At 40.7% G+C, this 123,267-nt stretch overlaps 2 protein-coding genes across 4 annotated transcripts; both read right to left on the bottom strand.

The window, feature by feature from the left end:
* Positions 1–5,463: 5,463 nt before the first annotated feature.
* LOC139752157 (uncharacterized) lies at positions 5,464–59,852 on the bottom strand. Of its 2 annotated transcripts, XM_071668092.1 has the most exons (5): positions 59,712–59,852; positions 58,976–59,131; positions 8,944–9,092; positions 7,979–8,264; positions 5,464–6,959 (listed from the first exon to the last, which is right to left on the bottom strand). In XM_071668092.1, exons 3-5 carry the CDS (start codon positions 9,003–9,005, stop codon positions 6,951–6,953), a joined length of 357 nt encoding a protein of 118 aa, XP_071524193.1. In that variant the 5' UTR covers positions 9,006–9,092; positions 58,976–59,131; positions 59,712–59,852; the 3' UTR covers positions 5,464–6,950. The 2 variants fall into 2 exon arrangements, with proteins under 2 accessions (XP_071524193.1, XP_071524192.1); XM_071668091.1 differs by lacking the exons at positions 58,976–59,131; positions 59,712–59,852 and adding an exon at positions 23,447–23,601.
* Positions 59,853–62,559: 2,707 nt separating this feature from the next.
* LOC139752155 (uncharacterized) lies at positions 62,560–78,682 on the bottom strand. Of its 2 annotated transcripts, none has more exons than XM_071668090.1 (6): positions 78,161–78,402; positions 69,045–69,139; positions 66,239–66,367; positions 65,312–65,440; positions 64,549–64,654; positions 62,560–64,028 (listed from the first exon to the last, which is right to left on the bottom strand). In XM_071668090.1, exons 2-6 carry the CDS (start codon positions 69,129–69,131, stop codon positions 63,940–63,942), a joined length of 540 nt encoding a protein of 179 aa, XP_071524191.1. In that variant the 5' UTR covers positions 69,132–69,139; positions 78,161–78,402; the 3' UTR covers positions 62,560–63,939. The 2 variants fall into 2 exon arrangements, with proteins under 2 accessions (XP_071524191.1, XP_071524190.1); XM_071668089.1 differs by lacking the exon at positions 78,161–78,402 and adding an exon at positions 78,593–78,682 and having other exon boundaries at positions 63,182–64,028.
* Positions 78,683–123,267: the final 44,585 nt, after the last annotated feature.

Here is a 123,267-nt window from a genome sequence, read left to right as displayed (position 1 = left end):
GCGGGATAAATGGCTTACCTGTGAAAATCGCTTGGAAATGCTTTCGTACTCCTTGAGCATGATTATATTGCTTCTGTAAAATACTTTCGCAGGTGTTATAGGCGACAAAAAAGAATAAAAATCCCTTCCCATACCTGTCATATTTTGAGTCCGTCTGTTCACATTTAAGTCAATCTGTTTACAGCTTGTGTCAGTGGATGAGTGACTCTAGCTTCGCTTACCCTTCCTTCATTCAACTACTGGCTCGCCTTCGCCAGGAGCAGGGAGGAGGTGGTGGTTCGCTCAGCGAGAGACCTTAGTGCTGGTACTGTTTTACGACGATAACTCGGCAACACACATCTGTTTGTCAGTGGTTTCCGCTGGTTTCCATGTCCACCTTGCGAACAATTTTATATCAAGAATATAATTTTATTCCAGGCCATATACAACACCCACTCATTGTGATTTTGACAGGGACTGTAAACATTTTCGTATAACGCACTGCAGAATGTCCAGGGGATGAGAACATCTTATATATGGCAGTGTTGGCGATTTTTGTATCTATCTGTCTTTCTATAGAAAAAAACGTTTTGCCATAAATACACAAAACATCAGTAAACTCTAAGCCGAGTTAATGTGGTTTTGAAGACGAATGTTTCCTACCCAGAACAGCCGGCACCATGCTTAAAAAAGTCAGTACCGTAATTATAGCTTTTTTTTTTTTTCAATACAGAACAACCGGCCGTGTTTATGGCATATATATGGTTAATGACGGACGATGAAGCTATTTGTGTGAGTATTATAATTTGCGTTATTAGGATAGAGTTTTGCTCTCGGTTTACCTCGCCTTTATCCTTGTATATTTGTACCATGTCTTTACTCCTATTTGCATACACACATACCACCTTAAACCAGGTACATTACGCATATATATTATACTATATATGTTAATGTGTTGATCACACTAGTCCGTGATGATAGTTATCAAGATGAAATCGCAAACAATTGTCTCCACGAAACACGAGCTGCATGTATAGAAAAATTACATGTTAAATAAAATCATCTGAACTCCGACTGAATTGTGACCACATTCATGATATATATATATATATATATATATATATATATATATATATATATATATATATATATATATATATGTATATATATATATATATATATATATATATATATATATATATATATATATATATATATATATATATATATATATATGGTCATTAGTAAAATGCATCAGATGTCTGTGGATTGACGGGGCAGTAAATCCCGACTGAACTCATGTGAGGTCATGTCATAGGTCATTTCATCAGGTACTGTTGGGTCACATGTATAACCTGACACGCCCTGTAGTTGGCTTATGTAAAACTTTGTCCTATTCTTGCATCATGAGGTGTTGAGATAGTGTAAAAAATAGACAATATTTTTTTTTGAATAACGTTCTGAAGGTTTTCTCTGCTTTGGAGGCGGAATCTGGAAACCCTCAGTCGCGCGCACACACACACACACATGGATAGTGAAATGATAATAATTAATAAGTACTGTGTATAAGTTTCAGGCGAGGATGATGACTAGAGGATAGTAAGAGGTGTGTTGGTGCAAGAACTACATCATCCCAGCCATCCCACAGACATTGTGACCAACAACATATCATGAATTCTGATGTCACCTACACAGGAGAGATCGCTGAAGCGTCTGGTATATTCAGATTCACGTCAGTACAACTGGAGAACTATGACGTAGCTCCAGAATACCGTAGGTGAATCGCTGTTCTTGCCTAGCCTAGGATTTAAGAAGACCCATTATCTCCGAACGTTCTTCGAACATTCTCTCAGTTTTCAGTTGAAGAAGACTGGAACAATGTGTCATTATGTGAGGTTCCGGTCTTGCTATGTAGCGCTGGATTGTGGTATTGTTTGTGTGTGATGTCGACCCAAGATGGTGATCACATACCCACATGTATTATGATTCAAGGCAACGTGTTCCAGAGGACCCACGAGCTGCCCCTCTCCACCAGGCATGGAAGTGAAGAATCTTTACACACACACACACACACACACACACACACACACTCATCTATTCACCTAAAAGCAACCATACACTCACAGACGCACAACAGGCCTGTGCCAGTAATTAGCACACCCAGCATCAGGTTCTCATTGACAATAACCTGTGTCGAGCTCGGTCCAGGTGGGTTTTTACCCACACACACTCCCTACACCCACCATGGCACTCCTCAGCCACACACATTCCCCACAATGGCTTATCACACATGCCCACCACATACGGTCTCGCCCCTGCCGGCAAGAGTTCACTACCTGGTTGCTGGCGTACCTAACACGCTGTGAGGTCCGGAGTCACCTCACCTGCTCACACACATCTTCTTTTTTTCATTTCTGTAGAGGTGTGCAGGGACGTCACCTGCGCAGGTGTAGGCCAGTCTATCAATGCTCATCCGTTTCTTGTGTTCACGCAAATATGGATAAAATTTCAATCCTTATTGTCTCTATTCCCTATTTGGCGTTGTTTTCTATCTCAATATATATATATATATATATATATATATATATATATATATATATATATATATATATATATATATATATATATATATATCCGCACATCAAAGGGTGTAACTTCATCGTCGATGTTGTTTTCATCATTCAAGTTGGTTGAAAATTTAATCATATACACACATACACGCACACCTGAATTCAATTAATCCAAAAAATTATTGTTCATTTATTCAACACACACACACACACACACACACACACACACCACACTTAAACAATATACTCTTCTGTTGCACTCCAAGGGGATTTATACACAGTCGTCTTATTAGTATACAAGTAAAACTCTTTATTATTATATATCATATAAACTCTCTGCCTAAGTGTCTTAAACATTAAGAATATCTTCTAGTTTCAAGATTGAACGGATATCTGTTTTATGACATTTATATTTTGACGTATTTTAGTGTCATTTTTTTCTTATTCTTATCACTCGTTCACTTACACGTAAAAAGAACGCTTGACAATTGAAATTATTTCAATTGACTTCGGCCTATTGTGCATTGAGTGTAGGTAGGTAGCTGTTATGATTTCAGTGGATTGTTCTCTTAGTGCAAACTGACCAAGTATCGCTCGTTAGTGGTTCCTAACTAATGCGTAGGTTGAGCACTTATTTATATTTGTGCACTGAGCTAGCCACCCGAACATTATCTTATTTCCTAGGAAGAAAATAAAGTTCGCAGAATAGGGAAGTATAATCAAAAGGATAAGTGAATAACACTCACCTCTTCGGTGAGGTCATAGAGTTTATCTCTGTTGACGCTATTTTAAGCTCATCCTCGATGCCGCTTCACGATTTCTCCTGCCACGCCACCTGGAAAACATGTCGTACAGCCTTAGGGTATCACGCCGCTTGGAAAACATGTCGTACAGCCTGAGGGTATCGCGGTGCCCGTCAGTTTGCTACCAAAGAGAGAGGCGATTATGACACCGTTATTTTACTGTTACTCTTCCGTCCTTTTGGGTAGGCAACGTCCCTCGGGGAGAAGTTGGCAGACCATTATACTGTTTCTTTTTTCATGACACTCCGCAACAGCAATGTGTAAGATGACGTGTGTCGTAGTTGGGGGTAACTGTCAAGGCGGAATTGATCGTCTTCCTAGGAGACGAGAACTGTTTTCCTTTACCAAACTCCACCTTCGGCGTACGATAGTCAATACAGAGTGAGGTTATAAAATACTTTGATATTTGATTAATTAGAATGCAATTCACAAATTTATCACAGTCTAATTTATTGCCAACGTACAGAAATGTCCCGAAATAATTATGCAGTCACTTAAGTCATTTAACATGTTCTTTGGGTAGTCTGGTTAACCTTCGCCCATTGCTCTGTAACCTGTGTTCGATTATAGAAACCATAGGAAGGAGGGAAAGGATTCTGTCATGGTGAGCTCATGCGTGGAGTTTTCTTGTTATAGATTCCATGTTAGTAGTCATATATTCTTAACGATTAACGATTATCATGAGTTTCAGATGTATGATTAATCAACAATAAATAACCATAATATATGACATTTGTTTTTCACAGAGCGTCGGAAATGGGGAACTTCTATACATCAAAATAACTCCTTATTCGGTAACTCCGTTATCTACAAATCAAGTCATTGGATTTGTGTGTCGTGCAACTGGAGTTAATGGGCAAGGTGGAAGTGGGTTGTCTAGTGAATATAAGGTTATATATACATATCTACAACACATTATTGACGTTCATATACGTGTAATCTACCTCTCTTGATTTTATCTACAGGGTGAAAGTAAAACAGATAAGAAATGAGAATCACTTGTTTTGCTTGTGCAATTCATTGTACACTTTCTCTTGATAATAAAATCATGATATTTACTTTGTGACCAATGATTTCTAAACACTTTTTATTCTTTTACTTACAATTGTTGCTCTCTAACCGATTTCTTTCTTATAGACAGGAGGCATTTCACAAGCTTTCCTGTTACCCTAATGCAAAGCGTATGTTAAAAATCCGTTTGCCCTCAATCGAGCAGAGGCCCTTGTGACCCTGTCCTTTAAAACCCTGCCCTTCCCTCCTTTTCCATGATATCCAGCATTCCAATTGGTTGGTTATTTGGATTTCTGCAGGATAATTCAATGCTCACCATATATATAAAAGGCTCTTATAGATTTAGAATAGTAAATTATCATGGGCAAATTTTATATAAGCCTTACAGGTCACACAACTGTTGAACTTTATCGTGATATGATACTAATCTAATTATATCATTACGCAAAATAGAGGTTTGTTCAAATTCTATATAACGATTATATGTAAATCTTCATTCCATTTTTTATTGAAATATTCTCCTCAGTGTTGAACAGAGTAACAGTTTTTCATTATGTCTCAGTAGCGTTGACATATCTTCATCCTAAGTTTCTAAATCCATTTACAAAAACTTTTTATGGAGATAATTGAAAATCATGTAATGTAATTCATAAATTTTATTAAACCTATTCACATCTTCTCGTCAAGCATAAAGGTCACGCACAGTAGACCAGAAAGAGCAAAGATTAAAGAAACAAACAAACAAAAAAAAGATGCAGTGCACCCTCCATGAAGTAAATATAGACTATAGGATTAATGATGATATTCCAGTGAAAAGGTTTGATAGGTTGATACACCTAATCATCGGCCATTAAGCTTCCAAAGGACGGAAGTTCTCGTATGACAAGTGTAATGCTATTATCATTCATCAATTTATAACCCCACGATCCCTTCTCCAATGTAGGCTCGCAAGTCGACGTGTATGTGGAATGATGGCAGTAATAATGTAAACAGGTTAACGTAACCTGGGATCTGCTTTGTGTTTAAAAGAAATCGTGTTACCACCTCATAACCACAATGTCATTGTACGTCAAATACTGTGAGGATACAAATACACGTGCTTATGAGAAGCTTATATTTGTACACAATAAATACAACACCAGGACCAGCCTGGCACACACAGTCTCCCAACATACTGGTCATATATATGTACAGGTGGAGATGCGGCTAGGCTCACTCTTCATGCAATATAGACGAGAGCTTTATACACGCATCACTAGTTAGTGGCTTGCTGGTATGGACTGTTCTTATCTTTAATCTCATGCTGTTACAATAACGTTTGAAGCAATGTGTAATAAAAACAGTCACTACTCTACCTGATGTGTTTAACAGTAAAGTTATAAGATCAGTTAAGAGGTTACTTTAAAAACTATTAATAAAATAAATGACCAACTCTATATTGCACAGGGATTCCTATGAACACATTAAGAAAACAAACTTCGAAACACGTAATGTGTTGTGAAGAATTTGACAACGAAATTTGTATATGTTTTAATTTCAGATTGACGTTAAACATACCTATACTGACTGAGATAAACTTGTTCCTTATAGATTACTGCAGTATGCAACATGCCTTTATACACAAGTTTCCTCTGCTCTGCTATATATACAGCAAAAGCCGAAGCCATGCACGAGTCGGGCAGCTTGTGGACTTACGTGGCAGGTGTGCACACACTTGATAGTGGGGGAAGGGAAAGTGTCGTAATCAAAAGAAGTAAGACCTGCTATGGTCAGTGTTAGTAATGTTCCTGAAGTATGGTCCTGTGGATGTCGGTGTCTCTGTAGTTTTCGACATGAGGCTAGTGAAAGATGGTGGGGCTGTACATAGGAAGTCCTGATTAACAGATGTGTTGTTCGTGTTGAGATCACGAAACTTAAAGCAGAGCTGTGTCAGAGGAAGGCACAAACCCGCTTCTGGTGGTTAGTTGTGATATCTATTGGCCAAGTGTGGGTGTGGAGGTTACCTACGTGTTTCAGGTCAGCTTGTCAGGTGCTGGACCAGCCAGCTCCTGGCCTGCAGTGACCTGATCCCTGACGTATTAGGGATCTAGTGTGCTGGGGATGATGGTGTGGGACTACCTGGTGGAGGGTGTCTGGGATTATGACCAAAACATGAGACCGTCCCAGCGCCATCGTGAACCATTCTCCCTTCGTCTGTGATCAAAACACAGTGCCAGACCTGGCGCGGAGGGAGGAGTAGGGTGGGCGAGGTGGCATGTGATTAGGGCGACCCCTCTGACCCCAGGGGGGTAAGGGTGGCCGCCTATCCCCGCGGGGACGACCCTTACCTCCGGGATTAGGGGGGCGAAAGTAAGGGTCAACGGCCTGTTGGCGCTGGGGCGGTTGTCGGCCAAAGGAATTAAAGTTATTCATTTCAGGGTGACCTGGATGACTACTTGGTGTGCGACTATGTACATTATTAGGAGTAGGGAAGCTGCTGCCGTGAGGAGTGTTGGACGAGGTCTGGTGCACCGACCCGCTCACCTCCTGCCGCACCGCAAGCCCCATGGACCCTGCTGCAGCCGAGGCGCCCGTCACCCCGGTGTTCTCACTGGTGCTGTAATGATCAAGAATGTTCATTAGATCGTCCCAGAGGCACCGGACCCCACACCTGGCTGGCCCACCCCCTGCCTGCCGCTGGTTACTGTACCCACTCACCTGCCCACCACCGCTGTTCCCCTGTGTCCTCAGGTTATTGCCAGCACCCCAGCTGCTACTGCTGGAGCCTATCCCGCTACTGCTGGAACCCCTCCCACCACTACTGGCACCCCTCCCATCATTGCTAGAACCCTTCCCACCACTACTATGGCCTCCTCTTCCTGTGTCAGAGCCCCATTGATTCACGGCTACACCTCCAGTAATCTTGGCATCACCAAAACCCTGGTTATACCCATGAAGATAACCATCCCTATAACCAAGTTTGTTGTGACCAATTTTGTGCTCCAGTTGCCTAAAGACGCCACCATCACTGGAGTTAGAATCCATGGGGCTCTGCCGGTTGACAGAGTGGTAGTTGTACATGTACTTAAAACCATTGATTTGGTCATCCTTATTGGCATCATAAGTGATATGAAGTTCACGATGTGGCTGCGAGTCAGCTTGGGACCACTCGTCTGACGTGTCACCGTTGCTGTGGTACTGGCCGAGCTCGGAGTACGAGCTGTGGCTTTGGTCGGCGCCTGTCACAGCCAGAGGCAACAGATGGTGCTGATACTCCTCTGGATTCGCTGTCAAAGTTGCTGCTGTCGTTTCCTTAGTGGTTGTCTCCGGTACCTCCAGCCAACCAGCAGTCGTCGTCGTTACACTCCCAGTGTCGTAAAAGACACCCTTCTCATCATCTGGGTAATGATAGACTTCGACGGAGTGGTTAGCGTAGTGTGTGACGGTCAGGGAATGATCGTCCTTTTCTCCGGACACGTCATAATTCCCAGTGGCCTGGTCGGTCCTCTCGTTGTGCACGTTCACGGTGACGTGGATGGTTGCTGGGTAAGGCGCTGGGAGAGGCGGGTCCTTCTCAGGGTAACTGTCGCTGTCTGTATCTATGGCATAGGAGGAGTGATCTGAAGGAGGGCTTACCTGGACGTCGCGAGTATTACGTTGGCGGCTGAACCGTCGGCGAAGCCTAGGCATCAAGTTCATGATTCTGGAGACGGCCCCGTCCACGATTTGTCGGAAGGAGAGGCGGTTGCGGTTCTGGCGGAGGCCTGGGCGAGCTGGGCTCTGCTGTGGGGCATTGGGAGCAGGCAAGGAGTTGTCATCAATCTGGCGGGCGGGGATGGACGCCTGAGGATTCGTGAGGCGCTGGCGCTGACGGGGAGGAGCGTTGCGGATGCTGTTGGTGTTGCCACTGCCGCCGAGGGTTCTGCCAAGGGGAGTGGAGATGAGTCTTGGACAGTGGCGGTGTGATGCCAGAAACCTATGTTCTGAATCATGTCATACATACGAGAAGTCCTCTCCATCCTCCAAAAATAAGTATATAAAGTAACACACACACACACACACACACACACGCTCTAATCCACATCACCGAATCAAAACACAGCTAAACTGGGCTAAGCTACAGGACCTCATTGGAGTAACCAGTTAGAAAAACGCCTCAAAATATCTAATCCAGATATACGAGACTGGTGGCAATGTCTTTCGTTCAGAACCCCCAGGGGATATCAGCAAAACCCTCACAAGATCTAGTCAAGGTAAGCAAGTGACCCTGCCATGGTTGCGGCTCTTGTATGATCGACATATTTATTAATAAATGGCTGCCTGATCTTGACTCGAAAGAAAAATAAAATTAAAAGTCTGTTATAACCTCATCTGGCACCTCCTAACCCACTTAGGGGCCCGTATAACCTCACTAGGAACTCGTAGAATTGTACTTGACAGTCTATAGCCCTTCGAGGTCTCGTAAATTCTCACCTGGGGATTCCTGAAACTTCTTTAACCTCACCTAGACTTCCTACTTCACCCAAGGACTCGAGGAACCTCGCCTGGAACTCTCACTCACCTCAGGGTTTGTATAAGGTCACCTGGAACTTGCAACCCACCTCATCATGCCAGTACCGATTCTGGAAGCCATGTTCCCCATGTTCTCCACGAAGGTTATCATTGCCTGTTGGAGTATGGAGGGCGGACGCCGCTGAGACTGGGCAGAGCACAAGGCCGCCAGACTCACCACCAGAGCAAAAGTCACACGCTGGGGGATGTCAGACCAGTTAAGATCATGAAAAAGATAACATCAGCTTCTCTGGTTATATCAGTAAATTCTTCTTGTGAGGAGGGTATTGGTTTAAGGTTTACTGGGAATAGAATACATGAACAATAATCATCGACATAAAAACCATGTCAAAATATTATGTATAAGAATCAAAAGTAATATTCATATCTATCAGTTGATAGTTTACAGGTAGAGGGATAGACAGGAGGTCTGGCCTCTACTCGTCCATCTCTAAGAAGGCTACGCTACACAGCTTAATCACTAACTAGCCCCTCGAATATATTTTCATTCCAGAGAGCAAATCCCGACAATAACAAGTTGTAACCTCCTAATTATGGTACTGGATGTATTACTGGTTTTGTAAACACACAGATACTGTCAAGCTATTGTATTTGCAGTAGCTTGATCAGTGCAGTGGTACCGAGAACTCTACACTGGGGTTTCAGTAATTTTCAAGTCAAATGCGTCAACAGTCTGCGCAAGCTCTCTTCCATATCTACGTAATCACGTAGGGATACAGTTAGAACAGCGGAATTATCAAGCCGTGAGCCCCCGTGTAACCTCATGAACTTTGACCTCAGGAGTCACAGTCTACCCCACGAAAGGAATCCATTAGCTGCAGCGACGCTTTCTACGGTGAAACCTAATTCTGGCCAAGAACCGTCGGGCTTGCTAATGGCTACGTTGGCTCGCACAAACTTCCTGTCGGATGTTAAGTCGTCAGTTCCGGGTCGCGGGTTGTGGCGGTATGCAAGTGTAAGAAACACTACCACGGGGACGACTACCTGAAGGTAGTCTGGCGTAAGTCTGTAGGAGAACTTAACGAGAGGTAGAGAGTGTGGTAGACGCAGCGTTGACAAACAGATGAACGATCTACAAGGATGTAGAGTTTAGCAAAATAAAACCTCCGTATTGAATTCAAACGTGTAAGGTAACATAAAATTTAAGAAACTAAGAGCAGAATTAATCAAAATGCAAAATAAACCGGTCTGTATCTTTTCGACATCCCTGCGACTAACTGAAACAGCTGCGGATTAATCTCAAGCACAAGTGTTCATTACACATGTGTAGCCGGCAACACACACAAACACACCAACACCCTCATTGTTTCCTCCAGTCTTCACACACCACACGTGAAGAAAAACCAAATCTACTTTTCTGTAGCTATAGAATTCTGTCCTATACAATTCGTAGGTACTCATAGTTTTAGATCCAAATAAACCATTTCCTTTAAAAGGCAATTCACCCAAAAATCTCTAGGTAAACTTTTCATTTAAAAGAAAAAAAATGAGTGCAAAGGTAAAAATGCTTGACTAGATTCTCGGTTCTGTAGTAAGATGAATTGTAACACTAATCAATATTCTCTGGCTCACGTTAAATCCCACGAATGACGCATCTCATTCCCGACCCAGAGAGCGATATTAAGTTTCTCTGTACTATGAAATGTATGCTTATAGCTACATGTATAAAACAAGGCAAGGTATCCAGTTCACTTTCACTAGAGCAACAAAATTTTCAGAAAAAAACCTGGGGGTAAAAAAAAAAAGCGATCTTCTGATCGAACGACCAGAGAAACTTTCATTATATTCCTTTCTAATCGAGCTTAAAAACTTGTGCCTGGTGAATCTTTGAATATTGTATACTGAAAGTGTATATGACATATGTCATCGTTTGCAGGGAAGACAACACAAAGATCTTGCCGAGTGAAACAAAAAATACCATAATTCTGAGTAGACTATAATTAATACCCAAAATAAAAAGAAAGAAAATGATACTGTATAAGAGAAAATGAATAAATCGTCAGTTTTAAGGGAAACTTAAACAAATGATATCATAGTCGCCTGTACAGAAATAAAATGGGTACAAGTATTTTAATGTCTCACCAGGTGCTGTTTGATCATTTTACTGTATGTCTATACCAACCACATCCATGTTAGTAGCTTATAAGATAGGAAAATTAAAAAGGAACAGCGGTAAAGTACATATTTCCTTGAAGCAAAATAAGTTCTACACACTTTTTCTGACCCTTTTGCGATCATCTCCACTTTCTAAATCCCTCATTACAAAGTCGAAAGCGTAGAATGAGTCTGGGAAATTCAACCCCGTCATTCGGGTCTGTGGATAAACACATTTTGGGGGAGTGCCGCCAGCCATATGGAATATTTCAACACTACACCATTGATTTGGAGTAGTTTTTTAAGTATCAAGGAGAACTGAACAATACCGAGAGGTTCCTTGGTGTAGTGTAGACTTCTGAGGGATGTTTAGGTAAACCCTACACTTTAAAGTGTAATAAGATATCTCCGAACTTTGGAACACCCTATGGGTATCGAGTATGAGTTATAATCTGACAAGAGATTTTTTTAAGACCAGGTTGTTTCGCAACTCTCCATTCGATGCCGGGAAACTTGGGTGGGAAAACGTCAGCGTCGGGGGCTTTGAAATCAGAGACTAATCACTTTCAGAATTGCTCGCAATTCTCAATTCTCGTGAAAGTACGAAGAGTACTGACGGTGCATGACAGGGTTGCATGAGGATACTGAGATTGAATTCTGAGTACAGACAGAGTGGGTAGAAAATAGTACCCTGATGCACCGTTGTCAGATGATCTTGTTCCAATGAATAGCTCACAGTACTCACACAACCTCTCCGGGACACAGCCGGAAATGAATTACGAATCCTCATCAGATGTCAAGCAATAAAAACTTCCTATCATTTACTTCTACAGATGCATAAAGTTCTTCTAAATCTCCCACATGGTTGTATAGTATCTTGTAATCCTTCATAGATCATGAAGGTTTAGACGGGCCATTCCATTTCAACAGATGACGCTTCCCTAGATGTCGAGAAGGAAAAGAAAGCGAGTCAGGTGTAAAGCCGATGATGTCGACTTTCTGTAGTACATCATGTGAGCTACCAGCTTTCACTGGTGCCACCCACTGAGGCCCTGAGGCTGTGGTGCCTGAACAATTGCACGGGTTCAGTCGTTTTGCTCGTCTGTGCAATGATAAAAGGCGTTCAGTCTAGTGAGACTACCTGTTAGGAAATACAATTCAAGATTCAGATATTCTTACTAAACTCTGAAGTACATTACGCGTGATGTTCTGTGGTTTAGAGCACACAGTCATTACTTCTTGTACTCCAGAGGATCTGTTGTCGCCATGTCATGGAACTTTCTCGTTCGTGATATACAGAAAAGCAATATATAATGTTTTATGTATAGATAAGATAAGGTTAGAGTTATGCAGTCGTATGAGAGGTTCCTCCTCCCCCCTCATCTGGATGACCAATAATGGCACAAGATCATTACTCCTCCCGTCATCTACTGCCGTAAACACTTCCGGGTAGTGTCGCAAGGGGCCAACCCGGCTAAGAGGAAAGTGTCGCACCGCAAGATTGATGACTACGGATTAACACTCCGGTCTCGACATCACTCAGGGGATGAAGACGATGATGGTTCACTGGGAAAGGGAAACTCCAGCCGGAGGCTGAGGACCAGGAAGTGTGGCAAGAGGGCGGTATGTAGGGGTGGACGACGGTGTAAGTTTCCCCCAAAAGCGATGGGAGGGGAGGGACTCTCGCTGGCCGGCTAGACACGTAGCCAAGACATGTTTGTGTGGTGGATGTAGAGGTTTACGGTGAAAGGGAAGTGTGGGTAAAGAGACAGTACTTGTATCGTGGTGGACAGGGGAGGAATGTGCCGCTCACGACAGCCTATTAAGGTCTTCTGGCACCACTGAAGGAGACTGCCATCAACCACCACAGCCAATGTAGTGCCATCACCAGAATCATGGGGGTAATGGTAGAAAAATACCATTGATGACCACAGTGGAGAGGCGAACCCAGCACCAGACTCAGATGGTTCTGTTAAAGGACAGTGACAAAGTCGACCAGTGTGCTGATACAGAGCCAAGCGAGAGTCATGGAGCTCCAAATGCAGAAAAAATGCCACTATCGGCTTCTCAAAATGAGAGGTATTGTCGATAATGAATGTCCACATCATGCTGAACATTAAGGAACAATTCTACAAGATTTTTTTTTCAGTCTTTTGAGCACTGATATCAGCGGCGTACATACTTTGTTTAGAGAAGAACGACTAACAAAATAAGGAGTATATCAAGTGGCAAACGTGTGGCGGAAGAACCTATCGTAACAACAAATATAACATTATAGGATTTTAGCAGAACTAACGGTATTAGCATAGCGAACTACTCTGGTATACAGCCTTCTGTAAGGCTTCGCGTAGATCTATTATTCAAGGGAATATAGCATGATAGGTATTCGACACTGCTTCAATCTGGTGTTTCACAACGGTGTCGATGGAACAACTGTCTTAAACAGTTAATATCTAAAAAAAAATCTTTCACAACGGTGTCTTAAACAGATGATATCTAAAAAGCACAAATTCGAACTAACGTATGAAGAGGATCTTTCTTTTCTATATCAATTCAACGTGATGATACAGGTGTTGATCATCACACAGCACACACGCACTTGGGGAGAAAGTAACAGTGAAGTCATAGATCTTTCTTTACTGATCAAGATATAAAGAAAACTAGGTTGTTGAGGGGGTGGTGGTCTGAGCCCGTGTGTGGAACGGATTTTCTTCTCTCTCTCTCTCTCACGTCCGACATTACCACTGTTGATCTCTTCCTCAAGTCTGATATCTTTACGCGACTGGAAATTTAATGTCCAGAAAATTGTTCAGCAATCACTGCGGGAATTGCAGCGATCGCGTAGGCGCCGTGTGTTGCATTGTGATGTGGTTCAATATATATATATATATATATATATATATATATATATATATATATGTGTGTGTGTGTGTGTGTGTGTGTGTGTGTGTTTGTATGCATATATATAACACGGGTGTTGTGCTAATCCTTCCGCGGTTGACTGATGTAGAAAGTTGTCAAGAATATAAGTTGTCTTAAGTTTTGATATTGCTAACGAATTTTATCTCCTTGAGGAAGAAAAAAAAAGAAGCTTTATACTTAATGAAGTGAATCATGTATGGAAGTTGTAAATATGTTGTGAACGATGTAATGTGAATATGAAATTCATGAAATATAAGGAAAATAATCAGTCTCAAGAAGAAACTATTTTGTATTTTTCTTCTTTGTTAAGAAGAAAGTGATTTCTTATATTTGACACGTACTGTACTGCGCGGCTAGTGATTCTGAAGATGCAATTCTCAATGAAAGTTTCAGGAATTTCCTCGTTTTTCTTGCGAGATAACTGGAGAGCGGCTGAGGGTGGAGGGAAGGGCCCAGGGTGGAGGGATCTCCCTCCTTCCCTCCCCTCTAACACCACCACGAGACCCTTCACACCATCTGTTCTCAGGCTGTGCAACACGTCAGGTCCCCATAGTATGAGAATCACATTTACGTTACTGCAATACTGCTATTACTACCATTTCCACTACTCTACTACTACCTCTACTACTACTTCCACTACTCTACTACTACTTCCACTACTCTACTACTACCTCTACTACTCTACTACTACTTCCACTACTCTACTACTACTTCCACTACTCTACTACTACTTCCACTACTCTACTACTACCTCTACTACTCTACTACTATCATTACCACCATTACTACTCCATTAATATTACCACTACTGAAGATAAAGGCAGTGTGGAGTCGAAACTTTGGAAGACGCACCACGGAAGGTACCAACGAAACAGGTAACATGGGAGGTACCAACTGGACAGGTACTATGCGAAGTACCAACGGGACAGGTAGCATGCGAAGTACCATCGGGACAGGTACCGTGCGAAGTACCAACGGGACAGGTACCATGCGAAGTACCAACGGAACAGGTACCGTGCGAAGTACCAACGGGACAGTTACCACGGGAGGTACCAACGGAACACCTACCATGGGAGGTACCAACGGAACAGGTACCGTGCGAAGTACCAACGGGACAGTTACCACGGGAGGTACCAACGGAAAAGGTACCATGGGAGGTACCAACGGAACAGGTACCGTGCGAAGTACCAACGGGACAGGTACCATGCGAAGTACCAACGGGACAGTTATCATGGGATGTACCAACGGAAAAGGTACCATGGGAGGTACCAACGGGACAGGTACCGTGCGAAGTACCAACGGGACAGTTACCACGGGAGGTACCAACGGAAAAGGTACCATGGGAGGTACCAACGGAACAGGTACCGTGCGAAATACCAACGGGACAGTTACCACGGGAGGTACCAACGGAAAAGGTACCATGGGAGGTACCAACGGGACAGGTACCGTGCGAAGTACCAACGGGACAGTTACCACGGGAGGTACCAACGGAAAAGGTACCACGGGAGGTACCAACGGGACAGGTACCGTGCGAAGTACCAACGGGACAGGTACCATGGACGTTATCCTGGGTGCACATGAAGGTGATGTAGTCAAGGTGAGCCTGGCCGGCCTAACGGTATATCTCCTGAACGGCTCAACGGTATACCTCCTGAACGGCTCAACGGTATACCTCCTGAATAGTCCAACAGTATATTCCAGCTGATCCAACGGTACACACTGGCCAATCCAGGGGTATATACTGGCTGTTCTAATCGTCCATTCCGGCCGTTCCAACGGTACACACCGACTAGTCCAAACGGTGCATTCCACTCGGTCCAAAGGTGTATACCCTGCCAGATCCAGCGGTACATACTGGCTGCCCCAGTGGTACATACATTCTAGCCAGCCCATCGGTATATTCCTGCAGGTTCACCGGTCATCTCAGATGGTGCAATTGTACATTCCCCCCCTCACCGTTCTCACGGTAAATACCGGCTGGTTCAACGGTACATTCCTGCTTGGTCCAACGGTACAGACCAGCTGCTTATCGAGAGAGTTGGTTCGCTCGGGGACCATAAACCTGTCCTCACTTTAACTGGTCTGAACGAGTCTCCTTGAGGGAGAGAGAGAGAGAGAGAGAGAGAGAGAGAGAGAGAGAGAGAGAGAGAGAGAGAGAGGGAACCCATTGAATCAAGTGCGTCATGCCAGATCAGAAGGTAGTTGGCTTAATGAACCAGTCTACTCACATGAAGTCAACGAAGCTCTTGATAATGAGGGCAATAGTCCCTCTGGGTCTGTTCAGTTCACCCGAGGCAAATGGGACTCGTTAAGTGGGAGATTTTAACCTCTTAACCTCATTTGTCTAATATGAACTTTGTAAGTGAAGAGAATCAGGCGATTACCTTTACGTAAACCTTATCATCGTACAGCTACTTACGTAATCTGAATTCAACATAGTTCCTTCATATACCTTATTTCATTCACAAACAAATGAACGAAGAGCTCTTTCTGCAATCCTTGGTTTCGTCTCACAATGAAGTAGCGAGGGGTTTCTGTCAAGAGAGCATGGCATGTACGCGAGAAGGAAGAAAGGAGTGTGAGTGGTTCCAGGTGAAGGTGGCTCAATGACAAGGACATGATGTCACTATGGCTGTTTAATCTCTTTATGAATGGGATGTTCAGAGAGGTACGTGTAAAAGGGTCTTGCAAGAGGGGCGGGTTTGTAGTCTGTGATGGGGTGGCCTTGGAAAATGACTAAACTGCTGTGTACCGTTTGACACGAGTCAGGTGGTGGAGTCGAGTGCAAAATAGGAGAAGCTAGTGTCTGAGTCTGGGAGAGTTTGTGAAAGGGGAATGTTGGGAGAAGATGCACATGTAGGAAAAGTTATGAAGTATAGTAAGGGAGGGAGACAGGTTGGCTGGAGTGCGAATTGGAATGGGGAGAAGCTGGAGGAAGAGAAACGTTTTAGATCCTATGGAGAGGATGAGGCAGCAAATGGAACCGCGGAAGTCAAAAGGTTTTAGATTTTATGGAGAGGATGAGGTAGCAGATGGAACCGAGGAAGTCAAAAAGTTTTAGATTTTATGGAGAGGATGAGGCAGCAAATGGAACCGCGGAAGTCAAAAGGTTTTAGATTTTATGGAGAGGATGAGGCAGCAAATGGAACCGCGGAAGTCAAAAGGTTTTAGATTTTATGGAGAGGATGAGGCAGCAAATGGAACCGCGGAAGTCAAAAGGTTTTAGATTTTATGGAGAGGATGAGGCAGCAAATGGAACCGCGGAAGTCAAAAGGTTTTAGATTTTATGGAGAGGATGAGGCAGCAAATGGAACCGCGGAAGTCAAAAGGTTTTAGATTTTATGGAGAGGATGAGGCAGCAAATGGAACCGCGGAAGTCAAAAGGTTTTAGATTTTATGGAGAGGATGAGGCAGCAAATGGAACCGCGGAAGTCAAAAGGTTTTAGATTTTATGGAGAGGATGAGGCAGCAAATGGAACCGCGGAAGTCAAAAGGTTTTAGATTTTATGGAGAGGATGAGGCAGCAAATGGAACCGCGGAAGTCAAAAGGTTTTAGATTTTATGGAGAGGATGAGGCAGCAAATGGAACCGCGGAAGTCAAAAGGTTTTAGATTTTATGGAGAGGATGAGGCAGCAAATGGAACCGCGGAAGTCAAAAGGTTTTAGATTTTATGGAGAGGATGAGGCAGCAAATGGAACCGCGGAAGTCAAAAGGTTTTAGATTTTATGGAGAGGATGAGGCAGCAAATGGAACCGCGGAAGTCAAAAGGTTTTAGATTTTATGGAGAGGATGAGGCAGCAAATGGAACCGCGGAAGTCAAAAGGTTTTAGATTTTATGGAGAGGATGAGGCAGCAAATGGAACCGCGGAAGTCAAAAGGTTTTAGATTTTATGGAGAGGATGAGGCAGCAAATGGAACCGCGGAAGTCAAAAGGTTTTAGATTTTATGGAGAGGATGAGGCAGCAAATGGAACCGCGGAAGTCAAAAGGTTTTAGATTTTATGGAGAGGATGAGGCAGCAAATGGAACCGCGGAAGTCAAAAGGTTTTAGATTTTATGGAGAGGATGAGGCAGCAAATGGAACCGCGGAAGTCAAAAGGTTTTAGATTTTATGGAGAGGATGAGGCAGCAAATGGAACCGCGGAAGTCAAAAGGTTTTAGATTTTATGGAGAGGATGAGGCAGCAAATGGAACCGCGGAAGTCAAAAGGTTTTAGATTTTATGGAGAGGATGAGGCAGCAAATGGAACCGCGGAAGTCAAAAGGTTTTAGATTTTATGGAGAGGATGAGGCAGCAAATGGAACCGCGGAAGTCAAAAGGTTTTAGATTTTATGGAGAGGATGAGGCAGCAAATGGAACCGCGGAAGTCAAAAGGTTTTAGATTTTATGGAGAGGATGAGGCAGCAAATGGAACCGCGGAAGTCAAAAGGTTTTAGATTTTATGGAGAGGATGAGGCAGCAAATGGAACCGCGGAAGTCAAAAGGTTTTAGATTTTATGGAGAGGATGAGGCAGCAAATGGAACCGCGGAAGTCAAAAGGTTTTAGATTTTATGGAGAGGATGAGGCAGCAAATGGAACCGCGGAAGTCAAAAGGTTTTAGATTTTATGGAGAGGATGAGGCAGCAAATGGAACCGCGGAAGTCAAAAGGTTTTAGATTTTATGGAGAGGATGAGGCAGCAAATGGAACCGCGGAAGTCAAAAGGTTTTAGATTTTATGGAGAGGATGAGGCAGCAAATGGAACCGCGGAAGTCAAAAGGTTTTAGATTTTATGGAGAGGATGAGGCAGCAAATGGAACCGCGGAAGTCAAAAGGTTTTAGATTTTATGGAGAGGATGAGGCAGCAAATGGAACCGCGGAAGTCAAAAGGTTTTAGATTTTATGGAGAGGATGAGGCAGCAAATGGAACCGCGGAAGTCAAAAGGTTTTAGATTTTATGGAGAGGATGAGGCAGCAAATGGAACCGCGGAAGTCAAAAGGTTTTAGATTTTATGGAGAGGATGAGGCAGCAAATGGAACCGCGGAAGTCAAAAGGTTTTAGATTTTATGGAGAGGATGAGGCAGCAAATGGAACCGCGGAAGTCAAAAGGTTTTAGATTTTATGGAGAGGATGAGGCAGCAAATGGAACCGCGGAAGTCAAAAGGTTTTAGATTTTATGGAGAGGATGAGGCAGCAAATGGAACCGCGGAAGTCAAAAGGTTTTAGATTTTATGGAGAGGATGAGGCAGCAAATGGAACCGCGGAAGTCAAAAGGTTTTAGATTTTATGGAGAGGATGAGGCAGCAAATGGAACCGCGGAAGTCAAAAGGTTTTAGATTTTATGGAGAGGATGAGGCAGCAAATGGAACCGCGGAAGTCAAAAGGTTTTAGATTTTATGGAGAGGATGAGGCAGCAAATGGAACCGCGGAAGTCAAAAGGTTTTAGATTTTATGGAGAGGATGAGGCAGCAAATGGAACCGCGGAAGTCAAAAGGTTTTAGATTTTATGGAGAGGATGAGGCAGCAAATGGAACCGCGGAAGTCAAAAGGTTTTAGATTTTATGGAGAGGATGAGGCAGCAAATGGAACCGCGGAAGTCAAAAGGTTTTAGATTTTATGGAGAGGATGAGGCAGCAAATGGAACCGCGGAAGTCAAAAGGTTTTAGATTTTATGGAGAGGATGAGGCAGCAAATGGAACCGCGGAAGTCAAAAGGTTTTAGATTTTATGGAGAGGATGAGGCAGCAAATGGAACCGCGGAAGTCAAAAGGTTTTAGATTTTATGGAGAGGATGAGGCAGCAAATGGAACCGCGGAAGTCAAAAGGTTTTAGATTTTATGGAGAGGATGAGGCAGCAAATGGAACCGCGGAAGTCAAAAGGTTTTAGATTTTATGGAGAGGATGAGGCAGCAAATGGAACCGCGGAAGTCAAAAGGTTTTAGATTTTATGGAGAGGATGAGGCAGCAAATGGAACCGCGGAAGTCAAAAGGTTTTAGATTTTATGGAGAGGATGAGGCAGCAAATGGAACCGCGGAAGTCAAAAGGTTTTAGATTTTATGGAGAGGATGAGGCAGCAAATGGAACCGCGGAAGTCAAAAGGTTTTAGATTTTATGGAGAGGATGAGGCAGCAAATGGAACCGCGGAAGTCAAAAGGTTTTAGATTTTATGGAGAGGATGAGGCAGCAAATGGAACCGCGGAAGTCAAAAGGTTTTAGATTTTATGGAGAGGATGAGGCAGCAAATGGAACCGCGGAAGTCAAAAGGTTTTAGATTTTATGGAGAGGATGAGGCAGCAAATGGAACCGCGGAAGTCTCATAGCGTCTCTTTAAACAGCAAAATTTTGCAATTAGAGAATAGCAGGAAAATATTAAGTCATTCAACTGTACCCCTCCAGTATGGGGGTAGTAGGGCAGGTGTTGTACCCCTTCCTGGGTGAGGTATGGGGGTAGTGGGGCAGGAATTGTACCCCTTACTGGGTAATGTATGTAGGTAGTGGGGCAGGTGTTGTACCTCTTCCTGGGTAAAGTATGGGGGTAGTGGGGCAGGAGTTGTACCCCTTACTGGGTAATGTATGTAGGTAGTGGGGCAGGTGTTGTACCCCTTCCTGGGTAAGGTATGGGGGTAGTGGGGCAGGTGTTGTACCCCTTACTGGGTAATGTATGTAGGTAGTGGGGCAGGAATTGTACCCCTTCCTGGGTAAGGTATGGGGGTAGTGGGGCAGGTGTTGTACCTCTTCCTGGGTAAGGTATGGGGGTAGTGGGGCAGGTGTTGTACCCCTTCCTGGGTAAGGTATGGGGGTAGTGGGGCAGGAGTTGTACCCCTTCCTGGGTAAAGTATGGGGGTAGCGGAGCAGATGTTGTACCCCTCCTGGGTAAGGTATGGGGGTAGTGGGGCAGGGGTGGAACCCCTCCCTTGGTGGGAGGGGTAAGCAGTGAGCTGTGCACTAGTGACCTACATCTCAGCGTCTGGAGAGCTGGGCTCCATCATAACACACCTCAGTGATGGCTCCTTCCTCCACGCTCGGCTGATCTGGAGGGAAGCTGCCGAGATGGGCAGAGAGAGAGAGAGAGAGAGAGAGAGAGAGAGAGAGAGAGAGAGAGAGAGAGAGAGAGAGAGAGAAAGAGAGAGAGAGAGTCCAAGCTCATTTCATTTCATTATTCATGCAGGTGTGGGTGAAATCTTGGGGGACGAAGATGACGTGTAGGAGGTCAGCATGACGTGTAGGAGGTCAGCATGACGTGTAGGAGGTCAGCATGACGTGTAGGGATCAGAATGACGTGTGGGACACATGCATAACATATAGGGGCCTGTATGACGTGTGTGTGCGTGTGGGTCAGCATGACGTATTAAGGGTCAGCGTGACGTGTTGGGGGTCTGCACGACGTGTGGGACGAGCGCGCTACTCCTTGAGTTTCTCACACATTCCTCCATGTAACAGTGGGCTTTCCTGAGGATCAATGAACTGTTGAAACAGCGAGAGTTTCCTGTCTCCAGTGGGATCCGCTGTCATGGGGACGACCCCGAGTGTCTTTCGTTACGATAGACGCTAGAGTACCTGCTATCATGTTGGTCACAGGAAGACCTGCTATCATACCGGGCACCGAAGGACCTGCTATCATACCGGGCACCGAAGGACCTGCTATCGTGACGTATTTCTTATCCTGATATCTCTTCTAAGTGTACATAGTCCTGTACGATGAATTACCATTTGACACGTGATTGCCAACACCTACAGTGTTGTATCTAACATCTCCAGCCATCCATAACGGGTTTCTTTGGCTGTACTAGACGTCGCGAGACACTGGCTCAGGCGTGTAGGAAGGAACACAGGAAGACCCTCCGTGATGATACGGTCGGCGAAGCCGGATATCGAAGTCCAAATGTGGTCTCTCGTTCACAATCAAACAGTTAATGATATGGGTATCCAGTTTAAGCCGAGATACACTTATATAAACTATATATATATATATATATATATATATATATATATATATATATATATATATATATATATATATATATATATATTGAGTAATGAGTAATAGTTACACGAGTAAGGGAGATGTCTGTATCAATACAACAAAACAGAACCAAATATCAGCAGCAGTAGAGGATGTAGCAGGGAAGAGAAGTTCAGTAGCAGCAACAGCAACACTGGATATGGTAAGTAACAGTAATATCAACAGTAACGCAAAGATGATAAACAGTAACAGAAGAGGGAGTTAATCAATAGCAGTACCAATATTAGCAGAGGGGAAAGTAGCAGTAGCAGTGGTAGACGCAGCAGAAGAGAGGCAGTAACAGTAGCAGTGGTAGACGCAGTAGAAGAGAGGAAGTAACAGTAGCAGTGGTAGACGCAGTAGAAGAAAGGCAAGTCACAATAGCAGTGGTAGACGCAGTAGAAGAGAGGCAGTAACAGTAGCAGTGGTAGACGCAGTAGAAGAGAGGCAGTAACAGTAGCAGTGGTAGACGCAGTAGAAGGGAGGCAGTAACAGTAGCAGTGGTAGACGCAGTAGAATAGAGGCAGTAACAGTAGCAGTGGTAGACGCAGTAGAAGAGAGGCAGTAACAGGAGCATGGAAGAAACAGCAAGGTGGTGGTAGAGGTGGGGCGTGAGGAGGTGGTGGGGATGATTGAAGACTCGCAGGTGGTAGAAAGCGTAAGATTCCCCCCAAGGAAATGGGTACCCCTAAGGCTATGTGCTGAGCCCTCTGCTCTCTCTCTCTCTCTCTCTCTCTCTCTCTCTCTCTCTCTCTCTCTCTCTTCTTGAACGTGGGATAAAAAGAAATCTCTTTTCGATGTTTTTTTAGAGCAAACGTTTGAAAATCCGTACGTCAAAATTACGTTAGAACGATATCTAAGGAAGAAAATGATATGCTCACTCCTTCAGGCTTAGTATTATCAAAGGATTATCAACTCCAAGTTACTGAGTCACTGGCAGAAACAAGCTATGTGGCGAGAAGCATTCATTTCACATAGAAAAAGTTATATCCGTGGAAGGCGATGCGTGAGAACACTCCTGACGGAGAATGTCTTTTGATAGGGATTATGGCGGGAAAATAAGGACGTTGTCGCCGTGTACGTGAAGGGGAGGGTCGTCAGCACAGTGATAATCATCTGATCTAAAACTACAGAACGCAACGAGTGGATCTGAAACACGGGTGACCTCGACTGGCCTCCAGAGACTTCACGGTGAAGGCCACGAGTCATCTTCCTCCTGCTGGCGAGGGTGTTGCCGTCCAGCGTAACAGTTGATGGTCCTGGGTTCGTTGCTCCCCTGGTCCCCGCACCCACACGGGTCAGTACTTAAATCTACTTGATGAAACACTTACAAACCGCACTTTGATGACTTGAGAATGCACTACATTTTGTGTATGAGGAATACTGTACCTCCGGAGAAATAATTTGGCTTCAAAGATTTCTACTTCATAGTCAAGAGATCATCATATGAGGCAAGGGATGTTCCGCCACTGATAGTACTTAAAGCTGAAAAAACGTAAGATTTCTTGTAGGGATGTGGAAGGACAGCACTCACCATGGTGGAGGAGGAAGGTCTTGGTCTATATAGGAGCACTGAGGTTCACGTGTGTCGTCTGAGCGGGGTGGGACTCGACTGAAGTCACAGCGGTACGACTTTCAGAAAGTAAACGATGGTGTTCGCTCGTTCGCTCGCGGGATCGTCGCGCATGCGCGGGCGTAACCGCTCTTCAATCACAGACGATTCGCTGCTGGGAAAGAATTTCTTTTTAGAAATTATCGGTTAAGGTGACTGGCATTACACAACACGAGAGATCCACGGAGGAAGTCCAACACTAAGTATTGCTGTGACAGCGAAAGTCTAACTGAAGCAGCGTTTCCTGAGGGGCTGGAAAATGGTACCTTGAGGCACTCCACCAGAAGTGCTCCGGGAGGGAACGTTTGCTTGGTCATCGGTAAACACAGCTGAGGGTAGCACACGGTGTGTGCTTACTGTGAGATGCTGCTAAAAGGCAGGGATAGCGCGTAGCACTCACCGTCGGAAGATATAGTTAAGAAGAACGAGTCGTGTGAGGTAAGTGTTGTGTGTGAGATGGAGAGGTTGTCTATCTGTGGACTGAGAAACTGGCAGCCAATGTGTGGGTGATTAGTACCGTCTTTCTTTGGCATTGTTTATATCGTTGAAACAAGACACTTCATAAGTGACACCCTTTTGCAACGCTGATGAGACCGATCTATTCTAAGTGGTAACTCTCCGGTGTTCCTGTTACGCTGATGTTGTGACAAACACATGGCAAATGGTATTCACCGACACTGTTGCGACAACAGAAGGATTCAAGTATCTTCCTGTATATCGATATGGGTTCACTCGCCTCGTTCACACCTGAAGCGAGGAAATACGAGCCACTTCCAGCCTCCTGCCGCACAGAGGGAGCTTCTCGTTGCAGAGGTTATGCGGTGGTGCTGCTTGGTAAATAACACCCTCCGTTTCCCGTTATTATACACACCCAAAGAGTCATGAATACACACGTACCTACATGTCACTAACACTTAAAATGATGCTACAAGATCAGGATATATAACAGTGGGTACGAGATCTGTACATAACCCAGTGGAACGACATAGGTTCCTGGCATCCACGCTTCCCTCAGTATCTAGAGCTTTTACCGAGTCTTTCAAGAACCGTACAGGTAGACATCTGACGTACGTTGGAACATCAAACTAAGTCTAGTTTGCTCTCTCGAATGTCATCATTAACCATCTAGACTTCTTGGATTTCTAGATCTTGGTGAAAAAGAAAAAACACAGGAACTTCAGTTTTACTAACAAAATCTGTTTAGGAACTTCTATCTTAAATGCACAAGTCTTGCACGAAGTCGAGCAGAATTGACGGGAAAGTTATTTCTTCTCTTTTTTTCTTATTCGAATGTCAGTAACAACAACTCAATCATATCACGATCGTCTCGGTGCTGAGTTAACACGAGCATCCCACGGTTCACTTCAAGCAGGAGGCAGACCTGGTGCATCGGTCTATATATAGACCAACGCGTGACACTATTGAGGACGTGTTGCTCCCGTCGGCGTCCACGGCTCCCATTACAGTGTCTCACTAATGGACCAGACTTAATGATAAACATAATTTTTGTGTGGAGGCCAACCACACGAGGATTGACCGTTATGATACCCACTCCTTCCTCCGAGCAGCGAGGCTTTGGAGCTCTCATCCTTCTTTCACTTTCCTCTCTTCCTATCAGCTTTCTTCCTGCAAGAGTCAGGGTTTACGAACACCAGAACAAACCAATTAATTACTTCATTGTTTCTCTTCCTCTGTCCTCCTTTAACCCGAGGCCAGTTTTGCCCGTGTCATGTCCGACCCTTTCAGAAAAAAGACAAAAGAGTATATCTGACGGAAGACCTATGAAGTTACATTCCATTAAAAGTAATAATCTAAATCTAAATCCTAGATTATCATGGAAGTCTGTGGCGTGCGGCAATACGCAGCATGTGTTCTGTCATATGGCGTTTGCAGAATTTGTTACAAGGTGATTTATTACATGCAACCCTTCGTCTGGTCCAACAGCAAAGCACACAAAATGAGAAGAAATCCTAAGTAATGTTGGCCAGTATTTTGTTGTTGTTGTTGAGTTCCTTCTGACAGTCTTACAGACTTTTCAGCACACAGTGTGTGTGTCAGCATATTGTCCGTCATCATACGGCCTGTGTCAGCATACAGTATATGTCATCATACAATCTTGTCAGCATACGATCTGTGCTATCATGCAATCATCATAAGTATGTCACCATACAGTCTATGTCAGCATACAGCCTGTGTCAGCATATAGCCTATCTCAGCATACAGTCTCCTCCTTCCTGTAACATACTTGTGAAACTAGGGTAGAAAGTCCTCCACCAGCAGTAGGTATTCCAAGACAAAACATGAAAAGTTTCGACGCTACACACAGCACGAAAATTACACTCTTTCGTGTTTACTCATACAGAAATGTAATTAAGATTAGCCAATTCTAATTGTAGCCGGAAGTAATTAGAATAATATTTTGCGTATGGAGACCGATTGTCTTTCAGTAAAATGACGAGGAAAAGCCAAAGGTCTTCCAGGCGAGGATCGTACAGTGTGAGACAAGTGTAGAGTGGGGAGCCAGGAGTCTTATTTAGAAAGGCAAACTATGGCGCGCGGGGTGACAACTTTCTATGATTTCTCTCGTCGTCGCCCGCAGCAGGAGGAGGAAGTTTGTCGCTCCGTCGTCGTGCCGACAGGGAGGAAGAATCACGTCTTGAGGACGACGGTGCGATTCTCGAGAACGACATTACGACCCCTGACCGCAACGACAAGAACTTTTCGTACGATGGCCTGAACTTGAAACCTCAAGCGGTTATGGACTTATTAATCTTCAGCGGACGAATAGGGTCGAGAAGTATGTGCGTGTGTGTGTGTGTGTGTGTGTGTGTGTGTGTGTGTGATGACTTATGTATAGTACAGGGAGGGAGTTCAGCACTGGGGATGACCAAACCAGTAAAAAAAAAACAAACAAAAAAACACAAGGTACGAGAGCTCTCTGCCTTAATATGCTCCTCAGGAATTTCTGTAGAGAAGGAGGCACAACCCTCCACACCGTACAGATAAGTAAGCCAAGTAAGCCACTTTGTAGGAGTAAATGCTCGTGTCCATGTGGGGAAAGTGTCATGATCCCTTCTTCCGTCATGCATGCCTGCAGCTCCACCTGCATAAGCATGATGCATCTTGGTAAGAAATGCACATAAGTCTTAATGTCAAGATGAACATATGTAATCCTTACATACGTACGTTCTAAGATCAAACTCATGGCTTCCACTATTCTGCGTTTTCGTAGGAAGCATTCGAGTCTAAAGTGATTTCTGAGGAGACGATTGTCATCAAAACAATCGTATGTGGCAGACTGACAAATGAGTGAATGATAACTCAACATAAGTCAACACAATTCTCATCGTTGGAATCATTAATATAATGACCTAGAGAACATCTCCCGTTTTCTTTCTTTTTAAACTCGACCGCTGATATCTTTCCTAAGCTAGACGACCGACCTACTATTCTAGCAATTGAGACATTATCTCGTGTATCATCTTACTCTCTCTCGTCACCAGCTTTCTCAAGATGCCAGCTGAACAAACCGACAACACTGTATACATGCTGATCATGAAGCCTCTCACGAGTCACGAAGTACCTACGAGTAGAGAGAGAGAGAGAGAGAGAGAGAGAGAGAGAGAGAGAGAGAGAGAGAGAGAGAGAGAGAGAGAGAGAGAGGCAAAATTTTTATCAAGTATTTACAAGATAAAGTTCACAACTGGGAACAAACCTTAAAGAAACTGTTCGATTCAACTTCCGTTGTGGTTGAAACTTACTCGTGAACGTCTTGGGGTGTTTAAAGTGCTCAGTCTGCGGTCCAGTTCACACCAGGACCGTGACGGAAGTCCTCCCGTCTCTCTGTCAGTATGGGTCAGGGGGGTCCTCCCATCTCTCTCTCTCAGTGGGTCAGGGAGGTCTTCCCGTCAATCTGTCAGTGGGTCAGGGAGGTCCTCCCGTCTCTGTCATTGTGGGTCAGGGAGGTTCTCTCGTCTCCCTGCCAGTGTGAGCCAGGGCCATTTGGTTGCGTGACACGCATGAGGTCGGAGATGACAGTCTTGTTCTTTTTCTCCTAGACAGTTTACCCAGCAGTGAGTTCCAGTGTCAGGCAGTGAACTGCAGTGGCGGTTAGCGAACACTAGTTTTCTCAAGTTACGATAATTTGTCATGAATCTTATTACCACACCAACGTATAACGAAGTGCATTGGAAGTATATAAATCATTTCACGGTTCACCGTGTATGGGGGAACAGGCCCACAAATTGAGTCGTGTCTGAAGGAGTATGGTAGGCAGTGGCAAGAGAGTTGTCCGGAAGCAGACGATCCACCTCACGACCCAACGGTGTGGTCCGTTCTTATTTGAAGTTCAAGACTCATTATGATACTTAAATTCATACAAGCCATTTGGACTGCTGTTCATGAGCTCTCATGAACAGCCTGGCATATGGACTCTCGTAGCTTACCTAGCTGCTTGGACTCGTAAAGTCTAGCTGCTTGGACTCCTACAGCCTGGCTTCGTGGAATCCGACAGCCTAACAAAGAAGAATTCTACAGCCAGGACCTGGTCTGTTACAACCTAGCCACCTCGACCTACAGACTAGCCACCTGGACTCCCAAAGCCTATCAACCTCTCGTCCATCAACACCACAAACCACAAACCCCGGCAGCGTTGCGCTGAGGTCGGCTCAAACCTGCAAGATACCGTTCCAGCCTGAAACCAATATTGCTTCTATTTCACACTGTTCCAGCCACCTCTCTCATGTCTTTGCGTTAATCAAACGTTGCATTGCAACATAAAGCGAGTAGAAAATGACGAAACAAATGAAGACTATTAGAGAACTTGCTCGCATGGAAAAAGAGAGAGAGAGAGAGAAAAAAAAAATCCGTGAACTTGGCGAGTCATCCACTGGACGTGGCAGAGGGCGTAACTGTACAACGCGTCGAAATACCGATCCCGTTACGACAAGTCGGTAGTGACTATGTTTAACAAGGGACCTAACGATTGTGGAGGTACAGAATAATGGTGATGACGGTACAAGAGACAAGACCTGATCCACGCAACAGATCTTGCGTACATCTGTTGACAAGACCAAGTTGAGGTTTTCCAAAAAAATTTCCGACATACAATCAGAAAATGCGTTATTTTTTTTTTGCATATCATAGAGTTCTCTAACAATAGATAATATATATTAAGGCTCGTGGAGATTATCTCTCCCAGACTAGAGGATTAACGGGGAAATGAGATCAAGAGATGGAGTTAATCTTTCCAGCACAGATCACGAACATGAATTGATCACAGAGAAAGTATACGCACGTAGTGATGAACATGTGTTGATGAATTCATAGGTTATCATATGCTGTATGTTTTGAAAGCTAGAATCTCCACCGCAACCCTGAAACGCCAAGTCTAGCATCATTGATTCCGCGTCACGATGGGATGCAAGTCATCCCTGCGTCAAATGTGTGTTCAGAAGAAACAGATCATCTGCAGTGGCGTATATAGGGTATGGCAGGTAGGACAGGTGCCCTGGGCGCCACTTGAAGTGGGGCACCACTCAACAGGTTTGATTTTTTGGGATAGGCTACCCGAATGACATTTGTTTAACGGTTTGGTTTTGTGAGATAAAAAAGAAACTCGCCTTCTTTTCAACTATAATATTTTGCTACTATCAGTTGCATTACCGCTTCTACGTTACAATTTTGATCAAATAAGTCTTTAACTTTAAGTCTTTAAGAGTTTATATAAACTTAAGTTTGGCCTAACTCTTCAACAGATTATAAATACACTATATATATTTTCACATGCATCCACTGTATGTACATTTATACTCAAGCCAGGGGCGCAATTTCAGTGTTTGTCATAGGCGGTATTTCCCCTAGATAAGCCTCTTGAATAGTTAGGGGTATTTTTTAGCTCAAAATACTTTTTGTTTCAAAACAGAAAGATTAGATATCAAAACACTTCTACACTTGAAGTAATCATGAAAAATATATCATAATGCTCTCATTTACTGATACATACTCATCAAATACGATGCAATGGAGCAGAAATATTTTGAAATTGACTTCATTTAACAGCTTAATCAAATGTCATTAAGAGAACTAAACGTTATTTTAACACCATATTTGTATTCAGCATGAAAATTACTTCTTATAATGAGTTTTTAAAGGAAACCTTTTTTTCTGAGAAAAATACAAAAAATTGAAGGGTATTTCTTGGCCCCCCCAAATTTTTGTTTCAAAATTGAAAGATTAGATATTCAAAACACGATATTCTAACACCAGATTTGTATTCAGCATATTATATTATACGTCTAATAATGAGTTTTTAATAGAAATATATTATTCTGAGAAAAATGCCAAAAATTGAAGGTAATACTTCAGGGTATTTTTTTTTTTAGCCCCAAAAAGTTTTTGTTTCAAAATTGAAAGATGAAATATTCAAACACTTCTAAACATGAACTAAGTATGGAAAATATGTCATAATGCTCTCAGTTATTGATACACAACCAGTAAATACGATGTAAAGGAGCAGAAAATATTTTGAAATTGAATTCATTTAACAGCTTAGTTGAATGTTATAAAGACGACTAAACGATGTTCAATGGCATATTTGTTTTCACCGTGTAAAATACTCCTAATAGTAAGTTTATAAATGAAATCGCTTTTTCTGAGAAAAATACCAAAAACTGAAGGTAATAGTTCAGGGTATTTTTTAGCTCAGACATCTTTTTGTTTTAAAACTGAAGCATAAGATATTCAAACACTTCTATACTTGAAATAATCATGGAAAATACATCATAATGCTCTTAGTCACCTATATATATCATGTAAATCCTATGCAGAGGATCAGAAAATATTTATAATTGACTTCATTTAACAGCTTAATCGAACATCATAAAGACGACTAAACGATATCTCATCACCACACTTCTCATGATGAGATTTTAAAGGAAATATATTTTTCTGAGAAAATGCCAAAAATTGAAGTTAACAGTTCAGTGTAATGTTTAGCTCAAAAAATTTTTTGTTTTAATATTGCAATATAAGATATTCAAACACTTCTATTCATAAAATATTCTTGGAAAATATATCATAATGCTCTTAATCACTGATAAATACCCAGTAAATACGATGCAAAAGATCAGAAAATACTTATAATTGACGTCATTTAACAGCTTAATTGAATATCTTACAGACGAGTAAATGATATTCTAACACCATATTTGTATTCAGCGTGAAATATAATGAGTGCTTTATAGTGCTTTTCCGAGAAAAATGACAAAAATTGCAGGTAATAGTTCAGGGTATTTTTTAGCTCATAAAACTTTTTGTTTTAAAATTGGAAGATAAGATACTCAAACACTTCTATTCATGAAATAAGCATAGAAAACATATATTGCTTATACCCAACGATACATCCTCAGTAAATACGATGGAAATGATCAGAAAATATAAAAAATTGAATACATTTAACAGCTTAATTGAATGTCATAAAGACGACAACGATATTTTAATATAAGATTTGTATTCAGCATGATAAATACTTCTTACAGTAAGTTTTTAAAGGAAATTTATTTTTCCGAGAAAAATGACAAAAATTGCAGGGTATTTTTTAGCTCAAAAAACTTTTTGTTTTAGAATTGGAAGATAAGATACTCAAACACATCTATTCATGAAATAATCATAGAAAACATATCATATTGCTTATAGTCACCGATACATCCCCAGTAAATACGATGGAAATGATCAGAAAATATATGAAAATTGAATTCATTTAACACCTTAATTGAATGTCATAAAGACGACTAAACGATATTTTAACATCAGATTTGTATTCAGCATGAAAAGTACTTCTTACAGTAAGTTTTTAAAGGAAATCTATTTTTATGAGAAAATGACAAAAATTGCAGGGTATTTTTTAGCTCAAAAAACTTTTTGTTTTAAAATTGGAAGATAAGATACTCAAACACTTCTGTATATGAAATAATCATAGAAAACATATCATATTGCTTATAGTCACCGATAACTCCCCAGTAAATACGATGGAAATGATCAGAAAATATAAGAAAATTGAATTCATTTAACAGCTTAGTTGAATGTCATAAAGACGACTAAACGACATTTTAACATCAGATTTGTATTCAGCATGATAAATACTTCTTATAGTAAGTTTTTTAAGGAAATCTATTTTTCCGAGAAAAATGACAATAATTGCAGGTAATAGTTCAGGGTATTTTTTGGCTCAAAAAACTTTTTGTTCTAAAATTGGAAGATAAGATACTCAAACACTTGTATTCATGAAATAAGCATAGAAAACATATCATATTGCTTACAGTCAACGATACTTCCCCAGTAAATACGATGGAAATGATCAGAAAATATAAAAAATTAAACACATTTAACAGCTTATTTGAATGTGATAAAGACGACTAAACGATATTTTAACATAAGATTTGTATTCAGCATGAAAAATACTATTTATGGTAAGTTTTTAAAGGAAATCTATTTTTTTCGAGAAAAATGACAAAAATTACAGGGTATTTTTTAGCTCAAAAAACTTTTTGTTTTAAAATTGGAAGATAAGATACTCAAACACTTCTATTTATGAAATAATCATAGAAAAGATATCATATTGGTTATAGTCACCGATATATCCTCAGTAAATACGATGGAAATGATCAGAAAATATGAAAAAATTGAATTCATTTAACAGCTTGATTGAATGTCATGAAGACGACTAAACGATATTCTAAAATCAGATTTGTATTCAGCATGAAAAATACTTCGTACAGTAAGTTTTTAAAGGAAATATATTTTCCGAGAAAAATTACAATGATTGCAGGGTATTTTTTAGCTCAAAAAACTTTTTGTTTTAAAATTGGAAGATAAGATACTGAAACACTTCGATAGATGAAATATTCATAGAAAACATATCATATTGCATATAGTCACCGATACATCCCCAGTAAATGCGATGGAAATGATAAGAAAATATAAGAAAATTGAATTCATTTAACAGCTTAATTGAATGTCATAAAGACGACTAAACGATATTTTAACATCAGATTTGTATTCAGAATGGAAAGTATTTCTTACAGTAAGTTTTTAAAGGAAACCTATTTTTATGAGAAAATGACAAAAATTGCAGGTAATAGTTCAGGATATTTTTTATCTCAAAAAACTTTTTGTTTTAAAATTGTAAGATAAGATACTCAAACACTTCTATTCATGAAATGATCATAGAAAACATATCATATTGCTTATAGTCACCGATACATCCTCAGTAAATACGATGGAAATGATCAGAAAATATAAGAAAATTCAATTCATTTAACATCTTAATTGAATGTCATAAAGACGACTAAACGATATTTTAACATCAGATTTGTATTCAACATGATAAATACTTCTTACAGTAAGTTTGGAAGGAAATCTATTTTTCCGATAAAAATGACAAAAATTGCAGGGTATTTTTTAGCTCAAAAATCTTTTTCTTTTAGAATTGGAAGATAAGATACTCAAACACTTCTATTCATGAAATAATCATAGAAAACATATCATATTGCTTATAGTCACCGATACATCATCAGGAAATACGATGGAAATGATCAGAAAATATAAAAAATTGGATTCATTTAACAGCTTAATTGAATGTCATAAAGACGACAACGATATTTTAATATAAGATTTGTATTCAGCATGATAAATACTTCTTACAGTAAGTTTTTAAAGGAAATCTATTTTTCCGAGAAAAATGACAAAAATTGCAGGGTATTTTTTAGCTCAAAAAACTTTTTGTTTTAGAATTGGAAGATAAGATACTCAAACACTTCTATTCATGAAATAATCATAGAAAACATATCATATTGCTTATAGTCACCGATAACTCCCCAGTAAATACGATGGAAATGATCAGAAAATATAAGAAAATTGAATTCATTTAACAGCTTAATTGAATGTCATAAAGACGACTAAACGATATTTTAACATCAGATTTGTATTCAGCATGATAAATACTTCTTATAGTAAGTTTTTTAAGGAAATCTATTTTTCCGAGAAAAATGACAATAATTGCAGGGTATTTTTTAGCTCAAAAAACTTTTTGTTTCAAAATTGGAAGATAAGATACTCAAATACTTCTATACATGAAATAATCATAGAAAACATATCATACTGCTTATATTCACCGATACATCCCCAGTAAATACGATGGAAATGATCAGATAATATAAAAAAATTGAATTCATTTAACAGCTTAATTGAATGTCATAAAGACGACTAAAGGATATTTTAACATCAGATTTGTATTCAGCATGATAAATACTTCTTATAGTAAGTTTTTAAAGGCGATCTATTTTTCCGAGAAAAATGACAAAAATTGCAGGGTATATTTTAGCTCAAAAAACTTTTTGTTTTAAAATTGGAAGATAAGATACTCAAACACTTTTATTCATGAAATAAGGATAGAAAACATATCATATTGCATATAGTCACCGATACATCCCCAGTAAATACGATGGAAATGACCAGAATATATAAAAAGAATTGAATTCATTTAACAGCTTAGTTGAATGTCATAAAGACGACTAAACGATATTTTAACATCAGATTTGTATTCAGCCTGATGAATACTTCTTACAGTAAGTTTTTAAAGGAAATCTATTTTTCTGAGAAAAATGACAAAATTTGCCGGTAATAGTTCAGGATATTTTTTAGGTCAAAAAACTTTTTGTTTTAAAATTGGAGGATAAGATACTCAAACCCTTCTAATCATGAAATAATCATAGAAAACATGTCATATATCTTATAGTCACCGATACATCCCCAGTAAATACGATGGAAATGATCAGATGATATAAAAATATTGAATTCATTTAACGGCTCAATTGAATGTCATAAAGACGACTAAACGATATTTTAACATCAGATTTGTATTCAGCATGATAAGTACTTCTTATAGTAAGTTTTTAAAGGAAATCTATTTTTCCGAGAAAAATGACAAATATTGCAGGAAATAGTTCATGGTATTTTTTTAGCTCAAAAAACTTTTTGTTTTAGAATTGGAAGAAAAGATACTGAAACACTTCTCTTCATGAAATAATCATAGAAAACATATCATATTGCTTATAGTCCCCGATACATCCCCAGTAAATACGATGAAAATGATCAGAAAATACAAAAAAATTGAATTCATTTAACAGCTTAAGTGAATGTCATAAAGACGACTAAACGATATTTTAACATCAGATTTGTATTCAGAATGGAAAGTATTTCTTACAGTAAGTTTTTAAAGGAAATCTATTTTTATGAGAAAATGACAAAAATTGCAGGTAATAGTTCAGGATATTTTTTATCTCAAAAAACTTTTTGTTTTAAAATTGAATGATAAGATACTCAAACACTTCTATTCATGAAATGATCATAGAAAACATATCATATTGCTTATAGTCACCGATACATCCTCAGTAAATACGATGGAAATGATCAGAAAATATAAGAAAATTCAATTCATTTAACATCTTAATTGAATGTCATAAAGACGACTAAACGATATTTTAACATCAGATTTGTATTCAACATGATAAATACTTCTTACAGTAAGTTTGGAAGAAAATCTATTTTTCCGATAAAAATGACAAAAATTGCAGGGTATTTTTTAGCTCAAAAATCTTTTTCTTTTAGAATTGGAAGATAAGATACTCAAACACTTCTATTCATGAAATAATCATAGAAAACATATCATATTGCTTATAGTCACCGATACATCATCAGGAAATACGATGGAAATGATCAGAAAATATAAAAAATTGGATTCATTTAACAGCTTAATTGAATGTCATAAAGACGAATAAACGATATTTAAACATCAGATTTGTATTCAAAATGATAAATACTTCTTATAGTAGGTTTTTAAAGGAAATCTATTTTTCCGAGAAAAATGACAAAAATTACAGGTAATAGTTCAGGGTATTTTTTAGCTCAAAAAACTTTTGTTTTAAAATTGGAAGATAAGATACTCAAACACTTCTATTTATGAAATAATCATAGAAAAGATATCATATTGCTTATAGTCACCGATATATCCTCAGTAAATACGATAGAAATGATCAGAAAATATAAAAAAATTGAATTCATTTAACAGCTTGATTGAATGTCATAAAGACGACTAAACGATATTTTAAAATCAGATTTGTATTCAGCATGAAAAATACTTCGTACAGTAAGTTTTTAAAGGAAATATATTTTTCCGAGAAAAATGACAATAATTGCAGGTAATAGTTCAGGGTATTTTTTAGCTCAAAAAACTTTTTGTTTTAAAATTGGAAGATAAGATACTGAAACACTTCGATAGATGAAGTATTCATAGAAAACATATCATATTGCATATAGTCACCGATACATCCCCAGTAAATGCGATGGAAATGATAAGAAAATATAAAAAAATTGAATTAATTTAACAGCTTAATTGAATGTCATAAAGACGACTAAACGATATTTTAACATCAGATTTGTATTCAGCATGATAAATACTTCTTATAGTAAGTTTTTTAAGGAAATCTATTTTTCCGAGAAAAATGACAATAATTGCAGGTAATAGTTCAGGGTATTTTTTAGCTCAAAAAACTTTTTGTTTCAAAATTGGAAGATAAGATACTCAAATACTTCTATACATGAAATAATCATAGAAAACATATCATACTGCTTATAGTCACCGATACATCCCCAGTAAATGCGATGGAAATGATAAGAAAATATAAAAAAATTGAATTCATTTAACACCTTAATTGAATATCATAAAGACGACTAAAGGATATTTTAACATCAGATTTGTATTCAGCATGAAAAGTACTTCTTACAGTATGTTTTTAAAGGAAATCTATTTTTATGAGAAAATGACAAAAATTGCAGGTAATAGTTCAGGGTATTTTTTAGCTCAAAAAACTTTTTGTTTTAAAATTGTAAGATAAGATACTCAAACACTCCTATTCATGAAATGATCATAGAAAACATATCATATTGCTTATAGTCACCGATACATCCTCAGTAAATACGATGGAAATGATCAGAAAATATAAAAAAATTGAATTCATTTATCATCTTAATTGAATGTCATAGAGACGACAAAACGATATTTTAATCTCAGATTTGTATTCAGCATGAAAAATACTTCTTACAGTAAGATTTAAAGGAAATTTATTTTTCCGAGAAAAATGACAAAAATTGAAGGTAATAGTTCAGGGTATTTTTAGCTCAAAAAACTTTTTGTTTTAAAATTGGAAGATAAGATACTCAAACTCTTCTATATATGAAATAATCATAGAAAACATATCATATTGCTTATAGTCACCGATAACTCCCCAGTAAATACGATGGAAATGATCAGAAAATATAAGAAAATTGAATTCATTTAACAGCTTAGTTGAATGTCATAAAGACGACTAAACGACATTTTAACATCAGATTTGTATTCAGCATGATAAATACTTCTTAGTAAGTTTTTTAAGGAAATCTATTTTTCCGAGAAAAATGACAAAAATTGCAGGTAACAGTTCAGGGTATTTTTTAGCTCAAAAAACTTTTTGTTCTAAAATTGGAAGATAAGATACTCAAACACTTGTATTCATGAAATAAGCATAGAAAACATATCATATTGCTTACAGTCAACGATACATCCCCAGTAAATACGATGGAAATGATCAGAAAATATAAAAAATTAAACACATTAAACAGCTTAATTGAATGTGACAAAGACGACTAAACGATATTTTAACATAAGATTTGTATTCAGCATGAAAAATACTATTTATGGTAAGTTTTTAAAGGAAATCTATTTTTTCGAGAAAAATGACAAAAATTACAGGTAATAGTTCAGGGTATTTTTTAGCTCAAAAAACTTTTTGTTTTAAAATTGGAAGATAAGATACTCAAACACTTCTATTTATGAAATAATCATAGAAAAGATATCATATTGGTTATAGTCAGCGATATATCCTCAGTAAATACGATGGAATGGATCAGAAAATATAAAAAAATTGAATTCATTTAACAGCTTGATTGAATGTCTTAAAGACGACTAAACGATATTTTAAAATCAGATTTGTATTCAGCATGAAAAATACTTCGTACAGTAAGTTTTTAAAGGAAATATATTTTTCCGAGAAAAATGACAATAATTGCAGGTAACAGTTCAGGGTATTTTTTAGCTCAAAAAACTTTTTGTTTTAAAATTGGAAGATAAGATACTGAAACACTTCGATAGATGAAATATTCATGGAAAACATATCATATTGCATATAGTCACCGATACATCCCCAGTAAATGCGATGGAAATGATAAGAAAATATAAGAAAATTGAATTCATTTAACAGCTTAATTGAATGTCATAAAGACGACTAAACGATATTTTAACATCAGATTTGTATTCAGCATGATAAATACTTCTTATAGTAAGTTTTTTAAGGAAATCTATTTTTCCGAGAAAAATGACAATAATTGCAGGTAATAGTTCAGGGTATTTTTTAGCTCAAAAAACTTTTTGTTTCAAAATTGGAAGATAAGATACTGAAACACTTCGATAGATGAAATATTCATGGAAAACATATCATATTGCATATAGTCACCGATACATCCCCAGTAAATGCGATGGAAATGATAAGAAAATATAAAAAAATTGAATTCATTTAACAGCTTAATTGAATGTCATAAAGACGACTAAACGATATTTTAACATCAGATTTGTATTCAGCATGATAGATACTTCTTATAGTAAGTTTTTTAAGGAAATCTATTTTTCCGAGAAAAATGACAATAATTGCAGGTAATAGTTCAGGGTATTTTTTAGCTCAAAAAACTTTTTGTTTCAAAATTGGAAGATAAGATACTCAAATACTTCTATACATGAAATAATCATAGAAAACATATCATACTGCTTATAGTCACCGATACATCCCCAGTAAATGCGATGGAAATGATAAGAAAATATAAAAAAATTGAATTCATTTAACACCTTAATTGAATGTCATAAAGACGACTAAAGGATATTTTAACATCAGATTTGTATTCAGCATGAAAAGTACTTCTTACAGTATGTTTTTAAAGGAAATCTAATTTTATGAGAAAATGACAAAAATTGCAGGTAATAGTTCAGGGTATTTTTTAGCTCAAAAAACTTTTTGTATTAAAATTGTAAGATAAGATACTCAAACACTCCTATTCATGAAATGATCATAGAAAACATATCATATTGCTTATAGTCACCGATACATCCTCAGTAAATACGATGGAAATGATCAGAAAATATAAAAAAATTGAATTCATTTATCATCTTAATTGAATGTCATAGAGACGACAAAACGATATTTTAACATCAGATTTGTATTCAGCATGAAAAATACTTCTTACAGTAAGATTTAAAGGAAATTTATTTTTCCGAGAAAAATGACAAAAATTGAAGGTAATAGTTCAGGGTATTTTTTAGCTCAAAAAACTTTTTGTTTTAAAATTGGAAGATAAGATACTCAAACTCTTCTATATATGAAATCACCATAGAAAACATATCATATTGCTTATAGTCACCGATAACTCCCCAGTAAATACGATGGAAATGATCAGAAAATATAAGAAAATTGAATTCATTTAACAGCTTAGTTGAATGTCATAAAGACGACTAAACGACATTTTAACATCAGATTTGTATTCAGCATCATAAATACTTCTTATAGTAATTTTTTTAAGGAAATCTATTTTTCCGAGAAAAATGACAAAAATTGCAGGTAATAGTTCAGGGTATTTTTTAGCTCAAAAAACTTTTTGTTCTAAAATTGGAAGATAAGATACTCAAACACTTGTATTCATGAAATAAGCATAGAAAACATATCATATTGCTTACAGTCAACGATACATCCCCAGTAAATACGATGGAAATGATTAGAAAATATAAAAAATTAAACACATTAAACAGCTTAATTGAATGTGACAAAGACGACTAAACGATATTTTAACATAAGATTTGTATTCAGCATGAAAAATACTATTTATGGTAAGTTTTTAAAGGAAATCTATTTTTTCGAGAAAAATGACAAAAATTACAGGTAATAGTTCAGGGTATTTTTTAGCTCAAAAAACTTTTTGTTTTAAAATTGGAAGATAAGATACTCAAACACTTCTATTTATGAAATAATCATAGAAAAGATATCATATTGCTTATAGTCACCGATATATCCTCAGTAAATACGATAGAAATGATCAGAAAATATAAAAAAATTGAATTCATTTAACAGCTTGATTGAATGTCTTAAAGACGACTAAACGATATTTTAAAATCAGATTTGTATTCAGCATGAAAAATACTTCGTACAGTAAGTTTTTAAAGGAAATATATTTTTCCGAGAAAAATGACAATAATTGCAGGTAACAGTTCAGGGTATTTTTTAGCTCAAAAAACTTTTTGTTTTAAAATTGGAAGATAAGATACTGAAACACTTCGATAGATGAAATATTCATGGAAAACATATCATATTGCATATAGTCACCGATACATCCCCAGTAAATGCGATGGAAATGATAAGAAAATATAAGAAAATTGAATTAATTTAACAGCTTAATTGAATGTCATAAAGACGACTAAACGATATTTTAACATCAGATTTGTATTCAGCATGATAAATACTTCTTATAGTAAGTTTTTTAAGGAAATCTATTTTTCCGAGAAAAATGACAATAATTGCAGGTAATAGTTCAGGGTATTTTTTAGCTCAAAAAACTTTTTGTTTCAAAATTGGAAGATAAGATACTCAAACACTTCTATAGATGAAATAATCATAGAAAACATATCATATTGCTTATAGTCACCGATACATCCCCAGTAAATGCGATGGAAATGATAAGAAAATATAAAAAAATTGAATTCATTTAACAGCTTAATTGAATGTCATAAAGACGACTAAACGATATTTTAACATCAGATTTGTATTCAGCATGATAGATACTTCTTATAGTAAGTTTTTTAAGGAAATCTATTTTTCCGAGAAAAATGACAATAATTGCAGGTAATAGTTCAGGGTATTTTTTAGCTCAAAAAACTTTTTGTTTCAAAATTGGAAGATAAGATACTCAAATACTTCTATACATGAAATAATCATAGAAAACATATCATACTGCTTATAGTCACCGATACATCCCCAGTAAATGCGATGGAAATGATAAGAAAATATAAAAAAATTGAATTCATTTAACACCTTAATTGAATGTCATAAAGACGACTAAAGGATATTTTAACATCAGATTTGTATTCAGCATGAAAAGTACTTCTTACAGTATGTTTTTAAAGGAAATCTAATTTTATGAGAAAATGACAATAATTGCAGGTAATAGTTCAGGGTATTTTTTAGCTCAAAAAACTTTTTGTTTTAAAATTGTAAGATAAGATACTCAAACACTCCTATTCATGAAATGATCATAGAAAACATATCATATTGCTTATAGTCACCGATACATCCTCAGTAAATACGATGGAAATGATCAGAAAATATAAAAAAATTGAATTCATTTATCATCTTAATTGAATGTCATAGAGACGACAAAACGATATTTTAACATCAGATTTGTATTCAGCATGAAAAATACTTCTTACAGTAAGATTTAAAGGAAATTTATTTTTCCGAGAAAAATGACAAAAATTGAAGGTAATAGTTCAGGGTATTTTTTAGCTCAAAAAACTTTTTGTTTTAAAATTGGAAGATAAGATACTCAAACTCTTCTATATATGAAATCATCATAGAAAACATATCATATTGCTTATAGTCACCGATAACTCCCCAGTAAATACGATGGAAATGATCAGAAAATATAAGAAAATTGAATTCATTTAACAGCTTAGTTGAATGTCATAAAGACGACTAAACGACATTTTAACATCAGATTTGTATTCAGCATGATAAATACTTCTTATAGTAAGTTTTTTAAGGAAATCTATTTTTCCGAGAAAAATGACAAAAATTGCAGGTAATAGTTCAGGGTATTTTTTAGCTCAAAAAACTTTTTGTTCTAAAATTGGAAGATAAGATACTCAAACACTTGTATTCATGAAATAAGCATAGAAAACATATCATATTGCTTACAGTCAACGATACATCCCCAGTAAATACGATGGAAATGATCAGAAAATATAAAAAATTAAACACATTAACAGCTTAATTGAATGTGACAAAGACGACTAAACGATATTTTAACATAAGATTTGTATTCAGCATGAAAAATACTATTTATGGTAAGTTTTTAAAGGAAATCTATTTTTCGAGAAAAATGACAAAAATTACAGGTAATAGTTCAGGGTATTTTTTAGCTCAAAAAACTTTTTGTTTTAAAATTGGAAGATAAGATACTCAAACACTTCTATTTATGAAATAATCATAGAAAAGATATCATATTGCTTATAGTCACCGATATATCCTCAGTAAATACGATAGAAATGATCAGAAAATATAAAAAAATTGAATTCATTTAACAGCTTGATTGAATGTCATAAAGACGACTAAACGATATTTTAAAATCAGATTTGTATTCAGCATGAAAAATACTTCGTACAGTAAGTTTTTAAAGGAAATATATTTTTCCGAGAAAAATGACAATAATTGCAGGTAATAGTTCAGGGTATTTTTTAGCTCAAAAAACTTTTTGTTTTAAAATTGGAAGATAAGATACTGAAACACTTCGATAGATGAAATATTCATGGAAAACATATCATATTGCATATAGTCACCGATACATCCCCAGTAAATGCGATGGAAATGATAAGAAAATATAATAAAATTGAATTCATTTAACAGCTTAATTGAATGTCATAAAGACGACTAAACGATATTTTAACATCAGATTTGTATTCAGCATGATAAATACTTCTTATAGTAAGTTTTTTAAGGAAATCTATTTTTCCGAGAAAAATGACAATAATTGCAGGTAATAGTTCAGGGTATTTTTTAGCTCAAAAAACTTTTTGTTTCAAAATTGGAAGATAAGATACTCAAATACTTCTATACATGAAATAATCATAGAAAACATATCATATTGCTTATAGTCACCGATACATCCCCAGTAAATGCGATGGAAATGATAAGAAAATATAAAAAAATTGAATTCATTTAACAGCTTAATTGAATGTCATAAAGACGACTAAACGATATTTTAACATCAGATTTGTATTCAGCATGATAAATACTTCTTATAGTAAGTTTTTTAAGGAAATCTATTTTTCCGAAAAAATGACAAAAATTGCAGGTAATAGTTCAGGGTATTTTTTAGCTCAAAAAACTTTTTGTTTAAAATTGGAAGATAAGATACTCAAACACTTCTATACATGAAATAATCATAGAAAACATATCATATTGCTTATAGTCACCGATACATCCCCAGTAAATACGATGGAAATGATCAGAAAATATAAAAAATTGAATTCATTTAACAGCTTAATTGAATGTCATAAAGACGACTAAACGATATTTTAACATCAGATTTGTATTCAGCATGAAAAATACTTCTTACAGTAAGTTTTTAAAGGAAATCTATTTTTCCGAGAAAAATGACAAAAATTGCAGGTAATAGTTCAGGGTATTTTTTAGCTCAAAAAACTTTTTGTTTTAAAATTGGAAGATAAGATACTCAAACACTTCTATTCATGAAATAATCATAGAAAACATATCATATTGCTTATAGTCACCGATACATCCCCAGTAAATACGATGGAAATGATCAGAAAATATAAAAAATTGAATTCATTTAACAGCTTAATTGAATGTCATAAAGACGACTAAACGATATTTTAACATCAGATTTGTATTCAGCATGAAAAATACTTCTTACAGTAAGTTTGGAAGGAAATCTATTTTTCCGAGAAAAATGACAAAAATTGCAGGTAATAGTTCAGGGTATTTTTTAGCTCAAAAAACTTTTTGTTTTAAAATTGGAAGATAAGATACTCAAACACTTCTATTCATGAAATAATCATAGAAAACATATCATATTGCTTATAGTCACCGATACATCCCAGTAAATACGATGGAAATGATCAGAAAATATAAAAAATTGAATTCATTTAACAGCTTAATTGAATGTCATAAAGACGACTAAACGATATTTTAACATCAGATTTGTATTCAGCATGAAAAATACTTCTTATAGTAAGTTTTTAAAGGAAATCTATTTTTCCGAGAAAAATGACAAAAATTGCAGGTAATAGTTCAGGGTATTTTTTAGCTCAAAAAACTTTTTGTTTTAAAATTGGAAGATAAGATACTCAAACACTTCTATTATGAAATAATCATAGAAAACATATCATATTGCTTATAGTCACCGATACATCCCCAGTAAATACGATGGAAATGATCAGAAAATATAAAAAAATTGAATTCATTTAACAGCTTAATTGAATGTCATAAAGACGACTAAACGATATTTTAACATCAGATTTGTATTCAGCATGAAAAATACTTCTTACAGTAAGTTTTTAAAGGAAATCTATTTTTCCGAGAAAAATGACAAAAATTGCAGGTAATAGTTCAGGGTATTTTTTAGCTCAAAAAACTTTTTGTTTTAAAATTGGAAGATAAGATACTCAAACACTTCTATTATGAAATAATCATAGAAAACATATCATATTGCTTATAGTCACCGATACATCCCCAGTAAATACGATGGAAATGATCAGAAAATATAAAAAAATTGAATTCATTTAACAGCTTAATTGAATGTCATAAAGACGACTAAACGATATTTTAACATCAGATTTGTATTCAGCATGATAAATACTTCTTATAGTAAGTTTTTAAAGGAAATCTATTTTTCCGAGAAAAATGACAAAAATTGCAGGTAATAGTTCAGGGTATTTTTAGCTCAAAAAACTTTTTGTTTAAAATTGGAAGATAAGATACTCAAACACTTCTATTCATGAAATAATCATAGAAAACATATCATATTGCTTATAGTCACCGATACATCCCCAGTAAATACGATGGAAATGATCAGAAAATATAAAAAAATTGAATTCATTTAACAGCTTAGTAGAATGTCATAAAGACGACTAAACGATATTTTAACATCAGATTTGTATTTAGCATGAAAAATACTTCTTACAGTAAGTTTTTAAAGGAAATATATTTTTCCGAGAAAAATGACAAAAATTGAACGTATTCAATTCAGGGTATTTTTTAGCTCAAAAAACTTTTTGTTTTAAAATTGGAAGATAAGATACTCAAACACTTCTATTCATGAAATAATCATAGAAAACATATCATATTGCTTATAGTCACCGATACATCCTCAGTAAATACGATGGAAATGATCAGAAAATATAAAAAATTGAACTCATATAACAGCTTCAGGGTATTTTATAGCTCAAAAAACTTTTTGTTTTAAAATTGGAAGATAGGATACTCAAACACTTCTATACATGAAATAATCATAGAAAACATATCATATTAGTTATAGTTACCGATACATCCCCAGTAAATACGATGGAAATTATCAGATATAATAAAAAAATTGGATTCATTTAACAGCTTAATTGAATGTCATAAAGACGACTAAACGATATTTTAACATCAGATTTGTATTCAGCATGACAAATACTTCTTATAGTAAGTTTTTAAAGGAAATTTATTTTTCCGAGAAAAATGAAAAAAATTGCAGGGTATATTTTAGCTGAAAAAACTTTTTGTTTTAAAATTGGAAGATTAGATACTCAAACCCCTCTAATCATGAAATAATGATAGAAAACATATCATACAGCTTATAGTCACCGATGGAACACTAGTAAATACGATGGAATTGATCAGAAAATATAAAAAATATTGAATTCATTTAACAGCTTAATTGAATGTCATAAAGACTACTAAACGATATTTTAACATCAGATTTGTATTCAGCATGATAAATACTTCTTATAGTAAGTTTTTAAAGGAAATCTGATTATCCGAGGAAAATGACAAAAATTGAAGGTAATAGTTCAGGGTATTTTTTAGCTCAAAAGATTTTTCGTTTTAGAATTGGAAGATAAGATACACAAACACTTCTATTCATGAAATAAGTATAGAAAAAATATCATATTGCATATAATCACCGATACATCTCCAGTAAATACGATGGAAATGATCAGAAAATACAAAAAAATTTAATTTATTTAACAGCTTAATTGAATGTCATAAAGACGACTAAACGATATTTTAACATCAGATTTGTATTCAGCATGAAAAATACTTCTTACAGTAAGTTTTTAAAGGAAATCTATTTTTCCGAGAAAAATGACAAAAATTCAGGGTATTTTTTAGCTCAAAAAACTTTTTGTTTTAAAATTGGAAGATAAGATACTCAAACACTTCTATTCATGAAATAATCATAGAAAACATATCATATTGCTTATAGTCACCGATACATCCCCAGTAAATACGATGGAAATGACTAGAAAATATAAAAAAATTGAATTCATTTAACAGCTTAATTGAATGTCATAAAGACGACTAAACGATATTGTAACATCAGATTTGTATTCAGCCTGATAAATACTTCTTATTGTAAGTTTTTAAAGGAAATCTAATTTTCCGAGAAAAATGACAAAAATTGCAGGTAATAGTTCAGGGTATTTTTTAGCTCAAAAAACATTTTGTTTTAACATTGGAAGATAAGATACTCAAACACTTCTATTCATGAAATAATCATAGAAAACATATCATATTGCTTATAGTCACCGATACATCCTCAGTAAATACGATGGAAATGATCAGAAAACATAAAAAATATTGAATTCATTTAACAGCTTAATTGAATGTAATAAAGACGACTAAACGATAGTTTAACATTAGATTTGTATTCAGGATGAAAAATACTTCTTACAGTAAGTTTTTGAAGGAAATCTAATTTTCCGAGAAAAATGACAAAAATTGAAGGTAATAGTTCAGGGTATTTTTTGCCTCAAAAAACTTTTTGTTTTAAAATTGGAAGATAAGATACTCAAACACTTCTATTCATGAAATAAGTATAGAAAACATATCATATTGCTTATAGTCAACGATACATCCCCAGTTAATACGATGGAAATGATCAGAAAATATAAAAAATTCAATTCATTTAACAGCTTAACTGAATATGATAAAGACTACTAAACGATGTTTTAACATAAGATTTGTATTCAGCATGAAAAATACTTCTTATATTAAGTTTTTGTTTTAAAATTGGAAGATAAGATACTCAAACACTTCCATTCATGAAATAATCATTGAAAACATATCATATTGCTTATAGTCACCGAGACATCCACAGTAAATACGATGGAAATGATCAGAATATATAAAAAAAAATTGAATTAACTTAACAGCTTAATTGAATGTCATAAAGACGACTAAACGATATTCTAACATCAGATTTGGATTCAGCATGATAAATCCTTCTCATAGTAAGTTTTTAAAGGAAATCTATTTTTCTGGGAAAAATGACAAAAATTGCAGGTAATAGTTCAGGGTATTTTTTAGCACAAAAAACTTTTTGTTTTAAAATTGGAAGATAAGATACTCAAACATTTCTCTTCATGAAATAATCATAGAAAACTTATCATATTGCCTGTAGTCACCGATACATCCAAAGTAAATACAATGGAAATTATCAGAAAATATAAAAAAATTGAATTCATATAACAACTTAATTGAATGTCATAAAGACGACTAAACGATATTTTAACATCAGATTTGTATTCAGCATGAAAATACTTCTTACAGTAAGTTTTTAAAGGAAATCTATTTTTCCGATAAAATGACAATAATTGGAGGTAATAGTTCATGGTATTTTTTTTAGCTCAAAAAACTTTTTGTCTTAAAATTGGAAAATAAGATACTCAAACACTTCGATAGATGAAATAATCATAGAAAACATATCATATTGCTTATAGTCACCGATACATCCCCAGTAAATACGATGGAAATGATAAGAAAATATAAAAAAATTGAATTCATTTAACAGCTTCATTGAATGTCATAAAGACGAATAAACGATATCCTAATTCAGATTTGTATCCAGCATGATAAATACTTCTTATAGTAAGTTTTTAAAGGAAATCTATTTTTCCGAGAAAAATGACAAAAATTGCAGGGAATTTTTTAGGTCAAAAAACTTTTTGTTTCAAAATTGGAAGATAAGATACTCAAACCCTTCTAATGATGAAATAATCATAGAAAACATATCATATAGCTTATAGTCACCGATAGAACCACAGTATATACGATGGAAATGATCAGAAAATATAGAAAATATTGAATTCATTTAACAGCTTAATTGAATGTCATAAAAACGACCTAACGATATTTTAACATAAGATTTGTATTCAGCATGAAAAATACTTCTTACAGTAAGTGTTTAAGGGAAATCTAATTTTCCAAGGAAAATGACAAAAACTGAAGGTTATAGTTCAGGGTATTTTTTAGCTCAAAAAACTTTTGTTTTAGAATTGGAAGATACGATACTGAAACACTTCTATTCATGAAATAGGCATAGAAAACATATCATATTGCTTATAATCACCGATATATCCCCAGTAAATACGATGGATATGATCAGAAAATACAAAAAAATTGAATTCATTTAACAGCTTAATTGAAAGTGATAAAGGCGACTAAACGATATTTTAACATCAGATTTGTATTCAGCACGAAAAATACTTCTTACAGTAAGTTTTTAAAGGAAATCTATTTTCCGAGAAAAATGACAAAAATTGTAGGTAATAGTTCGGGGTATTTTCTAGCTCAAAAAACTTTTTGTTTTAAAATTTGAAGATAAGATACTCAAATACTTCTGTTCATGAAATAATCACAGAAAACATATCATATTGCTTATAATCACCGATACATCCTCAGTAAATACGATGGAAATGATCAGAAAATATAAAAAATTGAATTCATTGAACAGCTTAATTGAATGTCATAAAGACGACTAAACGATATTTTAACATCACTTTTGTATTCAGCATGAAAAATACTTCTTACAGTGAGTTTTTAAAGGAAATCTATTTTTCCGAGAAAAATGACAAAAATTGCAGGTAATAGTTCAGGGTATTTTTTAGCTCAAAAAACTTTTTGTTTTAAAATTGGAAGATATGATACTCAAACACTTCTATACATGAAATAATCATAGAAAACATATCGTATTGCTTATAGTCACCGATACATCCTCAGTAAATACGATGGAAATGATTAGAAAATATAAAAAAATAGAATTCATTTAACAGCTTAGTTGAATGCCATAAAGACGACTAAACGATATTTTAACATCAGATTTGTATTCAGCCTGATAAATACTTCTTATAGTAAGTTTTTAAAGGAAATCTATTTTTCCGAGAAAAATGACAAAATTGCAGGTAATAGTTCAGGGTATTTTTTAGCTCAAAAAACTTTTTGTTTTAGAATTGGAAGATAAGATACTCAAACACTTCTATTCATGAAATAAGCATAGAAAACATATCATATTGCTTATAGTCACCTATACATCCCCAGTAAATACGATGGAAATGACCAAAAAATAAAAAAAAAAAATGAATTCATTTAACAGCTTAGTTGAATATCATAAAGACGACTAAACGATATCTTAACATCAGATTTGTATTCAGCTTGCTAAATACTTCTTATAGTAAGTTTTTAAAGGAAATCTATTTTTCCGAGAAAAATGACCAAAATTGCAGGTAATAGTTCAGGGTATTTTTTAGCTCAAAAAACTTTTTGTTTTAAAATTGGAAGATAAGGTACTCAAACACTTCTATTCATGAAATAATCATAGAAAACATATCATATTGCTTATAGTCACCGATATATCCTCAGTAAATACGATGGAAATGATCAGAAAATATAAGAAAATTGAATTCATTTAACAGCTTAATTGAATGTCATAAAGACGACTAAACGATATTTTGACATGAGATTTGTATTCAGCATGAAAAATACTTCTTATAGTAAGTTTTTAAAGGAAATCTATTTTTTCCGAGAAAAATGACAAAAATTGAAGGTAATAGTTCAGGGTATTTTTTGCCTCAAAAAACTTTTTGTTTTAAATTGGAAGATAAGATACTCAAACACTTCTATTCATGAAATAAGCATAGAAAACATATCATATTGCTTATAGTCAACGATACATCCCCAGTAAATACAATGGAAAGGATCAGAAAATATAAAAAAATTGAATTCATTTAACAGCTTAAATGAATATTGTAAAGATAGGTAAGCTATATTCTAACACCAGATTTGTTTTTAGCATATAGAATACTTCTTTTATGAGTTTTTCATAGAAATCTATCATTTTGAGAAAAATGTCAAAAATTGAAGGTAATAGTTCAGGCAATTTTTTAGCTCAAAAAACTTTTTGTTTTAATTTTGAAAGAGAAGACATTCAAAAACTTCTATACTTAAAATAATTATGGAAAATATATTACAATTCTCTTAGTCACCTATACATACCCAGTTAATACGATGCAAAGGATCAGATAAATTTTAAAATTGAATTAATTTAACAGCTTAAATGAATGTCATAAAGACGACGAAACGATATTCTAAAAGCAAATTTCTGTTTATCATAAGATATACTTCTCATAATGAGTTTTTAACGGAAATCAAATCTTTTTGAGAAAAATCCCAAAAATTGAAGGTAATGCTTCGGGGTATTTTCTTTTTTTTTTTCTTTTAGCTCTGAGAAGCTTTAGTTTCAAAATTGAAAGATGAAACATTGAAACACTTCTATACATGAAATAATTATGTAAAATATATCAATGCTCTCAGTTAGCGATACATAACGAGTGAATACGATGCAAAGGAGCAGAAAACATTTTGAAATTGACTTCATTTGACAGCTTAATTGAATGTCAAAAGACGAGCAAACGATGTTTGAAGAGTCTATTTGTATTCACCATGGAAAATACTTCTTATAGTAACTTTTTAATGGAAATGTATCTTTCTGAAAAAAAAGGCCAAAAATTGTTTTTTTTTTCTAAAGAAAACTTTTTTTTTTTTTAAATGGATGATATTCAAACACTTCTATTCTTGAAGTAATTATGGAAAATATATCATAATGCTCTTTGTCACCGATACATACCGTGTAAATACGATGCAAAGGATCATATAGTATTTAAAATTGAATTCATTTAACGGCTTAAATGAATGTCATGAATTGTCATAAAGACAACTAAACGATGTTCTAACACCAGATTTGTATTTAGCATGAAAATTACTTCTTGTAATAAGTTTTTTAAGGAAATCTATTTTTTATGCGAAAAATGCTAAAAAAATTCTTAGCTCAAAGAACTCTTTGGATTAAAATTGTAATATAAGATATTCAAACACTTCCATATTTGAAATAAGAATAATGATAAAAAAATTCATAGTGCTCTCCGTCACCGATACAAACCCAATATATACGATGTAAAGAATCAGAAAATATCTAAAATTGAATTAATTTAACAGCTTAAATGAATGTCATATGGACGACTAAACGATTTTCTAACACCAGATGTGTATTCAGCATAAAATATACGTCTCATAATGAGTTTTGAAAGGAAATCTATTTTTCTGAGAAAAATGCCAAAAATTCAGGGTATCTTTTTATCTCAAAAAAAATTTGTTGTTTCAAAATTGAAAGATAAGATATCTAAACACTTCTATGCTTGAAATGATCATAAAAAAATATATATAATGCTCTCACTTACCGATACGTACTCAGTAGATAAGATACAAAGGAACAGAAATATTTTGAAATTGACTTCATTTAACAGCTTAATTAGGTATCATTAAGAACACGAAACGTTATCTTAACACCAGATCTGTATTCAGCATGAAAAATACTTCCTATTATAAGTTTTTAAAGGAACCTTAAATTCCGAGAAAAATACCGAAAATTGAAGGTAATACTTACAGTGGCGTATCTATGGCATGGCAGGTAGGACAGGTGCCCTGGGCGCCTCCTGACGGGGGACGCCACTCAACAGGTTTGTTTTTTGACATATGCTACCTGATTGACATTTTTCAAAGGTTTGGTTTTGCGAGATAAAAGAACAAGAAACTCGCCTACTTTTCAATAATGGTGATATTCGGTACTATCAGTTGCATTACCGCTTCTACGTTACAATTTTGATCAAATAAGTCTTTAACTTTGTCTTTAAGATATTATATAGATATAAGTTTGGCCTAACTCTTCAACTGTTTATAATTACACTGTATATATTTTTATATACGTCCACTGTATGTACATTTTTGATTAATCCAGGGGCGCAATTTCAATGCTTGCCATAGGCGCCATTTTCCCAAGATACGCCCCTCATCATCTGAGCTAAATTCTTGAGTGACGAAAATATCACATGATCATGACCTTCTATTCTGAAAGAGTTTTTCGATTATCTTTTAGAAGACACTTAGTTTAACGAGTTTATTTACTCGTGCATTAAAAAAAGACGTGTTTGATTTTTTCCCCACACGGGCCGTTAAGCTGTGGGAAATACTGTCTCTTGTCTTCAGTGGTTCACATACGTGGCAAGGATTCGAAACCTGGACTAAAATCTCATAGAATTCATCAGTAAGAGATATACACATGCTAGATTATTGAGATCTTTAATTGGATGTTTTACAGAGCTACATGGTAATGCTACTGTAAACGCATAGAATATCATTTATGTTTCAAACGATGATCAATTTTGCCTCGTGACGCGTATATCATAAATACCTAGTCTTTACAGTCGCTAGCGTTGCCCAGGACCGAGGTACTAGTGTGAACTTCGGAGTATAAGAAACGTCTATGCTTCAGTGCTATACATGTGACCAATGTTCCCTTTAGCCTTCAGGACGTGTGGGCAGAGGTCTTCATTCGTCCCGCCTTAAGCATCTGTGTGTGGGAAAGCGAGCGCCAGAAGCCCGCTGCTAATCGTGTGTGTCGGCGGGTTTCAGCAACAGACGCCGACACGAATCACTTCGATACGACAAGTTCTTCATATCCGATCCCGTTAGTCATGTTGGGAAGACCTGCCCTGCTTGACTGACTTCCTCTCAGTTTACTTCAGTGGTACGGTACTGGGGCAGTAAGCGTTCGTCATTAAGAATCGTTTGACGGTTTCGAAGCTTTGCTTTTAGTGATAAACCTTTTATAAAATTTGCTCACCCCTCTTCCTCCTCCTTATCGTCAGGGGTTTCGATACATCTCTGGTGAGGTGTTCGAGAGAGGCGCCAAACGCTTTAACCAGCGGCTTGGCTGCTGGTGTTTAGCGAACGTGGGCGAGGAGCTGTGACCAGAGTATCAATAGAGAAGGAACCTTTTGTTGACATCCTGGGCCTCAGCTGGGAGAAACTCTCGCTGGGAAGGTTGCCTTATCTCTTTCGTGACACCCTTCGTTGGCATCACCCTGCGCTCTGGGGTTTAGACTCTCTCTCTCTGTCTCTCTCTCTCTCTCTCTCTCTCTCTCTCTCTCTCTCTCTCTCTCTCTCTCTCTCCACCGTCCTCCGGGGAACTCCCCATGCACAACACTTCAACATCTGGTATTGTTATGAAGCTGGATGTGGGGCAGTGGTGTGTGCTGGACTCATGATGATGTATACAGTGGCAAAAAATAGTTTACACGGCTGACAACGGTACGTCTACAGGCCTGGCTGCGGCACACACACGGATTGTAAATAATCATAGAGTGACATTTGCGCACGCGATGATTAAGACAAAATTAACGACGGGACATTCAAGAAGATAGTGGTATATGAAGGCATTATAATGATACAGATATGGGTGGAAAACGTATGCTAAAGCAATAGATGCGTGGAGAAATAAGACTGATGAACACATAACTGACACAGGGACATATAAAGTTTGCGATGGTCACTGCAGAGCCGTGAGAATCTCACGTGTAGTTTGCACTACTAGACAAAACTGAGAGAGCAATTCAGACAGGACTGATAGCGGTACATACAGAGCTGACTGTACAAGGGACCCACGATGTTCCTGGGTACAATATGACATCCCACACTCGGATCAAACTCACGGACCTCATGACAGACTACACCGACACAAGTAAAGGCAGAAGCCCCTCTCTACGTCTATCAGAAAATCATCCTGACCAAAGTTGCGCTGGAATTCTAAAATAGTTCCTGCTATATTTATATTCAGTCCGTCGTCCATTCAGATCAGGCTCGACGACATGTGTTAAGATCAAGATTTGGTGAATTCCTTCTATTGTCCTGCTGTTTCAGAAGGCAAGAGCAACAAGACCTCATGATGGGTATGAAGACACGTTACCATGTCAGGAAATAAAGCTTTACATTGTGAGAACTTTCTTAGTTTTCTCTTCCTTTCCGTTTTTTTCGGATTCGAGTGAATTGTCAAGTGGATTCATCTTCGGCCCTTGGAAAAAAAAAAAAACGTTCTTTCTTTCGTGGTTGAGTATGTAGTTAGCTGAGCCACGGGGCAATCATCCCACTTTGAGGAGGAAGGTAGAATGGAGAGAGTGTTTCCTTCCCCGACTCTTTCATCCCAATTAGATGAACGGAAACTGGATATTTCTACAAGCTTTCACTAGTTTTCCCACCCCACTACCACACCAGGATGAGAATCACCTTTGTATCAAACAAGCCAGACACAAGCTGGACGCTTAAACCCACCACCGAGGATTATCTTTTTTTTTCACGCACTTACAACTGCGAGAGAGAGAGAGAGAGAGAGAGAGAGAGAGAGAGAGAGAGAGAGAGAGAGAGAGAGAGAGAGTTCTTTTATAAACACGAGGTCCTCGTTCGGTGGTTCGCTGCTTCTCTCTCTCTCTCTCTCTCTCTCTCTCTCTCTCTGAGGCTATAGTCTCGCTCCCTCTCCTCCGCTAGTGGGGAACAAGACCGCACCTTCAGCTAGGTTATGCCGGCCACCTGACGCTCACTGAGCCCCACACACACACACACAGAGGCTTGAACACTCACACCTGCTCTCCAACGATCGGACGAGGCGGCAGACCAAGACACGAAGGGACGAAAGTGTTTATGAGACGTGTTGAGATAAGTAGAATGATATAAGGCGATACAGCGATAAGTAAAAATTGTGGCATATTGAGAGAATGTGTACAGTGTTAACATCCCAAGAAACAGATGGGGAAAAAAAAGAACGACTATCAGGAAAAATTTGACGTTGAAAGTATAGATAAATATTTAGCATGAGTGATTGCATCATCACTCCAGATGAAGCTAGAAAAATCAACTGACTCACTACTTCAGCCAAGACTGTTCCGCCAGACATCATAATGGAATGCATTGATCAAACTTAAAAAACACTATTATATCACAAACAATGATTGTTGGTTTCGAGTCATCTCTGCACACGCACGAGCGAACAACCGCAGGAAAGTGGTGTCAGGGAGCCCTCCCATTGGCTGCGATGGCGTCGGAAAAGCTCTCGCATTGGTTGGAACAGCACTGGAGAAGCTTTCTCATTGGTCAGTTCGGCTTTAGGGAAGCTCTCAGTGGCTACGACGTCATTCGTCAGCTTTCTCACAGGCTGAAAGTACACGAGGATCCGGGTCTCTCGACGATAAGGAAACACCGACGAGGAAGAAACAATACAATATTCTTTTTTTTTTCCTTGGAAAGGAATGTCATGTGGGAATTTACCCAGATAGAAATAAAATTCACTGTTGACTCCAATTCCGGTAACTAACAGCAGCGTTCTTGTAGACGGATGTAGAGCCTGACTGCAACAGACTTTTACTACAGCCTTTCAGGGTCTTTATAGCCAGTTCCTTTAGTTTAAAAGGTTCGTGGAGACGTGTCACGTTTCATCGACTTTCCAGAGCCGTTCTTGGGGAGCCTTCGCGTGGGCGGGGGACCTATTCCCTTATTCTGAAGCTTACAATCATCATTATGGAGAAAGCTTTCGTCTGCGAGCATCAAGAAACAGCTCACAGTCATTTCAACGCAGGGAGAAAGAAGCGTTTACATGCTACGAGTAGAACAATCACAAGGTCTTCCTGTAAATGATAATTACAGTCTGGAAAAAGCCCTGTTGATCTCTTCATGTGTCGTTTCTTTCGTTTTAAACATAATGGCCGTGTATGGTATGGGGAAGAGGTCCTGAGGGGGTCACGTTTTGTTGATGTAAATGTTTTCAGACGACCAGGAAGCCGCCCCGACATGTGTACTTTCTCTGGGAAGTCGTTTGATGTAGTTACTGTGCTGGCAACATGATCCTCCCTCCTTCCGTATAGTGATACAGCACTACAGAGTTCCTCAGGTCCGTACGCCAGCTGGGTAATGAGCTAAAATGGTGTGCCACTTATTTCGTAAGTGTGCCACTTGTTCTACAGGTGTGCCAAGTGCAGTCTCTGCAGATGTGCTCAGTGCCGTCTCTTTCTCCATGGGATTTATAGAGAATTTGTTCTCCACACCTATCATGAATTTACAGGGGTCATACGTGTTCTTCAGATGTGTTATTAAAGTAATTGACTTTGCGATAGTTCAGTGGGATACCCACTGTTACTGTAGAGAAAGATGTCTGTGGGTCAAGAGATGAACTTCTTGTAGTGGTCAGAGATTTATATTCTTCAGAGTTTTGTATATTACACAGTCGACGTTTCCTCATAGTCTGATAATGTAATGATGCGTATCCATGTGCAACAAGAAGGTCTAATATGCTTCTGAAGACATTAATCCGATGTATTGCCGTGTTAAAGGTGATTACATCCACAAAGATTCTTCGCATAAAAGTGGTTTGGATGTACTGAGGATGATATGCTTGTTCCCGGCGAGGCCGCGAGGTAAGCATTAAGTTGCCAAGTTGGTTCAGAGTTTTATGTGTAAGCTTTTCTCACTTTCTTTCTCTGGTGGAGATTATTGGAACGCATCCAAGCGTCAGGCGCAGCAATGGGACATAAGACTTTGTTCATGGATATTACAGACAAATCTTTTCGACCATTAGCTCCAGGTGCTACTTGAAAAGTGAGCACCTATATATATATATATATATATATATATATATATATATATATATATATATATATATATTTTTCTTTCTTTCTTTCATACTATTCGCCATTTCCCGCGATAGCGAGGTAGCGTTAAGAACAGAGGACTGGGTCTTTGAGGGAATATCCTCACCTGGCCCTCTTCTCTGTTCCTTCTTTTGGAAGAAGAAAAAAAAAAAAAAAAAAAAAAACGAGAGGGGAGGATTTCCAGCCTCCCGCTTCCTTCCCTTTTAGTCGCCTTCTACGACACGCAGGGAATACGTGGGAAGTATTCTTTCTCCCCTATCCCCAGGGAATCCCTATCCCCAGGGAATATATATATATATATATATATATATATATATATATATATATATATATATATATATATATATACCATGTCAATGGAAGAACAAATGTACATGCACAACAGGTTGGATTTGAACCCTGGATAGGGCATGCGGCGAACGTGCTAGTATTTGTGAAGATCCTCAGTAGTATCACTACAGTATTACTGTAAACCTGCGACGCACAAATCGGCCTCTGAAATCAAGTTGAGGAAAGATAGATAGTAAATGTTGATAAGATGTTATATTAACGTAGATATTACACCAGACTGACGGGAAAGAGAGAACACAAGAGACGTGGCTGCTTCGGGAGCTCTTTACTCCTGAGTATCAGGTGCTGGTAGCCAGGGTCGTAATGCAATTGTATTCCAAGTTACGTTTAAAGTTCTTACCAGCCCTACACACATAGGACTTCGTATCCCGATAAAGATTACAGCAGATGAAAGACACAGTACTTGTATAATTGTTTCTTCGTAAACATACTATGACTCACTTTTCATGTAAATGTTTTTGTAAGTTTTTCGCTCATTAGCAAATGAATCGGTTTCGTTCGTTTCGGGTGTATGCCCAAGGTCATTTCATGGGGTCTGAGCCGCTATCACCAGAGGTGTTCCTCGCCTTTCAGTATCCAGATGGAGACTCCACCCGGCGCCTGGAGGTGGTGGAGAAAGTGCGACTCTCCCTTCAGCTGACGACGGAATTACTGACGTTCGGGGATCGTCCGTTTCGAAGCGAATCCGAATCCTAGTCATCTGTGGTGCTTCGGCCACCATATTCTGCCTTGTGTTCAGTGCTTCGTCAGTTTTATCATCCATATAGGAACCAATTTCTTTGTCATCTTTATTTTTCTTGATCCGTGGCTTGAATCTTCCTCGACTAACAATTATTTCCTCTACCTTGAATGACTGTTTTAGAAATGTATTCCAGATACTGTTTTCCAAAATTATGTTTTACCACCTGATTTTTTATGTATCTTACGTAAGCAGTTCAGTTCGTCTGTGATGCCACACCAACGTCATGTTCTCTGGTGTTGCCGTTTCATGCGATTTTCAGATGTGTCGTGCCTGGTGGTTCAATCTTTGACAATCATTTAACATATCGTTCAATATTTATTGGTTATAATTTTTGACAGTTCCCCTGACCACAGTATTCCAATCCTATGAGTTTCTCCGTGCAGCGTGTGCGCCGTTTCTTGATTTGTAGTTCTCCAGCGCACAGGCATTTAATTTCTATTTCTTGTCGTAAAGAGTGTATGCAGGTTTCCTTTCGTATGAATATACGTATGATTTGATCATCTGCTTCTAGTCACTACCGTGTTAAGAGTCACCGAGCACGATCTGGAACGCGCAAAATTACTGTTAACACAATCTATAATGTGAAACATGCTGGCGAACACGGTCTCGTACGTGAAAAGGTAATCAAGAACAAAACAGACAACGTACGGTACCATTAGCGAACACAAACCCCAACGTGGAAAAGTACTCGCGAGCTAACCACCCATAGAACGTGGGGCCCCACAGCTGTGGCAAATGAAAGGGAACCAGTTGCTCTATGGCGTCCAAGTAACCACAAAATTGTTATCTGCTTCCCTTCCCTGGGCGTCCTAGCAAAGCCCGCCATACAGGGGAAACTGGCTACAGGCGATCACATGCCTCCTGCTGCAGGTCGATGGACTGAAAGTGAAACTCTTCGAATAAAAACCCAGGAATCTGAAAGGATTTTAAAGGAATGTTTTTCGAGCAGGACCCGCTAAGTCTGAGCGGTTACGTACGCGCGCGCGCGTGTGTGTGTGTGTGTGTGTGTGTGATTACTGTTTGGGTTACGGAGAGAGAGAGTTCTACGATCGTGTTGCTCCGTCACCCATCTTGTATACATGAACCATACCTTAACCGTGTATATTTGCATACACGCACCACCAGGTGCACCACCGTGGGCACCTCGGCCGTGCCGGGATTCGAACCTATTGCATGCTTGATGGTCCTACGTCGACATGACAGAACATCTATGCAGTATGAATGTGTATGGCCTTAGAATGATCTTACAACGCCAGTAGTAGCTCAATTCGGTAGTTATATACAATAGGCTGACAACCGAACTAATCAGCGAGGATCGCACGACCCCATCCACCCATCTCTGTACAATTGGTAGACTTACCTAAACAAACCGTCAATATATTTCAGAACTTGCCGCATTCAGCACAAAGTCTTGTGTCATTATCCGTAGATGTACCATTTGCTCGTGGCTGCTCCTGGCGCTGGTTCCTGATGTTACACAACGTTGTCTGGCACGACTTAAGGCGACTCACCAGCTCTAGAATGAAACAGGAAAGGTTAAGTATTACCTGCTGCTGAGGGATAATGCCTGCTCGAATACGTTTTGTGTGTGTTTGTGAGGGCGAGTGAGAGGGAGCAGATTTCATTGCTGGGTAGACGGAGGGCAAGATCATGCTGCTGCTGTTTCTTTTAAGGGTTGATAGTTTGTATGTAATACCTTAATATCACCCTTCTGCCATCATTACTTTACTCCTTATATAACACGTAAGATGCATTACTACTCGTACTGGATGACATACTCTACACCATCCAAAATCAAGCTTAAAACTAAACCTAACATACACAAACTGAAACCCCGTTTTCCTGGAGCAGAAGTAAACTCCAGGAAAATCCTAATCTTAAAAAGGCCAACTAGATCACAATTACCTAGTTCGAAATACAGAATTCATCGAGTCCTCCTCATGTGGTGGGTTTTAAATCTTAACAGTGGAGCACCTCAGGTGTGCACAGATTACTCAAAGCGAAAAACATAGGAAATGTTAAGATTACACTGAGCAACCGTGCAGACAACAGGCAACGTTAAGAAAAAAATGAGCAATTGAAAATTCAGTTATTACCTGGAAAGTGGATTTGTTATCGTCGAGTTGAAGAAGCGCGAGTGTCTGCGTCTGTGTCTCTGCTTCTGTTAGATTAGTTTGTTCCTCTTCTTCCGCAGTACCAGTTTCATCTGCTTCTGTAAAAAAAATGAATCATCGTCTGAATATATTGTACTCTTGTTACTATCTTATGCTCTGACCGATTCCATAAGACAAAAACTAAGATACTAAACTTATAATAAAAGTGGCGTCTCTATTCTCGACTTCTACCTTCTAATTATTCCTGAAGGATCTACAACACAATAAAAGTTCTCAATAATGAAAAATAATGTTCTGAACTTACAGCCTCACAATCGCATAATTATATTGGAACAAGTCTGGCAACTGTCAACAAAAATAATTTCCAATGAAAAATTGTTTTATGATTATCCATAGTCTCAAGCGCCCTCCTTCACCAATTCACTATTCTCAAACACGATCGGCAAGTCAAGCATACAGTTTAGCAGAAATCCTGGCAAAGCTTCGAATTTACGTTCATCGTCCAGTCATATACTGTGCATAAATTCAGAAAGTCTGTTCAGATCTTAACTCTTATGATCCAAAATTTATCGAAACAAGAACAAATCAAGTAAACGAAGCTAACTTACCTCAGCAAGATCCAATTGAGAACTACCGTATAACACTTTGGTCGGCTTCGGCTTCGCCTCTGTCAGAGGTTCACGCGGGACGTCTCGTGAACCGTTCCGAGCAAAATGAATCACCTTTACGTAGCAATTCTTGGAAATATTCGAAGCCTTTTTCGGTTTCGAGAAGCTGATTGTTAAATGAGAAATCTCACTAAGTCCTTTCCCATATTTGTGACTGAGAAGATACATTTCTTAGGCCTTCGATAGGTTGAGAAAAGCCATAATCGAAACGCTTTATGAGTTGATTCACAGTTTAGTGGTGGGTTGAATGAAATGAATGAACTGGACAATTTTCATCGTTACAGTAAATAGATGACGATAGCAGTTAACGCCCGATACAAAAGTCAATTTGGAAACCGTAATGATTTAGTATATATATACGTAATCAGTGTTTAACATTTGCCTGGCAGTAATTATATGCCAATATCAAGAAAATCCAAAAAAAATTTCCGGAATCATTAAAGCATCAGTATGATAACTAGAATGTTTCCTCTACATCTTGTCCAAAAAAGTTGATATGTTTGAAGTTAATGTACATAACATTTGACGACTCCTTTGGATATGTAGCTTTATCATTTGTGTACATATCCAGGAGCCATCGCTTCAAATTTTCTTTGAACATTATCTTTCTTAGAAAACGATTCTGTTCGCTAGATTTTAGCAGACACTACTGTATTAAGTTTCAATGTTATCTGAGTAAGATATATATAGCATGTGTCGAACACTCAGATATCCCGCGTTATTTCAGTCTTACTTTTAAGTATAACGTAATGTTATCATGCAAGAGCACAGGGGAAATCATGATCTTCGGAGATGTGTTTAGAGAAACTTGCCACAGAATAAATGTTTTAAACAATACAGTTATACGGTATATTTCACAAATTGTGTTTATATATGACAGACTGCTATCTAAGAATGTTCTTAGTGTCAGAATTTTGAAGGGAAGGCTTAAGAGATTAAGACGCAGTTATTCTAGCTCCCTTAGCTCGAGGGGTAGATATAATACTCTTATCAAAAGACACTTTTTTATCACAGCTAGCGATTCTAACACATGATTTTGAATATAATTGGGCTCCTTAATGATGTCAGAAGCGTAGAGCTGGGCTCCTGGATGATGTCATCGGTGTAGACCTGGGTTCCTGGATGATGTCATCGGTGTAGACCTGGGTTCCTGGATAATGTCAACATTGGAAAATATAAGTGAGAGACGATGAGAAAAAAAAAAAGAAAGAGGAATGAAGAAACAGGGTAACTTAGAAGAAGAGAAATGACTGAAGGTAGATAATGTAGACTGAATAGCAGGATTTGATCAATATTCACTCATCATCAACAGAAGACTATACGTATATTTAAGCATTAGCGCCATTATCGCTCTGACGTGCACGGAAGGAATATTGTATGAAGGTCATCTAAAGCAGGCAGTGAACATGTGTAAGACAGATACTTTCGAGGAAAAGATTAGCATCACAGAAGACCTTCAAGCACCTTTCAACACACAGTGCAAGTGTTTGAATTTGTTTCATGAATTATGGTTGAGCGATGGATGGTTTCCCGTGCCGAGAATAATTCTTAAGCATTAGCATAAAAAAGGTTCTAAACTTTTTCTCAAGATAGAAAATGATGCAGACGTTCATAAGCAACAAAAACATAGAGAATCTTCTTGCTTCTCTGAAAGGGTCTCAGGCCAAGAAGATACAGGTATTATAACCTGAGAGAATTAATGTGTATAAATAGCTATTGATTATTCCAGGCTGTACCTAATAACACTCATTCTTAATTCAACTAAACTTTAGGTAACCTGTGGTTACGACGCTCTTATAACTCTCATATATATAAGGTATTCGTTGATAAGCTCAGAATACATAAAAACGTAGTGTCCATCTCATTAAATGATTTCAAGAGCTACCTATACATGAAAGTGTCTGTGGACTGCGAATTAATCTCAGACATCAAAAGAAGGTGTTACATATTTATCGGGTGTTGGTTATAATTTGATAAAGACGGTCTTTATGCCCCTGCCAGTTTATATATCTAAAGCCCATATAAACAACCAGCCATCAATGATAACATCTCACTCACTCAATGCCGTAAACAATGGAATCCTACAAAGGGATTGCGAGAAAATGACCGTAATAAGCATACTGGTCGGAGCCTCCACAGAAAAGGTTACTGATATTACGTCCTTAACGTTAGAATTTATATTTTGGTTTCGTGATATATAAAGATAATAAGGGTACAACGAACCTACAGTATACATCATGCGTGTATCATACATTATATTTGAACATGGCATCTCGTTAGCCAGAAGTTTTGGGATTTTGTGGGTTTTCACATCATTATCTGATATGAAGATGCTGTTGTCAGAGGACTTTTGACGGGTGCCCTAGTGGCAGGGAGAGAGAGAGAGAGAGAGAGAGAGAGAGAGAGAGAGAGAGAGAGAGAGAGAGAGAGAGAGAGAGAGAGAGAGAGAGAGAGAGAGAGAGAGAGAGAGAGAGATCAGGTTGAATGAGCGTCTGATGTGTTCTGTAACTTGGAATATCAGTATACAGGAATGAGTATGAAACAAGATGGAATTCTTAAAGAAATTTTCAAAAAAGTAGGGATGCAGCTCGTGTATAGTACTGAGTGCTGGCACTTGGATGTAGCGTATTATCATTCGAACACAGTTGTGTGCATGTTGAGACACAGAAGCTGCATTTATGCGACGTTGATGCAGTATTGGTCATTTGCCAGACATATACATACAGTCGCTATGTATCGTGATGTCCAGCAGTTCACTGGGGTTCCAATGGACAGAGGACTGTGGGACTTTATTCTTTTTTATATATTCTTCACTTTCATACATCTAGACACTACATTATACTTTATACATGGGTTCTAATGTAACTTCATTATATCAAAATTTTATATATTATATCACTACCTTTATTACAGTCATGTCATGACTGGTAACTGTTTTCATATATGTGCTTCACTTTCTTATATCTAGTTATATTATACTTTATACAATGGCTCATAGTGTAGCTATATCATATCAAAATTCTATATAGTACTACATCATTACCCATATCACATGACATGACTGGAAACATCAGATATTATCACTGTATGGTTAACAAGCGGTAATAATGCAATACCTTAAAGACAACGGTGTCTTCAGAACATGAAAATATATACATTTAAATTTCACATATGACTTTTATGATTTACTTTGTAGTTTTGGCATTAACAGTGTGATTCAAAATTATCAATACCTTGGTTCCTATGTTAAATGAACATCCTGGTTTCAATATTGACATCCCAATTACAATATTTACATATTGGTACAAAAAATTCAACATCAGATACTCGTGTTTACGACTCGTCATGAACATTTCAACAGTCTTGTGCCACAGATAAACAACTCTGTCCCATATAAACTCATGTATATATGATAATCCTGTACGTTTTTCCACTGCTGGTACCTACATCAACAGCTCGGAGGCACGGAGACAACATTGACCCAATCCTGGACGTCAACATGAGCATCGTAACTTCGACGTCAGCACCAGAGGAGCTGGTGTTTACATATGGGTACTCGGGGTTTCTCCCTCCTCCAGGGTGTTCATGACGGGGTTGTCGTAGCCCTCTGCATTGACGATCGGCTCCACAACTGCAAGGAACGATCAACGACGATCAGAATAATCATATTAATCACATGAGTCTCATACAAGTGCCTGATCTTAATCAAAAGCCAAGGCGACCTTGGGTTATAAACTGTGATATGATGTTGATAATTGCTGGAGTTACATCGTATCATTCGATATCAGTGAATAATCAAGGTCTCATTATGAATATGGTTTCTAAATTACTCAGTGTCCAGTTAAAGGAAGTGATTAATCACGGTCCATGAATCATTGATCTTTGTCCAATAGGCAAAATTAAGTTCTTACATGTATGATGTTTGATCAAAGGAATAAATATGAAGGTAGTTGCATAAACTTGTGTGATTCAACTGGTTAACAGCGAAGAAGGTACCGATCTATGTAACCTGAAAGTGTATTAAGAAATGAAACAACCAATCTACGACTATTTCAGCCAGAGCGCCCTCTACCTCCTGCCTTCCATAATACTTCCTTCAAGCCCTGACGTAGCGTGAGGTACACTCGAAAGAAAGAGTCAAGTCCACTTACTCTTATCATGCGTCGATCTTTTCCACTGCTTCTTGTAGACGACGCAAGACAGGGCGAAGATGGAGGCGATCACCAGGGAGGCTATCAGGCCCGTCACGAACTGCGACTGTGGAAAAGTTTGGGTAAAATTACTTTCTATTTGTAAGGTGCGATTGTAGTTATCTTTCTTTTTTGAGAAAATACTTCTTTATATTTGTAGGAAAGAAAACGTTACTCATGAAGGAATATTATGGGAAATGAGTATATGTATATTAATAGGGCTTTCCTGTCTGTTGTTGAGGGAAAATTAAAGCCATTCTTTAATAGAACAACCTCTTCAAATGTTGTAAATATCTGTGATTTGTCAACAACGAATACCAAAACGCCAACCAGAATTTATATAGATAAAAACTCCACTGGAAGCTCCACATGCCTAGAAATAAACATTAAAAAAAAAGAAGCATTATCAGAATGTTGATGATTCTGAGTTGGGCATAATGTGAGCTTCGTTGTGAGGGCGAGGGAATGCGTCCGTGGTCGATGATTACCAGACTCCCTAGGGAGACTCATGCAGCAAAGCTGTCAAGCGAGGAGAGCCTTGGGCACATGGAGGGCTTGATTGAAACTTGCTCACGATCGACATCAGTCTTCTCACTGACAGCAGAAGCTCTCGCAAGATTATTCCAGCTTCATCATGGTGCCACGACAGCTCATATTTAGGTAGAATCATTATTACGTTTTCTGGAAGGTGAGGAATGTATGGCAAACGGGCTATGCGTCTCACCTTGTAGGTGTATTCCCACATGTTCGTCGGCGGGAGAGGTCGGACCCGGATGGAGACTGGATGAGCGTAGTACGAGGTGTTGTGCTGCCGTACACACAAGTGCGTCCCCTCGTCCTCCACCCTGATAGACTGCAGGAAAAAAAGTATCATGACATAAGACATGCTTAGTTATTTTTTTTTTGTCTCAGTAACACAGGCTGTATCTATTCCTTACAGTCCCACTGTGGATACCTTCCTAGTGGCTGGGAACTCCAGGCGACATGGTAATCTAAACTATATACATTGATTTATCTAATTTGTTAGAGAAAGGATGAACAGTAAGGTTAACTGTGCACCGTTCCAACCGCACTGGGGATCGAACCCAAGCTAGTTAACTGTATATCAGCAACGTTAATTACAACACCACCACGACTACTTTCTGTGCAGATGAGCCATCTTAATACCTCTCAGTAGTCAACAGAATTCTTCCCTTCCTCCCAAACTCTGACAAGTCACATCACACGTCTTGCTTAGAGAACTCAGGTTTCCCCACAACAAGAGAGCAGACAGTGGTGTAAATAGGTCTACGACGACGTCTGTCGTATATGTTGGGTTGTGACTTGCGAAAGATTTATTGGAAAATGTATTACTGATTAGGGAAAGAAGGACACTACTGGTTCCTTCATGATGCTGCAGAGGATAAAAATGATGAGACTGATAAAAAAAGAGAACGAATAACTGATGAAATAAATTGATAAAGAATTTACTTAGCGACGGTAGAATACTCTGACAATAAAACTTGCATAGCAGAGTCTAACAACGTATAATAATCATTCAAACAAATAGTACAATAAAGAAAAGTTCAAACTATAATATCAGGTCGGCTCTTGGGTTTTGATTTCAGGACAAAGAAACAAAGACTGACAACACACAGAGCGGGTAACTAGCCTGGAAAATGATGCTTCCATTATCGTAGACGGCGATGTCTTCACTCTCGTAGAAAACGGGCATGACATGACCTCGACCATGGAGCAGGAAGTACGCCAGGTCACCTTCTCCAGGGCAGGGCAACTCGAACTGTGGAGAACCAGGTCATGCGTAATAATTATGATGATGATGATGATGATGATGATGATGATGATGATAATGATACTACTACTACCACTACTACAACTACTACTACTACTACTACTAATACTAATAATAATGATAATGATAATAATAATAATAATAATAATAATAATAATAATAATAATAATGATAATAATAATAATGATTATAATAGTAATAATAATAATAATAATAATAATAATAATAATAATAATAATAATAATAATAATTTTTTTTTTTTTTTTTTTTGCTTTGTCGCTGTCTCCCGCGTTTGCGAGGTAGCGCAAGGAAACAGACGAAAGAAATGGCCCAACCCACCCCCATACACATGTATATACATACGTCCACACACGCAAAATATACATACCTACACAGCTTTCCATGGTTTACCCCAGACGCTTCACATGCCCCGATTCAATCCACTGACATCACGTCAACCCCGGTATACCACATCGCTCCAATTCACTCTATTCCTTGCCCTCCTTTCACCCTCCTGCATGTTCAGGCCCCGATCACACAAAATCTTTTTCACGCCATCTTTCCACCTCCAATTTGGTCTCCCTCTTCTCCTCGTTCCCTCCACCTTCGACACATATATCCTCTTGGTCAATCTTTCCTCACTCATTCTCTCCATGTGCCCAAACCATTTCAAAACACCCTCTTCTGCTCTCTCAACCATGCTCTTTTTATTTCCACACATCTCTCTTACCCTTACGTTACTTACTCGATCAAACCACCTCACACCACACATTGTCCTCAAACATCTCATTTCCAGCACATCCATCCTCCTGCGCACAACTCTATCCATAGCCCACGCCTCGCAACCATACAACATTGTTGGAACCACTATTCCTTCAAACATACCCATTTTTGCTTTCCGAGATAATGTTCTCGACTTCCACACATTCTTCAAGGCTCCCAGAATTTTCGCCCCCTCCCCCACCCTATGATCCACTTCCGCTTCCATGGTTCCATCCGCTGCCAGATCCACTCCCAGATATCTAAAACACTTCACTTCCTCCAGTTTTTCTCCATTCAAACTCACCTCCCAATTGACTTGACCCTCAACCCTACTGTACCTAATAACCTTGCTCTTATTCACATTTACTCTTAACTTTCTTCTTTCACACACTTTACCAAACTCAGTCACCAGTTTCTGCAGTTTCTCACATGAATCAGCCACCAGCGCTGTATCATCAGCGAACAACAACTGACTCACTTCCCAAGCTCTCTCATCTCCAACAGACTTCATACTTGCCCCTCTTTCCAAAACTCTTGCATTCACCTCCCTAACAACCCCATCCATAAACAAATTAAACAACCATGGAGACATCACACACCCCTGCCGCAAACCTACATTCACTGAGAACCAATCACTTTCCTCTCTTCCTACACGTACACATGCCTTACATCCTCGATAAAAACTTTTCACCTTTCAACTTTCCTCCCACACCATATATTCTTAATACCTTCCACAGAGCATCTCTATCAACTCTATCATATGCCTTCTCCAGATCCATAAATGCTACATACAAATCCATTTGCTTTTCTAAGTATTTCTCACATACATTCTTCAAAGCAAACACCTGATCCACACATCCTCTACCACTTCTGAAACCACACTGCTCTTCCCCAGTCTGATGCTCTGTACATGCCTTCACCCTCTCAATCAATACCCTCCCATATAATTTACCAGGAATACTCAACAAACTTATACCTCTGTAATTTGAGCACTCACTCATATCCCCTTTGCCTTTGTACAATGGCACTATGCACGCACTCCGCCAATCCTCAGGCACCTCACCGTGAGTCATACATACATTAAATAACCTTACCAACCAGTCAACAATACAGTCACCCCCTTTTTTAATAAATTCCACTGCAATACCATCCAAACCTGCTGCCTTGCCGGCTTTCATCTTCCGCAAAGCTTTTACTACCTCTTCTCTGTTTATCAAATTATTTTCCCTAACCCTCTCACTCTGCACACCACCTCGACCAAAACACCCTATATCTACCACTCTATCATCAAACACATTCAACAAACCTTCAAAATACTCACTCCATCTCCTTCTCACATGACCACTACTTGTTATCACCTCCCCATTTGCGCCCTTCACTGAAGTTCCCATTTGCTCCCTTGTCTTACGCACTTTATTTACCTCCTTCCAGAACATCTTTTTATTCTCCCTAAAATTTAATGATACTCTCTCACCCCAACTCTCATTTGCCCTTTTAATAATAATAATAATAATAATAATAATAATAATAATAATAATAATATTGATGATAATAATGATAATAAAAATGATAATAATAACAACAATAATAATAATAATAATAATAGTAATAATAATAATGATAATGATAATGATCATAACGATAATCATAATAATTCATGGGTTAACATGGTTTCAGGTAGGTGTACAAGCCCACCTGTATTTCCACTTTGCCTACATCCCAATTTCCTTCATACTTCCAGACTAGCTCTTACAGGAACCCTTCCAGTCTCCTCTAGTTTCCAGACCCGTCCTTCCTGTCTACAGTCAAGATATTCATAGATTTTCCTCCAGCTACCTGGACCTGGACCCATGGAGGACATGACTGAACAGACATTAGGAACAGGAATTCTTCGTGTACTTACGGTGGTGTTCTCTTTCGCGATGTTGGCTAAGGCGCCCCCAGCCATGAGGACCAGCGCCGCCAGCAGGAGAGGTGCCGTGGCCATCATGCTTGCGCCTGCGGTAGAAGGAGACAGAGGGAAGGAGGCAATGATAAGTTACTCAGGGGGTACAGGGACGAAGCACTCACTAGCCATGACTCGGGTCTTACGCTAACAGCGTTAGCTACCAATATCATATGCTTACCTTCACTAATATATTCAGCAGACAATATATATATATATATATATATATATATATATATATATATATATATATATATATATATATATATATATATATATATATATATATCCCTGGGGATAGGGGAGAAAGAATACTTCCCACGTATTCCCTGCGTGTCGTAGAAGGCGACTAAAAGGGAAGGGAGCGGGGGGCTGGAAATCCTCCCCTCTCGTTTTTTTTTTTAATTTTCCAAAAGAAGGAACAGAGAAGGGGGCCAGGTGAGGATATTCCCTCAAAGGCCCAGTCCTCTGTTCTTAACGCTACCTCGCTATCGCGGGAAATGGCGAATAGTATGAAAAAAAAAAAAAATATATATATATATATATATATATATATATATATATATATATATATATATATATATATATATATATATATATATATATATATATACACACACACACACACACACACACACATGGTGTCCTCCACTCCCGCTTCTGTCACACCATTCGTGGATCACAACACACACACTCGTTCTCTGTGCTCCTCCTCATCATTTTCCTGTTAGTATATTTGACATACACGTATCTATCAGGCAGTCAGTAGTCATCAGATCCAACAACATACATCTGCAGTGGTAATTCCAGACATACACACCATAGCGACTTAGTCGTTAACTTATAAAGAAGCAAGGGACGAAAGTTAAAGGGAATCATTTCCAGTCTTCAGTAACTGGCGTAGTTCTGAGTCAACTACTATATTCCCCCGACGCGAGTCTTCGTTCCGTTCCTCCCAGTCTTACTAACGCATTCTTTCCCTCACATTCGTTCTTCCTTTCGGTAGGTTTCGTGTTGGAAATTCCAGGTAAATACCATGTTTCTCTGAACCTCCAGATGTGGTAACATTTCAGGGGGTTATGCACGTCCTCACCTGACCAAATGCCACACTTCCTGCAAGAGTAATGTATCGGAAATCCTGTTTACTCGGTTGAATCACCTGTAGCGTCGTCGGGTCCTGCCTGCTCCCTGTTGTTGGTGAGACTCAGACCATAACTGTTGTGATCCATCTGACCGTTTTTGTACGCTTCGTACTCAGACCAGAGCTGTTGTGATCCACCAGACTGTTTTTTGTAAGCTACTGGTACTATTCCTGCGACCATGACTGCACATATCATCATAGTTTTCAAAATATAATCCACAGTCCTCACGTCTCCTGAAACAGATAGTATGTACTATATGCTGTGTTGTGAAATCTTCCTTTATCACCTTAAACTGCGTCTTTCTTGAGTCTTTTAACGTCCCGAAGACTGTGGTAAGAACGGTGACCAAACCAGAGAATTTTTCTTGTTTTCCGTCAATACATTTGTTTCCGAGTCAGACAGATTTTAGACAGACCTTCAAATGCGATCCTCAATTGATATTCGTAGTACAGAATTCCTACGTTAAATCTCGGACTTACTAAATTTCATCTACATATGAGTTCATATATTTTCATATATGGAAAACACCGTAACATATAGAAAATTAACAATGAAGCTAGATGTAAGAATGGTTTATATTTGATGAATTTCAGATTTGTTTTCTAAGACGGAAACTTGCCTGTAATGTATCGAGAATATATGTTTCAGAAAGGTCATAGCTCCCCTTCCCTTCCACACCGACACGAAAAGTGTCGTGTCAAACAACACGAAATGTTTACGAAATCTCTTAATATCATTCAAGATTCGCTTCACTGAACTTCAGTGATGGCGCGTCGTGCCCGTCTGTAAGAAATTCGATATCGTATGATCTTTAATCTAATCAATCATCTGCTAATCGTGTTATCAACTGGGACTCCCAGAGGAAGGGTAGGGTCTGTTAACGATCACATGACCCTTTGAGTCACCCACTTTACCCGCCACCTTCATGGCTATGCACTTATGTGGTCCACAGTAGTGCTTCAGCCCCGGAATGTACCGAGAGATTTTCATATCTTCCGTAAGTTTCCTTACTAGCCATCCGCAGCAGCTTAACTCCAGGGCGACTGTTAAAGTTCTCTGACGCCAAAACATTTCATGTGTCTGATCATCTATGTGCCATCTGCAGTATACACAACACTTACGAAGAATAAAGGACACAAAAGTGGTAGGATTTGATGATGGTGTTACCATATCATACTTCCCCATACCACTGCTGAGCTCGCTGTACCCTGCCGTACGTACCCTGTTGCACCTTAACCAACATTCCCCATTCTACCGTGCTGTACCATTGCTTGGCCTATAGTACCTACCTGATCGTGGTACACTCTTACCATGTTCTGGTGTACCTGCCCTCATCGCACTGAAACCTACCTATATCCTGGCTTATCGTCTGTCTCTCATGATCCACTGTACCCTTCTGTACCCTATTGAATTCCTACCATACCCCAATGTACCCTACAGTCACGTAGGTCAACATGCCACCCACTGACGTACCCCGTAGAACACGACGGAACACGCCCAAAACACGATGGAAAAGCCAATGAACACGTCGGTACGAGTCAGTAGGAACGCGTGACCCATAGGGTCAGGTCAAAGGCTATGTCATCATACCCAAGGGTCGCATCGTCGTGTTCAAGGGTCGTAGCGTTTTGATCAAGGGTCATACCGGCGTGCTCAAGGGTCATACCATCATGCTGAAGGGTCGTACCATCGTGCTCAAGGGTCGTACCATTGTGCTCAAGGGTCGTACCATTGTGCTCAAGGGTCGTACCGTTGTGCTCAGGTTAAACAAATGGACATCATGATTAAGGTGTACACTTCAATTGCCGATTATGTTACATTTAGCAACAGAGTTTTTTTCTTCATAAAACATTGTTGCCATCCTTCACAGCGAAGGTTGGATTGCGTTAGTAGTACAGTGAGTCACATACACCCTATACAGCAACGACTTCGTCATCAGAATCAGCAATATTTTCCTTGTACAAAACCTTATTGCTTTCGATTAATCTTGGATTCCTTTACTATAACCTTCATCTAACGAAATTTCAATCTCTTTGGTCCATGTATACATCAATCAGTTCCATGATGCCACCCTAAGAATTTTCGTTAAGGGTTATCAATGACCAAAAAATGTTTAAAGATATATATATATACAGTAACTGGCTACAGCACAGGTTCAAAGCGTACAAGCCACGCCCCGCCCCGCTGCGCGGCCCACCCTAACACACCTCAACTGCGCAACACTGGGTGTGGGGAGCCGGATGCCATGATGGAAATACGCTAGAGAACTATTGGTTCATCCTTTTTTGTAGTATAGAATAAGATTAGTTTCTACATTAAATCACAATGATAAAACAGCTCTAAGACAGTCATTTTGTTAAGATCTGTTTTTACCTACTTATCTTTTAAAAGCTTGAACATGGATTATCAGAGAACAAGTCTGAGTACTGTCAAATTGTTGGAACTTCCTGGCAGTCAAACTCAATTTATTTGCCAGACGGAGTAATGTTATCACTTCCATGAAACTGATAAAAAGGTCTGATAACATGACACTGATAGATAATATTCAGATATCGTAAAGACATAACCTGTAAACAAGGCACTAAGGCGTGATGGTCCATACGTGATGAGGTAAGCAAGACAGTGATTTACACACACACAGACACACACACACACACACCTGAGCTGACGTGTGTGGAGTATACGACATTCCTTCAGCCGGAGGAGAAAAGTTTACTATGACAAAGAATGGTTTTCCCCTCCAGTCTCGGGCACACCCATATCCTGTTTGGTCATAGTGTTCCTCACACTGGACGTATATATAGTCTTCACCGACTGACGTGTACTACCCTCGATCACGACGGTACGACCCTTGAACACGACGGTACGTTCCTTGAACACGACGGTACGACCCTTGAACATGACGGTGCGACCCTTGAACACGATCGTACGACCCTTAACACGACGGTACGACCCTTGAGCACGACCGTGCAACCCTTAACTATGACGGTACCACCTCGAGCACAACGGAACGATCTTTGAACACGACGGTACGACCCTTGAACATGAAAGTACGACCTTTATTTTTTTGTATGATGGATGTCCTTGGGCCTGACCCTAATGAATTAGGGCAAATGTTACGCCATCATACGCAAGGGTCGTACACTCGTCTTCAGGGTCTCACCGTTGTCGTCAGAGGTCGTGCTGTCGTACTCAAGAGTCGTTAGGTCGAACTCAAGGGGTCATATCCCCCATGAGCACATCTCTCATCATCTTGGACTCACCCCACCTCACCATGAACACTAGCTCACATCGTCTTTGACTCATCCACCTTACCATGAACACATAACATCATTATGGAGACGATCCTCCACCTTAAAGTGTAAACATTGTACCCAACCTTTGAACATACTTTTTACCTTCGATTGTCCATGTTCCTGACCTCATTTTGAACACACACACACACGCACACACACGCACACACACACACACACACACACACACACACACGCACACACATACTCCCCGTCCCCTAATTTGGTCAAATTCCCTTGAAGTCAGAGCATTAGGGAGCAAAATTACACCAGCAACGTCAGTAATCATCACAAAAGTAATTTGATCTAACATTGGTAAAGGTAATTACCTTCATCCAAGCAGCGAAGTAGAAATGCATTTTTGGACAGTTAGGTCGATGGATGAAAATGAAGATTGGTTGACTTGCAAAAAATGGGAATTTCGCTTTCATCACACGCAAGCAGAGGATGGCTTACCCATTATGTGCGTAAGTAGGAGGCAATACGCACATGCCAAAGGCAAACAAGGTGAGGAGTTTACCCACGTCTCAGGAAAACAAGGAAGATATTATCTATAAACATATGAAAACATATTCATATACGTAAACAGGAGGTCAAGAGAAAGGTGCAAGAGGTGAAAAAAAGGGCAAATGAGAGTTGGGGTGAGAGACTATCAGTAAATTTTAGGGAGAATAAAAAGATGTTCTGGAAGGAGGTAAATAGGGTGCGTAAGACAAGGGAGCAAATGGGAACTTCAGTGAAGGGCGTAAATGGGGAGGTGATAACAAGTAGTGGTGATGTGAGAAGGAGATGGAATGAGTATTTTGAAGGTTTGTTGAATGTGTCTGATGACAGAGTGGCAGATATAGGGTGTTTGGGTCGAGGTGGTGTGCAAAGTGAGAGGGTTAGGGAAAATGATTTGGTAAACAGAGAAGAGGTAGTAAAAGCTTTGCGGAAGATGAAAGCCGGCAAGGCAGCAGGTTTGGATGGTATTGCAGTGGAATTTATTAAAAAAGGGGGTGACTGTATTGTTGACTGGTTGGTAAGGTTATTTAATGTATGTATGACTCATGGTGAGGTGCCTGAGGATTGGCGGAATGCGTGCATAGTGCCATTGTACAAAGGCAAAGGGGATAAGAGTGAGTGCTCAAATTACAGAGGTATAAGTTTGTTGAGTATTCCTGGTAAATTATATGGGAGGGTATTGATTGAGAGGGTGAAGGCATGTACAGAGCATCAGATTGGGGAAGAGCAGTGTGGTTTCAGAAGTGGTAGAGGATGTGTGGATCAGGTGTTTGCTTTGAAGAATGTATGTGAGAAATACTTAGAAAAGCAAATGGATTTGTATGTAGCATTTATGGATCTGGAGAAGGCATATGATAGAGTTGATAGAGATGCTCTGTGGAAGGTATTAAGAATATATGGTGTGGGAGGCAAGTTGTTGGAAGCAGTGAAAAGTTTTTATCGAGGATGTAAGGCATGTGTACGTGTAGGAAGAGAGGAAAGTGATTGGTTCTCAGTGAATGTAGGTTTGCGGCAGGGGTGTGTGATGTCTCCATGGTTGTTTAATTTGTTTATGGATGGGGTTGTTAGGGAGGTAAATGCAAGAGTCTTGGAAAGAGGGGCAAGTATGAGGTCTGTTGGGGATGAGAGAGCTTGGGAAGTGAGTCAGTTGTTGTTCGCTGATGATACAGCGCTGGTGGCGGATTCATGTGAGAAACTGCAGAAGCTGGTGACGGAGTTTGGTAAAGTGTGTGGAAGAAGAAAGTTAAGAGTAAATGTGAATAAGAGCAAGGTTATTAGGTACAGTAGGGTTGAGGGTCAAGTCAATTGGGAGGTGAGTTTGAATGGAGAAAAACTGGAGGAAGTGAAGTGTTTTAGATATCTGGGAGTGGATCTGTCAGCGGATGGAACCATGGAAGCGGAAGTGGATCATAGGGTGGGGGAGGGGGCGAAAATTTTGGGAGCCTTGAAAAATGTGTGGAAGTCGAGAACATTATCCCGGAAAGCAAAAATGGGTATGTTTGAAGGAATAGTAGTTCCAACAATGTTGTATGGCTGCGAGGCGTGGGCTATGGATAGAGTTGTGCGCAGGAGGATGGATGTGCTGGAAATGAGATGTTTGAGGACAATGTGTGGTGTGAGGTGGTTTGATCGAGTAAGTAACGTAAGGGTAAGAGAGATGTGTGGAAATAAAAAGAGCGTGGTTGAGAGAGCAGAAGAGGGTGTTTTGAAATGGTTTGGGCACATGGAGAGAATGAGTGAGGAAAGATTGACCAAGAGGATATATGTGTCGGAGGTGGAGGGAACGAGGAGAAGAGGGAGACCAAATTGGAGGTGGAAAGATGGAGTGAAAAGGATTTTGTGTGATCGGGGCCTGAACATGCAGGAGGGTGAAAGGAGGGCAAGGAATAGAGTGAATTGGAGCGATGTGGTATACAAGGGTTGACGTGCTGTCAGTGGATTGAATCAAGGCATGTGAAGCGTCCGGGGTAAACCATGGAAAGCTGTGTAGGTATGTATATTTGCGTGTGTGGACGTGTGTATGTACATGTGTATGGGGAGGGTTGGGCCATTTCTTTCGTCTGTTTCCTTGCGCTACCTCGCAAACGCGGGAGACAGCGACAAAGTATAAAAAAAAAAAAAAAAAAAAATACGTAAACAAAGAGTAAACTTACTCATATCACAACTGATAAAATATACAGTTTCAATAACAAACTGAGGGAATGTAAAAGTTACCAATAACACGATAAAGTGTAGTCCCTTAAACACAAGAATGAATAAATTTACTCAATCACAAGATCACAATGTACGAATTTACTCACAGTATGAGTGAAGACAGTGTTGGCTCATTCATACCACACTCATAAGTAAATTTACCCAGACGATATGGATAGTAGGAAAATAGTGTCTTCATGATATGAGGAGATGACTGGGAAGGTAAAGCCTTCAGCTTACTAGCGACTTAAGTTTCATAGTGCCAAGATCCAGGTGATATCAGTTTTGACTCGCCAGCTGATAACATCAAGTTCCGCTAATGGTTCATCCTTCCTGGATAAGCCATATCTATGACCCGCCATTATACTGAACTCGTTGGGAAAGGTCTGTCTTTTCTGATTTTCGATTTCGGGTTAAGATTTGGGAGTGAGAGAAAGACGGAGATGGATCGCTGTTTACTGTCCTAAGTTTCTTTTTGTCAGAGAGGAAAGCTCACAGAGGTCACAGCCAGGCAGTGTATGACGTCAGAGGACACTGGAAGGGAGGTGGATGGAATGGAAGGGAAGGTTGGTGACGACGACCACTGACTCATAACGAGGGCGGTAGTGACGACATATCTGCTTCAGTCGTTCGACTCCGGGTGAGACGTGGTTCAAGTCTTGATGCTTCGCATTGTTGGCTTTCGGTTCCCTGATGGCTGCGGTGTGCCCTGGCCTACGAAGACAACTGAGCCTCTCGTGCAACACTGTGGCCTTGGTTCCATCATGCGGGGCTCTCATACAAGCCTGGCGTACCTCAGGGATGGCTGGCGGGTGTTGTGGGCGGGAGAGACGTGCTGATCCATCCCTTGTAACTTGATATGGTCCACCCATTGCCACCTGAGACGGGCAGACCCAGTGGATTGTATTCTGATTCGTCCATCGATCTGTGTTGATCACCACAATGACTTGTCTCATTCATAATGCAATATACTTTACTCCCCCCACCCTTCCATCTATACGTGTGTACTTTGTTTGTCTTGCGTACATGTATATATATAGTAAGTGGATGTATATCCACTATATATTTACAAATGCACATAAAAACGTATCCCTCAGACTGACCTCATTCGTCCCCGCCATCACAATTCAGCCTTAACCTAAACTTACGCTACAGCCTCCACTCCTTCTTATCTTTCCTTCTGTCATATTTACCTCCCTCTTACTCCACTGTGTTTTCACCCTTCCTCGTGTCTTATCTTACAGCTTCTCCGTCTATTCTTTATCATTATCATTCACGTTGTTATCTCTCCACAGCTTCAGTCTCATGACCTTCACTCGCCCTGTTCTCCCAGCTGTGGCCTCGCTTTGCATCTTCCTCCTGGCAGCTTTCTACTAACGACAGACGTAGTCGACATACAACAAGGCATGAGGCGTACTCTATCTACCTTGGCGACGAGCCTCGTGATTTGGCTGTAGCATCCAATCAGGCTTCACGAAAGCAACAGTGTTGCGCAACTATCTATTTCTCGTCCGACCTCACAGAAAATCCGGACTTTTCATGTTCCAGAGGCCAGGTGTTTTATGCTTCTTTCCCTCGCTGTGATACAGTTCTTGCCTCATGAGCTGATATGAGAAATGAAACCTCAGGTGAGAAGGAGTTTCCGAGCCCAACCTCCAAGAGGAGTACCTGTTTACACTCCCCCCCTGTGTGACCAGGGGACCTCCTTCCCAGCCAGCAGCTTTACCACATCCACCACCTCACTCATCCCTTAGGCTACATCGTTACCAACCCCAGCGTCCATTCTAGTCGTAAATATGGTTTAATGCTCCTATGGTTTAATGCTCCTATCACCTCTACCTTAACCTACAAAACATTGTGTCTGAAGATGATTTCGAGCCCTGTGATGCGGTTGTCTGTTCCACTTCTCTGACTGCCATTAACTAGTTGCTTCAACACTCACCTCTAGTCCGCTTTCTCGCCTCGATTTTTCTGTGCTCTCCGGCCTGTGTCTCGTGGTTGATGTTGTGCCTTCCTTCTATCTTATTCCAGGGTTCTCAGTGGAGTAAACTGAACTGGTAAAGTTCCCATGCGAAGCGACATTTACAGAGAAGTTTTAAGATGGAAGAGAAGCGTACGTGTACACCACCAGGACGCTGGATGTATACTGGAACGTCAAGTCACCCAGCAGCGGGTCCCCACACTGCGCGTTCCCTGCTCCCCCTCCCCCCCCTGCCCAACATTCCCCCCCCCCCCCACACACACACACACAACCACCACCTCCTCCCAACCCTTCACCTGTGTATCCGCCACACACGCTCCTCAGTCCATCTACCACTCCCAAAACACTCTTAACTTCCTCTCCAACACTCTCATTCCTGTACACCGTTCTCACCCTGCCTTCCATCTATAGTATATCACTGTCCCTCCACACCGTCAGCTGTTCCCTCACTGCTCACCGCCTCACGTAATCCTCACTGCAGTCACCCGCTCTCGCTTATCTCTCGATGGAATAAGTGATAACAAAGATCTTATTGACGTATCTACTACGTTGAACGTGTTTCTCTCAGAATACCGTGGGGAATTTACCTTAGCTTTTCATCCATCTTTCTTCGAGAAATTTGGTTTTTAAAAACGTCATTCGTCGTATTGTTCGTACTGAATAAAAGAAAAATTGAGATGAAAATGTTGCTACAGGGCCATTAAAGTCGAAAAATAAGCCCTGAAATCATTACATGTTTAAGATAATTCAGGATTATTCGATTCCTGATTATTAGCTATAAGTCGGCACAAGGAAGGAATCTTAGAATTATATTCTCTATAATGATATAATTCAGAATATAGCAAAACGTGTACTTGTGCCGAAATGAAAAATGATGAAATGAAAATTAATGAAACATTCTACACATTCATTCATTCATTTCCAAGTTTGATTAGAGGAATTAACAGCAGTTAACAATATGTCAACCACAAAGCATTTATTCAGCATGAGAAATTCCAGCTATTGTGAAGTTTTGAAGCATATTCAGCATACGAAGAACATAACAATATGAAGAACATGACTATGAAGAATATAGCTATATGGAAACATACATGACTGTATGAAGAATATAACTATATGAAGAACATAACTATATGAAGAACATACATGACTGTATAAAGAATATAACTATATGATGAACATGACTGTATGAAGAATATAACTATATGAAGAACATAACTATATGAAGAACATGACTATATGAAGAATATAACTATATGAAGAACATAACTATATGAAGAACATGACTATATGAAGAACATAACTATATGAAGAACATAACTATATGAAGAATATGACTAAATGAAGAATATAACTATATGAAGAATATAACTATATGTAAAATATAACTATGAGACATTCTTGTGCCGACATATAGCAAATAATCATGAAGTGAATAACCATCAAATATTCTAAACATTTAACAATTCTAATGCATGATTAACCTCAACAGGAGCCCCCAAATAGCATTTCAAACCTAGGATCTTATCTAGCATGCAAAATAGCAGTTTTATGGAAATTTTAAAGGACATCCATTTATTTAAGAAAAATGACAAAAAATTGCAGGCAAATAGTTTAAAAGAAACTTCAGGTAATAGTTTAAGGAAATTTTCAGACCTGATAACTATTTATCTAAAAAAATGGGGAAAGAAGTCGAGATATTTTCATTTTTGAATAAATTTGCTTAAAAACTCCCATCAGGTGGTATTTTCATGTTAAGGTATGATTCTGGGGCCAATAAATCTTGCAATTAAGTTTTAAAATCATTACACATGGAAATCATTTCTTGGTTATTTGCATGTACGTAGATCATCCGCATTTCGTAGGCCCAAGGAGGTACTATAGAATAATCCATAATATTGCTATTAATGTAGAAACCTTTCATTATGCTACGTTCCTGTTGTAAAACTGAATTTGTTTGGACTGCGAAACATTCTGACAAATCATCAGCATTTTGTGTCATATTTTTTTTAAGAAAGATATTTGCTTTCAAAATTCACTGGAGAGAGAGAGAGAGAGAGAGAGAGAGAGAGAGAGAGAGAGAGAGAGAGAGAGAGAGAGAGAGAGAGAGAGAGAGAGAGAGAACTGGGTTCGAAATATTGTCTGGGTCCATTCAGTCCTGTAATTGATCTTTACAATTACATGTTTAAAACGTTCCATTATTATTTGCTTCATAATCAATTTCTATTTCGGCCGAGGGAAGCATTATAGAATATTCTTCATGACTACATCAATATGGATGTCTTTTGTAATGTGACATTCCCATTAATAAAAAAAAAAAAAATGTATGCACTTTACGATCTGAATATTTGTTTAGGCTACTCCCATCATCTCACGTTGTAATGGTACTTGTCCATGTAATGGTCTGGGTCACTAGGTTTACACAAGCTGTTTCAGGTTCTGTCTCGATTTGTCCATGACTTTGACAATACAGCAAAGTACTTCAGAACGAAGACTGAGAATGCTAACACATACTCAGTGCACTCCTGGCTTGAAAACTACATTTAGTTAGCTAATCACAAGTAGTTACGAAACTGAACTTACTGTCATGTTCATGGAGATGATTGTTTAAGAATTATACACAAGATATCCTGTGTGTTGGATGAATCAGAATGTATCATTGGACTGTTTGGCACGACCCCTGAGCACAATGATACGACCCTTGGGTATGATGGATTAAGCTTTAGCCTTTCCCCCTAAAGGTTAGTGTCTAAGCCTCAGGGTCAGATTAAAACCATGCCAGTATAGCCAAGGGTCGTACCGTCATGCCTCAAGGGTGGAGTTCTAGTGTTAAAGGAATTGAAAGCCTAGTTAATAAAATAACAACCATGGGAACATTCATCACTTAATAACGATATTCTTTTACAAGACTGTATGAACCTGCTAAGTGTCAGAGAGTGCTCACTCTGAGGGAAGTGAAGAGTAGACAAGTCATGAAAATCCCGAAAAACATGTCTAGCACTGGAAAGGACTTAATAGGAGAGGAAATGTAAGAGTCGACAAACATTGACAACATACTTCGTGGGTTAAACAGCCAGGTTACTCTTAACCACTTCAAAGATCTTTCACTCCTTCAGGTTTTGTGAGATGAAATCAATGACTCTTAGTTCGGAAGAAACTAGGAATGTCCAGCGAATCATTAAGAAATAAAGCCAATATTACGTTGAAAACTACTAGAAGTAACAACAAAACTCCCAAACTCAAATGAGTTTCTTTTTTGGTATAAATGAGCTTTTAAATCTTTTCTATTTTTCTCGGGCTAAAATTATGTTCAATGGCATATCAAACTGAAGATCATTATGTTTCGCTAGTATGTATTTTTGTTTGCTCCAGAATTTTTGTTATCTTTGTACGTGTACTTTCAGAGTTTATTGTAGGTCATGTTAAAAATATGCCTACAACGTTTTCTGATATACGAAATGCTTTCATAGAAAATAGATATCGCCTCGCGTATTTGAGGGGTAACCTTAAGTAACTATCGGAATTTTCATTATTTCATCCTTGTGCTTCTCTGGCGCTGGTTTTGTAGAGTTTTTCATGTTCACGAGAAAGAACTGGTAAGTGTTAAATTTCATGACGCAGTTATCTTCATCTATCAATATCAAGGAGGATCACACCCAAGAATTTATCAAAATTAGAACCTGCTCAAATTACCGTGATCACTTTTAGGGTAGGTTTCTTGCATCACTATCATTTTCTCTTCATGTTCATCATTGGCTTTACCTAGCTCCATGATTTGTCACATATTCGAATAGTCATTTCCCTATTAGGGGCGATCATAGCCTAGCAGTTAAATAAGATAAAGAGACGGTAATATATCTGTATCTTATATCCTTCTTTCAATAAGAGAGTCTGTCACTGTGCCGTACTGTTACTACTACTACTACTACTACTACTACCACTGTTATTACTACTACTACTACTACTACTACTACTACTACTACTACTACTACTACTACTTATATTATAACAATCCTTCTTATTCAGGCATCACTTTAAGAGAATCCTGTGCCTAATGATATAATCAAAGCCATATAAAATAAACATCCACATATAAAGCAGATCTTGTACATTAACAGGTACAAAGGCCTGTCAATATGTTAATAATTTCCATCAGATGTTAATTAATATAACCCTTTTATGTCAAAGAAATTACCATAGAGGATGAATAAGGTTAAAAAGTCATAACCAGAGATGGTAGTGTGAGACAGGAACGTTGTGGATCAGTGGACAAAGGCGTCATGGGAATGGTGATCGAACAATGTAGGACAGGAACAGAAGCATTACGGGACAGTGAGCATCATGGGAAAAGGACTCCGTGAATGTGGGAGAGGATCGTCAAACGAAGGGATATGTACATATAAAGCTGCGCAACGTAAAGTAACAGGAAAATGTGAACTCCTTTGGAGTGAGAAGTTCTTTAACGTGACTTTTTACTTGGAGCAAGAGGAGTCCAGTAACACTCTCTCTCTCTCTCTCTCTCTCTCTCTCTCTCTCTCTCTCTCTCTCTCTATATATATATATATATATATATATATATATATATATATATATATATATATATATATATATATATATATATATATCCCCGCACTGTCCATCCCTCCATACCTGGGGTGCGATGTTAAGATAAAATATCTGATAAAGACAAGAGCAGGACAGGGAAGGATAAATGTTCAGGACAGATTTGGAAGTATAATTTACCCTCACGGCTGGAGACACGACCAAGAATACCACCTGAGATTAAGTCCCGATCTTTCCCTTACTGAATAAGGCTTTCACTAGTAAATATATTCTACATATGAAAATGGGAAGTTCTAATTTCGTAAAGTTGTAGATGACTGGATGTAGTAAAATGTGTTTCTAAGATTGTAAATATTTGATCTGCTTACCACTAGAACTCTCTCGTAACATCTGGCTTGTAAAAAAGTTTCTTTTTTGTTTTACTTTTACGTTCATTTAAGTCTTCTTTCTACTATTCTACATTCGACTTCTTCCTCACCTCTCACCTCCTCTCTACCTCTAACTTCCTACCTATCTTCAGTCCCATGTCGCTTATCCTTCTTTCTTTTTTATTCTATGGGCCTCATTTTCCCCCCACATCTCTTCACCTTCCATCTTACTCTCTGGAGCACTACGCTCTCTCCCAGCTTCTGGTAGATAGTTCGTGGGTAGGTATTATCCCACGACGCTCGCGGGTTAGGTACTATCCCACGACACTCGCGGGTTAGGTACTATCCCACGACACTCGCGGGTTAGGTACTATCCCACGACACTCGCGGGTTAGGCACTATACCACGACACTCGCGGGTTAGGTACTATCCCACGACACTCGCGGGTTAGGCACTATACCACGACACTCGCGGGTTAGGTACTATCCCACGACACTCGCGGGTTAGGTACTATTCCACGACACTCGCGGGTTAGGTACTATCCCACGACACTCGCGGGTTAGGTACTATCCCACGACACTCATGGGTTAGGTACTATCCCACGACACTGGCGGGTTAGGTACTATACCACGACATTGGCGGGTTAGGTACTGTCACACGACACTCGCTGGTTAGGTACTATCCTACGACGCTCATGGGGTAGGTACTATCCCACGATGCTCGCGGGTTAGGCACTATCCTTTTCCCAACCGCACCTCATCATCGTGTGGACATTTACGATCCTTTACGTGACATTTGTCTCTCCGGCTATTCTTACGTGTGACGCGGGAGCACAAACAGCGTCGCGCTCGTGGTCTAGCCTAGCTTCACACAGGGAAGACCCCCTCCTCACCCGGCCGCCCCACCTCATTGTCCCTTCATTATGTGTATATTCTGACTACCCCTTCCCATTTTCATCAATGAATGAAGCAATTTTCCCCCTTTTTTGACATATGTACTTCTATTCTGTCTATCTTCTCACTCGTAACAGAGTTTAGGGGGACTATCACATCGGAGGCTGATTACAAGTATATCTATGATCTATCTACATCAGGCCAGGCCCATGCATAAACACTTGTAAACATCGTACGGTCACATGTATATAGAAAAGAAGACAATCTAAAAGTTAGAATACCTCAATACTCAATACGAGACGAAGAGAACTGGCTATGCTCTTTATTTTCACACGAGGATTGCAAATATCGGAGCCCCTTCCACAGCTGCCAATGGGACGCCGAGCTTATTCACAATTGGATACTTGTTTGGTATATGAGTTTAATTTGAATATAGATATCCAATAAAGGTATCTATCCCCGCGAGCGCTCCTGGCCAAGACTCCACAAGGTGAACTCACGCCAGGGGGAAGAATCGAAAGCAATATAGATATTCATAGCATTGCTTCCGCCAGAAATTCATTTAGGTGGATTTTGTAATCTGCTGTACTCGAAACACACACACACACACACACACACACACACACACACACACACATATATATATATATATATATATATATATATATATATATATATATATATATATATATATATATATATATATATATATATTTTTTTTTTTTTTTTTTTTTTATATTTTGTCGCTGTCTCCCGCGTTTGCGAGGTAGCGCAAGGAAACAGACGAAAGAAATGGCCCAACCCCCCCCCCCCCATACACATGTACATACACATGTCCACACACGCAAATATACATACCTACACAGCTTTCCATGGTCCACCCCAGACGCTTCACATGCCTTGATTCACTCCACTGACAGCACGTCAACCCCTGTATACCACATCGCTCCAATTCACTCTATTCCTTGCCCTCCTTACACCCTCCTGCATGTTCAGGCCCCGATCACACAAAATCTTTTTCACTCCATCTTTCCACCTCCAATTTGGTCTCCCTCTTCTCCTCGTTCCCTCCACCTCCGACACATATATCCTCTTGGTCAATCTTTCCTCACTCATTCTCTCCATGTGCCCAAACCATTTCAAAACACCCTCTTCTGCTCTCTCAACCACGCTCTTTTTATTTCCACACATCTCTCTTACCCTTACGTTACTTACTCGATCAAACCACCTCACACCACACATTGTCCTCAAACATCTCATTTCCAGCACATCCATCCTCCTGCGCACAACTCTATCCATAGCCCACGCCTCGCAACCATACAACATTGTTGGAACCACTATTCCTTCAAACATACCCATTTTTGCTTTCCGAGATAATGTTCTCGACTTCCACACATTCTTCAAGGCTCCCAAGATTTTCGCCCCCTCCCCCACCCTATGATCCACTTCCGCTTCCATGGTTCCATCCGCTGACAGATCCACTCCCAGATATCTAAAACACTTCACTTCCTCCAGTTTTTCTCCATTCAAACTCACCTCCCAATTGACTTGACCCTCAACCCTACTGTACCTAATAACCTTGCTCTTATTCACATTTACTCTTAACTTTCTTCTTCCACACACTTTACCAAACTCAGTCACCAGCTTCTGCAGTTTCTCACATGAATCAGCCGCCAGCGCTGTATCATCAGCGAACAACAACTGACTCACTTCCCAAGCTCTCTCATCCCCAACAGACTTCATACTTGCCCCTCTTTCCAGGACTCTTGCATTTACCTCCCTAACAACCCCATCCATAAACAAATTAAACAACCATGGAGACATCACACACCCCTGCCGCAAACCTACATTCACTGAGAACCAATCACTTTCCTCTCTTCCTACACGTACACATGCCTTACATCCTCGATAAAAACTTTTCACTGCTTCTAACAACTTGCCTCCCACACCATATATTCTTAATACCTTCCACAGAGCATCTCTATCAACTCTATCATATGCCTTCTCCAGATCCATAAATGCTACATACAAATCCATTTGCTTTTCTAAGTATTTCTCACATACATTCTTCAAAGCAAACACCTGATCCACACATCCTCTACCATATATATATATATATATATATATATTCTTTCTTTCATACTATTCGCCATTTCCCGCGTCAGCGAGGTAGCGTTAAGAACAGAGGACTGGGCCTCTGAGGAAATATCCTCATCCAGCCCCCTTCTCTGTTCCTTCCTTTAAAAAAAAAGAAAAAAAAAGAAAAAAAAGAGAGGGGAGGATTTCCAGCCCCCGCTCCCTTCCCTTTTAGTCGCCTTCTACGACACGCAGGGAATACGTGGGAAGTATATATATATATATATATATATATATATATATATATATATATATATATATATATATATATATATATATAAACAAATGTAAAATTACGATTGACCACATCTCAGCTTATTCAAACAACATTGGCGGATGTATCAAAGCACTTACGTATTATATGGAACTACATAACAACCACTCACCGATACACTTACGTTCCAACCACTTACCAACCAGCAACAGAGCGCAAGTTATGGCAAACCACAAGTGAGCATTACCAACCAACATAAAACCAGTTATCCACGTAAACCAACAAGATACAGCAGAAACACTAAAAAAAAAAAAAAGGGGGAAAAAAGTCACGCCAGGATAATTCTCCATTTCTAACCGTTTTAGCTCCGTGTTTTGACGGTTGATATTTATCGTGTATTGTTGTACCGGGGGTGGGAGGAGGAGGGAGGATTTGGCCTCCCTCACTCCCTCTCTTGTCCAGGCTGTCAACCTACACAACCATAGGGCGACCCATGCAGGGAGGAGTAAGAAGGGGGAGCGTATTGTATATGTGTATATATAAACCCTAGAATACATTTTGTGGTAGTTACGAGGCTATGATGCACGAGGAAGTCTGTTTATAGGATTAATATGGACATTATTTGTTGTTGTTATGTAAACCTCAGGTTTACAAAATTACTAGTCATATAATTATCTAACCGTATTGCTGAAGCTATGAATAATGACTAAACAAAATCCAAACATCTACATGCTTATTAAGGTCTGTATAACATCACTACGGATTTTACATATGGATTATCTTTAAAAGGTTTCCTGCTAACTTCATAGATACGTGAACTCAAGAAGCCACTGATGACGTGGAATGTAAGTCACCAGCTCAAACCGCGACCAAACAATAATTAATTCAGCAACCTAGCTTGATCTCAGCAGATGTGGAAGGTTTTCTCTGCGTAAACAGCCAAAGAAATTGCTGGGTGAATGCTAGTCTAATGGTCTTTGTAAGCTTACAAGTTTTCCACTAGAATCACAAAACAAACTCCCAGCTGTGTACTTGCACGAGCTGTAACGTAAACAAAACCCAAGAGGCAACTGGGGTTTCGAAGTACCAAATGATCTGACCCGGGATTCGAACAGTTGCTCTTTTGTGAAACTCACCCGTCTTGCGCCAACACCAATTACCCGATAAAGAACAAACGACCTCTCCATATCAAGAGCCAGGTTGATATTTTCTGGCATATGTTCGTATGAGGATGATCTAATAACACTGGCGCGTTTGTTCTTCCGGTAGGAGAGATCCACAGGTTCATACGAGTCCTTATACAGCTACTGTTTCACCAAGTTGGTTTGTTTTGAGTCAGTTTCTCGCCTCATTGTTTCATATTTACGTCTGGCTCATATTTCGATATTGTTCAAGGGGTAGTATACCTTTTATCTAACGTATCTAAGTATTCTAGGTAAATGAAATCTTTAGTTTGAGAAAGCACAAGTAACACAATTAACTATACGCAGAAAGTAACATTTGGCGTTCAAAAAAGTAAGCTATCTGTGGTTACGTCACTCAAGGCTTGGCGAAGTTTCCTTCGGAATTTTTCACCTGCAATTGTTACGATTTTATGTGTGTTACAACGGTGTGACGGTTCGAAGAGAACTTATGGGGGGTAACTAATGTAAAAATAAAAGTAAACTCGGATATTCATATTCCCAGAGCCTTATCCCAGGAGGTATACGATGGTACAGGTGAGAGCAGTGATCATGTTTAACAGGAAAGTCGAAACAACCGAAGAAAAGAATCATGAAACGTGTCTCCATGCAATTCCGTATTTACCAAAGGGATGACTGATCCATGTACATACTAAATTAACTTGCAGTGCTGTCTACCGATTCAAGTTAGATTGTTGATCATATTTGGCTTAAAGTAGGTAAGCTTATGTAATATATGCTGCTATAAATATTCTTCTTTCATATGATTACTTCTCTCTCTGGTTATTTTATTTTCATGTCATTCGTGCACTGCAAGTAATCCGTTTACAGTAAATTAAATGTCTGTACATAAGATTGTTTACATAAGTTGTGATAACTAAAGAAAGTTCTGTATATAAATTGTTATATTGAGAGATGTTTGTCCTGTAAACAGAAGTGTGTGTGTGTGTGTGTGTGTGTGTGTGTGTGTGTGTGTGTATGTGCAAAGTTATTACTGTTCGAGAGGTCAAAAGTTTCAGTATAGTAAAGATCGTTTACATCAGCAGTGATAACTAGAGAAAGTTCTGTATAAAAATTTTGATATTGAGAGATGTTTGTCGTGTAAACAGAAGTGTGTGTGTGATGTGTGTGTGTGTGTGTGTGTGTATGTACGCACGCGCGCGCATGGGTGGGTGCTTGCGTACGTGTGTGTGTGGACGTTCGAATGTAGTGTGTGTGTGTGTGTGTGTGTGTGTGTGTGTGTGTGTGTGTGTTGCAAAGTGACTACTTTTCGAGAGGTCAAAAGCTTCAGTATAGCAAAAGAAAGATAAATAAAAAAAAAGTTCAGCAAGAACCTATAACAACGAAACGAATATGAACATTCAGAAAACCTGGGATGTAGTGGGCATACTATCCATAACAAAATACCTGCATACAACAACACTGTAAATCAATTGGAACAATAATATATCAAATTACTATCAACTGATTATGACACAAACTCAAAATGATCAAAATCCTCACACTAAAGCTCACTTATCAATAGACGACTTATGAGATGGTGCTGCACACGCGTCTCCTGACATTACACTAAAAGTGATGGCAACTTCACATTGTTTTTGCCTTCTTTAGTATACCCTCCTTGTATTTATTTACTTCTCCCTGAGACGGCGTTGAGTGAAGTGTGGCTTACTTTCTCGCTACTTTATGTAGCTGTATCTTCGATTATACGTACTTGATACAGTCTATTGTGTACTACAGTGTTTCCGAATTAGTGCCTGAATGCTTAGACCGATTGTTCATTAAGTGTTGTGTGTTAAAGGTGAAAATATCACAGAAAATCATGTAGCCAGGGAAGCACCACTCGTCAAGCCTTGCTTGTTTCACACTCACTCCGCCACCTATACAGCAACTAGCAACAACCATTCAAGGTATGTAGGAAGGTATTTTGCATGTTATATAAGTTAGTATAGATATGATTCGACGGATTATGGCCAATAATACCGTAGCTTCGCCGTATTGAGTCGTAATAATGCGATGGCAAGGCGACGGTGATGGTTGTTTGACGTTGTCACGGAATACTGGAACGATGGAGCCCACAGCCTCGTCGAGGGAGGCCGGAACTGACGCCGAGGCCTTGTGAAGGAAAATACTCGTTAAAATTCACAAATATAAACAGTTGAACTTTAGTTGAAACTTTATTCTTGCATGGACCACATGCATAAGTGTATGTGGTCTTAAAAATTGAAGACAATTTTATCTTTAGCCCATGAAGGTGTTAAACATCTTTCGGTTGGTGGATGTAACTTACGTTGACGGCCTTAATGACTCTAGTCAGTTGTTTGGCTTAAAGCCCAAACAACCAGCCAACCTACCGACCATTCTTGCTTCAAAACCACTGGACTGTATTGTTTTCTACTTCTAGAAAGGTATGACGTGCGAAATATTGTTAGTTAGAAATATTTTTACAAGAGTATTGCTTGTAGTGCCGGGATTCGGAGTTTGGATACACCCTCTGCAAGTTTGCCTGGGAGACTCGTTTCACGTGCCTTGTTTACCGAAAAGAAACACCACTTTCATGTCCTTTTAAGTGCGTTTTTGTGATTTTATGCGTTTTATATATTCATATGAGTCTTTGATTTAGAAACATTTCTGGAGTGGAGAGAGCATAAAGGCAGTAAATACACTATATTAAGTAAATAACTACACACCTATCGGCGGTCTCCATTCAGTGTATGTATTTCTCGATTAAACACTTATATAGATGTATCAAATCGTTTTAGTGAACTATTTTCATAACGATATTGCTTGATGTGGTGGGATTCACGGTATATTTACTTGTTGTGCTCGTCTGCCTGACGGAGTCGCCTTGCCTGCCATATTTAACGACAGGAAACGGCCGTCATATAGTCATAGTTCTAGTAATGCTATACATTTTAAACATTTATGTAATTGAGTATTTAATTTAGAAACATATATTGAATGAAGAGAGCCGAAAAGTAAGTAGTAATTATGTAGTGTATATACTTTATATAGTATATAAGCTCACTTTTCGGCTCTCACCACATTGAACGAAACACCACACGTCACATTCTTATGGTACATTCTAGTATTTACACAAGACTGCTGCATACTTTTCGGCTCTCTCCGTACTAGATTACATAAGGAAATAAATGTATAAGATGTATAACATCACTCGAACGTACCTAACGAATGTGACTAGTGTTTCCTTCAATGCGGCAGGCGAGACGAATCCCTCAGACAGACGGGTACGGTAAGTAAACAAACCCCGAATCTCTCCACGAGCAATATTCTTGTAAAAGTGTTTCTCTCACGAGTTTTCGTAATATCTCTCTGGAAGTAGATGCAGTCAAGTACTACGGCGATGCGACCGTGTTAATGGCCATTATCCGTCTTATTTTTTTTTTCTAATGTGACCGACATTATACGGGCAAAACATCCCTCACCAGGGACCATCTCCCAGTGAGAGAAAAGATTAAAAGGGAAAGGAGCTGAACTTAATTAGGGCTCCGTAGGTGCTTGCATGAATACGGCCCTTAAAGTAGCTTAAATAATATATATATTTCGTCTGTGTGTATGTGCACGGTGAAAGACTTAAGGTACGTTCCTGGTTTTATATCCTGTGTTTATTCATGTCTGTTGATACATAATGAAAGGCTTGCCTGGATTACATTTTGGCAGTTAACAAGCTTGACTACAATGCAGTTGATTGTTTTTTGGTTGGGATGGCTGTTCGACTAATTCTCTGGCCGATGTCATACAATTGAAGTAAATTTGGTCGTATAAAAAAAACTAAAAACTGATTTTACTCAATTTGAGGCTTGTAGATGTATACACGGAAAAAGGATAAGAAATATCAGAATCTTTTTGACCTTTATCATTAGATATTCAGTGACGTGTGCAGTGGAGTCACTGCTCAGTGATACCAACTGTTCGTATTATGCTAGGGAGAGCGAGGGAAGCAGTGCTCGCCTTTCGTCAAATGTTTTCACCACATCCCAGGAACAGACTTTACTCTTTCACCTTATGAACAAGCAAAAACAACTGTATCGTTCATTTATTATCTGTTACTTCAAATGAATAGAACTGCGTTGTGTATTGCCCGATACATGATTATCACATATTGATTTAGAAGGTTATTGGCGATCTTTAAGTGGATGGTAGTTGGCGATCTTTATGTGGTAAGTTGGCGGTCTTTAAGTGGTAAGTTGGCGATCTTTAAGTGGTAAGTTGGCGATTTTTAAGTGGAGGTAAGTTTTATTCTATTTTTTCATTTAATTTCGTGAATCTTTATTCCTTCTAACTAGCTTCAAAGTTCACGGTGTATGTTTTTTTTTAAGGTAGAATGATCCCTCATGTTCTGCTTTTTTACGATTAGTTTTGTTTTAGAAAGCAGTCGAAATCTTGGCACCTTTGTAGTTAAGCCACACACAACGTGGTGAGTGGGTCAGCTTTTATGGATGTGTATTTATCATCCTTTTTATTCATAAAATCGGTCAATGATAACGACTTTATTCGGTTCACCGGAGGTTGTTTTTAGAGTTGAAATTATCTTACGATACTGGAACGAGTCTTTGATATGATTGTCTTTCAATCAAGAATGCATTTTCAACTATTTCATTGAGAATTTCATTATGAAATATTTTCATTAGCTTTTAAGAGTATCTTCGTTTATTACTGTTTAGGTTTATTATACTCTAATTTTTTACGTAATTTTCTACACTTATTGTCTTTAGTGCAATTTTATTATGGTATATGATTGTTTGTTCCGTTTGAAGGCTCTGAAGACAAAGTAAGATCGTTATCAAATCCTGTTCGTAGTATTCGTATACATAGAATGAGGCGTAATTTCGTGTCTGTTTTTGATCCTGTCGTTCGCAGATGAATTGCATATAATGCACAGTGTCAATGACTTTTCATTCGCCTTGCTCCACTAGTAAGTTGCAGGAAATGATTTCTCTCGACATTAATTATCTGAAATTTTTGTTCGTCCTCTGATATTATATTTAGGGTTGGTGGTTAGAAGTATTTATTGTTGGGGATATATGTACCAGTCCCTCTCTCTGTCTTTCATATATGTGTAGACTCGTCAATAGATGAAGGTATAGTATGCCTCTAATACATATGTCTGAATGTCTGGTATTGTAATACATAAGTCTGAATGTCCGGTACGCGAAGTGGAATATGCAAATGCGTTCAAAGGAACGATTTAATGACAAGTTATTGATGTTTAGTAACGTATTCAAACATACGCAAGCGTATAACACACAAATGCAAGCAACCGTAAATACACACGCACACTAATCCTGCAAAAAAACAAACAGAAAATGTTATACCACACATGTACATATGAGCGTGTTGACTGCGCTAATTCATTAAAATATATCACTAATGACCACAGTACAACGTGTTTCCCCGCAGTACAACATAGTTTAGCCATTCATCGAGCCAGGTTAATTATGTACTTTTTTTCCCCCAACTGTATCTACAGCCGAGGGCTTAACATTGTTTTGCCCAATAGCGTTGGCTTAGCTATTAAAAAAAAAAATTGTTCGATATATTGACTTTGATATCGTTTTTATGAAGTGACTCATTGAAATTAATTTAGGTCATCTCATTCCACTTTTTTTTTATGTATGGAATTTTTTTTCATTACCCCGCGCGTTTCCTGGTTCCTAGCACATCTAGTTACGAGGATTGCTACTCTCACGTAGCGTTGTTGTTAATCTGGTAGCGTGTTTGCCTTTAATAACATCTCATTATACTGCTGATTATCTCATCAGCCCATGACAGTGAGCCTGCTGATGGAAATGTCTTCGTTTACCATTGCGTCCCCTCCTCAGCAGTGAGGTTGGCAGGAACAATCAACATAGCCGCACGGCTGCACCACCAAGACGGTCGACTCTAGATTGAAATTCCTAACGTGCCGCAGTTACCAGATAGTGAAATATCGTATTTTTTTTTCCTTCCCTTTTACACGGCGTTGCCGCTGTTTGTCTATCGCCAGATGTGTTGTACCTTCCTTCCGGTAGGTCAGATCATTGAGGTGCCTTAGCCTTGGAGGATTGTGCATTATTTTCATGTTTAATGATGGACAGTTTTTTTTTTTTTTCTCAAAAAGTGTTTTGATTGGCTGATTCCAGACAGTTATTTACGGTCTTGTTGTTTACTTGCCTTGTGATTGACTAGCTAGTTAAAGCTAGTTAATTTACGTTTTTTTTTTAATTCGAACTAGGTCTGATTTGATCTAGCGTTCAAACGCTTTTAAATTATCATATCTTTCGCAGTCTTAGGCCGTACCTAAGACTGTTCAAGAGGCTGAAGAGCTTGGTAGAATAGGGAGACCCTATACTCCGTTAATGATCAGATCCACGTGTTTATCAAGGGACACGCAATACATTTCCCAGGACCTTCTTGATGAGGGTGTGTAGAGAAGTGGCGTCGTGTGCGTCTTGGCCGGAGTCGAAGTCCACCACTGCTTCTCTCCCTCGGCTCTCGAAGTGTATGGAAGAACTCAGACATTCCCGACGGTGAAGCCGTCTTGAGACGTGGTTTGTTTCCGAGCTGAAATTTGTCATCGAAAAGGAACGTTGCAAACAGCTCTCTTGATGGATGGTATCTCGGGAGATGCATTTCTCCCTTCCCACTCCATGCATTAACCCGTCCACCCATCGACCAAGTGGGGAGACTCGACCATCTGTTCACTCATGTGTTTGTTGTATTGCCTCTTATTTTCCCGGGGCTGAGTTGTTATCGCTGTGATTTCATGTGTCTCCACTCACACGTCAGACTGTTTCAGTCTTACTAATCTTCTCCATCTCTTTCTCTCTCTCATCTCTGCCCCTACACCATTCCTCATCACACACCTTCACCCTCCTCATCACACCTTCCCCCTACCCACACAGCTGACCACATTTCCCCCCTGCCCACACTCTTGCCCACACCTACCCCCTAACCCACACAGCTGCCCACACCTTCCCCTACCGACACAGCTGATCATAATTCCCCCCTACCCACACAGCTGGCCACACCTTCTCCCCACTCACACAGCTGACCACACCTCCCCCCTACCCACACAGCTGGCCACACCTCCTCCCTACCCTTACAGCTGCCCACACCTCCCCCCCACTCACACAGCTGGCCGCACCTTCTCCCCACTCACACAGCTGGCCCCACCTCCCCCCCACACAGGGGATGAAGAGCATAATAGGGTCAGGTCATCAGGAGTCACCCTACAGTCTGCTCGTTACACCCGTCATTTGGTTCCTTCATTTCTCAGCTGATGATTACTGATCCAAGTGAGGGGAGACATGGGGCGAGGTGTATGTGTGTGTGTGTGTGTGTGTGTGTGTGTGTGTGTGTGTGTGTGTCTGTGTGTGTGTATGTGTGTGTCTGTGTGTGTGTGTGTGTGTGTGTGTGTGTGTGTGTGTGTGTGAGTGTGTGTGTGTGTGTGTGTGTGCTTTACATGAGCGCTGATAAGTTTTGTTTTAAGGTAGATGTTGAGGCTTGTCTGCTGCATGATATCAAAATGAAAAATATCGGCGTTTAGCGAAAAGTAGAACACACACACACACACACACACACACACACACACACACACACACACACACACACACACACACACACACCTGGCTTGGAATGGGGTGTGTATGTGTCTTTGTATAAACACATAGGAGTAAAGATATGGTACGTGTTTACAAGATTAAGAGACGGGGCAATACGAGTGTAAAACTCTCCTTGTAACGTACACCATAATAGTCACACACGAGAGCCAAGTGAAGGTAACAGGGTTTTGAAAGTCAGCAACAGTGATTAGCCACCACAGCCACGGCAGTGACCAGCATCCACGACCTCCAGCAGTGACCAGCACCCACGATCTTTAGCAGTGACCAGCAGTGAGAACCAGTAAAATGTGCCAGGCAGGGCCTGTAGGCCTATCAATGGCTAGACAAGTTCCAAGTGATACATTAGCCGGGCGAGTCTCTTGATTAAATCTGCTAATGGTTGTGATTGATCGGCTGGGCTGTCGCTGGTGGAAGTCGTCTGGGAATTTGTTGGGGATGTGTGGGTAGGAAAGTGTCTGTTTGGTGGGGGGAGAGAGAGAGAGAGAGGGAGTGAGGGAGGGAGGGTGAGGGACGAAGAGAATCCCATGAGTCCGGGGGATTGGGAGCATTGGATGGGGTCTGACGATTGGGAGATAGGGATTGGACATTCGGCGGGGGATTAATGTTCTATGCCAAGCAGGAAGCTTGTGGTGAGGGAGGAGGGCGAGAAAATCCGTCGTATCGTAAAAAATGATTATGATCCATCGTTTACGGTTCCAGTTTTTTTGGTCTACTGTTCTACGGATGATCTGATTCGCTTCCCTCAGAGTCGTTTGGACGTTTCGTAGACGATGTGTCGGCGAATGTTGATTGTGCAGGGAGGAATGTTGAATGTGTGAATCATATTTAGGCAGGAGGGTTACACGTAAATTGCTAAGTGTGAAGTATTAGAATGAGATCACGAGTCGAGGCTTCATATGATGGTTAAGCCTTGATGAACCCACGCCGTCGTGTCGAGGCTTCACGAGGACATATGTGGTGTTGAACCCTTGGACGAAGCTTCGCGTGTTGGTGAAGCCTTGATGAACCCACCTCCGCCGTGTCGAGGCTTCGTGAAGAGATGTGTGTGTTTTCGAACCTTTAGATGCCCCTCGTCAGGCGTCTGACAGGCGACATTCCTGTAGGGAGGGCGGCTGCTCAAGGTCATGGGATGGAAATTGGTTGTGTTGGATGACTGTAGGATGATTGATGGGTGATTACCGGATGACTAGCGGGTTAACTGTTGGGTTAAGTATTGGTTGTCTAGGCTGACTGTTGGATAGCTTCGCACCAGCTCATCCAGAGACAATGACAAAGATTTCCTTGTAGACGTTAGCAGGTACTTAAAGGTTTACATTGAAGTACGATGTCTATAAAGAGATTATAACCTGTTAGTATGCATAACATATACCAGTATACATAGAAAATGTAAATTGTATTCATGTCATGGCGTAGACATGTATAAGATGTTCATCGGCTCTGATTATTTATGAGTTCTCTCATGAAGTTCAATAATTATTCACGGAATAATACTTTCCAAGTGAAATTAATGATCAGTAGTTTTCCTCCCTACGTTTTCGTATAATGTCTCTCACTCAGTACTATTAATACAGTATAGTGTCTTAAATTATTAATGAATTCGTCGTGTTTCTGGAATTTCTTGTCTTGATGTCTTATTCATGCCATATGAAGAACCCTGTGTGTGATGAAATTCGTCTGTATCTGATGTAATTTTCAGAATGTAATCTGAAAAGTTACGTAATTAGAAACAGGTGATGATGTGGGTTAACCATGAACTTTTGCCGAGCTTTCCTATTGCTTGAAGAAAATTAGAAAGCTCCAGCCATGGACACAAGTCCACATCAAGGTCAGACCTTAATGGAACTACAAGGAGGGTAATTGTTATTAAGCTTCAGGGAAACTTCCACGTTCCTCCCTGGGCCTCGTCCACGGACGTTGATATCAGTGTTCCCCTGTGTGCTCGGCGGTCCTCCAGGGCTGGTCGTGGGCCGGGCTGCTCCTGCTGGCGGTGGTCAGCTCGTGAATCACTGGAGCTGTTGACCCACACACACCGGCCTGGTCCGCACGTTCGCTCTGAGTTATGCCACAACGAAGCGACGCGTTGCACTACAACGGCGAGTAGGAGGCGAAGCCATTTTAAGGGCGAGGGAGATGTGATGGATGTGAACTTCTCCGTCGAAGTGAGGTAGTTCTGCACACTAGATGGTATAATGAAATCGCTGGGGAGTAACAGGGAGTTCCAAAGAGAGCTTGAGGTTAATGGAAGAAGACTGTTAGGTCAGTTGATGAATTGTAATGGTTCGTTAATACCCCGAAGTGCTGCAGCAACGCCTCCTGACCCAACAGAAGGCCAGGCGAAGTGACTTTGTATGTTAAGCGTTCGGGGATGGCACTAGATGTCCGATCTGATAATCCTGTTTTGCAGTAACGAATTTATAGAGATACCATCACTGTAACTTTGATATAATTACGTAGATTTGATAACATCCTGATAAGAACACTCGTGAACTGTTGGTGCTGTTGTAGAGAACATCAACATCTAACATTTTCTTAACACGTTGTATTCCAGACGTGTCTCGCGCGGACGTCCACCGACCACTTTTAAGTAAGAGGTTAAACCGCCCATTAGCACTCGCTCTGCATAGCTTATTAGCAGCAGTTAACTTTGGCCAGACGATCGATCTAGCTGAGGTTGCGTGACGTTGGCTGTCACCTCCATAAGGCTGGGCGAGACAGATACACAGCCAGTTAGTCCAGGATACACTCGCACATTGCTCCAGTCCCCAGTCTCGTTCCTTCTCGTGTGTCGCGAGAAGATTAAGAAATATCTTTACATCTACATTTTTTTCTTACCTTTCTAATGGAAGTTCTGTGTTTATTAAGGATACTTTTAGTGAGAGAAATCACTTATTTGATGGATTTACTTAAAAAAAAAGTAGATGTGGATTACATTAAGTGCAGTTTATGGCAGTGGTGTAACGGCCTGCTTATCTGCTCCACGTCTCGCCATATCTCGAAGCATCAGCGAATTGCTGAAATAGATTTCAAAATTGTATTTTCAGATTCCTTTTCTTGTCGACTATCCCTTTGAGAATAACTCAACACACAGCAGTAATTACCGTGTATTATGTGGCCATAACGCACTCTTCCTGTTGTCCAGCAGCATGCGTGTTGCGCAGCAGAAAGGTCATGTCTGGGAAGCAGAAGGTGGTGGGAAGTCATAACTGTGTACCCATGTCTTCACTCGTCTTTTTCACACCTACCTACCACCCTTTAACATTGGACGAGTCTGAAGCCTCTTGCCACTCACAGAAGTGCACGGAATCATGTTTTGCCTAAAGCCTCCGTCGCCCACAGCTTCAACTTGTGCCGTGTTTTAGACCCACAAAATACTTGTGAACCACGAGCACACCACACACTTCTAACACGTACCGTCGAAAGGAATCCCACGATCCAGCCATAATTCTCTGCCATGAGTTAGTTACACTGTCACCCCATAGATAAAACCCCCATGACACCTCATAATTCCCCAGGTCTGTAAACCTAACCTCACCTCATAGACAACACTATCTGGGCAAGTGCTGTTGAGACCTCACCTCGCACCACTCATGAACCTTCTCCACTCGCGAGGTCAATCATGACACCCGTATCAACCTCGGCCAAGTTATGGCTTGAGATCACAACAACATTGCAGGCCAGGAGACGCGCCCAGGACCCTAAATCTGATTCTTCAGTCGATGGTATCTCGATGATTTGATTGTGTGCGATGTGTGGCGGCTCGGGTAGTGTGTGTGTGTGTGTGTGTGTGTGTGTGTGTGTGTGTGTGTCTGGGTGCATGAGTGTGTGAATGTATGTAAGAGCATGTCTGTTTGTTGTTGTGCTTCTGTGTATGTATGTGAGTACGTATATGTATGTATGCTTGAATGCATGTGTGTATATGTTTATGGGTACGTGTTCCAAGTCTCTTCGATTACGTGTGTATGTATGTATGTATGCTTGTTTCTGGGTGTATGTACGTATTAGTTTGATAGTATATATATATGTATGAATGTGGGTGTTCTTGTGCACGCGTGCCTGTGAGGACAGCGTCCCACACTGCCGGTATTGGCATGTCGCTCCTGAAGGATCGCAGTGGCTGACTCCCACCCTGAGCAGATCACTCGGAAACGACTGCTCATTGGCGAGTGATGATCAGCGACATGCGACGGTCTCCAGGAGGCTCCATCAGCAGGCTCCACCAGGAGGCTCCACCAGGAGGCTCCACCAGGAGGCTCCACCAGGAGGAGGAGTGTTGGATCACAAGTGAAGGCATAAATCTCGGGTTACGCTGGGAAGAAACCTTTTGTAAATATTGTTTATAAAAGTATACTACACTGTACTTATAAAAGTATGCTACACTGTACTTATGAAAGTATACTGAACCGTATTTATAAAAGTATACTACACTGTACTTATAGATGTATACTAAACCGTACTTATGAAAGTGTACTACACAGTACTTATAAAAATATACTACGCTATGCTTATGAAATTATACCACAGTGTACTTATATGAATATAGCACGTTATAAACGTATGCTTTAATATGTTTTATCAAAGTAATTTAAGTATATAATAATCTGCATAGAAATACATGCTACGCTATACTTATAAAAGCATACTCCTTGTACATATAAAAGCATGGTGAATTATATAGGTAGATGCGTCCTTATTATATAACCAGCATATATCACCATTTGTATATATATTAGACTAATGTCTTTTGGTTGAGTTATCTGTCAGTTTTTATCCCCTTAACCTTATGAAGGTCTGTCTCCCCGGCACACACAGCCATGCCTGCAGGTTTGGTCGCTCCATAGCAAATCCTCGGCAGATATGTCGATAACAATACAGTCGTTCACCATATGTTCCGTCACTGTATATTTGGTCATGTAATGGTCCGGTTTCCCTCAACTCTGTCTGTTTGTCACCATATGGTCCCCGTCCCCTTAGCGTTCGGTCACAACGCGTTTGGACGGCATATATGTGATTGTTCTACAATAGATCACCATTAGTTTTCATTATCACATCATGTCGTACCTGCGTCCAGTACCTCCATTTCAGATTCTTGAAGAAGAAAAAGAAGAAACAGTTCTCACACATGCAAACCTCATCCTTCCCTTTCCTCTGGTGGGTTTGAGACTTGTGTTCAGAGTTCATGATTCATTGGCAAGTGACGCTGGTTCGTTCTTTTTCCTCCACAAAACCCTTCCCCCCCCCCCCCAACCAGTACCCTGTTTTTTTCTTTTCGTATCATTCCCACATTTACAACAATTACTCCATCTTAACCTCATTAAATGTCTTATCTCCCGTACCACTCGGTCCTTAGAGATGTGCCTTATGAATATATGCAACATCAGTCTTTGTCCGTTCACTGCTTCAAGTGCGGCAGGTTCGGTCTGTTTTCGGGTACTGTTCGAAGCTGTTTCCTCCTATCTGTGGAAGGTTGACTCCCTAATCCGTCTGCACGTGAGACACCAACACCCTCGGCCTCCTTTTGTCCACCCAAAACCCTCCGTGCATCGCGCTCATTATTCCTCATTAACCAAACCACAAGTAAGAGCGGGAATTTTGCTTCGAAAATTTCGTTTCGTTGCTTATTTTCTTGGAGTGGTCACACTCATGAGTAACTGTAGGAATATTGTCAATGCTGTTTTCTTCGTCTTCGTTTGCCACGTCCACACAAACAAATATTCTCTGTTCCTCTTTCGGGGGTCGGCGTGTCTTTCGTTTCTCTTTCTACCCAGGTTCTACATCAGACGATGTCATTCCCAGGAAACACGACTTCAGAACGTTATTTTTTTTCTCCAGTGTAACACACAGGACTTCTCTTGATTTCCGGCAAAAGCGAATTCTGGTGTTGTCTCTGTCCAGGGGAGTTTTATCTAGAAAACATTCTGTCTGTCCGTCTGTCTGTCTGTCTGTCTGTCTGTCTGTCTGTCTGTCTGTCTGTCTGTCTGTCTCTCTCTCTCTCTCTCTCTCTCTCTCTCTCTCTCTCTCTCTCTCTCTCTCTCTCTCTCTCTCTCTCTCCTTTGCAGACCACATTAAGTACTGTTATTCATCGCAAGACCGTAGGTACATATGTTTCTTAAGACCGTAGGTACATATATGTGCCTTAGTCCTTCACCGGGTCTTTTCGAGTTGTGTCCCTTAAGGAATCATGATTCCAAACGATTTTTGTCTTGATCCCGGCCAATCCAAACGATGAATATTTCCATCATACATGAATTGTATTGTCCAACGTTTCCTCGATAGATACTTCCAGTAATCATCAATCATACCGTTGTCCTGCGTTCAGTTGCGAACAGTGTTACGTTCAGCGTTGTAAGACATACGTCTGTGGACGATGCTAAGGGGGGTTGGGAGCCGCCGCCACCACCAGCGTCATCGTCTTCATCTCATCCTCTTCCATAGCGTTCCCGTCAAACATCAAGTTCATTTTCGCTTCGCCCGCTTCTCCTTGGAGCCCAGGACCCTCTCGTCTGAGGCGGGAGAGGCGGGCGTGATGTATTGTGCTGGTGGGGTGGGCTAGAAGTGATGGCGTGGGGGAAGGGGAATGGTGATTCTCGCGCCTTATGTTGAAATTGGTGGAGTGGATGGAAGATGGAGGAGGGGTGGGGGGTGAGATGTTGGTGTTTGGTGAGGGTGAAACGTGGTTGGTGATGGTGAGGCTGGGTTAGGATCAGTATAAGGCTGATGATGATGGTGATGGTGGGTTAAGGTGCATGGTGGATGGTGTTGATTGTGGGGAGAAAGTGAGGATTATTGAATGGGTTGATGGTGATGAACCTGAGGCCAGAAAAGGTGATAGTGAGATTGGAGAGATGTTCGTGGATGATAATGATAGCGTGGGAATGTGATGATGATTGTGGAGATATAGAGTGATGATGATGATGAAGGTGAAGGAAGGTGAGAGTGAATGATAACGCTGATGAGAAGATAGTGAGAGGTGGTCAGGTTCACTGATACCTGATGATGGTGACGATTAGCTGAAAATGATGGTGAAATTCCACACAGAGATTGTAGCTGCGTGCTTCATAGATTCTAAATACGTAAGTGTAAATGCTGAAAAAAAATCCATGAGGGAAACACGAGATTCTGAGCGCTTTCGTGTATTGATACACGAGAGCGCTCAGAATCATGTGTTTCCTTTTCCATGTTTTTTTTTCAGCATTCATAAGATCACGCGTCTGTTGTAATTTTGTGTAACTATGTATATGTTCACGTAGAATTTATTATATAGTTACGCATTTTGTTAGTCAAAAGTATTGATATTGTAAACATGAAACTTTTTGTAATAGTCAAAAGTATTGATATCATAAACATGAAACTTCTTGTAATTTTATTTTTGAATGTTTGAATGTCGATGTTCGAAAGATGGTTGAAGCCACAGACTTTAACGGGCTGGCTGTTAGGCCCTCTTGAAGTACCTGAAGAAAAAAGCTAGTTTTCGAGGGAAGAGGAAACCCAGTATTTTCCAGGATCCCAACTCAAATCGGGACACTTTATTCGAGGGAAAACACAGAAGTAAACTGAATATTTTTTCCGGTCTGTTATGGGAAAACATCCACCACGAGTGGAAACACCAGAGTAGGTAGACGTTCAAGGTCAGCTGCAGGGAGGTGAGAGGGAGGGATGGTAGTCAAGTGCTCCTGTGGTACCCCAGGACTCCTGCATTTACCCCATTCTCAGACGGCCGTAGCAACCCACGGTAATGGCTACCGGGACCAAACTGGACGCCGCCGCTAACGAGGTCCTGGCAGCCAACCCACGGCTGATTAGCGGAATACAAAACGCGAGAGTTGGCCGAACCTGAAGGGCAAGGCGCGGACGTGGCGGCGTGTCCGCGAGGCGGAGCGTTGCTGGTCAGGTGTGTTGCTTGGATGTGTTGGTCAGGTGCGTTTGCAATTACATGGGAATTAGTTGGCCACTGTGAACCTGGAGATTTGGGTAGTCTGGCGCCTCACCAACAAAAGGTGCATTCTTACGATAGACTCCGTGGAAATGGAAGAATAGTTGATGATAGACAAATGGATAGAGACATAGATAGATAGATTAATTATGAGTAGAGATAGAGAAGTTGATAGAGAAAAAGATTGTGTCATTCCATGGGGGTCCAAAGTTCCGGTTCTCGCCAGTAATTCATTGAGACAGGTTCTCCCTGTTGCTCTGTGTGGTTCTGCCGATGCAAGATTGTTATTCACTCAACGAATCAGAGACGCAGCGATGGTATCTGACGAAAGACTTTGTGTCAGAAATGATCCTGAGGATGGTTTATGTACCATATATGTCACAAAGATAATGACATTGATCACCGACATTACTCATATATTTTCCTCCAAGACATCTACGCTCCCATCACCATCACTATATTACTTACACCATCACCACTAGGTTCACCATCACCGCTATTACTATCACCCGTTCTTTCATCATCACCACCACTGCCAACATTATCCCTACCACCACCTCCTTCCAGTCGCCATCATCACCACCACCAACACCGCTCTTCACCATCATTACATTACCACCACCACTGTTACCCCTCAGCCATCGCCAACCTCATACCACTCCGAGTCTCCTCACCACAAGCACGACTGCCATCACCCCACGACCCCACCGCCCCTGTAGGACCATACCACTCCTATAATCACTAAGGGAGGTCCGTATACCAACCAGGACCCACTGCTCCTCTACCTGCAGTCCGTCGCGACCTGTTGAGTCTAAACCACCAATTTCGTTGAAGCAGAAATCCCCAAAACCTCGAAAGTTTAATACCAGTTTACCCCCTGGACGTGAAATAGTAGTTATTTGGGACATTTGGAGGAGGGAAGAAGTGGGTGGTTTAGTCTGTGGGCTGCACGGGAGCTGTTAGGTCAAGCGGTGTCACCGGCAGTGATGCGTGTGGTGTACGACTTCCTCCCAAGCCCCCACGTGGGGGTCATCTGAGGTCTTGTCACCGTGTCATTCGTCAGGGTCAGGTTGGAGGTGACCAGCCCTGTGTGTGTGTGTGTGTGTGTGTGTGTGTGTGTGTAGACGAGGATGCATGTGTCGTTAAGACGACCTTGAAGAGTCGCGCCTCGAGATCGTTTTTGCAATCAGCATTTTAACCTAATCCTTTTCTAATCAGTGAGATTCATCACACAAAAACGAAGGCTTGAATCATCATCGCAGGTTTAGTAATATGTAGAAGAACAGCCACCCTGTACATGCCTCGGAATTTCAATGATGTTTTAATCTTCTTTTGGGTAAATTTTAATGTAATTTTGGTCAAATTAGGAGGGGCCACCTGCAGCTCCAAGGGCGCCGGTAAGAGCCTGACGAAGCTGTGCTTGTGGTGTGTTCTCACGTCCGTGTCGCGAGGAGAACCCAGGTCACGGTCTGTGATCAGCTTTGTGAGCTCACACATTGTGGGGCTTTGGTGAGGCCTTGCCAGTCCTTCTTCGCCAAATAGTGATCCTCTGGGGATGGGTTCCAGGGATGGGTTCCAGGTCTGGGTTTCCAGGGATGGGTTCCAGGTCTAGGTTTCCAGGGATGGGTTCCAGGGATGGATTTCCAGAGATGGATTTCCAGAGATGGGTTTCCAGGGATGGGTTTCCAGGGATGGATTTCCAGGGTTGGGTTTCCAGGGATGGGCTCCAGAGATGAATTTCCAGAGATGGATTTCCAGGGATGGATTTCCAGGGATGGATTCCAGTGATGGGTTTTCAGAGATGGATTTCCAGGGATGGGTTTCCAGGAATGGATTTCCAGGGATGGATTTCCAGAGATGGATTTCCAGAGATGGGTTTCCAGGGATGGGTTTCCAGGGATGGATTTCCAGGGTTGGGTTTCCAGGGATGGGTTCCAGAGATGAATTTCCAGAGATGGATTTCCAGGGATGGATTTCCAGGGATGGGTTTCCAGGGATGGGTTTCCAGGATGGGTTTCCAGGGATGGATTTCCAGGGTTGGGTTTCCAGGGATGGGTTCCAGAGATGAATTTCCAGAGATGGATTTCCAGGGATGAATTTCCAGGGATGGGTTCCAGGGATGGGTTTCCAGAGATGGATTTCCAGGGATGGGTTTCCAGGGATGGGTTTCCAGGGCTGTGTTCCAGAGGTGGTTCCCGTCCCTCGTCGCTCCCCACCGCCTTCCAAGATCACTGTCACTTCAGGATTTACACTTAAGTGGAAAATTAAACCTACGGTTGGTAAAGGAAGGGAGCGCGGGCGAACAAGATCTGATTAACCTGAAATGACCTGTAAATTACTTACATCCGTTCTCTCGCTCTATCAGATTTACAACATGGAAGGAAACAGAATATAGGGAAAAAAGAAGACATTTGAAACCCAGCTGATGGCGAATTTCGTTATATACTGCCAGATGGTTGTTATATGAGGGCATTACCGTGTGCCGGCAGCCATCGAAAGCTGCTCGTTATGGATGATATGTATAACGCACTCATCCTACCTCCTCCCTCAACTTGTGCCGTATAGCCTTGACCTTCCCATGATGGATGATCCTTGATAGGGCGCCGTCGCTGGTGCTGGGTAAGGCCGTGTCCTTTCCTACCGACTATCTCTTTACTCGTGTGTGTGTGTGTGTGTGTGTGTGTGTGTGTGTGTGTGTGTGTGTGTGTGTGTGTGATGCACGTCAAGTCTGTTCCATGCAAATATGTTAAACGACAGTGTCTAGATAGTCTCTTTGGTGGTGAGTGAGGATGAAATCTTTTCAGGGGCAGGCAGTAGTCCTTTCTCAGGGATTGCTGGTCCTCTTCTCAGGGGTTGCTGGTCCTTCTCAGGAGTTGCTGGTCATTCTCAGGGGTTGCTGGTCCTTCTCAGGGGTTGCTGGTCCCCTTCTCAGGGGTTGCTGGTCCCCTTCTCAGGGGTTGCTGGTCCCCTTCTCAGGGGTTGCTGGTCCTTCTCAGGGGTTGCTGGTCCCCTTCTCAGGGGTTGCTGGTCCCCTTCTCAGGGGTTGCTGGTCCTCTTCTCAGGGGTTGCTGGTCCCCTTCTCAGGGGTTGCTGGTCCCCTTCTCAGGGGTTGCTGGTCCCCTTCTCAGGGGTTGCTGGTCCTTCTCAGGGGTTGCTGGTCCCCTTCTCAGGGGTTGCTGGTCCCCTTCTCAGGGGTTGCTGGTCCCCTTCTCAGGGGTTGCTGGTCCCCTTCTCAGGAGTTGCTGGTCCCCTTCTCAGGGGTTGCTGGTGGAGTTTTAGGGACACCAGTGTTTCTCAGGGTTGCTTGGCCGAGCAGGGGTTGGTTAGCGATGTTCACGCTCGTTTAACCTTGCCATTGTTCCTGCTTCACCCCCTCCACCCCCTGGGCTGATGGATGTCACCATTCACCTGTCTGCAGACACCTTCTTCAGTGACCAACGCCGTATCTGAAGGCGCCCTTGGTGCCCTCAGAACCCAGGGTTAGGAGTGAGCTTTTTTATATTTCAGCTCTCTGAGGAGGGCTGTATAGACACGTATATCACGGCCAAGCATATGTGCTGTTTACCTTCACCTGCTTCCGCCTGCACTCATCGATCGACCAACTAACAAAGGAGAGGGCGAACAGCTGGGTTGACTGTGAGCCGCCTGCCCGGCCCGGGCGTTGTACTCCAGCCCGCAGATTGATTGCTAGCGACGCTAACCACTATCTCACGGAAGCTCATGCTGAAACAAGGATTATCGTTGATCCTCATTCATGCATCATGCATCTATGAATGGTAAAACTCGCTAGTAATGAAATAATACGAAATGAAGTCGCTGGTAGCATGTAGGATTAATAGTCTTTGGCATATTGCATGACCAGAGTTGTGCTGCTTCCGTGGTATTTCCATCTGAGCCCTTGCTGTGTGTGTGTGTTCTGTGGTGCACGACCTCCACCACAGCCCAGGAGGCCTTCGAGAGATCCGCAGGCTCTGGGAGGTGGTGCTCGGCTCCGTAGCCTGATGCCCGAAGGAACTGATTCCTTGAACTTCGCCAGCGGTTTGTCTCAGGAGTTGAAGGTTAAAGTCTGGTCTGGGTTGCTGCACAAAGGATTAACGTTGTAACTTATTACGAAGGAGACAGACGCCCTGACACGATCGTCGTGTCTTTGGCCAACGGGCAGAAGTCGGTCATGTCGGCGATGGATAAGTGATGATGACCGTTGGGACTCGGGCGACCGCTGAGCGCGGCAGGTCCGGCCAGGACTCGGGGTGTCCATGATGATGATACCATCTTCGTTCCCATCAACCATCTGTCCAGCTTGGCAGGTGGGGGAGGGTGGAGGAGGAGGGGTAGTAGCAACCAGGGCAGGCTAGATGGTCCGCTGTTATTTTGCCATTAGCCCAGAGGCGACCCGACGAAAGGTGGGCACGAGAGAGATGGTGGCCCCAGATACCACCAGAGACTTCTTGCTCTCCCCCCAGTAAAAATATACATCGCGGTTGGGGTGGATAATTCCCCCCTTCCCGAATTTTCCGGATTAGTTCGACGGATTTAGCGAAAGGCCAAAAGTACAGTGCACGGTTCGTTATGCCGAGCGGCGACCGCAGGCGTTTATGCACGCTCGGTAATGACGTCTTCATTTATCAATCAGTCACTCCTCGTTCATCCGGAATTGATTGAAAATTAAGGTCAGGCAAACTGCAAATCAGAGGTCGTTATCCGAGGGGATTGGGTAAAAAAGAGGACGATCTGGGATCCGTGAAAGATTTAATCCGACCATTTGCTGAAGATATTGAAACCCCCTCGCCTCCCAGCGTGACCAAGTTTGACTTATGATTCTCAGACGTGATTCCGTTTACTTAACCTCCCGACTCCTCCCCAATCCTAAGGTCTGAACATGTCGACAGTAATTTAGTTTTTTTTTCCCCTTCCTCGTCTTCACTCGCCGAGTTCGAGAGGTGAGGAGCGGGATGCGAACCCAGGACAATGCAGTGCAAGCGAATGCCGCCGACCCGGGAAGCGAGACGTGCTCGTTCGTCCCCTCCGAAGCAAGTGCTTCCATTGGACTGGAATGGTGTGTTACGTTCTTCCCTCGCAGGGTATACCTTCTCTCCAGATAACCGGCGTCAGAAACCCCCCGTGTGTGTGTGTGTGTGTGTGTGTGTGTGTGTGTGTGTGTGTGTGTAATCATAGCTTTATATCATTCTCTTGGCGCGGCCGGCGAATTGGGTCGGTCAATGCGATAGGGGATAATAAGGGAGACGCCACTATTGTTCATAGGAGAGTTTTCCGAGTCTTACAGTCTCTGAGGGTTACAATGGGCAGGACTTTTATGGCTCAGAAAGTAATGAGTTAAATGTTGATAATATTCAATTGCTTTCCTCCCCCCCCTCCTCAACCCCTCTCCCTCTCTCTCCCTCCCTCCCTAGCCAGGGCGTCCTTTTTATGGCGTTGTATTTCATTGAATCTGTAAAGGTTTTAAGGCCGGACCAGTCGGGTCTTTTCAGGGGCAGTGAGCCGTGCCGGATTCTTCGATGCTTTCCATTGATTCGTAAATATGAGATTATCTTGCATGCATTGTGCGTTCATCTTAGGGTACAAGAATTCCACGGATGGACGGCATTGATTGAAATATATATATATATATATATATATATATATATATATATATATATATATATATATATATATACGAACAAAGGGCATACGAACAGTGCATATCACAGTAAGTTTTTGACCGAAGACGTCACATTACCCTCGCGTAAGAGCAGACCTTGCCCTCCCTTGTGCCACCTGGGAGAGCTGTCAGCTGCTCCTTGTTCCAGCTGCCGTGGCCGAGGCTGGTCCGGCAGCTGGACACCGTAGCCAGACGGTCAGACAGTGCGGGAATCATCCGTCGTCAGGAACCACCACCTACCTTAGTAAGGGGGTCTGCTGGTTGGGTGTTTATACCCGCTGTCTTTTGAGAGGATCATAGGGTCATGCGTCGCCTTCAACGGGAAATCGTTGATTGTATTTCTAGATGTCTTGACCGATGGTTCTGTGTGTGTGTGTGTGTGTGTGTGTGTGTGTGTGTGTGTGTGTGTGTATGTGTGTGTGTGTGTGTTTGTGTGTGTGTGTGTTGTGTGTGTGTGTGTGTTTGTGTGTGTGTGTGTCTGTGTCTGTGTCTGTGTCTGTGTGTGTAGGTGTGTGTGTGTGTGTGTGACCAGACTGATGTATCTATATTCGTTGTCTGACGTTTGTGGGGTGAAGTGGGGACGACACCACCTCTCTCTCTCTCTCTCTCTCTCTCTCTCTCTCTCTCTCTCTCTCTCTCTCTCTCTCTCTCTCTCTCCGGATATTAATCCCTCGTGCTTCCTCCTCATCACTGTCATGTTCGGCAGGCCGCCTGGAGGAGAGTCGGTGCAATTTCATCAGAATGACATCGTTTTGGGACGTAATTTCTGCCGCACCAATTACATGAGCATCTTGTACCTTGGCGTCTTGGGGTTGCCACGCAAGGGGGTTACGTGGTCAGGTTTGGGTGGCACGAAACAAGGCTTTTAAGACACACTTGGAGGGTTTGTTTATACCGTACAACGAGGGTTTGTGGTTCATGCATCGCCGGGTGACAGTTCGCTAGTCTCTCTCTCTGGCCTTACACCACAGGTATGGTCCTCTTGTGACGGGTTTCTTCTTCGGCCCCGAAAGGACTCGCCTGTCTAAGGGACTCGATCAAAGGGCGATCATTGTATCCACTTCGATCCTGATCGCTAGCGACCGTTTCTTGTTATCGTACGTCCTACAGCAGCACAGCGCTGCCCCTGTAGCTCCCTTGACTGTGGAATTCGCACGGACTTGTTGTCATACGGTGAGGTTGTGTTTTATCATTATGATATTGAGTGGTGTATGACCCTCTCTTTCACAGAACGCCATTAGGGAACGTAATGGAGATATGCCTTGATCTATCTCCTGAAACAGCTGGTAGACATAGGCGCTGTTATGTTGCGACATAACATGTAGACGTGTAGTCGTATCGCAGCATAGCAGGCAAACATGTGCAGATATGCAGTCATATTGCAACATAGCATGCAGGCATGTGCAGCGCTACACTGCAACACAGCAGGCAGATATGCAGCCATATTGCAACATAGCAGGCAGATGTTTAGTCACACTGCAGCATTGCTGGCAGACTTGTCTGCTGTCATTTTGCAAGATTGCACTGGCTGTTGCAAGAGACTAGCCAAGCGATTTCCAGAAGTCAACACCACTAATGCTGTAAGTCATTACTCACTGTCTCCTGGAAGATAAACAAGGACACTCTGGCTGTGGGAAGCAATCTGGCAACACAAACGTCTCATTGCATCATCCAGTATCATCCTCCACCCACCCACCCACCCACCCGGCTTTTATTATCCAAGGTGAGGACATTTTACGACAGGAGCTTTGGTGGCTTAGTCGAGAATCTCGGAGATGTAAAGACTAGCCAAGAATTCGCCAAAGCCGTTTGGACTTCGCTGAACTGCTTCTCCCGTTGCTTCTCTGTTAGTTTCTACCTTTGTGTTAATATGAAACAGTGAGTGTATGAACCGTTGCTCTTTTTTTTTTCTTATCGTTCGTTACTGGACTTCTATATTCTGTTGGGGACGCAAAAAGCAAATGATGTATATTCGATGAATAATGGATCACATGTAAATGGTTAGATAAATAGATAAAAAATTCTGTTTCCTCAAATTGGCGCTTGGACGCTTATTCTTATTTACGTTTATTCCCGTAATACCCGAGGATCTGATGCTGTAAGCACGAAGGAGCACCGTATTAGTGTCCAGGGAGCCATTAAGTTCCCTTCGGAATGTTCAGGACCGGTGGAGAACATCCTTCACCCCGGGACGTCCTGCGAATCTCCAGGACCTGCAGAAGGAGTCCTTCGTAGGAACCGTCATCTTTGGAGTCTCCTGGGTTTAGCGAGACTTTAAAGAGTCTCCAAGTGAATCCGGCAGGAGACGGGTGTTCTCTAGCTCTCCAAGACTTATCGAGAGAGAATTTTTTGGCAGAACTGCAATCCTCGCTTGGGCCTCGTTGACTAGTGGAACCCCACATTGAAGGCTGGCTTTCTGCGTGCGTGCATTGACTTGGCGGCGAGTGGGGGGCAGTGTGTGACCTCAGAGGTAGAGAGAGAGAGAGAGAGAGAGAGAGAGAGAGAGAGAGAGAGAGAGAGAGAGAGAGAGAGAGAGAGAGAGTTGGGTTTAGGGTGGTCGACCCCTGCGCGGGAGGCTGAGGGTCGAGATAAGGTGATGGATGAACCGGCCTACCGCCGCCGCCAACACAGACCCCTCCCACACTCACACCTCATTGAACAATTCTCGACTTATGACAGTTTTAACGCTTGACGCTGGTACGCCGGACGCCGTGACCGAACACGGGGGTCCGCTTTGTAAGAGCTTTTTTTTTTTTTCTTTTTGTAAAACTCCTCGGGCCATGACGGCACAAGCGGTGACCCTTGAGCACGACGGTACGACACTTGAGCACGGTACGATGCCACGACCTTTGATCTGAGCCTTACATAAGGGTCAGGTCATGTACCTTCGTGCTCAAGGGTCGTTCCCCCTTGCTCGAAGTCGGTATCATGGCATTCAACAGTCTTAACGAGGTGCTCAGAGTGTGAAAAGTTCAGTTGCTGTGCGAATGCTAAATCATTAAGAAATGTGACTTTGTTTTTCCAAATATACTGCTTATTTTCAGTCTGACGAAAGGTAGAAACATTGTTTTCGTACATCCATTTTCACAGAACGTTTGTTCACATACATGTACATAGGTACGTACATATAGCAAGCGTAGCTCTGTCTTATACACCCAGTCCACGTGGAAATGTATATCCTTAATTGCAGACGTAGTTGTAGAGAGACGTATGTCAGCTGCCCTCGAGCCAACACCCTAGTTAGTGTGTGTGTGTGTGAACACAGGCCTAATATGTCCCTTCCTCTGTATCTCTTAACCCCCCCACTCCATACAGCTCTTGCTGCTGCTGCTTCCTCTGTATCTGTTCCTCGTTCCTGTTGCAGTTTCTGTTGCTGCTGCTTCTGTGTCTGTTCCACGTCCCTAAGTGAGGACTTTTCCTATGAGGCTCAGTTCTTAACGCTACCTGGCTAACGCGGGAGATGGCGAATATGTATGGTATATATATATATATATATATATATATATATATATATATATATATATATATATATATATATATATGTATGGGGAGGGGGCGGGTTAGACCACATATCATATGTAACACAACAAAAGCAGTGTAGTGCGCATCGTTTACGGTAGAATTTTTCATTTTTCAGCGTGAACAGACTGGCTCTCTCCCTTCCCTCCCATGTCTCCCTCTCATCCCATCCCAGCTCCAGCCTCCTCTGTCCCTACCCATCCCACTAGTCACATGCCTCCCTCCCTGGCCCATTCTCCAGCCGACCGTACATTCCCCGATATTTCCCTTTCTGTCTCTGTTTCAATTGTTCAGTGATTCTGCACGGTGGTCGGTTGTGGCTCCGTGCCCCGCCCCTCCCACTGGTGTTGCCATACATGGAGGGGTAGTGACGCCTCCACTGCCTCACCTTAGCTCGAGCGTCCCTCTCCCAAGCATCAGTACCCCGTCATGCACTTTCCTCCCAGACCCAACAGACTTGTTGGAGTAGGAGAGGTGAGGAGAGGAGAGGACCACCCTCCTCCTCTTCCTCCTGCTCCTCCTCACCTTGTGGCCTGTGAGGGTGATCGTCCGCGCGCTGTGTGCGCTGCTCCTCCTCCCTCCTCATTCATCGGGGACGATGGCAACCCACCGCGGCGGTGGAGCTGAGAAGCAATTGTCATTTAGGTATCTTCCCGGCCCATAGAGTGCTGAATGGCAACTTGGTGGGTAGCCCCGGCCTCCGTCGGTGGCTAGTTGGTGGGAACCTAGACTTATGCGTCTCTCTCTCTCTCTCTCTCTCTCTCTCTCTCTCTCTCTCTCTCTCTCTCTCTCTCTCTCTCTCTCTCTCTCTCTCTCTCTCTCTCTCTCTCTCTCTCTCTCTCCTACTGTGGAAAGGGGGGGGGGGGGGGGGCAACTTGACGCTTGTTCCGACGGAGTTTGGACACGGAAATTGATGTTGGTTTTGGCTTACACGCTTGCTGCGTGATCGAGTTCCCTCGCGGATTATATTTCTGGTTTCAGTTCATTTCTGGAAGTTGGTGTTTGGGTGTTGCGGTGGTGAACGTAAAATGTGTGTGTGTGTGTGTGTGGACGTAAGGAAGTGTCAGAATTATGGTGTTTTGCTCCTGTACTGGTGGCGTTCACGTCTTTGTGAAGTTAAGGACACAAAAGTAACGGTTCTTTTCACGGCCGTAGCTTGCTGGTCGCAGCCACATATCATCTAGAGATAAGCTATCCTCACATACGTATGGCAACACATGTGTCACAGAGGGCACATGTATAGCAAGATGTCCATACAGTGTCACCTCACATACATATGGCGATACATGTGTCACAGAAGGCACATGTATAGCAAGATGTCCATACAGTGTCACCTCACATACATATGGCAATACAGTGTCACAGAAGGCACATGTATAGCAAGATGTCCATACAGTGTCACCTCACATACATATGGCAATACATGTGTCACAGAAGGCACATGTATAGCAAGATGTCCATACAGTGTCACACCATAGATCACGTCTCATAGAAAGTACAAACATACGCTGATATGCATCTAAACACGCACTTATGCACACATGTATATAAATAGATATACACAAATGATACATAATGTACTTACACATATGAATAGATAGGTACATACACGCACTCCAACACACTCACACACATATAAACACAAACAGAGAAAGGCTAGAAGCCTTATATCAGTCCACTATGGAAGAGAGACGAGTGAGGGGTGACCTGATCACAACCTCTAAGTTTTTGAAACGGATTGATTACATGGATAGTAAACAGTCCATAGAGAGGTGTAGGGATAGAGGAACCAGAGGACATAGCATGAAATTAAGCAAGAAAGTTGTTTAAAAGATGTGGAAAAAGTGCACCCATATAGTACAAGACTGGTGGATAAATGGATTAACCTGAACGTGGTAAATGCAGACACCCCTGTTACACACACACACACACACACACACACACACACACACACACACACACACACACACACACACACATACGTAAACACACAAACACAAGTACCCGCACAACCCATGCATAAAAACAAACATTCTCCGACATATCATGTGACGTGCCAACCCTCCAGGGAAAAGAAAAAAAAAAGAGTACATTATGAATTAGCATAAATGATATGGACGGCTCTGACACACACACACAGAGCGGCAAATGGAAGCGACTACACCCATCTCCACAAATCAAGCCTGTCGTATCACTACACTCAGAAGCAACACCCTTTGTGCCGCGCCAGCTGGCGAGTGCATTGTGCACTAGTGTGAGCTTTTGGCTGAGTGTGAGGAGCGAGTGTAGGTACTTATCTCAGGCATCAGCTCTCGAGGCCTTTGAAAAGACTTCAGTTGCCTGGGTTTATTGGTTGTGTGTGTGTGTGTGTGTGTGTGTGTGTGTGTGTGTGTATGTGTGTGTATGTGTGTGTGTGTGTGTGTGTGTGTGTGTGTGTGTGTGTGTTTGTGTGTGTGTGTGTGTCTGTGTGTCTGTGTGTGTGTGTGTGTGTGTTTCTGTCTTCTGGCTCAGTTGAGTTGTGATGCTTGAAATGTTTTTTGGTTTGTGGGCTTTAGATCTCGAAGCCCTTCGCTCCTTTCTCTCTCTCTCTCTCTCTCTCTCTCTCTCTCTCTCTCTCTCTCTCTCTCTCTCTCTCTCTCTCTCTCTCTCTCTCTCTCAGATATTCATTGTTTCTCTCGTGTAATATCAGCTGTACAGTTCCCTCCCTCCCTCCTTCCCTCCTTCCTTCCCTCCTTCCCGTCTCTTTCCTCTGTCGTTTCTACAGCCCGGTTCTCCCTCCCTCCCCCTCCCATCCACGGAGTGAGTGTGATCCTCGTAGGTGGAGACGCTCTGCACGTATGCATGAACTAGGACAGACTTATGGTGTACCTGCTGAGGAAGAGGAAGAGGAGAAGGAGGAGGGAGGAGAGTAGGAGTAGGAGGAGGAGGAGGAGGAAGAGGAGAGGAGAAAGAGGCTCTGCTTCTGTATATAAATATACAGATAAACGTGTGTGTTCTCGTCTCACAAGTGTTGACTTGCATTACTCGTCGTCCATCAGGACACAAGAGATCTCTACCCTTCTCTCTCTCTCTCTCTCTCTCTCTCTCTCTCTCTCTCTCTCTCTCTCTCTCTCTCTCTCTCTCTCTCTCTCTCTCTCTCTCACACCACTCAGGGAGGTTTGTCTGTCACCCCGGAGTCGTGTCGGCTCCGCTAGCAATACCCAGAGGAAGAAGACGACGACGACGAAGACGAAGAAGAAAATAAGTTTCTTTTGTTGAAACGGTTAACTCTTCGGTGTTTTGAGAGGAGTTGTTGGACGTACCAGAGGTGTGTGTGTGTGTGTGTGTGTGTAGTCAAGGGTATCACAGTAGCATATCTATATTACAATACAAAACCAATTAAAACTAGACTGGGCATAAATTTCGCGAGAAACGAATGCTGAGAGTTGTATCCTGATTCTACTAAGATTACTTCGAGGTCGCCGTCAGTTGACGTGTTGGAGTTTACCCTGTGCCTTATCGTTCTCTCTCTCTCTCTCTCTCTCTCTCTCTCTCTCTCTCTCTCTCTCTCTCTCTCTCTCTCTCTCTCTCTCGGCTTCAGCCTGGGTTATCTGTGACGCGCCTCCTGGACCAGGGTCCGGGTGTCAGTGTACGTCTTCGGCAGGTCCCGGCCGGCGGCACCTGCAAAGGACCTCTCTCGATGACTTGTGGAACAGGAGCGGTCTTCAGGACCACCGAGCCAAGATCCTTTTAATCGAGTGTCAGGATAATAAAGATTTCTCAGAGAGAGAGAGAGAGAGAGAGAGAGAGAGAGAGAGAGAGAGAGAGAGAGAGAGAGAGAGAGAGAGAGAGAGAGAGAGAGAGAGGTATAATTACATTTCTGTCTTTTGTTATTGTGGAGGTTGTCTCTGTCTATTGCCCATGATCAGTGTTTTTTGCTTTCGGACACATGTCAGCCTCGAGATGCCATCCAGTCGGACCATCTGTCGTTCAGGCACATACACATCTCTGTCGTCCCGCCGTGCTCGAGAGGACGACATCATTACCAAGTCTGAACATGTGTGTGTGTGTGTGTGTGTGTGTGTGTGTGTGTGTGTGTGTGTGTGTGTGTGACATGGTCGTCTCAGGACCCTTCGTGCCGTATCACGTCCTAGAGATGTTCTTGTTGATCATGAGGCAATGACCTTGTGGTACATCCCGGTCCTTTTCTCCCTCCAGGATCATCACCAGGATATGTTATGCATTATTGTATCTGTCTGTAGTCTGGTGTTCTTCATCCTCTGTACTCACTCATTCCGCTCTGAAAAATCCTACAGAACCTTTTGTATAAGACGATGTTAATGATATCTTCTCTAGTTGGAGTCTCGATATGTTTTGTGTGTGTGTGTGTTTAGTCTGTAACTGCTGCTTCCGTGCGATTTACGGGCTAACAGTCCAGCAGTGGTTTATCACTAATTCCACTGTGCCTGCTGTATCAACAACCATTTTATTTCTTATAAATCATTTCGAGATGAAAACTCTGGTTCTTCCTGAAGATCATGTGTCACCCTGTGAGGGACTCGGAGCGCAGATCTCATTCACTGGTTCGTTCTTCTCATGTTACCTTCACCTTGTGGTGTCTCCGTCACCCGTTGTGTCTGTCCATCCGTCTGGGAAGTACTTACTGTGATCAGGCTCTGGCTTCTGGTTATATTTAGGTTATTGTCTGTATAGATACATTGGTATACCTCTAGTCACTTTCTCTCAGCATCTAGTCACTTCCACAGACGTGTGTCTGTTTGTTGGGCTTCGTTCACGTCTGTCTGCCTTTGTGTTTGTCTGTCTTTATGTCCGTGAGTCTGTTTCTCATATTTATCTTTTTGTTTATGAGTTACTGCGCAACCTCTTCTATCTGGCCTGTTTACGAAACGGTTCATTGGTTTTATGACTGCAATCCTCGCCATACAAACGTAGCCCAGGCTGGGGGCAGACACCATCCCCCGGAGGACAACCCAGTACACTGTGAAGAACAGTTGGCATCGCCTCTCGAGGTAACAGCTCCTCATTCCCCGTGACGCCAGATACCCAAGAAGCAGCCAGCCAGGACCTTCGAGATAGCCTGGATCTGTGAAGTGCCTAAGCTTTGATAATGGTTATTCTAGAATACTGCAGGCTTTGTGTCCGGGCTGTGGTGTCATTTTCACTGAGGATCATCCCAGACCCCTGGGGTGCTCTGCCTGTATGTGGGCCTCGCGACGTAACTCATCCCTCCGCAGCATCGCCGACCTTACCGGAAAGGCTTGCCACCAAGCCCTCAGCCCTCTCAGTGTGAGGTCCCTCCACGACAACACGCGACACTATGATTCTCACATATATTTCCCTCTGTTCGTTTCCCCTTCCCTGTCGCCCTGACGCTCTCGACCTTTTCTTCCGGACCGCGTCAACCGACCGACCCACCCTCCTCCATTTCCCTTACCGCCGCTGCAGGAGTCGCCTCCTGCGCATAGGATTCCACCCTTCCTCCCTCCCTCTGTCCTCCTCTTCCCCGAACTCCTCCCTTGCCACCCCTCCCGTCTCCCGGTCCGGCCATTGTCGTCCAGGCTGTAAACGATGTAAATCAAGGCAAATTAACGACCGCTTAGGCCCTCCATCCCCGGGCCAGTTGTCGTCCCCAGTAAACGGATGTCACGCTCGTTAAGGCGCTGGATGTTAACATGGCCAGGGGGGGGGGGGGGGATCACAGGTTTGGCTCCTGGGGATATCCCAGCTCTGGCTTCTAGGGCTCTCAGGTCTGGCTCCTAGCTTGCCTCCACTCTCCTGCCAACTCTTCGGTCGCTTATTCTCTATCTCTCAGCCTGTCTTAATTCTGTGATGTGCTTTTTTTTCTAGCACCTCTCAGCTCACTTGGTCTCTTGTCTCAGCTCTCAGTCCGCGTATGTTTTAGTCATTTCTCAGTACTTGGTTTTCTTGACCCTCTGCGCTCTTGCTGGCTTCTCTCAGTTGTGGGTCCCTTGGCTTCTTTTTATCTCAGTTTTCTACCCATTACTAGTTTTCAGCCCTCAGTTGCAGCGCGCGCTTATCAGAGTGAATTTCGTCTCTCTCTCTCTCTCTCTCTCTCTCTCTCTCTCTCTCTCTCTCTCTCTCTCTCTCTCTCTCTCTCTCTCTCTCTCTCTCTCTCTCTCTCAGTATCTAGGCTCCTTCTTAGCCTCAGCGTCCGGTGTTTTCTCAGTCACTCGGCACTGTGTTTTCAACCTCACACTTGTACCTTCTTGCTCCTCTGCACTGATGTCTCTCAGTTTGTTTCGGTGGCAGTTCGTGTCGCACCCTACGTATCCCAGATCTGGCCCAGCGCCTCTTGTCTTCATTACCTGCATGTTATGCCGCCCTCAGTTGGTCGCTTACGTCCTCAGGTACCTGCCTTGCGTTAGGTTCCTCTCTCTCTCTCTCTCACCCCCTGACTCTCGGTTCTGACACTCTCCCTCTCGCCTTGAAGCGTGGTACTCGAGCACCTCTCACGAAGAATCTCTCACGTCTCTTAATCCGTGGCGACGCGCCTCCCAGAGACCCCACGGACAAATTAGAAGGAAGATCACGGAGCTCGTGAATTTATGCGTAATTATCACCGGGAGGCCGAAGACCCCTTCGGACTCGTACTTGATATACCGAGGGAGATATGCTCGATATATATATATGTACCCACGACTGCCGACAGGTGGGGAGAGTATAACAGAAGGGGGACACCACGGTGTCGTCCCCACAGAGGAGAACTTGCCCTCCTCACCCTTCAGGACTCGACGCCAACTTATCCATTAAGATACGACAACAGACGAGGAGCAGTTGGAACCCCCCGTGACGCCCTGGGTAGTTCCCGTTGGTATAATCCCTGTCACTTCTGTTCTGAGGGCACGAGAGGCCTATCCCACCCACTGGGGCATGCACCCCGACAACCATCCTTATTCACATGGGTCATACGCTCTAAAAATGAGTAGATGTACGAGTGCCGGGGACGCCAAGAGAAGATTGGGGGGGGGGGCACCTCTGCGAGTCTCAGGAAGGCCACCGGTAACCCCCCCCCCCCCCCCCTAGAGTTGTATGTGACCACCCAGAGAAGATGACCCGAGTAACTGCTGCGGAAAGCTTTGAGGAGGTCGGTATTATTTCGACGTTTAGGCTGATGCCAACCAACTGTCAGAGGCAAGATTATATAGACGAAGGAGAGTTGCCGCCTGATGCTGTTGTTGTTGAGGCTTCGAGGAGACGTCGGGACAGCCTTGTGGGGTCCGGTCAGAGCCACTGCGTCTTCTGGCTGTGTGTGTATGTGTGTGTCTGTCGCACTCCGCCCCTCCTCCTGCCACCGAGGAGGCCTTCAACCACGACAGCCACTGTACAGTAGCCGTGGTCAGCCACAGACAAGAAAAAAAAGAAGGTGGTGTGTGGATGGTGAGGTTGTGAGGGTTATTGTGAAAAGGCAGAAGCAGCTCTAGGCTGGTTGGTGTTGGGGTGTGGCTGTTGTAATTTTGTGGACAGTTGTAGATTATCTCATGGACTTGTAAGGCTGGGAAAGATGTTGGTTCGGTTTTATAGTTCCCTGATGTGGTGTGTTTCAGGCTGGGGATGGTGGGGGTTGTAAGGTTGTAGGAGAGAAAGTTATGGTAGTGAGGGCTGTAAGGTTGTAGGGGAGGAAGTTGTGGTAGTGAGGGCTGTAAGGTTGTAGGGGAGGAAGTTGTGGTAGTGAGGGCTGTAAGGTTGTAGGGGAGGAAGCTGTGGTAGTGAGGCGCTGTGAATGGACTGACTAGCTCCCTGTATTAGCTTATTACAGTAAGCTTGGGCTGTATAGAAACCCGTTCTTGTGAATGGTGGGTTATGTTGTAGGTTCCAGGCTGCAGTAGTTGTGGGCTCGAGTTATAGGTGTTATGAATGACTTAGGTTTACATTTATGATAACGTTTAGTCCAGTTATGGGCTGCGGTTAAAGGCAGGCTAGGGTTGTACAAGATTAGAGTTGTGATTAAGACCACAATAATGGTGTTGTACGGACCATGCTAGCGTTGTTGTGATGGATTATAACGGTGGTGTTGTGGTGACGTTGTGGTGGTGGTGGCGTTGTGGTGGTGGTAAATACCGCCATCACTGTGATGGTGGAGAAATAAGTCTCATGGTTCGTAATTTCCAGAAGACTTCTCGTTTTTCTTCGAGAGATTTTGCTGGCAATTCTGAGTTCTTGGAGAAGCGTTATAATCTCCTGTTTGTGTCCCGGGTATAAGCTGTCTGCAGTAGCTGTTATGGGTGTGTGTGTGTGTGTGTGTGTGTGATCGTATTCATCATGTTTGTAAACAAGGCGGCGCCTCTGAATTGCAAGGAAGCGTAAACTCATTTCATCACATTTCGACTGTATTGTAATTAGTCCCACACACACACACACACACACACACCCTTGATTCTCGTGGACTCCACGGCCGTCGGCGGAGCATTAAGCTGGTTATCGCCTCTAAATCACCCTTGACCCTAGTTATTTAAGGGCTGGTGGGGGAGGACCCTGTGTGTGTGTGTGTAGCCCACTCATTATACCTACGATTTCGGCCCTATTTTTCACGACGCGTCAGGATCCAGGTATTGTTGAGTTCATTCTCGCCCTAATATATTCACCCAGATGTTCCCGCGGTATCAGGAACGAGGAGATGTTTATTATAATTAAGCCTGAGGTATGTTTCATAAGTACAATGCCCTCCTGCCGTCGTAAATACTCTCTTAAAAAAAAAGAAAAGTGTAGAAGTGTCAACAGTGTATTGTGTGGTGTTGGTCGAGAAGGGGAGCAGGTAAGAGAGGTTATGTAATTTTGGGAGAGTTTGGAGTAAATGTGCTTTTCCAATCCTCGCATGTACTGATTGTAAATGTATATGTCAATGTGTAAGTTATTGTAGGTATGTATATATATATATATATATATATATATATATATATATATATATATATATATATATATATATATATATATATATATAAAATGGAGGTATACGAATGTAAATGATTCTTATTTTTCTTTTTTTTTCCACTGGTGATGGTTGGGGAGAGGAACAGTGACCACCACGGAATTTTTTAATTGCTTGGTTATCAGTTATCAGTTATCAGTTATCAGTTATCAGTTATCGTGACAAACATTATCAACGACTGACGATGTACAGACGCTCGGGGTAAAATTTTTTTGTGAATCAGTCATCATTAGACTGTCAAATTCCTGTTGACTTTATCTGCAGTTTTTGCATCACCAAAACCTGAAATATGTGTCCCGACGCCATATAGTAAAAAGACTTTATTGAGACGAATATTTAAAGAAGGAAATCAGTAACGAGAAGCATATGTGTATGGCAGGCGTCTAGCTTGCTTTCAGTAAGGGGTCTTTTAAGATTCGCCGAAAATTCTTTTTTTTTTTTTTTATATATACTCTTTCCTGCTGTGCATCAGGTCTTTCTCAAAAGCGTGACGTATAGACAGAGTTCCTCTGGGAAGACCTACAACGCATGTCATACCTTTAGAATCTGAACTGCTACATGTAATGTGTAGTAACCCTGAGATGTAGAAAGACGTATTATTCCCTCGAGACTAAAGGAACGTCGAAGGCGGAGCCAAAAGGATATTCTTGCCTCTTGCTCCATGTAAACAGTCCAAACATCGCTGTCGTTGGTAAAATGCCAACCAACACGACCCTCGAAAATGATTTGCGGGGCTTTGGTTGTTCGAGGAAATGTTAACAAGACCCAGAAGGTAATAGGGAAACAGTCGAAGCGCTCTGACATAGGCCCACTGAGGTTTTTTTTAAGCCAAAATCGTGTCCGTTGAAGATGTATCGCTATAATTTATGCCTCGAAACTTGTGCAAGAATCTGAAAATATCTCGGGATTTTTGTAGGTCATACCCGCGCCTCTCCTCCACAGACTTCCCTGTTGTTGTAAGGGATTGAAGGATTAATTATGATGGTTGATCACGATGTCCAGGACTACACTCCCTTTACCTCAAATCATTTTTAACTCGAATTCTCAGATCTCTCAGAATCGTGTTCGTGAGTTCGTGCAAAAATATTCGTTTCGTTTCGTTTTCTCTACCGTTCTTGCTTACCGCTGCGTTTCCCGTTTTCTCCCTCAGGAGGTGGAGGGTCTCAGAGATCAGGCTTCGATGCTTCTTGTCTTGGTTTTTGTCTTTATTCATCCACTCTCGGCTGCCTCACCAGCCTGGAACACCCACCTCCTCACCCGGCCTCGTCCGCTTCACTCAAGTGTGTATGTTCTTTTGAATATTTATCTATCTACCCTGTCTCTATCTATCTATCTATCTATCTATCTATCTATCTATCTATCTATATATATATATATATATATATATATATATATATATATATATATATATATTATCCCTGGGGATAGGGGATTAAGAATACTTCCCACGTATTCCCTGCGTGTTGTAGAAGGCGACTAAAAGGGGAGGGAGCGGGGGGCTGGAAATCCTCCCCTCTCGTTTTTTTTTTTTAAATTTTCCAAAAGAAGGAACAGAGGGGGCCAGTTGAGGATATTCCAAAAAAGGCCCAGTCCTCTGTTCTTAGCGCTACCTCGCTAACGCGGGAAATGGCGAATAGTTTAAAAGAAATATATATATATATTTATATATGATGGTGGTAAATAGCATCGTATATCAGGCCTGTGTTACTGTCCACGGAAAAAAAAAATATAATGATTAATTGTCAAACTTTTTATGTGGGTGTCACTCCCTTCAGCGACATGCCACTGGCACACAAATTACTGGACTCGTGTCATAATTTTCGCCAATCATTCATTGCTCTTTTTTTTCCCCCATCAGATTTTTATTTCATGTTTTACGTTGATTGGTCCTAAAAAGCGGATGGTGAAGGGTTGGCAGGTTTTACGGTGACTCTATTGATGATGGTGAGTCTGGTGTTTTTGATGATGATGATGATGATGATGATGAGTCTGATTTGATGATGATGGCAAGTCTGGTATTTGGTGATGAATCT

Source organism: Panulirus ornatus, chromosome 12 (assembly GCF_036320965.1).
Source record: "Panulirus ornatus isolate Po-2019 chromosome 12, ASM3632096v1, whole genome shotgun sequence".
Taxonomy (NCBI): domain Eukaryota; kingdom Metazoa; phylum Arthropoda; class Malacostraca; order Decapoda; family Palinuridae; genus Panulirus; species Panulirus ornatus.
Note: the sequence above shows the minus strand (reverse complement) of the source record. Positions and strands in the feature narration are given on the sequence as shown.

Coding starts and splice junctions, on each gene's coding strand:
- LOC139752157 (XM_071668091.1), bottom strand. Junction 8,265..8,943: donor ATCGGTACTGGCATGATGAG/GTGGGTTGCAAG, acceptor TCCCCTTGGCAG/AACCCTCGGCGGCAGTGGCA.
- LOC139752155 (XM_071668089.1), bottom strand. CDS start 69,131: ATGATGGCCACGGCACCTCTCCTGCTGGCGGCGCTGGTCCTCATGGCT. Junction 64,655..65,311: donor TGTGGGAATACACCTACAAG/GTGAGACGCATA, acceptor ACTTTTCCACAG/TCGCAGTTCGTGACGGGCCT. Junction 64,029..64,548: donor AAGATCGACGCATGATAAGA/GTAAGTGGACTT, acceptor CGTTCCTTGCAG/TTGTGGAGCCGATCGTCAAT.